Here is a 104324-nt window from a genome sequence, read left to right as displayed (position 1 = left end):
CATGCAGTCCGAGGTCTGGAGCTCGCTCGCCATCCCATCTGCGGATCAAACACCTCTTTTAAGGGACTCAGGAGGGCTTTGAAAGTTGTTGTTCCCAGCCCTGGGCCTCCTTGGGCTTAGCCCTGCTCTGTTGGGATTCGGGGCTTTCGGTAACAGGGAGGAGCGCCTGCTGCACCAGGTGGGATGCCCTGCTGGCGGCTCCCAGGTTTAGACTTAGAGGGGCCCTCAAAGGGATTCTCATTTCACAGACGAGCCCCCAAAAGCGCAGACTTGCCCTGGCAGATGACTAAGTGTTGTTCCTTGCCCAGGACCCCCCCCCCCCAGCTCTTCTCTCTTTGTCCCCCAGGCCGGTAACTTCTTCCTTAGCCCCACCTCCTGGCGCTTCAGCTTCAGCCAAGGGTGCTGGAGCCAGCTTAAGCCCGCTGCTGGTAAACTTTTCAGCACTTCCAGGGTAAGTGAGCAAATGCTACAGGTCGGGGCTTGGTTTCTTCTTTTGTCGATTGTCTAAGTCTAAGAAAGTGACAGAGAAAGTGTTAATGAAGCAAATTGAGCTTTGAAGGGCATCCTACTCATTTGTTAGACAGCTAGCTGGGCTTAAGGGATATGGAGAAACCGCGAATCCAAGTGTGCGCTCAGGCACTAAGTGGCTCTGTGACTGAGCAAGTCACTTTACTCTGTTTGCCTCGGCTTCCTCATCTGTAAAATGAGCTGGAGAAGGAAATGGCAACCATGCCAGTATCTCTGCCAAGAAAACTTTCAATTGGGTCATAAAGAGTCAAAAACAAGGGAACAATAACTTACTCCTCTCTCCCCACCCAAGGGTGGGTGTTAAGCATTTTCCCAGCACACCAGCCCCACCTTTCTCAAGAAGCCTGCCCACCTTCCTTAATCTGCACTCCTGACAGTGCCTCTGATTTTTCTGGTCAAAATCTGGTTTGTACAAAGCCGTTTGCCTGCCCCACCGGGAGCTCCTTGAGAACCTCTTGGCCTTTTTTTGCATTCTCGGAGCTCATCTGTTTCCCACTGTTCTATTCCCACAATTCTATTGAATTCATCTCCTTCGTCGAGTCCTTGCCACACTTAGGACAGTGAGGCGACCTCAGTTCTAGGCTTTCTTGACTTTCGGGTACGAAGGCAGACAGAGGCTGCAAGAATGTGGGCTGTGCAGTCGCTTCCAGACCCCCTTTGGACGGACTCTCTGTGTGATTGTGGGGAAGTGATTGGTTTCCTTGGGCCTCGGTTTCTCCTCCTGTAACATGAGCCTTCTGAAGCCTCCCTCAGACCTGAGTCTAGGTTGCCCCGGGCCAGGGCTTCCCAGGCTGGTGTCGGTGCACGTGGTCGGTGTTTTTATTTGCAATAAAAGGAGTTGAGTGGAAAGCTTGATGCGACAGCCTCGTGGCATTAAGGGAGGGGAACGAGAATGTCCGTGGGGTGGCACGTGCTGGGAGGGAGCCCCGGCTCCTCTTAGGGACTTTGGGTAAGAAAGGAGGTGCGATCTGCATTGGCAGCGGGCATCTCCACACGGGGCACTCACCACATTGTTGACCTCAAGGGGCTGGGCCAAGAATAAATAAACTTGTAACAACAAGAGCACATCAGTCTGAAGTTGTCAAAATGCTTTTGTCCATCTTTCCTCATCTGATGCCCACAAGTGATGCTCCCCTCCCGCCTGTTATTATTCCCATTTTACAGATGAGAAACCAGGCTCAGAGAACTTCCCCAGCATCACACAACTAGTGTCGGGTTCAAGAGTCAAACAGGGGCCTTTTTGGACCCCAAGTCCAGCATGCTTTTTGTGGGTTGTCCCCCATGCAGTGGCCCTTACAATATGCACTATAGGCATTCCATGTTAGAATCTCAAAAGGTTAGAGCTGGGCCTTAAGGCCCTGCCTGGACCAACCCTCTCTCCTATGGGGAAACTGAGGCTCAGAACATGTTGACTGACAGCTGAAAAAAATGAAGGTACTTAGGAGGACATAGAGAGGATGGCTAGTTGGGGGGGGGAGTGGGGAGGTTCACAGTGCACATGGGGATTCTCCCTTTTTGGGGGGAAGGAGAATCAAAGATTCAACAGAGTCACCACATGGTGAAAGCAGTGGCAGAATTGGTTTAGTTGTCATTTTTTTGGGGGGGTGTAAACTTCCCTTCTTTTTTATAGATTTCAGAATGAATGCAGGACAGAATTTGAATGATTCCTGGATGGGCCGGACCCTGGGATAAGTGCAGTCAGAAGTCACCAAGGCTAGGGATTTCAAGGCTGAGGACTTGAGTTCAAAAACTGTCTTTGCCAGCGGACCTCAGTTTCTTCTTCTGTGAAATGAGGGAGTTGGAGGAGACGGTCCCCAAGGTCCCTTCCAGACTTGGAGCTATGATGCTGATTGGGACTTTGGCAAGGAGCCTGGTCCTTGGCCCCAGTCTCATTGTCTACAAAATTAAGGCATTGGCCCGGATGGCCTTTGGACACCCTCCCAGCTCTTAATTTATGCTTCTGAGCTGTGGCCTGTATTGGCCGTGTGGCCCACGGGGAATTGGAACCTTCTGCTTATTTGTTGGGCTCTGGTGCGTCTCGGTACATTCCACCTGTCGAGTGGTCTTGGAAATGACCAACACGGTGGAACGGAGCATTCTCTGCAGACGCCAACGGCTGCCATGTTGTCCTTTGCCCAAAGCCTCAGGGACGCCTCGTTGTCTCCGGGAGGAGAAGGCCCCGCTAGCTGGGCTCCTCTCATCCTTCCCACACTATTGCTCCCTTTCATGCAGGCTACTGCTGGCCGGCGTGGCCGGCTTGCTCCCGAAGTGCAGTATTGTCCGGACTTTGTTCCTCGAACTCAGTTCCTTCTCACCTCCACTTCCAGTTCTTAGCCTGGTCCAAGGCCTGGCCTCGGGCCAGAGAAGCTGGTTCGAATGATTCACGTTCCCTCTTGCTTATCCCTCGGTTTTCACCACTAGTATGAGGAATTCCTGCCCCATTCCTGCCCCCCTCCCTCCCTCCATCTAATAGACATTTATTGAATGAGCAGTCACTGTTTGTCAGGCGCCATGACGGGTGCTAGGAGTGCAAAGCCCACCAAACGAATGAGCCTCTCCCTCGGGAGAGTGTGTTCTAGTGGGGATGGGAGCGTGGGAAGATGATCACACAGATCAAACAGTAAATGTGAACTCTAGAAATGGTGGTGGGATAGGAGAGGAGGCCGTCCAAGCCCCCTCCCTCCCCCCCCCCACTGCCTCTAACGGTGGGAGGAGAGCAGGGTCCGTACCCTCCGTAGTGTTCTAGGGAGCTTTACTCTGGTGAGGAAACTCTAGGCCGGATCATTAAAGAGGGAACATTGGTTCTAAAGAACTTCTCATTAATTAGTTTAATATTAGTGGAGGATATCTAGATAAGGAAGCGGTGATGACCAAGGGGCAGAACGGTTCATGTAGGGCCGACCATTGCCCTTTCTTCTCCAGATCACTGAGCTTGGAGATAAGAGAAAAGTGAGGAAAGTTTTCCTGAAACTTGGCAAAGCTTCCCACAAAGTATTGTTTACTCTCCTTGGGGGGAGGATCGATAGATTGGCTGATAATCCAATTGGAGAAGTTTACAACCAGCTCGGGGCAGGCCGGGCTCAGGGTCAATGTTGCCAGGACTGGGTGGGCACAGAGCCATTAAACAGGTTTATCATTAATTAAAATAAACACTGGGTACCAGGCTTGCCACCGTTGCAGATAATACAAAACTGAGATGTGAGAAGGTTGGGCATGGGGGTCTTGAGATCACCACAGCCGGGGTGCAGTCATCCAGTCCATGCAGGAAACCAATCCTGGGCCTGATGGTTCTGGGGCCGGGCCTTTCCCGGAGGCTGTAAACTCAGAGAGCCACCCAGGGAACAACACTGACCAGCATATGTTTGAAGGTATAGTCGTGCCTCCCAAGGAATACTTTGTTTATCACCGGCTTGTTTTTTCTCCCTAATAACAACCCCCCCCAATATTATTGTGTCCTGACCCCTGATTTATAATGTAGCGAACCCCAGGGAGGCCATTGGAAATCATGGTCTAAAAACCTCATTCTCAGAAGAGCCCTTTGGAGCTCCCTTCTCCTTCTGCTGAAGCAACTGTCCTCTGTAGCAGGAGCACCCCTTCCTGCTGGAGCACAGCCTTCTCTCCAGCAGGAGCACCCACAGCCTCTTCTTCCATCAGGAACACCCACAGCTTCCTCCCCAGCAGGAGCACCCACAGCCTCCCCCTCCAATAGGAGAACCCATAGCCTCCCCTCCATAAGGAGCACCCCTTCCTGTTGGAGCACAGCCTTCTCTCCAGCAGGAGCACTCCTTCCTACAGGAGCACCCTTTTGCCTCTGAACGAATCCGAGCTCCCATGCTCCCCAAAGCAGCACTGCCCTTACATGAGTTATATTCTCCATTAGTCTGGCTACCTAAGTTGTATGTTGGGCCCCCTTTTCTCTTTCTCCTTTCCCATCTGCCCTGTTGCTTGTTCAGGGAGTGCTTTTCTCCAGTCCCTCTGCCTGCTCCGGGGGATTTTCCTTAGACATCAATTGGGTGCTTGGACAAGGACTTAAGGGATCGCAGCCGTGATCATTTGGGGGGGCGGGCGGGTGCTGTGAGCTCAGTTGTAAAAGCAAAGGTCAGTAGGAGACCCGGACACCCTCCCTGGGGGGGGGCTCTTTTATGTCAGAGATGGCCTTAAAGGAATCGGTGAAGAAATAATAGGCTCCCATCCTGGGCTCTACCTAACAAGATGAAATTCAGTGAGGAAAGAACAATGTGAAGGCTTGCCTTTGGGCGCCCTGCTTCACAATAATAATGGTGACCATTTACCTAGAACCTTAAGGTTTGAAAATTATTTTATAAGTATTTTATCCCCACAATAATTTTAGGAGGTAGGTACGATTATTATCCCCATTTTATAGTTGGAGGAAGCGAGGCAGCAGTGGGTAAGTGGCTTGCCCAGGGTCATGCAGCTGGTAAATGTCTGAAGCTGCATTTGAACTCGGATCCTCCTGACTTCTGGGCCGGCACTCTCTCTACAGTACCAGCTCTGGGCCCTATTACCCATGTCACCTTGGACAAGATCAGTCACCTTTCTGGGCCTTCATGTCCTCCTCTGTAAAACGGGAGATTTGGATAAGATGGTGTCCGATGTCTTTTTTTGGCTTTAGACAGATATTTCTGTGACCTCTAAATCCATTCTAGTTCTAAATTCCCCTTTTATTTAAAAAAAGTATAAACTTCCAGCAAATATAAATAAACATAACATGAAGGGATAAAATCTTGCCTAACCCTCGTAGGCTTTGACGTGATAGAGCCAAGCTAAACAAAGAAAATGTTTCTTTTCTGTGGCTCCTGCCAGAGGGAAGCCTGAGGCAGGGATAGGGTGGGTAAGTCAGTGCTTATGGACTCATAGGACCCAGGTTCAAATCTTGTCGCACAGAAAGGAGTACGCTTTCTTCTCGGCCGTTCATGGAACCTGTGCAAAAACTGACCATAGATTAGGACATAAAAGCCTCAAATTCAAATGCAGAAAGGCAGAGACAGTAAATGCATCTTTTTCAGACCATGATGCAATAAAAACTACATTCAACCAAAAGCCAGGGAAAAAGTAATTGGAAACTAAATAATCTCAGCCCAAAGAGTGAATGGGTGAAACAGCAAATCATTGTTCTATAACATCAAATCACTCATTTCACCTGAGAGAACGACGACAAGGAGCCGTCACACCGAGTCGCACCTCGATGCTCACTCCTCGTTCGACCTTGGGCGCAGGACTAAGTCTCTGAGGAGGGCGTCAGTGGCCCCTGCGGCCCCTCCCAGCTCCAGGCTGGCGGGAGCTAAGGGGAACATGTCACCAGAGTAAGAACAGAACCCCTGCCTTTTCTCGGAGAACTAGATGAGTTTCCAGGGACTTCCTGGAAGGGGAAGCCGGTAGGAAGGAGCAGAGTGACAATTGAAAACTCATTCTTATAAATATCAAGCCACATTTCAGAGAGCCGGGTCCCCCATCTGACCCACCAGCAGTCAATGGATCAGTGAATCCGCCCCACTGTGCGCCTCGCACTCAGCACACTGACAGCAATTCCTGCGCTCGGGTGCTTCCAGGCCAGCGGGGGACACGAAGGATGCTCTCAGGGTGGTCCCCCAGCCCCCCGTGGTAAAGCACAGGGCGGGTGCAGCGGAATTCCGGACCCCGCTCTGTATCTGGGAGCAGGGTCGGCCTTGGCTTCCTCCGGTCCTCCGGCTGGCTTCTGATGGAAACTCACTCGGCGCTCGGGGTCCCAAGGGCCGGCAGCAGCATTGCGTGCGGGGCCTTAAAAACTTCTGTCACTTACCAGGCCGCTAATGGGCGCCATTACAGGCAGAAGCCTCTCATCCCAGCCAGATCAAAGCCTTCTGCTTTTGTCTCACCGCTGCTTGATTTTCAGGGCTGGAAATGGCTTTTTAGCCTTCACCTGGGGCTTTTTGTAACATAAATACACTTCTGGGGTCGTGATTAATGTGCTCTAATGGGACATCCATTTCAAAAATCAATGAAAAGAATTTGCATTAAAAATAGAAGACAATTAGCTTGATTTGGTGTGACCTATTTTTAAGCCATGATTTATGGGTCCGCAGGTTCTTAGGCCGCTGTTGTCCAGGCCCTCGCTGATGGACTCGTGTACTGTACGTGTGAATCATCTCTAAGTCGGAGATGTCTGATTAATTGAGCGGTGAAGTGCAGAATGCTCTCCCTCCTCCCTCCCTGCGTACCTCAGGGAGACGGGAGCTGCCCCCTTTTAGTCCCTCACGGACATTACGGTAACCTTCAGGCCTCCCGGGTCGCTGAGGGTCTCTCTTCATGGGCTCCAGCAGCTCTTGGTGCCTATTTGGGCCATCCATAACAGACTCTGGAATGGCCTTTTTTTTTTTTTTCCAATTTTAAAGGGTTTTTATTGATGTCTTTTTAAAATTGCCATAATTTCCTCCCCGGCGTTCTTGCCCCTTCCCTCCCAGGGAGTCATCCTATGTCACAAAATGTTAAAGAAAATGAAACGAGGAAAAACCCAGCCTAATTCATCCAGACATCAAGGCAAACAGGTGAAAGGATGTGGGACGCACCCACCTCATGGCCTCCCACTTCTGCCAAGACAGGTAGGCAGAGTCAGGGAGGGGCAGTGTCTTTAAGCAGGGAGGGGGAGCACCACAGAGGGGGAGCACCACAAAGGGGGCACGGCATGGGATGCTTCAGGCAGCTGGAAGGATGGAGGCCAAGGGAAAGACATGGAAAGAGCACTTTGGGAAGGGCAGGCAGAGCCAAAGCCAGAGTGCAGGGGGTTGGAAAAGGTGTGAGAGGAGGGGGAGAGGAGGCAGCGAGTGTCAATCAGTCCCCCTCAGAAGTAGGGAAAGGCTTGTCAAGTGTGATGGCTTGGGAAAGGGTCCCTTCATTCATTCATTCAACAAACTGCTCGGGGGGGGGGGGGGGGGGGGGGGGGGGGGGGGGGGGGGGGGGGGGGGGGGGGTGTGGCGCAAGGGCAAGTACAGCTCTTGTTTCCAGCCTCAGAGGGCTGGTCTTTGATTTCTTTTGTTCTGTAGGAGGGGTAGGGATGGGCACCTGGCCGGAGCCTGGAGTAATTTCAGGATTTTACAAAGTGGAATTAAGGGAGGGAGGGCAGACCTGGCATGGAGGACAGAGGCGCAGAGGGGAGAGATGGGGGTGCCCAGAAAGCCCGGCAGTGCTTATGCAGGAGAAGGCGTGGGCAGTGCCTTGCCTTATGCACCGTGACGGACCCTCCTAGCCCCTGGTGTGGGACACTGACCAAGCCTTGGGTGATCCCGGCCTGACTGTGGCTGCATATTCTCAACTCCACATCAGGACGGGGACTGGCCCAAGAAACTTAGGTCAGCCCGGCTTTTGGGACGTGAACTCACTATCTAAGAAAAATTGCCGGGAAAACTGGAAACTTGTATGGCAGAAACTGGGCACCGACCCACACCTAGCCCCCATGAGATGGCTCCATGATTTAGACAGAAAGAGTGAGATGATGAGCAAGTTAGAAGACCAAAGGATGGTTTATCTCTCAGATCTCTGGAGAAGGAAGGAATCTGTGGCTGAGGAAGATCTGGAACTCGTTCCTGAACCCCAAACAGATAGCTTTGATTATATTAAGTTGAAAAGCTTTTGTACCAACAAAACGAATGCAGACAAGAGAGAGGACTCTGGGAACTGAGGGTGGGCTGCGACACACATTCTCACTCTTTCTGTTGTTGTCTGCTTGCATTTTGTTTTCTCAGTTTTTTTTCCTCATAGATCCGATTTTTCTTGTGCAGCAAGATAACTGTATAAATATGTATACATAGATTGGATTTAACATGTATTGATTGGACTATTTGCCAGCTAGGGCAGGGGGTAGAGAAAGGAGTGGGAAAGTTGGAACAGAAGGTTTTGCAAAGGTTAGTGCTGAAAAATTACCCAAACATATGCTTTGTAAATAAAAAGCTTTAATAAAAAAAATAAAAGGAAAAAACAACTCAGCTCAGGACCATCTCTGCCAGTGCAGAGAAGAGCTCCTTCTGCCCCCTGCGTGCTCTCCTTGATGGAGATGAGATAGGGTGAAAGTCGGGAGAGCTGTGAAAGTCGCTCTCTTGGGCACGTTGTCACCGTCTTTTGGTGGTGATTTTATTTACAATATTCCAGTCTGCACTCATGGAGAATGATGCAATGGTCCAGAATCCTCTTCCTTTGTTTGAGCCTCTCTTGGCCGGCGTGCCAGTCACTGATGTCCTTACAGGGACCGTGAAAGAAGTTTAATTATTTTCTGAGAACTCTCTGGGTTACTCAGGCATTAATTACTCTTTAAAGCCTGAATAACATTCTCTGCATGAAGTTCCTCGAGTGGTTCCTCATGGCTAGCTCACTCTGCAGGTATATTCTGGCCCTGGGAGTCGGGATAGAAGAATGGTGAGGATGACGACATGGCGGTGCTGAGGATGGAGACGATGACTTACATCTCTGAAGCTCTTTTCAGGGTTGTGAAGGACTTTATGCATACGTGACCTCTTCTGACCTTCACAATGACCTGTGGGATAGGTCCTCTGGACAGTGTTATTCCCATATTTCAGAACGAGGCTCAGAAAGAGGAAGTGCTTCCCCGGGTGTCCCAGCCAGTAACTGGGAAAGGTCTCTCTGATGTCTTTGCCCCACATTGGCAAATTCTTCATGGTAGGGAATGTCTTTAACTACAAGGGTATGACCTGGAGGCCTGCAAGGGCATCTACTTCAATCTCCCCATTTTATAGATGATAAAACTGTGGCCCAGAAAAAGAGGAAGCCACTTGTGCAAGGCCACAAAGCGAGTGTCTGGAAGACCCTGGATCCCAGCCCAGGTCACATATCCCAGCCAACTAAGATTTCAGAGAAACAGGGACACAGATATGAACTGAGGCAGAGGGAAATGAGCAGAACCAGAAGACCATTTTAGAAGGAAATCACAATACAGTGAAGACAAATGCCCTGGAAACATTTAGGGATGCTGATCCTTGGGCTTACCAGCAGTGGTCGCAGAGGACTCCCAATGAAGCCCACTCTTCACCTTCTAGCAGAGAAGGGGGAGAGTCCTTGTGTCAGAAGAAAGATTCATTTGTGGAAAATGGCCAGAGTGGAAATTATGCATATGATGAAGCCCATTTGTCATAGTACCTTTCTTTTTCCTTTTTTCTCAAGGGACCAGGAGGGCAGAGGGGAGCAGATAACTCCTTTTTAATTTGATTAAAAATTTAATGAGAAACGTTACATTTTAAAACAAATTAAACAAAAGCATTCCATATGTAATAAATGCTGGTACTTTTTTGGGTGATGAAAGAAGGGAGGTCACTGCAAAACTCAGGATGCAATGAAAGGTGACGTGAAGTTGATACTGCATTTCCAGGGCCCTGCACAGTGCCTGGTACATAGTAGGTGCTTATAACTGTTGAAATGGACTAGATGGTGTAGACCTTTTATCCCCATTCTCCATGATGCGCGTAGGTCTCTTAGAATGCGTGACGTGCACTAGGGAACAAAGAACAGAGCCAGTGCAGCTTCTAAACTACTCTCCTCCCCCAAATGTGGTCCTGATAGTAACACTCAGCCACAACAAACTCAAGGGTCTCTCACACATGGAGGGTTTGTGATTATTTAATGTCAAAATGATTTTCCAAAAGGTCAAATCCAATAGCATTATTTTGAAGCTTAATCTCATCAGATTTGGTTCAAAGAGGGAATAACCTGCACACTCACTTGGGGTATAGAAATTTATCTTACGCTGTAGGGAAGTAGGAGGAGAAAGGAAAAGAAAAGGGGAGAAGGGGTGATAAAAAGGGAGGGCAGATTGAGAGAGGTGTTGGTCAGAAGCAAAACACTGTTGAGGAGAGAGTGAAAAGAGAGAAAAAAAGTATGAACAGGAGAGAAAATAGGATGGAGGGAAATACACAGCTTGTAAGCATAACTGTGAATGGGGATGGGATGGACTCTCCCATTACACAGAAGCAGATAAAAAACCATAATCCTACAATTTGTTGTTTACAAGAAATACACGTGAAACAGAGAGATACATGCAGAATAAAAGGCTAGAGCAGAATACCTTATATTTCAGCTGAAGGAAAAAAAGCAAGGGTAGCAATCCTGATCTCAGATAACGCAAGAGCAAAAATGAATCTAAAGATAAGAATATCTAAAAGACAGAAAGAAGGAAACTACGTCTTGCTAAAAGGTACCACAGATAATGAAATAACATCAATGCTAAACACGTGCACCAATTGGTATAGCGTCCAAACGCTTAGAGAAGTTAAGCGAGTTATAGAAAGACATAGACAGCAAAACTATAGTAGTGGGAGACCACAACTTCACCCTCTCAGAATCATATCAATCTAGTCACAAAATAAATAAGAAAGAAGTTAAGGAGGTGAACAGACTTTTAGAAATATTGGATAACATAGACAGTGGGAGAAAATTGAGTGGAGATAGAAAGGAATATGCAAAGGCATATTTTTTCTTCAGCAATACAAGGCACCTACACAAAAACTGACTATGTATTAAAGCATAAAAAAACTTCACAATCAAATGAACAAAGGCAGACATATTAAACACATCCATTTCAGGTCAAGATGCAATCAAAATTACATGTAATAAAGGGTCATGGGAAGATCGATTAAAAACTAATGACTAGATCAAACCACAAATCATAGAAAAAATCAATAATTTTATCTAAGAAAACAATGATAATGAGACAGCATACCAAAACTTATGGGATACAATCAAAGCAGTTTTTAGGAAATTTTCTATCTCTAAATGCTTACAGGAATAAAATAGAGAATATGAGCAAGTGGGATTTATACCAGAAATGCAGAACTGGTTCAATACTAGGAAAACTATCATCAGCATAATAGACCACGTGAATAACAGAACCAACAGAAATCATAGGATTATCTCAATAGATGCAGAAAAAACCTTTGACAAACACAGCACCCATTCCTATTAAAAACACTAGAGCGCATAGGAATAAATGGAGTTTTCCTCAAAATGATAAGGATTGTCTATTTAAAACCATCAGCAAACATTATATGTATGGAGGATAAACTAGAAGCCTTCTCAGTAAGATCAAAGGTGAAATAAGAATGCCCATTTCATCATTATTATTCAAAAAGTACCAGAAATGTTAACTTTAGCAATAAAAGAAGAAAAAGAAATTGAAGGATTGTCTATTCTATAGGCAATGAAGAAATAAAAGAAAAAATCTTATAAAAGTAAATATTGAAAACTAATAAATTTTTAAAAAGAAAAAATAAGAATCAATTCTCTCAATTTCTTTTTTTGGTTTCATTACAAGCTTTATATTTGTATTTAAATCTACAATATTTATTATATATTTATATATATATATTTCTATTTTATTCTATTCTATTCTACATAATATTCTATTATAGCTCTCATTATCAATAGTCATGGTAAGAATGAATATCCTAGTTTTCTTCCTTTCTTACCAGAAAGTCCTTTGGTTCCCTCCTCATTATTTGTAATACTAACTCTTAGTTTTAGATGGATTTTACTTACTATATTAAGAAAAGCCCTTTTCATTACATTTTTCTCGTGGTTTTTAAATCTTTTTTTCAGAAATAAATATTGTATTTTATTCAAAACTTTCTTTATATTTATTCATAAAATCAAATTTTTTTTTTTGCTTTACTAACATGGTCCAATATATTAATAGTTTTCCAAATATTGAAGGAATTCTGAATTTCTGGTGTGAATCAATCTTGATCATAACATAGAATCTCTGTTATTAGCCTCTTTGTTAATATTTGACTTAAAAATTTTGCTTCAGTGATTATTAGGCATATTGGTTTATGCTGATTTTCTTTCTCTGTTTTGATTCTCCCAGCTCTAGTATCAAAATAACATTTATATAATTAAGGGAATTTGTTAAGATATCTTCTTTTTCTATTTTTACAAATACTTTATTTAATACAGGAATTGTTTGAACATTTGTAGCTCACTATGCTAAACACTTTACAATGACCTTATTTGGTTTTCAAAATAGCTCTGTGAGATAAGTGCTACTATAATCTTCATTTTACATACGGAAAAACTGAGACTGAGAGAGGTCAGGAGCCTTATCAAGGGTCACCTCAGGAAGTATATGAGCATAATTTGAACAAGATCTTTCTAATCGCAGCATCAGTGCTCTATTCACTGCATTGCTTAAGTCCCTGTCTGGCAAAATTTATAAAAATAGCATTTATAGTCTGTAAAGGGCTGAAACTTTGAGTAGGTGCACTGGATTCAGACAATAGAGCACTTAAGGCAAATTACCCATTGGATAATACTCTATTAATTTATGCTTGGAAAATGGCCCTTCCCACTATCCTGTGCTGGCTCGATAATTGGTGTATACAGAGAATTGTAGGAGGGATTAGGAAGTGGAGTAAGACATGCCAGAGTCACTTTGGCAATAGACCAGGAGAAGGAAGGTCGTATAGATCCTGCATCCATCCCTTTCACTTCTACCCCTAAAAACCAAGAATAAAGACCAAGGACTTTTGCTTATCCTGACTCTGGCTGATTCTAAGGCATCCAGGGTGCTAACTTGGCCTTCACAATCGTCTATATAGCAAATAGAATAGACAAATAGAATAGAAAAACTTAGATCCTCAAAAGTGAGCCTTTTTAAAAAATAATATTTTATTTTTTCCAATTACATGTAAAGACAATTTTCAACATTGATTTAAGTTTTTTTTTTAATTCTGAATTTATCTCTCTCTTTTCTTCCTCCCACTAAAGTAGTAAGTAATTTGATATCGGCTATATATGTACAATCATGTAAAATGTATTTTCATATTAACTATGTAGTGAAAGAAGAAACAGTCCAAAAGGAAAAAAAAAACCATGAACAAATAAAGTGAAAACAGTATTCTTTGATCTGCAATCAGACTCCATCAGTTCTTTCTCAGGAAGTGGGTAGCATTTTTCATCATGAGTCTTTTGGAATTGTCTTGGAACATTGTACTACTGAGAAGAGCTGTCTATCATAATTGATTGTCCTATAATGTTGCTGATAAGGTATACAATATTCTCCTGATTCTGCTTACTTCACTCTGCATCAGTTCATACAAATCTTCCCAAGTTTTTCTGAAATCATCTCACTCATTTCTCATAGCACACTTGTACTCTATCACAATCATATAACACAACTTATTCAGCTATGCTCCAACTGATGGGCCCCTTGATTTCCAATTTTTTTGTCACTACAAAAATAGCTGCTGAAATATTTTTGCACATATAGGTTTTTTTCCCTTTTTCATGATCTCTTTAGGATACAGATATAGTAGGAGTAGGAGTAGGAGTAGGAATAGGAGGAGGAGGAGGAGGAAGAGGAGTAGTATTGCTAGGTCAAGCTATAAATGGTTTTATAGCCCTTTTGGCATAGTTCCAAATTGCTCTCCAGAATGGTTGGATCAGTTCACAATTCTACCAACAGGATTTTCTCATATCCTCCCCAATCATTTTCCTTTTCTGTCACATTTCCAATCTGATATGTATGAGGTGGTACCTCAGAGTTGTTTTAATTTGCACTTTTCTCAGTAATAGTGACTTAGAGCATTTTTTTCATATGACTACAGATAGCTTTGATTTTTCTTCTGAAAAGAAGTGAGTCTTTCTAAAGAAGGAAAAGGGCATATTTTAGAGCTTGACCAATTAAATATTAATATTGGGGTTGAGTTGACACTTCCTTCATTAACACATCTCTCCCTAGTTGAATATGTCTAGCAAACAGAGGGAGAATCAGGCCTGATGCGGGGAGCCTGCGTCCTCACGTGACCATCTCCCCTTGATATTGGTGGAGTCCAGACCCCGTCACAGAGTGCAGGAATCTGAGGCTCGGGGCTGTTTGTGCCGAAAGGGCCTCCGGAAATGGGTCACGCACACGCCTGCGTCTTGGATGTCTTATCATAGGAATTTCTAGCTTGGTACCATGAAGTCTTTGTCAGGGAGCACAGATGGTGCTTTCTATTGTCACTTCTGTATCATCTGATCTCTTTTATCTGGACCTTCCATATTTTCCCACTGAAACTGGATTTAACCCTCATTCACTTTCCCTTGAATTATATGCTAAATGATTTTTATGGCTCTAGTCTTTCCCACTTTGAATTCAGCCTTAACATTGCTGTTATCTTATCACATCACACTCCTGCTTTAAAACCTCTGCTAATTCTTCATTTTCTATGGAAAGAATTAAAAACTCCCCAGCCCAAACACACATTTGCTTTCCCCCAAGTAGACCCCTTTCCTCTCCCATCTCTCTGGCTTTGGTCAAGATGGTTATTCTCCCTAGAATGTCCTCCCTTCCTCCCAACTCCATCGAAGCCCCATTTGCCCTTAAGAGTTCCAGCTCCAATGCCATTCAGTCTGTGGAGCCATCTGTGAACCCCTTTTCCTGCCGTGGGAATTCCTCTCTCCTTTCTCTGAGCTCCTGGGGTACCTTTTACCCAGCTTTATATTCTAAATGACATGTCTTTTAAATATCAAGATTCCTCTAGTGATATTGTTTAGCTGTAAGCCATGGAACACTGGGGACACCAAAGAATTGAGACTGCCATGGTGAGAAGCACGGTGATGGAGATGCCCCAGTTGGGCTCGATTTAATCCTGGAGTCAGAGCAAGGATTGAAACCTCCCTCCAGCCCATAGCAGCGGAGGCCCTTCAGCTCCCTCCTTCTAGACTCTCACTTTTCTCAGCTGGATAATAAGGGGGTTCTGAGACTCGTAATAGGTCTATTTAGGTAGTTTCCAGCCTACAGCTTCTATTTCCATTGAAAAACTAAACATTTTAAACAGCATTAAAGGGATAGGTAACTGGATATGGATGTGTAATTGGAAAAGGGGCTGGGCAGTCTCACAGCAAAGCCTGTGGAGCTAAATGAACAACTCCACTTGCACCTACATTGTGCTGAGAGATTAGGAAGAAGGCTTCTGCTGTAATCTTGTTAAATATTGACTGGGGGATTTTAACAAGAACCAGGAAGAATTTGGCAAGAGGGAGGAGGATCCACATCATTGAGGTTGCAGATGCACACAAGAATCTGCATATCAGCGTATGCTTCAGCCTATTAAGCTGAAAACTCCATCAGGACTGATGTTATTCCATGAATGTTTGTTGAATCAATCAGTGACTATATGATTATCAAAAGAAGTTCAAACGATGTACACAACAGCAAAATCAATTCATAAACAAACGACTCCAAGAAAATTAATTAGTAGGAATTTATTCATATATTTAGTCTTGCTTTGAGCAATATGATAACTTGGAACTTTGCTATATATATTATATACATTTTTGATAAATATAGCTATATTTGCTAAATAGTTGGAAAGTGGAGTGCCACATGGCATTTTTTTGCCCTGATATATCTTGGTCTTGCAAGGCAAAAACAACCCATTTCCTTCAAGGGGCATGGTATAATTAATTCCCAACATGATGAGGATTTTGTGCCCACTTTCCTGTGTCCAAAGGGATGGCATGAATCTTGAGCCCATGATTCTTAGAGAAAGAGCCCAAACCCAACAGCATCCAGGTGTTTTGCAAAGAAATGGAAACTGAAATACAGAGGAAATGGCAGGGACGCATTAACATTACAATAAATGATTAGCACTCATAAGTCATTAGAAAGACACCTGGAAGGGATGCAGTATGAATTTTCCAGTTAAAAAATGATGACTCCAAGTGGATAATTGACTTCTCCAGTTTTATTAAGCAAAACCCTAGAAGCTAGAATCCTGAAGAATGGAAGAGAATGAGTTCTGCATTTATGCCCTAACTTTCCTAATCATCCTGTTTTGAGAGGGAGAAAGACCTGGCTTCTGCTCCAGCTCAGGGCAAACTAGCCATGTGATTCTGGAGAAGGTCTTAGAATCATAGAATCTGAGAGTTGGAAAAGACCTCAGGGGTCACCGAATCTTGTATATGAATTAAGATCTCAGGGTGTTCCTATACAATGCTCCAGGCACTGCTCATTCAGGGCTGACTTGGAAAGCCTCAGTGAATGGGGGGGGGGGGAAACTTGCTTCTTCCTGAGGCAGTCCCTTGCTGTTGGATAGTTCCAATCATTAGGAAGATTTTACTGACCCTGACCTAAAATGTAATTCCTCCAGATCCCTTTATTTTTGATTCTATCCTTTGAGGTCAAGCAAAGTGCAACTAATCACTCCTCTATGTGAGAAGGAAACTATCAGAAGCCTCATCTAAGACTCATCTTTAGCCCAAGTTTCTCCTCCTCCCACTTCTGTTTCCTCAGCTGTAATATAAAGTAGTTGGACTAAACATTTGTCTTCAGACTCTAAAGCTCTACGGGTCCTATTTCAAGAAGCAACAAAATAAGATTGAGATATTTTTTTTTATCAAAAATTGATTTGAAACTGACTCATATACATGAGAATGCATATGTACATCTGTGTACTTGTGTAATTCATGAAATTCATATGGCTACATTTTTAGAATCCATCCAGAGAACTAAAATTTCACCTAATTTTCAATCTGTGGCTCAATGAGACTTAGATTTGGGGGCTTTCTTAGCTTTTCCTTTTTTGCCAAAGCATTTCTGGCAACAAAACATGTAGCTTTTCACAGCAATGAATACAACAGTCAACACAATAGCCAGGAGGAAAGCGATGACGTCCAAGGAGTGGTATTGGAACCAGTTGAGGTCATGGGCAGCAGGACGTAAGTGGGGGGCCCCTTTGTTTCTCATCACGAACTCCACCCAGAATACAGCAAGGTCGAGGGGACTGATTGGCCGATCTTTGTGAAGAGCCGAGAGACGCATGATGTTTTCCTTGTAGCTAAAAAATGTTAAAAAGGTAGATTAATATACAAAGCCTTCAGTGATGGAGAACTATCACATCTTGGAGTTACTCTGGAGGTAACCAAGCTACCCAGAAGACAAGACTTTCTTTCCTTGATGGTTTTGATTTCTTCACTTCCTAATCATAGACACCAAAAACCAAGGAATTATGGAACCATGGAATTACAGAGCTAGAAGGACTGCAGAGATCAACTAATTAATCTTCCCAAAGCATAAATCACATCAAAATAGTTTCAAGAAATAATCATTCAATCTCCACTTGAAGACCTCCAGGAATGGTGGATTCACATCCTCCTAGGGATGACCCATTTCCAAAAGGAAAACTAAAATCAGAGATAACTTCTGAGATAAATTGACAGATGGACAAAAGACACCAAGACGGCAAAGGATTAGCTGCAGACAGACAAAATCTAAAGAAAGAGCTATTAGATAGTTGGAGGAATCTTTGGGAATTATGACAAAAGAGAAAATTGAGGATCAGACAGTTGAAGTGACCAGCCCATGGTCCCTCATACAATAAGAACAAGAGGCAGGATTCAAACTCAGGCCTTGTGATTTCAGATTGTTATTTTTTCACTCAGTGAATCAAGCTGGTTACTCCAGATCTTCTAACACAAAGAACAGCTGGAAACAGTTGATTTATCATTTATGATGTGATTTTGATTGTGATCATATTATGATATAATATGATATGATTAATGGATTTATCCAGTAGGGCTTGGCAGAAACTTTGTGACTGCTTATCAAACACAACCAGGTAAGCCACTTAAAAGACAACATCACAGAACAGGAATTGAATTTCTAAACAGCAGACTAAAATCTAGGAATGATAGACTTGACCTGGGATGGAACATGTCTAATGAAAGCCAAAAGCAACTGGCTAAAAATTTGTGAATTTGCTCAAGGGGACGTTAAACAAAAAACAGTGAGGGCGGAAGAAAGCTGACTACATCTATCCACAGAGTCAGATACCAATTTAGAAGGTTTTGAATAAGAAGAAAGTAATGGTGGGGAAGCCTACATAGAAATGTGCAGTTCTATTAATTAATGAGATGTGACTTTTAACTGGAATATAACAGTAGAAGGATGTAACTTGTTCACATGGAGAAAAGTAGATAAAGGAGGATGAAAGAATATTGTACACCCAATTCAATATAGTTCAACAACTTTTTGAGTATATATCAAGAAATCAACTCTGTGAGAAAGTCTACAAACTGAGGTGGTAAAACATGGTAAAAGGTGTTGGGGGATTGATAGAAGAAGAGACAGAGGCGTGGTGGTGGAAGGAAACTTAAAAAAAAAGGTGATAAAGCATGGGGTGAATCATGGCAGCACCCTAGAGGCTACAATAAAAGGAAGTTGTGGGTTAACTCAAAGAACAACAAAAAAGGGCTTTTAAAATTGTGTTTGGCAAATGAAAGTTCAGAGAAGAGACAGGACTGATTGGTGACTAGACTGTGGTTTGTGTGCTAAGGGCCCTCAAAGCTTATGGATTTCTTGCTGTCCATCACCTAAGGGTGTGACATGGCAGTGAAATAAAATAAAACAAAACAAAGCTGAACAGGACTGCCTTACTAGAAGCAGAGTGTCTATAATGAGATCCCCTGGACACAGTGGATCAGGAATCTCCCAGGCCCAGGCTGGTTACTTAGGTCCATGAAAGACACCAACAAAATACGGAACACTAGAATATGAGTTGGCTGATGGAACCGAGCATCATTTAAGCCTAGAGAATTTAAGACTTAGGGGAGATGGGACAGCTGCCTTCAAGGCCTGAGGGTTTGTAACATGGAAGGGAGACTATCCTTGTCTTGCCTGGTCCCTGAGGGTGGAAGTAGGAGCAGGGGAAGGAGACATATTGCAGCAGATTTCCAGGTGCCAGTTTACAGCCATCCCAAGGGCAGTGGAATTCCTAGGAGGTCATCAAGTATTTGATCTTGCTACTCGCCAACTAGAACCACTTGCTAGGAAGTCATAGAGGGCATCCCTGCTCAGAGAGGTTTGTTTTGAATACTTCTTTGTTTTGAGGGAAGCTTCTTTTGGGGATTAGAGAGGAGTTATGGGATAGCGACAATATATAAAAAACCACATAGGTTATTAATTTAAAATACAATCGAAATGAATGATTGCTTTCCAATTTATCTGATTAGGACTCTAGAGGTGCATAAATTAAGTTTGCTTTAAGAAAGGGCACGGCAGCATTAAAAGTGTCAGCAGCAAATGGCCACGCCATCTTGAAATGCTTTCTTACCTTTTGTCATTGATAACGGTCTTCAGTGCCTTGCTGAGATCGGCAGATGTCATTTCGAGGACATTCAGGGTCACCCCTGCCCCTCTTGACTCCATGCGTTTAGCATTATCCATCTGATCTCCAAACAACGGCATCAACACCATCGGGACGCCGTTACAGAGTCCTTCGTAGATCCCATGGGAGCCGGCATGAGTGATGAATGCCCGGGTCTTCGGGTGACCTTAGCAAGGAAAAGAGAGAAACAATTTCTCAATGGCTTTTCAGGAAAGAGAATACTTCACAATTTGAAGGCACTATAAATGGCCAATGCTACTATCGTCTATTGTGGGAGATCAGAGTATTCTTCTTTAAAAAATACTTCATTAGCCAAGCACTAGAGAATACTACTAGGCTTGGCCCCTATGATATTGTTACACAAGTTCTGTTATTCATCCATTTATCTGTTCTATGACAGCCTTTGTTAATTGTTGCTCAATCTGCCTCTTTGTGGACCCATTTTGGGTTTTCTTGGAAAAGGTACTAGAATGCTAGAATATTTCCTTCTCCAGCTCATTTTACAGATGTGGAAACTGAGGAAAACAAGGTTAAATGACTTGTACAGGGTCACACACCTACTCAAATCACATTTGAACCCAGATCTTCTTTACTGCAGGATTGGCACTCTATCCACCATCCAGTTGCCCAAGTCTACAACTCTTCCAGATAATGACCACCCCTTATACGGTGGTAAAGATGTTTCTGAGCTTTAAAATGTACCTTTCTGTCGTGACCAGCACAACAAATGGGTTAGTGGTGGTTGAAAATAAGGAGAAGGGGTTGCTGATAATTCAACAGAGCCATTTAATGAGAGAAGTCATGTTGCTTATATATCTTTAAGCTGTATGTCATTATGAAAAACATTGGTTCCATAGCCAACTCTGGTTTCTGTTTTCTATGATCTAATCTCTGAAGCATGGTGTTAGTTTTTAGGGACTCAATCTTATTTAAAGTTCACAATGTCCCAGTAATCGTGTCATGTCTTTGTGTTTTCTCATGATTTCAAGTTTAAATGCACCCTTGATTAATCTGAAGAGGAGAGGAACATCCTAGTTACTGAAATTTCTAGCTTTCTGGGAGTTCTCTGTACTATTCCAGAATCCTACTTTGATGATTAATGACTTTTAGACCCTCTCCACCACTCCATAGCACCTTTTTGCTGCAACTAATTTACTTAAAGGCCATTTTGTAAAGGTAATACACCTATGTGTCAGCTGGGCTAATCAATATTGGACTGAGTCCTTTTGATGTTACAACAGCAATATTTCTCTTTATTACTAATTTGGGCAAATCGTCCCCAGGTTTTCAGGAAAATTGACCTTGAGCGATTATCATGCTTATTGATTCTCAACTGTGGTCCTCTTTCTGACTCATATCTATGAACCCAGGAAGAAGCAATCAAACCCACCTGCTGGATACCCTCTCTGATCCCACACACAGCCTATGAACATCATCTAATTTGTGATCCTTTCAGTGCTCTTAGAGTTCTAGAGTTGAAAGAGTCATCGAATCTTAAGAATTAATCCATCTAGTCCAACTAGACTAGACCACTGACCTCATATCTTTTTTTTTTGGCCTGTGAATTTCTATAGATTACAAGCTCCAAGTGAGTTAATCAAAAGCTGGTGCAAATTCCTAGTGCATTATTGAACTTTGTCCTTATTAGACCTCACATGGAATACAGAGCTCTGTCCAGAGTCCTACATTAGAGAATGACCATGATAAGCTGGAGAGTATCCAGAGGAAGATGACCTTGATGCTAAATGGCTTGGAGTCCATATTATGTCAAGAATAATTATGGAAATGGAGAAGAGAATACCCCAAGGAGTGTATGAGAGCTGTACATGTATGTGAACGATGGCTGTGAAAGAGGAATTTGCCCATTGGTTGGTCCAGAACCATGCAATTCATCCTTGAAATCATGAAAAACTAAATGAAATGGATCTTATGGGGACATTTTCACTGGGGGGGGTCTTATGTCAAAGAAGAAATGGTCTCTTATCAGGGATATCATCAAAGGGATTTCTACAGAGATACTGGTTGTATTAGCTGGCCTTGGGGATCCATCTCTGAGGAGTCTGTGATTCTGCATGTACCTTATCAATGAAAAGCCAGTAGAGTTGTCCCTGGTTCTGTCTACAGATGATCATTTGGACATGATCTGCTGAAACCACTTTAACCTCCTTAACTTTTATGCTTCGCCCCTGCTCCCCCACCACACATGTGAGCACATACCAAGCAGATCATTCTGCGGAAGCCATTTCACGAGCTTGGTGTTCTTGGCCAGATTGGATGGTGGTTTTCCAGTGTACCGCCACAATACCTTGGGAGAGGAAAAAGGAAAGAATTCAAGAAAAGCCCATGACACAGTTTCAGCATAGTAGCAGAAGAAGTGGCTGCTAAGGCTTTGAGATGAATGAAGAGAGACGTTATCCAGTCTATCAAAAATAAAATACAACCTTGGTTTAAGGCCTATCTCCTACTCATGCTCTCGAAGCAAGAAATCAGATCCCTGGGTTCACTGGCTAATTTCTGAAAGAGTCTGAGGATATAGCTGCTCCTTATTGCTTTGGTAGCCCAGGTCAAAGCATCCTGGACAAGGGTTGGGATAAAAAGAGTTATCATCATACATTTCCCTGAAGCTTTTGGAATTGGTATGGAAGCCACAGACAATATATCAATAACTTGTTCCAACCCCCTTAGCCACCTCCTTTGGGCATGCATCCTTGACTCATTCTAGAAGACATTTTCCTCTCAGGATGGGTGTAATTTTTAACTCTCAAGAAAGAAGTGTTGTTGTAATTGGAGTTAGTGGACCTTGGTTCAAAACCCAGATTGCCACTTGATTGATACCTGTGTGATCTTGAATGCACCTTTCTGCCTTTGGGGCAATATTTCACCATTAAATTGAACATTTTTATTACAATAACAACAAAAAACGCCCAAAGTGGCTCTGATTTGTAAATGGTTCAAAATATTTTGAAAGTAGTTCCAAGGGATGGGATTTAGTGGGTACAGAACACTGGATTTAGAGTCAGGGGAATTAGGGGCTCTTAACTTGGTTACTTACTACCTGTGGGACAATGGTCAAGTCGTTCATCTCTCTGGGTCTCAGTTTCTTCATTTGTAAAATGGGAAAGAATTATCTTTGATGATCTCTAAGATATATTCCAGGAACAAATCTAGACTTCTATGATGCTAGTCAGATATTTGTTCCATTAAAGAGATGCCATAATGTCCATCCAATCTGATATTTTTACTAAATAATCAACTTTTTAGCCCTATCCAAAATGTATTCAAGAAAAACAAATGTACAATAAAGACTATTCTGTCCTACTTTTAAAATGCTCTTGTAAGGACGATAGTTAAGTGACCTTTGATTAAACTTAATGAAACCTGACTGGGAAGTGGAGGAAAAGAGCTTTATAGTAAAACTCCAATATTCTAGTCAATCCCATATTCTAGTAAAGACAACCATCTGAATCTTGGGCATCCAGGGATTAAGCTGTGTCTAGGGACAAAAAAGAATAGCAGAATATTGTCCTTACTGTCTGAGGTATTGTGCCCAAAGCGTCAGCGATTTCCATGGCTTTGGCCATTGGGATTTCTGAGACCATAGAGCCCAGGGAGAAGACCACAATTCCATGTTCCCCAGAAGCATTCACATAGCCTTCAAATTCCTAAAACAAGAAGAAAGCATATATTTAATGCATGTCATACAATCTGTGCACAATATTCTTCTCTACATCCATAAAAAAACCTGGTTCTGAAAAAGAAAAAAAAGGCAATGTGATTAAAGAGACCACAGACTGCGAAAAAGGAAACAGTGGTCAGTAAAACCCTGACAGATGCCAACCTCTCCTATGATGACTACATCAACTTTCCCCACAAGTAAACCATTTGCTTGTACCTTTTTTGTTTGCTTTTCCAATATTTTATTAGTTCAATAGGTTTTTTCTTTCAATTTTATTAATCTCTCCTTTTATTTTCAAAATTTCAAATTTGGTATTTAATTGGATGTTTTAAATTTGTTCTTTTTCTGGCTTTTTTAGTTCTTTTCCCAATTCATTGATCTTTTTCTCTATTTTATTTACATAAGCATCTAGAGATATAAAATTTGCCCTAATAATTGCTTTGGCTGCACTTCACAAATTTTGGTATGTTATCTCATTGTTATCATTCTCTTGAATTAAATTATCAATTGTTTGTATGGTTTGTTGTTTCATTTACTCATTCTTCAGGATTAGATTATTTGGTTTCGAATTAATTTTTTTACCTATTTTCACCTGGTCCTTTATTACATGTAATTTTTTTTGCATCATGATCTGAAAAGGATGTATTTATTATTTCTGCCTTTCTGCATTTGATTTTGAGGTTTTTATATCCCAAAATTTTTGTGTAGGTTCCATATGCCACTGAAAAAAAGTATATTCCTTTCTGTCCCCATTCAATTTTCTCCAAAAGTCTATCATATCTAATTTTCTAAAATTCTATTTACTTTCTTCTTTCTTGTTTATTTTGTGGTTCAATTTATCTAGTTCTGAGAGAGGGAGATTGAGATCCCCCACTAGTATAATTTTATTGTCTGTTTCTTTTTACAACTCTCTTAAGTTCTCCTCTAAGAAAGTGGATGCTATACCATTTAGTGCATATATGTTTAGTATCTTCATTATCTATGGTACCCTTTAGCAAAATGTAGTTTCTTTCCTTATCTCTTTTAATTAGATCTAGTTTTGCTTTTGCTTAATCTGAAATCTGGATTTCTACCTTTTTTTTTTTAATTCAACTGAAGCATAATAGATTTTTCTCTAGTCTTTTATCTTTACTGTATGTATCTCTCTACTTTAAATATATTTCTTGTAAACCAACATATTCTAAAATTCTGGCTTTTTATCCAATCTGATCTCTGCTTCTATTTTATGGAAGAGTTCATCCCATTCCCATTCACAGTTAGCTTTTTCAATCTTTAAAAAAAAAGATGTTTTATTAATGCTCTTTATTACATCACGGCATGTCCTAAGGTATCAGAGTCCATTGTGTGAAAAGTTAGTGAGGTCATCAGAAGATGAGACTAGCACTGAGTTATTAAACTTTGCAATTTTATCTAAATCTCATCACAAATCCAGAAGGATGGTGAATTCTAATTTTTTAGATGAAAAAAAAGGTCTCAGAAATTAAATACTCACCTAGTAAATAAATAAAGCCCAGTCCCTGTTCCCTAGGCAAATTCCATTCTGAACACTGGGTTCACTTCGTAGGGGAGAATGATCTACTGGAATGTGTCAAATAGCAGGATGATGAGGAACCTGTAAATCCTGCCTCTGAGGATGGGACTAAGGTACTGGAGCTATTTTGCTTTATGAAGACTGGGAAACAAAAGGGAGGGGCAGAAATAACAGCTATTTTCAAATATTAAAAGAAGGATTTCCTTTGTTCTTGTTATCCCAAGAAACAAAGAATTGATCAAGAAGCACTTAATAAGCAGCTACTCTGTGACAGGCACCGTATTGGGTCCTGGGAATGCAAAGAAACAGTCTCTGGTCCTAAGGAACTTAGATTTTACCAGCAAATGATAAAACTAGGCTGGATGGGGAAGTCAGAAGAGAGGCAAGTTTGAGCCCAACCTAAGAAGAAACTTCCCGATAATTTGAACTGCACCAAAAAAACAAGGGTCTCTCTCACTGTGTAGCAAGTTTTCTGTCATACAAGCCTGCAAGACTGGACAACTGGGGCAGATCTGATAGAATCATAGAATCTATGGGAGTGGAAGGCACTTCTTGGACATCAAATCCAGCCCCCTTATTTACCCAGGGAGAAGAAGGGACTTATCCAAGATCTCACAGGAAATGGGAGACAAGATTAAGTGTTAGGCAGGTGTTGGGTGAGAGATGATATCTGGGTTTCCTTTCACACCCACAGTCCTAGGATTCCATGACCTTGATTCAAGATCCTGCTCTCTGTCAGCTCATTCCATCAGCTTGTCTAGGAAGACAACGAAAGCTCCAACTCTTCTAGAGAAGGCCTTGAAGGGTGGTCCCGCCTTGCTCCATGTGCATCCAAACTTGACAATGTTTAAAAAGCCCAGATATTTGTTTGAGGGGAGGAAGAGAATACTAACTTGCTAGAAGAGAAGCAGCAGAAGTCCAGCTCAAAATATAAATGGCAGGATTCCATTGATTAACAGTGTCTTAGTGTGCTGGGGGCTTCTATGGGAAAGCAACTTTTGGGGAAACTGAGCACTTGAGGAGGACCTCTAGAAGTTCCTGCAGTTAATGAACTACAGAAATGTGGGGCAGTATTTGCTCACAAATAAATTTGCACTGATCTCCCACAGTTGTTCTTATTGATAGACAAAAAATGTATTAAGTACTGCCTGCGTAGGAAGCAAGGCAGCTCGGGGACCCCAGAGAGCATCTTGCACCAGAGCTTGAAGTCAGGAAGACTCATCTTCCTGAGTTCAAATCCTGCCTCAGATACTTTCTAGCTGTGTGACTTTGGTCTGGTCACTTCACCCTGTTTGCTTCAGTTATTTCATCTGTAAAATGAGTTAGAGAAGGCCATGACAATCCCCTCCAGTATGCCTGTCAAGAAAACTCCAAAAGGGGCTAAGAAGAGTCAAACATGATTAAAACAACTCATAAACAATCTATATGAGACATGGTGCTAAGCACTGAAAATACAGAGAGGCAGAAAGAAAGTCTCTGTCTTCCAAGAGCTTCCAATCCAGTGGGGAAGACAATGTGCGAACGGGTGAAGGAGACATTTATTATATTTATGTTACCATCATTGAGTAGCTCCATGGTGTAGGGGATAGAGCACAGCACCTGGACTCAGGAAGACCCGAGTTCAAATGCAGCCATAGATGCTCACAAGCTACCTGGGCAACTTATTTAGTTTTTGCTTCCCTCAATTTCCTCATCTGTAAAATGGGGATAATAACAGCATCTCCTTCCTGGAGTTGTTGTTAAAACAAAATGAGATGTTTGTAATGTGCTTTGGAAATTTAAAAATACTACATAAATGCTAGTGGTTGCTATTATTATTGTAGTTCTGTGACCAGCAGCTTTATCAAGAAACAATGCAGTCAGTGCTCTGGAAAATGGAGCATCAGAGCTGTTGACAAAAGACTTGGGCTTGAATTCCTGCTTTGCACAAAAAGGTTTCATCATGGGCAAGTTATTAACTTACTATTTGCATTTTGGAGTCCTCCTGTCTAGTAGTAATAGCAACAGTAATAATGGCGATAAGGATGGTAGCTGCAATGTTTCTTTTGCTCTGTGCTGAGACAGCTCAGCGTCCCCCTTAAACCCTCCCTCAGCCCTGGAAACCATTGCCCAGCTTTCTGACTGTCTATCCCTCCCACGCTCACCCCTCCTCCCAGCCCCATGTATCGGAGCACAATGGGCAGTTCTACTTGGCATCTATAGCTCCTGGATTCTTTTGTGAGGATGAAGGGAGAAAATGGAGGCAGCAGATGTTAAACACCTGCCTCCTGCTGCGTAAAGGTGACCTATGAAGGAATCATATCGTTCTCCTGGAAGAGCCTGGACAGAGCCGAGCTAAGTGCTGGGAACTGTCCCGTCCAGGGCCTTGGGTGAGGGCCAGGGTCTAGACTGCCAGAATCTCGCTCCATGCTTGGCCGGAAGCCGGGCCTTCAGGGATACCTCCATATCTGACTGGCTGAACAGAGGGCTGAGCAAGAGGCAGAGAGGAGAAGGGGATCACCCCCATTCTGGAGCACATAAAAGGAAAAAGAGACTGGCATAGGAGGACACTGTGGTCCACCCAGTCACCAAGACAACAGCCAGGTTCCATCTTGGAACCAAAGCTAAATTCAGCCAAAGTTCATGTTTTTTTCTTATGCACAAACAGACACAGGAAGCCTTTAAAACAGAGAAGGAGAAAACTCCAGCATCCTCCAAATGCCTGAGCTAAGCAAGGCAGACCCCCAAGGGAAGGTAGCTGGGGGGAGAGTTCCTAATGCTTGCTCTGGTCCACAAACCCTCAGAGGGGTAACTTTTCCTGTCCGATGCCCACTTGTCCTAGGGGTGATGGGAATACGATCCTGCCATCTGAGGACTTCTTTAGGCTATTGCTCAGCCAAGCCGAGCTACCACGAGAACCCCGGCAATACAATGGGCAAGCAAAGAGCGTCGTTACCTGGCCCAAGTCTCTCAGGCAGGAGGCACTCACCTGAGATAACGGTTTTGTATAAGCACAGTTGATTCCCCCAATGAAAATCATGTTGGGCATGATTGGCCTGGGGTACTCTTTTACAAAATCACTTCTCAGAAGCCAAATGGATCCATAGCTCAGGAGCTCCATCAAAGTCACCTCTGTCTTTAGGATATCAGAAGCCAGGCGCACGTATGGGGAGTACACGAAATCACAAAGAAAAACCTGGACTAGAGTGATCAGCATGTTTTTAACTCGTTGCAAAAAGGTCATGCGATCGGTGTTCAGAGAGAACCCCCGAGGAACGTAGGACGGAGGGCAGGGGCCTTGTGTGGCAGCAAAGTCTAGACCGCACGGCAGTCCGTGCAAGAAGTAGACAGCGGGCAGAGAGAGGTACTTGGCCACGATCGGGCCGCACGGCAGGAAAGGGTCGGTGAACACGGCGTCAAAGTGCTCGTCCCCGAGCTCAGTCATCAGCTCCTGGTTGTGAACCAGGTGAGAGCAGACTGACAGAAGTAAAGCTGCGGCGGTTTTTAATCTCTCCCGCGTTTTGAAAAAATTTTTCCAGAATGGTAATTTTTCGAAAACTTCATGATTCATCCGACGGAAGTGGGACTCCAGATCTTTCTGTTGGAAGGGCACGGGATAGCGCGTGAGGTTATAAAACGCCCCTTCCTTAATATGGAGAGTCACGGCAGGGGCGACCACCACGATCTCGTGTCCTCGTTGATGCATTTCCTGAAGGACCCCGTGCATACTGAGCCAGTGACTGCCATCATGGGGAACCACCAACAACTTGCCCCCCTCGGCCGCCGCCAAGCAACAAGTCCAGAGAAATAGGGCGTACCGAGGCTGCCGTCCCCCAGACATCTCCCCGTCTGTCTGACCTAAGCCACGGGAAGCCCGGTCCCCTGCAAGTACTTTGCCCAGTACTTCTGTCTACTTCTCCTGCTACAGGAACTAATCTAAGTTAATGTTTAATCGGAAGACAAAGAGTCAAGTCACGGTAGAGGTTAAAGAGTGCCCAAGAGTGCAGATTTATCGGGCCCTCTCACCTGGGATGCTCAGATGTGAAAGGGGCGGGCTGGGCCTTGGACTGCAAGGGATCAGTAACTCATCAATATGGGACCTCCCTCCATCAGGACAAATCCCAGCCCTCCCAGACCTTTTCTGAGTGATTTCTACCCAGGGCTCCCAGAGATACGCCAGCGAGGAGACAGTTAATGCACAGCTGGTATGTGAGTTCTAGCTTCAGAATTTGGGTCTATTCTAGTAAGCCAGAGCAGTAACTGCATGTGACCATGGGGCTGTCTAGGGTCCCTCTTCATTCTAGTGATTTGCTTTTACGATTACCTCCAATTTATCCCATGCATATTTTGCTTATGTATAGATGTTTGCATGTTGTCTTTCCATAAGAGCTCCATGAGGACAGGGACTACTGTTCCTCTTGTTGACTTTCTTTGTATCTTTAGTGCTGAGCATATTGCCTGGAATATAGTAAGTGCTTAATAAATGCTTGTTCCCTGACTGATTGGGGAGGAGTGGGCATCTGTCTAGATGTGTGGTTGAGAACACTTAAATACTGTCAAGCATTAATACAACATATCATCATATTATATAATTAATAAAGACTACTAATCATCAGTTAATCCGATTAACTTAGCCAAGAGGTCTGTAAGATGGGGAGTTCTGTCCTAGACAGGCCCATGATTCTGAAACACCAGCATTTAGGTGGGCATCAGGGATGTGCAGCTACTCATCCCCACACTGAAAATTATACTCTATTTTCTATAAGCATCCTGTATTTACTTATCTGTGATTATACTGTATTTACTGAGAAGGCTGTAAGCTTCCTGAGGTCAGGGAGTCTCTCATTTTCATACTGGTATCTTGAATGCCAAGTAAAGCACAGGGCATGCGGTTGGCACTGGAACAAGTACTTGATTGAGAGGCTCAAAAAAAGGGGAATCCATTTGCTCAAGTACCCACCTGCGATAACGGCTTTTTATAAACACAGTGGACACCCCCAACAAAAACCATTTGGGGCATGACTGGCTTGGGATACTCCTTCACAAAGTCACTTTCCAGCAGCCAAATCGATCCATGGCTCAGAAGGTCCACAATGGTCACCTTTCTGTCAAGGAGTTCAGAGGCGAGACGCTCGTAGGGAGAATAGACAAAATCGCAAAGGAAGACTTGTGCCATGGTGAGCGCCATGTTTTTCACCCGCTGCCCAAACGTCATGTGATCTGTGTTGCCCGAGAAGCTTCTTGGGATGTATGAGGAGGGGTTGGGACATCGCATGCTGACCAAGTCAAGGTTACATGGCATTCCGTGAACAAAGTGGACGGCAGGAAGAGAGAGGTACTTGGCTACAATTGGGCCACAGGGAAGAAACGGATTAGTGAAAACTGCATCAAAATACATGTCTTCCAGGTGGGTCATCAGCTCCTTATTGTAGACCAAATGGGAACAGGCAGTAAAAAGCAAATCAGAGTTATTTTTCATCCTTTCTATTGTTCTGGAAAAAGTCTCCCAGACTGTTAACTTCTCAAAAGGATCGTTTTTAATCCATTGAAAACTGACCTCCAGATCCTCCTTCCGGTACGGCACTGGATACCGTCTGAGGTTGTAAAATGTGGCTTCTTGGATAAGAGCAGTCACTTCAGGGGCAATCACCACGATTTCATGTCCTTTGACCTGCAGCTCCTTAAGGACCCCACGCATACTGAGCCAGTGGCTGCCATCCACTGGAATCACCAGCAACTTCCCCCCTTCTGCCCACCTCAAACAGGACACCCAAAGGAAGAGTCCCAGAGCCCTGGAATATTGAGCAGTCATTTCTCCCTCAGTCTACCATTTGCTTCAGGCTGCTCCTCTCTAGATCAAAGATCTTTGATCTTTAATCTCCCTGTAATTTCCTATTTCCTTGTATACCAAGTTAATATTTAGCCAAGTTCCATGATTGCTCTTATTGATACAAGGTAAACTACAAAGAACAACGAATTTGCTTTTAAAAGCTGGAGAGTGGTAAAGGTGCTGGGGATTCTAAGTGCCCTCCCGTGTCAAGCCGGCCAAATATGATGGTTATGCTGCATTATGACTTTGCACCCCCAAATTGCTATAGATCCTTATCCCTGTAGATATTCTGCCCCAGTAACAGAGTTTGCCACACATTCCCAGCTTCTCATTACCATGTGGTTCTATGAATCCTGGCGAGAGGAAGCTTTTGGTGGAGGTCTAACATTCTGTGAAAATCTATGTAGTTCCAGGCTGGTCCGATGTCGGCTCCTTGATGATGCCTTATAGACCGCTGGAGTCAGAACCAAAATGAAGAGAGGGCCAGTTGTTAATAGCCCTTTATGCTAGGTCAAGTGGAAGAGATTCCCCAGCAACCAAGATGTCAGATGCAAAGAGCAAAGAATTGAACGTAGAATCCTCTGATCATGGATTTGGGGCTGAAAGGGCCCTTTTACTGAGATCAGCTGGTCCAGCTGGTTTATAAATGTTCCACGTGAGGCAACTGTGAGAGGAAGTGATGAGTCCAGTGTTCCCCAAGTGAGGGAGTAGCGGGACAGGATTTGGACCCAGGTTCACCATGCGACACTGTCCCTCTGTTGGATTCTGTGAGATCTCCAAAGTCAAGGGCATAGGAGAGAATGTTCTGATTCGGGAGGCAAGAGGACCTCAGTTTGAATTATACCTCAGATATTTCAAACTGGGGGACACGGGCAAGTCATTTAAGATCTAAATGTCTCAAGAAAGTCCTTTGGGCTGATTTTTGAAGTCACCGAGGGTGATGTGGCTTCTATCAATGGAGGATGTTCCCACCTAAGGAACACCCTTGCTGATAAAATGACAGATCCCCCTTGAAGTCTATGCACGATGCCAGTTCTGAAAGCTTGTCTCCCAAACCCATCGGAGTCATGCATCCTGACTAGATAGAATGTGTCCTGTGCCTTCTCTTTAAGGGGCGGAAGCACATGGATCACAATTTGTAATTTGCCCAAAGAACACATTTCCCAATAATTTGGCTCTTGTTCTGGGTTGCAAACACCTTTCCACACATCCTCCCACCCCTTATTTTTGGGGAGACGTAGGAGAACCTGTAGACCATAATCAATGAAATCCTGGCCCAGTGGCACATGCAGGTGAACATCAGCCAATGCCTTTGGGGGTTTGGTTTCCACTAGATGGCTTTTCTGACCCTTTCTGGACCTTGTATCCAATGACGGTAACATCCCTGACTGAGAAAGCTCCTTGAGGGCAGGAATAATTTCCCTTTTACATTTGCATCCTCAGTACCTCGCAAAGATCTTGGCATGGACTAAGTACAAATAATTGCTTCTTAATGGAGCTGGTTGGATGAAAATGAAGTCTTTGGACACAGGGCTTATTGTGGTCAAATTCTCACACACAGCACAATAGCTGGCACATGGTAACTGCTTTGTAGATCTGTATATAGATTTTACATGCGGATTTATATGTATTTGACCTCTCCTTAGCAGAATGCCTGGCATACAACAGGAGCTTAATAAATGCTAATTGACTGGTTGAATTGAATTGAGTTATCCATGCTTCTTAATGAAAATGTTTTTGAGCCGGTGACTTTTCTCTGGAAACTGGGAAGGGGGTAGGCTGCAATGTCCTGAATAAATAAAATTCTACAACCCTCTAATACCTGGCAAATATGGGAAAAACTGCCTACAGGATCAAAATAAAAGCTAACAGCTTTCTAACTTTAGAAGAAAACTTGGACTCTTTTGATAGTTGCTATGGAACAAGTTATTCACCAATCCCATGTGAAAATCTACTAGGAGGTTCAAAAGTCAAGAAACACGTTTTCTCTTTGATGGCAAATGTCAAGAAGGTTCATACGCTGGTTGCATGGGGCAAAGGTGATATGTACCCACAGCCCCACAGCTCATAGCCACGCATTCACACGCCCACGTCTCCCTCTCGTCCCTCCTCCTCATCCCCCCATGATGACCCTCCAGCCTCTGGGACTTTTTACATGCTTCAAGCACTTCACTCAACGGAACTTCAGAAGCGGAGGAAAGAGTCATGAAGGTGTTTGCTAGGGAAAGATTTTGGAAAGTTTTTATCCAAAAAGTCAAAGAGACGATGCCTTAGGAGTAGAGACCACAGGATCCCTTTTGGACCGAGAGGATTCCACTTCAGTTTTCACGTGTCAAGGTGCCCACTGCAGCTGCCCTCATGGATGGGCTCCCCTCCCCCACACTCAGCGTGGTGCCCCAAGAGGGGTCCTCATCAGAACCACAGGAGCAAGTGTGTCTTTTTGCTCGTTGGTTTTCCTGGTTTCCTCAGGTCTCAGCTCATACCTCACCTGCTTCAGGGGGCTTTCCTCTGCTCCTCAGTCCAATACAGTGTCCGCCATCAGGCAGGTGCTTAATAATGGCCTGTCCCTAAAGCTAAGAGTGAGGAGGAATTGCCACTGGTTTAGAGAGAGGGAGTTTCCACCCCAAAGAACTGATACAAAAGCAAACAAACCTTTCACTAAGGTCATGGAAGGACGGGTTCCCTTTGGCCTCTGGATGGCCATCACCATCTCCCCCTGCTCATTGGCCCGAGGCTGGGGGTGGTGCACTTGGGCTGGCCCTCAGTCTGGCCTCAGGAGGACCGGGTGGGACAATTACCAGCTTGGACAAATCCACCTCAGTTTCCTCAAATGCAGATGGAGATAATCATCCCAGCCAGCTCACATGGTGCTGTGAGGATGCAGTGAGAGAATGTATACTCTGGAGGGAGCTCTGGTGGGTATTGTGTTGTTCTCTCCCTCCCAGTGAGGAAGGAGGCTGGAGACCCCTGAATGGTGGGTGTGAAGGCAGCAGCAGGGGGCAGGCCTGGGTCCCGCAGGGGCAGGTTTGGCAGATAGTATGGGTTACAAACAAGACTGCATCCTCCCCTCTAAGAGGGCTGAGGGCATTGGGATCCTGAGCTGTCAAATAGCAATGACACCAAGACAGTGGCAGACGGGGGGAGAGCTACTACAAAGATGATTCAGACGGAGAAATGTTATGGAGACCAAATTGACAAGACTCGTCATTAGCCCGATGGATTAAGGGGGGGGTGGGGAGTGGAACTGAAAGAGAGTGAACACTCAAGGATAACAGCCTGGGAGGCTGGGGGGGGTAACAGGAAAGTTAGGAGAGAGAATGGTTTGGAGGGAAAGAGGGGGTTCTGCTTGGAACATGATAGATACGTTTAGGAGACATCCAGCCTGACACGTGCAATAGGCTGTTGGAGATCAGCAGGGAGGTTAAGACTGAATGGAGAAGGTGAGAATCATCAGCCTAGAGAGAGGATATGAAACCATGGGAAACGATGGGATCTCTCGGTGAACAAGGGGAAGAGGGTCCAGGACTGAGTCTAGTGGGACACCCATGGTGAGGAGCACGGCCTGGATGGTGATCAGCAAATGAGGATCAAGGAGGGAGGGAGGAGAACCAGGAGAGTGAAGGAGGAGGAGAGACGATGAAGGAGACCTAGAAGGATGGGGTCTGATAAAGCATCATTGGGCCTGGCAATAAGGAGGTCCTTGGTAACTGGAAGAGGGCAGTTTGGGCCAAAAGAGTCTACTGAGTTAAGGAAAGAGAAGAAAGGAGGAGGAGACTTGTAGTGGGAGACCTTCTCAAGTCAATTAGCCACAGAACCTCAGAGAGATACAGGACAGAAATCACCAAAAGGGAAGGATCAAATGAGGAGGGTACTTGGCAGAATGGGGAGAGCCAAGTCTGTCTGTAGGCAATGGGGAAATAGCCAATAATTAGGGAGGGCTTGAAAATTAGTACAAGAACAGGATGCTGTGGAAGACAGGTGGAAGGGGATCTCTTGTATAGGCAGAGGGGTCCCCCACAGAGCAGTAGATCTCGAACTAGCTCAAGGTTTCCTGATTTCCTTTGACCCAAAAGACTTTGGTAGAAATTCAATGAGGAAACAAAGAAATCACTGCAAATAGCTGTTTGCAAGCAAATTCCCAACTCTCCCAGCATCTCATATTTGTCTTTAGAGCTCCACTCAGTCCAGGAAATGGTAGAGGGCTTATAATGATTCCATGGGACCACCACGGATCACCTCATTTTTGGACACTAATTAAAAACAGCCATGTTTTCTCTCAAAAACCAGAAAACCAAATGAGCCATGGCTGGCTGGTTAAGGTATATACACCAACCTGGGAGAGCTGCTTGTTCTTGGCACAGTTGATGCCCCCAATGAAGATCATATTGGGCATGACTGGTTTGGGATAATCCATCACAAAGTCTGTTCTCATGAGCCACACAGATCCATGACTTAGGACATCCACTATACTCAGGGATCTCTGAAGGAGTTCGGAAGCCAGGCTTGCAAAAGGTGAATACAGCATATGGCAAACCACGTTCTGGGGCAAAGCGTATAGAATGTTCTTTACCCGCTGGAGGAACGTCATCCGGTCCGTGTTTTCTGTGGCCATTCTGGGGATATAGGAGGATGGGTCAGGGCACTGAGTGCTTTCAGTGTCTAAGCCACATGGAACTCCTCGCAAAAAATAAACAGTTGGAAGGGACAGATACTGTGCCAGAATGGCTCCACAGGGAATAACTGGGTCAGTTAAAACGGCATCATAGTGGGTCTCTTCCAGGGATTTCATCAGTTCCTTGTTGTAGATTAATTCTCTACAAAAGCCAAGGTGCATATTAGTAAAGTTCTTCAACATTGGAATCCTATCCAAAAATCTCTTCAGTAAAGAGTCCGGTTGTAATACTTTATGGATATTATTACGTATCATATTCTGAAAAATGTCCTTGCTGAATGTGACAGGAAAAGTCTTCAGAGTGTAGTGCCGTCCTTCTCTGATATGCAGGGAGAGCTCCGGGGCCACAACAGTGCTTTTGTGGCCTCTCAGACTCAGCTCCTGAATCATTTCCCGCATGCTGAGCCAGTGGCTGCCATCCGTGGGGAACACCAGCAGCTTCCCTCCTTGGACAAAGCCCAGGCAGGCAGCACAGAGAGCCAGCCTCACCAGAGCCCAGGGCCATGATCTCAGCCCTCTGGCCATCTGGGCGAATCTAGGATCCCTGAGAAAGCAAGTTCTTTAAACTCTGCTCTGTCACCTGTCACAATCTGGCAGCTTTGATAACTGTGTCTTATTTTTATGTGGGCATGGAAGCCATAACCTTAATGAGACAAAAGGCAATTGGAAGAGAGGTTGAACTTTTGTTTCTCCCCATATATGATTGATTTCCTTGGATTAATCATTACAAGAAATCTGTCTCTCTGTGTCTCTGATTCTCTTTGTCCCTCTCGTGTTTCTCTATCTGTTGAGTTCTCCTTCTCTGGACCAAAAATGTACTCAGAACAAAACTCCCTTGACAATATTTGTAAGGCAAGAGCAGGATTTCCAAGTCATCCCATCCAATCCCCCATTGTACAGGACAGAAATTGACTCGAGGAGAGGGGAAGGGATTTGGTCAGAAGTTGGGCTGCCCACTCTTATTGCAACCTTGTTTCTATGGATCTGGCCAGTTTTCTCCAGTTAATGTTCTCCATCACTTCTCACTTACTCCCTCATTATGTGCTTCTTGTTGCTGCCTGACTTGACTTTTCTGCTGCACTGCACACTGATGTCCCCTCATTCTTTCTTGGAGTTCTCTCTTCCTCTTTCTGCACTCTTCTTCTCCTCTTCCTTCCTCTTTGGTTTTCTCTTTGAGTTTCATTCCTGAAAGACTTAAAGCTCTTTTGAGCCACCTACGTTCAGCCATTAGGTTCCAATTTAGAGAAGGGGATCCTGTAAGTCTTTCTCAAAACTTTTTTCAATCTGTTCTCTCAAAGTCTCTAGTATGTGCTGCATGTTGCTTAAGTCTCAAAAGAGAAGATGATGTCTTCACATGACCCAAGCGTCTCCTGCTCTTCATATCTGCTCTACTAACACTTCAGCCTTCTTGGTCAGAAACAGGCTCTGATTTGTAACTCCTTGGGTCAGAGGGAGACTTGAGCCTGCAAGTCCAGCCCTCCATCATCTATGGCACACGGCCTCTGTGTCTTAAATAATTTCTCCAGAAGTGTTTGCAGAATAGAATTAGCCTTGCAATTGGAACAGAAAACCACACATTTTCCCCACCTTCCCATTCCTTTTCACCCAAACCCTTCCATTTCTGAACATGGTCCCCCAGTCTTCCAGTCTCCAGATTCATACTCTTAGATCGGCTTTTTGTTCTTCTTCAGTTGCAGGATCCAGTTACTTCTCATATCTTATTGAATCCATGTTTATAGTATTTGTCATATGTCATATGTCTTGCCTTTCCTCCACTCACAGGGTCTCCAACCTAGTGAAAATCCTCACCACCTGATTTACCTGCACAATTGCAAAAACTTCCTACTTAGTCTGAAGCCTCCGGCATTTTCTTATTCAGTTTGCTCCAACAAAGCATTTCTCACATACCTACAAATGTACACTACATTAGCTGTGGGGCTGAGGACACAAACACAAAAGGACAAGATTCTCTACAAACCCTCATGTGGACACACGTACAAAGCAAATACAAGAAGAAGTTTGGGGGTCAGGAAATCCAGGTAAAGATGCCCCTAAACTGTGTTTTGACTCGTAATTTCTGGAGCAATTTCTTGTGCAAAGCACAGCATTATTCATTGTGATTTGTCGACAGCTGAATATTTCCTTGGCCTCTCTTGTGTACCAGTGACAACGCAGAGAAGTGATTTGAGTTGGTCCCTGATCCAGTAAAAGCGGGCTCTGAGTCCTGTCTCTGAAGCCTACTTACTCTGGCTGCCGGGGCACCTCTTTGAACCCCAGTGCTCTGGGCAGCTCATGCTACCTTCCCACAGAAGATTCAGGAAGCAGGAGAATTTCCTCATTGAAGATCTCCCTCTATCAAGGAAGTGTTCACAGGCCTCTCTTGGCCTACATCCATGTTTTTTTCCTCTTGTCTCCCATGGGGAGGGTCGTTTTTTCACAGCTCCATCCTTCCCTTTTCCTCTCTCTTGCCAGTGCCCCCCTCCCTTTAGAAGTCTTCTTGGGGCTGGGCATGTGTCTTTGGCAGCAGGCTTAGAATTTCCAACTCTGGAGGGAACCCAGGGCCCTGGCCAGTCGCAGCCGTACCCGAATAGCATAAGTGGATCATGGCACGGAACAGATGTTTACTAAATGTTTGTGAACTGACTGGTGGAATATTGGAGAACTTGAAACACTCCACTGAGGATTAAGTGGTCCAGTCAACTTTGGGAAAACTCTCGCTGTCCAAAATTCAAGCCTAAACTGTGCTCTTCTACCCCTTCCTTCTGGTTGTGTCCTCGCAGGCCAGGTGGAGCAGACCCAATGGCTCTTCCACATGATTATCTCCAGCTACTTGAGAACAGTTCATTTCCCTCTGAGTCTTGAGTTCTGGTCCAGCCCCAGCTGCTCTGGCTCTTTTGGGGCATGAGCCCAAGGCCCATCCTCACCCCACTTGCCTTTTCTCCTGGAAGATCTCAGGCTTAAGCACCAATACCTTCCTAAAGCTCTGGCATCCAAAGCCTAGCCCAGCCCTCCAGATGTGGTCTGAGCAGGACAGACAAGAGCTCTCCTTCCCCTGGCCCGAGACAGCCTCCCTCTGCTACGTGAACCCAAGGAAGATTGATTGCATGGGCTTCCTGGCCTGTCCCATTATTGGCTTTAGTAAAGGCAGTAAAGGTGAGAAGCAAAAAAGAAGCTGAATCTCTCCTTTCCCCGTATTCCCAGGCTCCTTGGGATGCCATGGCCCAGCCCTCTGGTGCTCCGGGCCACGATGCTGAGGCTCCAAGGATACACAAAGGGGAGCATACAGATTCAAATTCAGGTCCCCTTTCTGGCACTCCAGCTCTGTTATTTCATGTTCAATAAACATAACTGCTCTGTATATGATAATATTTTGTTTTTAGTGCGCTAATGTGCCAGAGAATACAACTATGGGTGTTCATCCCCCATACGCTCACATGTACCTCTCTCTCTCTTACACACACACACACACACACACACACACACACAATCTCCACTCTGATGACCCTTCAGCCTCTGTGCCTTTCACTTGGTTCAGGCATTTCACTCATTGGATCTTCTGATGGAAGTGAAATGACCATGAGGGTCTTTTCAAGGAGATGATATTTGGAAAGTGATTTTCCAACAAGTCAGAGACAATCCCTCGTCCCCTTTTGGACCGAGAGGATTCCACTTCAGTTTTCACACGTCAAGGCGCCCACTGCAGCTGCCCTCATGGATGGGCTCCCCTCCCCCACACTCACAGCCTGGCGCCCCAAGAGGGGTCCTCATCAGAACCACAGGGGCAAATGTGTCTGTTTGCTCCTTGGTTTTCCTGGTTCCCTCAGGTCTCAGCTCATACCTCACCTGCTTCAGGGGGCTTTCCTCTGCTCCTCAGTCCAATACAGTGCCCGCCATCAGGCAGGTGCTTAATAATGGCCTGTCCCTAAAGCTAAGAGTGAGGAGGAATTGCCTCTGGTTTAGAGAGAGGGAGTTTCCACCCCAAAGAACTGATACAAAAGCAAACAAACCTTTCACCAAGGTCATGGAAGGACGGGTTCCCTTTGGCCTCTGGATGGCCATCACCATCTCCCCCTGCTCATTGGCCCGAGGCTGGGGGTGGTGCACTTGGGCTGGCCCTCAGTCTGGCCTCAGGAGGACCGGGTGGGACAATTACCAGCTTGGACAAATCCACCTCAGTTTCCTCAAGTGCAGATGGAGATAATCATCCCAGCCAGCTCACATGGTGCTGTGAGGATGCAGTGAGAGAATGTATACTCTGGAGGGAGCTCTGGTGGGTATTGTGTTCTCTCCCTCCCAGTGAGGAAGGAGGCTGGAGACCCCTGAATGGTGGGTGTGAAGGCAGCAGCAGGGGGCAGGCCTGGGTCCCGCAGGGGCAGGTTTGGCAGATAGTATGGGTTGCAAACAAGACTGCATCCTCCCCTCTAAGAGGGCTGAGGGCATTGGGGGATCCTGAGCTGTCAAATAGTAATGATACCAAGACAGTGGCAGACGGGGGGAGAGCTACTACAAAGATGATTCAGACGGAGAAATGTTATGGAGACCAAATTGACAGGACTCGTCATTAGCCCGATGGATTAAGTGGGGGGGGGGGTGGAACTGAAAGAGAGTGAACACTCAAGGATAACAGCCTGGGAGGCTGGGGGGGGGGTAACAGGAAAGTTAGGAGAGAGAATGGTTTGGAGGGAAAGAGGGGGTTCTGCTTGGAACATGATAGATACGTTTAGGAGACATCCAGCCTGACACGTGCAATAGGCTGTTGGAGATCAGCAGGGAGGTTAAGACTGAATGGAGAAGGTGAGAATCATCAGCCTAGAGAGAGGATGTAAAACCATGGGAAACGATGGGATCTCTCGGTGAACAAGGGGAAGAGGGTCCAGGACCGAGTCTAGTAGGACACCCATGGTGAGGAGCACGGCCTGGATGGTGATCCAGCAAATGAGGATCAGGGAGGGAGGGAGGAGAACCAGGAGAGTGAAGGAGGAAGAGACTGACGATGAAGGAGACCCAGAAGGATGGGGTCTGATAAAGCATCATTGGGCCTGGCAATAAGGAGGTCCTTGGTAACTGGAAGAGGGCAGTTTGGGCCAAAAGAGTCTACTGAGTTAAGGAAAGAGAAGAAAGGAGGAGGAGACTTGTAGTGGGAGACTTTCTCAAGTCAATTAGCCACAGAACCTCAGAGAGATACAGGACAGAAATCACCAAAAGGGAAGGATCAAATGAGGAGGGTACTTGGCAGAATGGGGAGAGCCAAGTCTGTCTGTAGGCAATGGGGAAATAGCCAATAATTAGGGAGGGCTTGAAAATCAGTACAAGAACAGGATGCTGTGGAAGACAGGTGGAAGGGGATCTTTTGTATAGGAAGAGGGGTCCCCCACAGAGCAGTAGATCTCGAACTAGCTCAAGGTTTCCTGATTTCCTTTGACCCAAAAGACTTTGGTAGAAAATCAATGAGGAAACAAAGAAATCACTGCAAATAGCTGTTTGCAAGCAAATTCCCAACTCTCCCAGCATCTCAAATTTGTCTTTAGAGCAACACTCAGTCCAGGAAATGGTAGAGGGCTTATAATGATTCCATGGGTCCACCACGGATCATCTCATTTTGGGGGACTCATTAAGAACACAGTCATCTTTTCTCTCAAAAACAAGAAAACCAAATGAGCCCCTGGCTGGCTGGCTAAGGTATACATACCAACCTGGGAGAGCTGCTTGTTCTTGGCACAGTTGATGCCCCCAATGAAGATCATATTGGGCATGACTGGTTTGGGATAATCCATCACAAAGTCTGTTCTCATGAGCCACACAGATCCATGACTTAGGACATCCACTATACTCAGGTCTCTCTGAAGGAGTTCTGAAGCCAGGCTTACAAAAGGTGAATACAGCATATGGCAAACCACATTCTGGGGCAAAGCATATAGAATGTTCTTTACCCGCTGTAAGAATGTCATCCGGTCTGTGTGTTCTGTGGTCATTCTGGGGACATAGGAGGATGGGCCAGGGCACTGAGTGCTTTTAGCATCTAAAGCACAAGGAACTCCTCGCAAGAAATAAACAGTTGGAATGGACAGATACTGTGCCAGAATGGCTCCACAGGGACTAGCGGGATCGGTGAAAACGGCATCATAGTGGGTCTCTTCCAGGGATTTCATCAGTTCCTTGTTGTACACTAAGTCTGTACAAAAGCTAAGGTGCATATGAATGATATTCTTCAAAATTGTAATCATATTAAAATATCTCTTCAGGAAAGATTCCAGTTCAAATATTTTATGGGCACTATTATGCACCAAATCCTGAAAAAGGTCTTTGCTGAATGTGACAGGAAAAGTCCTCAGAGTGTAGTGCCGTCCTTCTCTGATATGCAGGGAGAGCTCCGAGGCCAGAACAGTACTTTCGTGGCCTCTCAGACCAAGCTCCTGAACCACTTCCCGCATGCTGAGCCAGTGGCTGCCATCCATGGGGAACACCAGCAGCTTCCCTCCTTGGACAAAGCCCAGGCAGGCAGCACAGAGAGCCAGCCTCACCAGAGCCCAGGGCCATGATCTCAGCCCTCTGGCCATCTGGGCGAATCTAGGATCCCTGAGAAAGCAAGTTCTTTAAACTCTGCTCTGTCCCCTGTCACAATCTGGCAGCTTTCATAACTGTGCCTTATCTTTATCTGGGCATGGAAGCCACAAACAAAATGAGAGAAAAGGCAATTGGAAGAGAGGTTGAACTTTTGCTTCTTTCCATATAAGATTGACTTCCTTAGATTAATCATTACAAGAAATATCAATATCTCTTTTCTATCCATTGAGCTCACCTTCTCTGGTGAGCTCCAAAAATGTACTCAGGACAAAACTCTCTTGACAACACTTATATGACAAGATCGAGATTTCCAAGTCATCTCATCCAATCCCCATTTTACCAAACAAAAACTGATGTCAGGAGAAGGGAAGGGATTTGGCCAGGAGTTGGGCTGCCCACTCTTATTGCCACCTTGCTTCTCCTCCCAGATTTGCCCATTTAAAAAAAATAATCGTTTTTATTTTCAAAACATATGCAAAGATAATTTGACAGCATTGACGCTTGCATAGCCTTGTATTTCAGATTTTCTCCTCCTTACTTCTATCTCCTTCCCTAGATGACAAGCAATTCAATATATGTTAAACATGTTAAAATATACGTTAAATCCAATATATATATAAACATATTTATATAATTCTCTTGCTGCACAAGAGAAATCAGATAAAAAAGGAAAATAAATGAGTTAGAAAAAAATGCAAGCAAACAACAACAAAGAGTGAGAATGTTATTTTGTGATCCACACTCAGTTCCCACAGCCATCTTCTCTGAATGTGGATGGCTCTTTTCATCATAAGATCATTGAAACTGGCATCAATCATCTTTTTGGAAAGAATTATGTTCATCAGAATTGAACGTCATATAATATTGATGTTGCCATGTACCATGATCTCCTGGTTCTGCTCATTTCACTCAGCATCAGTTCATCTAAGTCTCTCCAGGCCTCTCTGAAATCATCCTGCTGGTTATTTCTTATAGAACAAAAATATTCCATAACATTCATAAATCTATAATTTATTCAGCCATTCTCCAATTGATGGGCATCCACTCATTTGCCAGTTTCTTGCCACTATGAAAAGAGCTGCCACAAACATTTTTGTACATGTGGGTCCCTTTCCCCCTTTTAAGATCTCTTTGGGATACAGGCTCAATAGAAACACTGCTGGATCAAAGGGCATGCACAGTTTGGTAACTTTTTGAAAGTAGTTCCAAATTGCTCTCCAGAATGATTTGCCCAGTTTTCTCCAGTGAGTGTTCTCCATCACTTCTCACTTACTCCCTCGTTATGTGGTTTTGTTCCTGCCTGGCTTGACTTTTCTTCTGCATTGCACACTAGTGGTCTCTCCTTCTTTCACTTTCTGCACTGTTCTTCTCCTCCTTCCTCTCTAGCTTTCTCTTTGGTTTTCTCTCTGAATTTAATTCTTGAAAGACTCTAAGCTCCATTGAGCCACCTGTGTTCAGCCATTAGGCCCTAATTTAGAGAGTGGGATCCTCTAAGTCTTCCTCAGAACTCTTTGGAAACTATTCTCTCAAAATCTCTAGCATGTGTTACACATCACATTTGCTTATGTCTCACAAAGAGAAGATGATGTGTTCACATGACCCCAGGGTCTCCTGTTTTTGATATATGCTGTACTAACACTTCAGCCTTTTTGGTCAGAAATAGGCTCTGATTTGTTATTCCTTGGGTCAGAGGGAGACTTGAACCTGCATCTTCCTGACTACAAGTCCAGCCCTCCATCATCTCTCAAACATGTTAAAATATATGTTAAGTCCAATATATATATATATATATATATATATATATATATATATACAATTCTCTTATTGTATAATAATATACACGGCCTCTGTGTTTTAAATAAAATCTCCAGAAGTATTTGCAGAGTAGAATTAGCCTTGCAATTGGAACAGAAAGCCACACATTTTCCCCACCTTCCCATTCCTCTTCACCCAAACCCTTCCATTTCTGAACATGGCCCCCCAACCTTCCCGTCCCTAGATTTTGTAATCTTAGATAGGCTTTTTGTGTTTTTTAAACACAATTTAAATTGCAGGATCCAGTTGCTTCCCATATCTTTCTGAATCTATGTTTACAGCATATGTCATATGTCTTTACTATCCTCCATTCACAAGGTCTTCAACCTAGTAAAGACTCATCACTTGATTTACCTGCACAATTGCAAAAACTTCCTACTTAGTCTGAAGCCTCTGGCATTTTCTTATTCAGTTTACTCTAACAAAGCACTTCTCACATACCTACAAATGTACACTACATTAGCTGGGGTACTGAGGACACAAGCACAAAAGGACAAGATTCTCTACAAACCACATGTGGACACATGTACAAAGCAAATACAAGAGGAAGTTTGGGGATCAGGAAATCCAGGTAAAGCTGCCCCTAAACTGTGTTTTGACTTGTAATTTCCGGAGCAATTTCTTGTGCAAAGCACAGCATTATTCACTGTGATTTGCCTACAGCTGAATATTTCCTTGGCCTCTTTTGTGTACCAGTGACAATGCAGAGAAGTGGTTTGAGTTGGCCCCTAATCTAGTAAAAGCGGGCTCTGAGTCCTGTCTCTGAAGCCTACTTACTCTGGCTGCCGGGGCACCTCTTTGAACCCCAGTGCTCTAGGCAGCTCGTGCTACCTTCCATAAAAGGTGCCAGCCTGGAGGAAGCAGGAGAATTTCCTCATTTAAGATTTCCATCCATGGGACCACCACAGATCATCTCATTTTGGGGGACTCATTAAGAACGCAGTCATCTTTTCTCTCAAAAACAAGAAAACCAAATGAGCCATGGCTGGCTGGCTAAGGTATATATACCAACCTGAGAGAGCTGCTTGTTCTTGGCACAGTTGATCCCCCCAATGAAGATCATATTGGGCATGACTGGTTTGGGATAATCCATCACAAAGTCTGTTCTCATGAGCCACACAGATCCATGACTTAGGACATCCACTATACTCAGGGATCTCTGAAGGAGTTCTGAAGCCAGGCTTACAAAAGGTGAATACAGCATATGGCAAACCACGTTCTGGGGCAAAGCGTATAGAATGTTCTTTACCCGCTGGAGGAACGTCATCCGGTCCGTGTTTTCTGTGGCCATTCTGGGGATATAGGAGGATGGGTCAGGGCACTGAGTGCTTTCAGTGTCTAAGCCACATGGAACTCCTCGCAAAAAATAAACAGTTGGAAGGGACAGATACTGTGCCAGAATGGCTCCACAGGGAATAACTGGATCAGTTAAAACGGCATCATAGTGGGTCTCTTCCAGGGATTTCATCAGTTCCTTGTTGTAGATTAAGTCTCTACAAAAGCCAAGGTGCATATAAGAGGCATTCTTCATTAATGAAATACTATTAAAAAATCTCTTCAGGAAAGGTTCTGGTTCAAATACTTTATGAATATTAGTATGCATCAAATCCTTGAAAAGGTCCTTGCTGAACATGACTGGAAAGGTCTTCAGAGTGTAGTGCCGTCCTTCTCTGATATGCAGGGAGAGCTCTGGGGCCACGACAGTACTTTCGTGGCCTCTCAGACTCAACTCCTGAACCACTTCCCGCATGCTGAGCCAGTGGCTGCCATCCACGGGGAACACCAGCAGCTTCCCTCCTTGGACAAAGCCCAGGCAGGCAGCATAGAGAGCCAGTCTCACCAGAGCCCAGGGCCATGATCGCAGCTCTCTGGCCATCTGGGCGAATCTAGGATCCCTGAGAAAGCAAGTTCTTTAAACTCTGCTCTGTCCCCTGTCACAATCTGGCAGCTTTGATAACTGTGCCTTATTTTTATGTGGGTATGGAAGCCATAAACTTAATGAGACAAAAGGCAATTGGAAGAGAGGTTGAACTTTTGCTTCTCCCCATATATGATTGATTTCCTTGGATTAATCATTACAAGAAATCTCTGTGTCTCTGATTCTCTCTGTCCCTCTCGTGTTTCTCTATCTGTTGAGTTCTCCTTCTCTGGACCAAAAATATACTCAGAACAAAACTCCCTTGACAATATTTGTGAGGCAAGAGCAGGATTTCCAAGTCATCCCATCCAATCCCCCATTGTACAGGACAGAAATTGACTCGAGGAGAAGGGAAGGGATTTGGTCAGGAGTTGGGCTGCCCACTCTTATTGCAACCTTGTTGGCCAGTTTTCTCCAGTTAATGTTCTCCATCACTTCTCACTTACTTCCTTGTTATGTGCTTCTTGTTGCTGCCTGACTTGACTTTTCTGCTGCACTGCACACTGGTGTCCCCGCATTCTTTCTTGGAGTTCTCTCTTCCTCTTTCTGCACTCTTCTTCTCCTCTTCCTTCCTCTCTAGCTTCCTCTTTGGTTTTCTCTTTGAGTTTCATTCCTGAAAGACTTAAAGCTCTTTTGAGCCACCTACGTTCAGCCATTAGGTCCCAATTTAGAGAGGGTTTTTTCCTCAGAACTCTTTGCAATCTGTTCTCTCAAAGTCTCTAGTATGTGTTGCATCTTGCTTAGGTCTCAAAAGAGAAGATGATGTGTTCACATGATCCAAGAGTCTCCTGCTCTTCATATCTGCTCTACTAAGACTTCAGCCTTCTTGGTCAGAAATAGGCTCTGATTTGTAACTCCTTGGGTCAGAGGGAGATTTGAGCCTGACTCCTGAATCCTGACTCCATCTTCCTGGCTCCAATTCCAGCCCTCCATCATCTATGGCACACGGCCTCTCTGTCTTAAATAATTTCTCCAGAAGTATTTGCAGAATAGAACTCACATTGCAATTGGAACACAAAGTCACACATTTTCCTCACCTTCCCATTTCTCTTCACCCAAACCCTTCCATTTCTGATCATGGCCCCTCAGCCTTCCCATCCCCGAATTTGTAATCTTAGAAAGGCTTTTTGCTCTTCTTCAATTGCAGGATGCAGTTACTTCCCATATCTTATTGAGTCCATGTTTACTGCATTTGTCATATGTCATATGTCTTGACTATCCTCTACTTACAGAGTCTCCAATCTAGTGAAGACCCTCATCACCTAATTTGCCTGCACAAATGCAAAAACCTTCCAATTAGTCTAAGGCCTCCGGCATTTTCTTATTCAGTTTGCTCCAACAAAGCATTTCTCATATACCTACAAATATACACTACATTAGCTGGGGTGTTGAGGACACAAACACAAAAAGACAAGATTCTCTACAAACCACATGTGGACACATGACAAAGCAAATACAAGAGGAAGTTTGGGGGTCAGGAAATCCAGGTAAACTGTCATCTGACTCCTAATTTCTGGAGCCATTTCTTGTGCAAAGCACAGCATTATTCATTGTGATTTGTCGACAGCTGAGTATTTCCTTGGTCTCTTTTGTGTATCAGTGGCAATGCAGAGGAGTGATTTGAGTTGGTCCTTGATCCAGTAAAAGATGGCTCTAAGTTTCTGCCTCTGAAGCCTACTTACTCTGGCTGCCGGGGCACCTCTTTGAACCCCAGTGCTCTAGGCAGCTCGTGCTACCTTCCACACAAGGTGCCAGCCTGCATCAAATAGGAAAATGTCCTTATTTGAGATCTCCCTCTATCAAGGAAGTGTTTGTAGACCACTTTTGGACTAGATCCATGTTTCTTCTCTCTTGTCTCCCTTGGGGAGTGTAGTTTATTCCCAGCCCCATCCTTCCCTTTTCCTCTCTCTTGCCAGTGCCCCCCTCCCTTTAGAAGTCTTCTAGGAGCTGGGTATGCGTCTTTGGCAGCAGGCTTAGAATTTCCAAATGTGAAGGGAACCCAGGACTCCAGCTACTCTCAGCCATACCTGAATAGCACAAGCGGATCATGGTATGGAACAGATGTTTACTAAATGTTTGTGAATTGACTGGTGGAATATTGGTTTGGAGAAACTGAAACACTCAGCTGAGGATAAAGTGGTCCAGTCAACTTTGGGAAAGCTCTCATTGTCTTAACAAAAAAGAAATCCAAACCTAAACTATCCTCTTTCACCCTTTCATTCCTTCTGGTTGTGTCCACTGGGGCCAGGCAGCAGATCCAATGGCTCTTCCACATGACTGTCTCCAGCTAATTGAGAATAGCTCATTTCCCCTCTGAGTCCTGAGTTCTGGACACAAGGCTTTACAAGGGAGAATGCTCAAAACTCTCTTTGCACATATTTGATTAAAAAAAACTATTATTTAAAATAAAAAAGTAAAAAAATAATGTAACTTCTCTGGGTCTCAGTTCCTTAGTTCCAAAATAAAGACTCTGTACTTGAAGGTCCCTAAGTTTACTGCCAGCTCAAAAGCTACACTTCTATGATGCTATGATTTTTGAGCCCAAACTCCTCATTTTACACATAAGGGAACTAAGACTTTGAAAGAATTCCTTTGTTCAAACCAACAAAGTTACCATTTTCACATAGAACAAATGAAATACACTACCTTTTGTGTTCTATTCATCACTCTCCTTGCTGACAACCCTAACCGTGGACGACCACCTCATAAGCCTCCAGTTAGAGGCCAACCAGAGATCCCAGAAGACTAAGGCTCAGAAGGATTGCTGATAGAACTCAGGGAAACATTACAGCAAGTGGGGGATTGAGTATGGATGACTATCTTGATCTGCTCTTTACAAAACCCAAGAATCGACAATTGATTTCAGAGGACCTTCCCCATCATGAGTTACTAATCTAAACCCTTGTTTCTCTACAAGCCAAAGGCCCACCCTGTGTTTGTGCCTTAGACCGTTTCACCACCATGCAGAACTATAAATAGTTTAAGACTTTTATTTCAGGATTTTATCCCCACTCTCAGTAGAGGTCAGGACCCTAGAAGGGGAAAACTCATAAAGGGGAGGAGAACTCATGAAGAGAAGGCAGAAGCCTGAAGAACCAAGTACTTTCTACCTGCCTCTAGGGAATGGGAATTCCAGAACTGAACCCCTGAACTGCCCATAGGATGTACTGTTGCCTCATTTGAGGATACACTCAGGGCTCCTGGATGGGCAAGGACTCAACCTGTTCCTTGGGGAACAGAACTTTTCTTAGGTTCACAGAATCTTAGACCTGGAAAGAAGCTGGAGACCATCAACTTTACCCCTTCATTTAAAGATGAGAAAACTAAGAGAAATTAAGTAGTTTGCCAAAGGTCATATAGTAACATGTGACTAAGGAAGCTTTGAACTCGGGTTCTCTGCTTGAAGGCAAAGCCAGTGCTCTTCTTCATTCTATCATACTCCTTTGTAATCTTGGGTCATTTAAGACCTAGAGAGAAGCTGATCAGGCAAGATCTGACTTGTTCAGTAGGAACAAGCTTTGTCTAGTTCTTATTAAGAGGTGGTTTCGCTGGGAGCTATTCAAGGTTCTGCTTCAATTTTCATTGCCAGTAGTTTGGGTCTCCTCCAGTAATCTGATGGGAAAGTTTAAGCCGTGACTTCTGTATTGGTTCTTTGACTGTTGCTCATGATCAAGTCTCAGTTGTTGTTTAATCACGTTTGACTTTCCGTGGCCTGGTGGATCAGACTATCAGTGAAGTTTTCTTGGCAGAGATGCTGGAATGCTTTGTCATTTCCTTCTCCAGTGGAGTAAGGCAAATAAAGATGAAGCGACTTGCCTGGGATTACACAGCTAACAAGTATCTGAAGTCACATCTGAACTTGGCCCTTCCTGACTCTAAGCCTAGTGCTCTATCCATGGAGCCATATATCTTATCTGCCCATTCTAATGACTAAGTCTCTTTGGATTTGCCATCCAACTGTATATCAGTGTATACAACAGGCATATTTGACCTTTTGAGTTTTTCCTTTAGATTTTTTTTTAATAAAAATGAATGTCATTGAAGAAGAAAAATTAGCCAAGAGAGATCAGGTTTTGAGTTGTTGATTGTGTATTTGTGCCTTCTCCTCTGAAGTGATTTTCCATGTACTGTGTAGCTATCAGTATGCACTCAGGTATAGATATATTGTCTCCCCAATTATAGCATGAATTAACAGAGGGCTGAAGCTATTTCACATTTGTCTTTGTATCTACAACATCTAGGGCAGCACATGGCCAAACAGGCAGTTCACAGATACTTGTGGACTGACAAAGTCAGGCCAAAAATTTGAGAGAGAGGTAGAGATGGAGAATAGTACTCTACTCTTTTATATAAAATTTTCAGAAATGCCAATTAGTAAAAATTACTTTCTTTCCAAATCTATAAAACACTTCTCAGATTAAATAAAATATAACTAGATAAGTATGAATAAATAAGTAAGGAATGACACTTTGTCCCATCTGCATAGGCTTTGGAAAATTATTTCCCCTAATGGAATAATCTTTTCCTTCCATTGTTATCTTTCCAGAAACTTTGATCTAATTTTAAATCATTGAAAAAATTCCAAAATCCCTGATTGTAATTTTATTTCCTTTCCTGAGGGTAATTCCACCTGGAAAAGGTTTAGGATGAAAGTTATAACTTTCAGGTTGGAAGCCATTTCATTTTCTGACAAACAAAATTCAGAATTGCCAAACCCAGGCGTTTTGGGGAATAAATCCTAATGGAAAAGAAGATGGAAAATTTTCTTTTTTATTAAAATTCAAAACCTAATTATTTTTACTTTCTCCAAATAATTCCAGAAAATATAAATTAATGGTTAAGAAGTATAATCCAGACTTTCACAAATTAATTTGATAAGGCACATTTTAGGGTTCCCTGATCAAAAATCTTAAATTTGTCCAACAAAAACTTTCCCCAATATAATCCTTTTAAGGTAAATGCCACGAAAGAATTGTATATTTCCCCAATCCAACATAATAAATTTTGTTGGAAATTTACACCTTTTTTTAATATAAAAGGGTAAATGGAAAATTTTCTTAAAAAACATATTTTATTTAACCCTGTTTCTACTTTCCCAAAAGATCTGGGTGAGTCTTTAAATTTCTTGGCCTTTTCATAAATTATGATTAAATCTGAAAAATTTTAAATTGATCCAAAACACATTTTATAGATGTTGAAATTAAATATTAGAAAAAAAGTTAAATGACTTTCCTGATACAAATGAAAATTTCAAAAAGAAATTTAAAATTCAATACATTTGAACTTTTATTCTTCCCAAAATTCCTTTATCATTTTAAAAATGAAAAGGAAATTTCTGGTTTTAAATTATGATTGAGTTAAAAGGGAAAGACTCATTAAAAATTTTTTTTAAACATTTTTCTTTAACTAAAAGGGCAAAAAGAAGAAGGAAAATCCCTTTTTGACCAAATTTTTAAAGGGCAAAACTACTAGAATGGGGTTTATTTAAAACCCTTCAAAAAGGGAAAAAAAAAAGAAATCCTAAAAAAAAATTTTTGGGAAAAAAAAAATTAATTTATCCCTTATTCATTTAATCCTGCACGGAATTTTGGGGAGGGATTCAAAAATTAAAGATTTTAAAAAAGAAATAAATAAAAAACTTATTTTATAAATCAACATTGGAATAAAGAAATTGTGATGATTAGTTTCTGATTATAATATTCGAAATCCCAAAGGATCATATGAAAAATGAAGTGCCTAGAGAAAAAGGAAATTGTCTGAATTGATAAAGTTTTTTCTCCTTTTTCCCTCCTCCCTCCCCTTCCTTTTCCTTCCTTCCTTCCTTCCTTCCTTTTCCTTCCTTCCTTCCTTCCTTCCTTCCTTCCTTCCTTCCTTTTCTTTTTTTTTGTAAATGTGGAAACCTTTCATTTTCCCATAACCCAATAATTTTTTTCAAATTTTAAGTACCATGTCAATAAAGGGGTTTCCCCAAACCCCCAACTTAACAAATCCCCTGAAGGAACTGCAAATCAGCCTTTAATGAAACAGATATTGTTTGTGAATTGGGAATGAAATAAAATTAAAGAAGAGGGAAATAAAATTCCCTTCCCTTGTACGGTTATCATCCTCTCTCATAAAAGAAATTATTCTGTTAAAATGACCCCCTTTAGCAATTTTAAAAAATCCCCAACCAAAGAAAACAAAAAAAAGAACGCAGTCTGAGCGTTCATATAGGATCCTCTCAGCAGAGATAACCCATAGGGAAAGAAAGGGAGAAGAGACACAGTAAGGCTTTTTTCAGTAATAATTAAACCAACATATCAAAAAAGAAACTTATGAAAAATGCCTATTCTAACTACAATTCTACTTCTCCTTTTGTCAGAAAGTTTGCCTTCATGATGGACTGCTATGATGTTAGAGAAAATTACATCGCACAAGGTTCAACAGCTATAGCAGTGTCTCACCCTGTGACGATCCAGAGGAACAGGATGGAAAAAGACTTTGATAGTGCTGTTTGCATTCCTCAGCAAGCAGACTCAGATAACAGCTGCTTCACAATATTGGACAAACTTACTGACCATGCTGTTGGGGAAAATAATCATCTTCTCATAAAACAAAAAAAGGGGTAAATTAGAGCCCGACTAGCAGATTGTCCCAAACAACAAAGAAAATAAATTTGGAATCAAACCATAAAACAACCCAAAAAAAATTCTTTAATTATTTTCTTAAAAAACCCAATATGTTAAAAAAAAAATGATTCTTAATTTGAAAAAGTAACAATAGGTGATGACTTTACATTTGTGATTTTACCAACCGGAGAGGGTTTATTAGCCAAAATTCAAACCCCTGAAAGCAGTTTCAATGGGGAAATCAGAAAAAATCTGACCTCAAACCCAGATGGATCCATGCTCAAAACATTGCTATTCTCAAATCTCTCTGAAGGGTTTTTAAACCCTTAAAAATGTATCCAAAGACTAAAAGATAAGAATTTTTTACCGCTAAAGGTCATAGTCATGTTTTCAGTTGGAAAGGGAAATGATTAGGACAGAGCCTACAATTGGAAATCCCGGCATTCCCGGAAAAAAACGGAAGGGAGATATTAAAATCCACAAAGACCAGGATGCAAAACAGCGTCATATGGGTTCTGGTTCCATCAGTTCCTTATTAGATACTAAATCAGTACAAAATCTAAAATGCATATCAGCATACATCTTCATGCCCAGAGTCATTTCCAAGAATCGTTGTAGGAAAGGTTTTGATTCAAAGAGGAAATCAGAAGAGACCTGCATCTCCTGAAAGTGTTCCTTGCTGAAAGTGACTGGAAAGGTCTTCAAAGTGTAGAATGGTCCTTCTCTGATCTGCAAGGACAGCTCTGGGGCCAGGACAAGACTATCATGGCCTCTCAGACTGAGCTCTTGAATGATTTCACGCATGCTGAGCCAATGGCTGCCATCCATGGGGATCGCCAGCAGCTTTCCCCCTTTGACAAAGCCCAGACAGGCAGTACAGAGAATCAGCCTCAGCAGAGCCCAGGGCCAAGAGTGGAACTCTTTGGCCATCTCTGCAAAGTCCAGGATCTCAAGGAAGAAGTATGGCCCTTAAATTCTGCTCTGTTCGCTTTTACAACCTGGCAGTTTTGTGCTTTGTCTTTATTAAGGTTTTGAGGTTGAACTTTTGATTTGTTAATCACATAATTAGCTTTATAGGTTAATGATTAAAAGAGTGAATGTTTCTTTTTCTTCTCTGTGCCAAAAATGATCCTCATTTTATCAGCTCTTTAACTAGGAATGGGATCATGGGATCATGGAAGGAATCCAACCAAACATCATTTAAAGAAGAGAAAACTTGGACTCAGAGGCCTTAGGAGATTTGTTAAGTGTCAAATAGGCAGTAAATAGCCAGAGCAAGATGAGAACCCAGATTTTATAACTCATCTCAAAGCCACAGCTCTTTCTATTGTATTAAGTTCTTTTTTTAGCTCAGAGCCCTTTAAGGTCATGAAAAGGTTGTGCCTGAGGAATATCTCAGCTGTCATGTATTGTGTAGCTGTCAGTATGCACTCAGGTATAGACATATTGTCTCCCTGATTATAACACGAGTTATCAGAGGGCAGGAGCTATTTCACATTTGTCTTTGTATCTACAACACCTAGGGCAGCACATGGCCAAACAGGCAGTTCACAAATGCTTGTGGTCTGACAAAGGCAGCCCAAAAAATTAAAAGAGAGGTAGAGATGGAGGATAGTACCCTACTCTTTTGTATAAAAAATTTCAGAAATGCCAGTCATTAAAAATCAATTTCTTTCCAAATCTATAAAACATTTTCTCAGATTAAATAAAATGCAAGTACACAAATATGAATAAATAAGTAAGGAATGACACTTTGTCCCATCTGCATAAGCTTTGGCAAATGTTGTATGGGCTCCCCCTAATGGAGGTAATGACGTTTCCTTCATTGTCCTTATCTTTCTGCATGAACTTTGATCATAATAATCTCGAAATCATTGTATACAATAATTTCTGCACTCCCCTAGATTAGTAATTCCCTTATTTCACTTTAGGCAAAGCTGAGGGTAATGTCCACCTGAGTACAGAGAGAAGTTTAGGATGAAGAAAGTTGGTAACTTTCCATGGTCCTGGACACTGTCATAACCCCTGCATTTCCCCACTAGAGGGCAATAGATTCAAAATCGCTTAGAAACTCCAGACTGTAATTAGGAAGCTTAAACTCCTGAATCGTGAAAAGAGCATTTGAGCCTGTGAAAATTTTTTTTCTCTTACTAAGATTCACCTAAACCTGACATAAAAATTATGTCATTCAACTCATGATGACATAAACCTAATGCTCATTTATTTGCTGCTCTTCACATAATTCAAACAGAGATGTCATGGAAATTGAATGGGATCTTAGAGATAGTATAGTCCAGACTTTCACAAACTAGTTTTATAAGGCACATTTTGGGTTTCAGCTATATCAACAGAATCTCCAAATGTTGATCCAGGACAAGCAAGAGCCTGGCTCAATATTGTTATGGGCTAGAACTCTGAACTTGAAACAAAGGATTCTTAGAAGGTGCTAAGTTAGTGGAATGGATAGAGGCAATGTTTGCTTAGCATGGTGCTTAACAGTTCTCTAGTTCAGTACATGTACTTAGTACCTTAATATAGTTCCACAAGATTCACACCTATTATAAGAGATCATATAAGCTTGGACAAACTTAGCCAGAATCAGAACTGGAAGATAGAGACCTTGGTGGTGGTTCTCCTGACTCCCCCACAGAAACCAAGACACATTCAGGAGGACCTCAAAAAGCTGGCAGATGCAAAGAACACAAAGGATTGGCAGCAGGAGCTCAATCTCTTGGAACCAAGGAGAGAGATAGGCCTCAAAGAAAACTTGCCAGGCCGGGGGAAAGGAGATAAGACTTTGAAAGAGATAATAAAGGATTTGGACTTTAACCCCTGGCTACTCGTGTGGTGATTACTGAACTGAAAAGAAGGCTGCTCTCAGAGACCCAAAGAAAACGAACCAAGAAGAACATTCCATTTTGGCACCTAAGGTGGGGCTCGAACCCAGAACCCTGAGATTAAGAGTCTCATGCTCTACCAATAGGAGCTATTAGGGCATTCCCCATACCCTGAACTACTTCCTTCAATTATATGGGTGGAAGAAGAAGGAGGAGGAGGAGAGGCAGTAACACAAATCAGCACCACCTATGAAGCCACTTATGACAAGATTACAAAAGGCACTGGTTAAGGCTAAAAAAGGACAGGATATATCTGATTTCATAAATGTATACTCTGTGATTGAAGAGCTTGACTCTTCAGGTCAAAAAAAGGAGGAAAATACATCCTTTGATCAAAAATTAAAATTTGAAAAAATTTGACTCTTTGGGGCTACCCTATAGAAATTTACAGAAACTTTAGAAATTTAACCCTAGTGATTAACCATAAAAACCTGGACATTTTTGTCTTTAGGTATATTGTTATAAATTCCCAAGGAAATACAAACTGGAAATACAAACATCTTTGACCAACTATCGATGAATTCATTGAAATTAGCACAAATTATACCCCAAAATAATAAATGTCTCTGTCAAAAGTAAAGTCCCAGGGAAAGATCGAGGGGAAGCATTCACAAAAATAGAGCAAGGTCCCAATGAACCTTTTGCTGATTTTGTGGGATGTCTGCAGACAGCTGTCACAAGAACCATTGGGGAGAATGCAGCTACAAGAATAATCAGTCAACTGGCTAAGGAAAATGCTAATGAGATTTGCAGAAGAATTATATGGGGACTACACAAAGATGTTCCTTTAGAGGAGATCATAAGACGCTGTGCCACAGTGGGAACAAATACTTATTATACCCAAGCTATGATGATGAACATGGGAAGAGGGAAAGGGACTTTCAGAGAAACTCATTGATGCTTTCAATGTGGAAAAATAGGACATCTGAGAGCTCAATGTCGGCAAAGAGATAGAGTGAGAGGACAAGGTGAGAGAAGACCTAAAATCCTATGTCCAAAATGCAACCGAGGTTTCCACTGGGCCTCAGAATGTAGATTGACCTAGGGAAATGAGAAGCAGGACCCAGCTTCAAGATATCAAAAAACAGGTGGGGCATGACAGTAACTGAGGTTACACCTTTAGAAGTTCAGGACTCTGATGTGATCAATCAGCAAAAAAGCAAACAGATGGGAGAATGGGATTACATAATCAGCAGAAAAGCAATCAGAGAGCAGAAAGGGATTACAATTGGGAAGAATACAGGCTTTTTTTTAACCCAACAGAAGGGCAGTGTCCAGTGCAAGCAGCTCCAATGTAATTGACAGATGAGGAGGAGAGATCTAGAAAGTGGTAAAAATAGAAGGGACTAGATAGGCTAACTGCTTGGGAGAAAGAGTTTGCTTGTATCTCTACAGATGGAGAAGGAATCAGATGGGTGCTAACATGCACCTGGTGAGAGACAGAAAAAGAGAAAAACCTCGACACAAAGGAGAAGACCTAAAAAACATCTGACACTGAAAGAGCATGGCTGATAATGAGATTGTACAGAACTTTTAAACCAGCAGGAATCATTGGATTCCCTGAGATGAAAAATTGTTGATGAGACTATTGCAGGACTTCAAAACTTGCAGGAATCATTGGATTCCTGGAACATGAAGTAATGGACAATAGACTCCTTTTGGACTATTTCTAGGATTTATGGACATGTATAATTCCTCATGTTGATTCACGTTATTTGTTACATCATTACTAACCTGTGTTACTATGTGCTTATGTAATTTATGTAACTATGTTTAATACCCCCCATATTGATTGATTTATGTATACCTGTTTTAAGAGTGAGACCCTTCAGAAACCCGCTAATCTGATTTGATTTCCCATTTCCTTCGGGGGTTTTCATCTCCCTTCCTGAGACATCAGGGAGGGTGTGATCACCTCCTTTTATGGTGTTTTCACCCCTTTTTTGAGCAGTCAGGGAAGCATGATCACCTCCTTTTTGAGGTTCTCACTTCCTTGAGAAGTCAGGGTGGTCATGACCACCTATGTTCTAAAAACAAAAGAAGGCAGATATTATGGACCAAAACTCTGAACTTAAAACAAAGGAGGTGCTAAGTTAGTGGAATTGATAGAGACAATGATTGTTTAGCATGGTGCTTAACAGTTCTCTAGTTCAGTACATGTACTTAGTACTTAATGTAGTTCCACAAGATTCACAACTATGATAAGAAAGCATATAAGTTTGGACAAACTCAGCCAGAATCAGTACTGGAAGACAGAGACCTTGGTGGTGGTCCTCCTGTCTCCCCCACAGAAACCACGACACAGTCAGGAAGACCTCAAGATGCATTGTTGGTGGAGTTGTGAACGAATCCAACCATTTTAGAGAGTAGCTTGGAACTATGCTCAAAAAGTTATCAAACTGTGCATACCCTTTGATCCAGCAGTGTTACTACTGGGCTTATATCCCAAAGAGATCATAAAGAAGGGAAAGGGACCTGTATGTGCACGAATGTTTACGCCGGCCCTTTTTGTAGTGGCTAGAAACTGGAAACTGAGTGGATGTCCATCAGTTGGAGAATGGCTGAATAAATTGTGGTACATGAATAGTATGGAATATTATTGTTCTGTAAGAAATGACCAACAGGATGATTTCAGAAAGGCCTGGAGAGACTTACACAAACTGATGCTGAGTGAAATGAGCAGGACCAGGAGATCATTATATACTTCAACAACAATACTATATGATGACCAGTTCTCAGGGACCTGGCCATCCTCAGCAACGAGATCAACCAAATCATTTCCAATGGAGCAGTAAGGAACTGAACCAGCTATGCCCAAAGATAGAACTCTAGGAGATGACTAAAAACCATTACATTGAATTCCCAATCCCTATATTTATGCCCACCTGCATCTTTGATTTCCTTCACAAGCTAATTGCACAATATTTCAGAGTCTGATTCTTTCTGTACAGCAAAATAACGGTTTGGTCATGTATACTTATTGTGTATCTAATTTATATTTCAATATATTTAACATCTACTGGTCATCCTGCCATCTGGGGGAGGGGGTGGGGGGTAAGAGGTGAAAAATTGGAACTAGGTTTGGCGATTGTTAATGCTGTAAAGTTATCCATGCATATAACCTGTAAATAAAAGGCTATTAAATAAAAAAAATTTTAAAAAAGGAAGACCTCAAATCTGGTAGAGGCAGAGAACACAAAGGACTGGCAGCAGGAGCTCAATCTCTTGGAACCTAGGAGAGACATAGACCTCTAAGAAAGCTTACCAGGCCCCGGGAAAGGAGATAAGACTTTCAAAGAGATAATAAAGGATTTGACCTTTAACTCCTGGCTACCCGTGTGTTGATTACTAAACTGAAAAGAAGACTGCTCCCAGAGACCCCAAGAAACTGAACCTAGAAGAACTGCACTATATAATGCTCTTTTGAAGGTAAATGCCACAAAGGCATCTGTAAATCCCCAATACCTAGGACATAATAAATATTTGTTGTTGAATGAATGATACTTTACATTTTTCTATGTTTAATACTTAAGGGGTAAATAATAATAATTTTGACTTAAAAAAGAAAGCATATGTTTATCTTGAGACATCTGTTTCTGAAGCTTCCTACTTACATGACCTGTGGTGAGTCACTTAAATTTCTTGAGCCTCGATTTCATGGGATCATAGATTAAGAGTTTGAAAATACCCTAGTAATAATTGATTGAAAACACATTTTATAGATGTTGAAATTAAATATTAGAGAAGTTAAGTAATTTTCCTAGCATCACACAATGAGGAAACGTTTCAGATAGAATTTAAAATTCAGATGATCATGCTTGCAAGTTTATTGTTCTAGCCACCAAACCAGGTTGCCTCTCATCATTTATAAAAATGAGGGGAAGGACTAGATATTCTCTGAGCTCCCTTCAATCTATGATCTTGTGAGCGCGAATTTAGGGTTAGACCAAAGACGCAAAGGCTCATTTAAGAAACCTGAGTTTAAGCAATTTGGAACTATGTTCAAAAAGTTATCAAACTGTGCATACCCTTTGATCCAGCAATGTTACTATTGAGCTTATATCCCAAAGAGATTTTAAAGGAGGAAAAGGGGCCTATATGTGCAAGAATGTTTGTGGCAGCCCTTTTTGTAGTGGCTAGAAACTGGAAACTGAGTGGATGCCCATCAATTGGACAATGGCTGAATAAATTGTGGTATATGAATATTATTGTTGTATAAGAAATGACCAGTGGGGGCGGAGCCAAGATGGAGGAGAAGGCACATGCGACTTTCTAAACTCTTCTCCTACCCTCTTTATCAATATTATATCGAGCCTCAAAAATAGTCTTGACTGCTACAATTCATAAAGATAAGAAGTAGAACAACTCACCGGCCGAAGAAAATCTGCAGTCTCGCCAAAAAAGGTTTATTCCGGGGCCAGGGGGGAGATCGGCGCAGACTGGGAGAGAAATTAGGTTCCGAGAAGAGCCTCAAACCGAAAGTGAGAGCACAGATCTCAGCAAAGTCCCAAACCCAACCCCATCGGGGCTTTTCCTTGGGATTTTAAACCTCACGGCGGGAGGGCCCAGGTTAGCCTCTAATCTGGGCCAGTGGGGTTTTGGGGCCCAAACTTTTCAGGGCCAATTTGCATCGGGGAAATGTTGGGGCGAACTTCCGGGCAGACTTCGAGAACGGTCTGCAGTCATTTTAATACCCACAGCCCCACAAAAGGCTCTGGCCGGGGGAGTCCTCACCTTAGTCTCTAGCCTGGGAACTCCCACAGCCCAACTGGACACCCCAAATCGCCCTGCTGAATCCACCCCTGTTGGGGGAAGGAAAACTCCCCAAACTCCCATCCCGGTCGAAACGTTTACATCTCCCTTTTGCAGAAAACTGGAACCCCTTGCCCTGGGAGGCCAACCCAAAGGGCTTTAAAACATAAAAAAATGAAAAATCAACACTTCTATCAGAAAAAAGCAGGTCAACAAACCTGAAAGGACTAAAGGAACAGGCAAACAAACCCCAAAAATTACCTTTCCCTTTATATCTCTAAAAGAACCATTAAAATCTCAAAAAAATTAAAAAAATGGGAAAAAAAAAATCAAAAAAAACAACCTTCCAAGAAAAGTAAAAAAATTCCCAAAAGTCAAGGAAAAAAAATTGAAAAAAAAAAATCTCAGGAAAGAAATTTGAAAAAAAGAAAAAAAACTCCAAAAAAGAAAATCGGGAAAAAAAAAAAACACAAAAAATTAAATGAAAAAAAAAATTCCCACAAGCAAAAAAAAATTAAAACTCAATTGGACAATAAGAAAAATTAAAAAACTAATGAAAAAAAAATTTTTAAAAAAAACAACAAAAAAAACTAAATTCATTAACACAAAATCATCAAAAACAAAAAACAAACTGGAAAAAACATAATTATCTACCCAAAAATGAAACAAAAAATCTAAGAAAATCAATTATTGACTTTTCAAAAAGTAAACCTAAACTATTTTACAAAATCATCAAAAAACTCCCAATTAAAAATTAAGGTAAAAAAGGCAAAAAATTTAAACCTCAAAAAACCCTAAAAAAACCCCAAAAAATTAAAAATTTAAAACTATCAATTAAAAAAAAATTTTACAACAGCCAAAAAACCATTTAAAAAATACAAAAATACCCAAAATCCTTCCTTACATTAAAAAAAGAAAACCAAATTTATTCCAAGGCACAAAACGGGATCACCAAAAAAACTACCCACTAACTACATTTTTCAAGGGAAAAATGGAAACAAATAAAAAGAATTCCATTTTTTTTCTAAAAAAACCAAACAAACAAAAATTTATTTAAACCAAAAATAAAAAAAAGGTAAAAAATTCAAATTATTTTTTGTATTACAAAAAAAACATTATAAATTGTACAAAAAAAAAAAAATAGAAAAAGGGAATGGCAAAAATGGGAAAAAATAAAAAAACCATCCCAAAAATAAAAACATCAATTTCAGGGAAAAAAGGGAAACATTTAAATTTCCTCAAAGTTACCAAAAAAAATAAGCTTTATTTAAAAAATTCCTCCCTCATTAAAAAGGGGAAAAAAAAAAAAAAATAAAAAAAAAAAAAATTAAAAAAAAAAATAAACTCATAAATATAAAAATTCAAAAAAAGGGTTGGGGAGGCAAAAAAAAAAAGCAAATCTTTTTAATGGCAAAAAATTAACTAACCTAAAAAGGGAAACTCCCCAAAAACAAAACTATCAAAAATCAAACCCCAAATATTTTTACAAAAACACATTTAAACAAAACAAAGAAAAAGGAAAAAAATGGGACAAAACATTATCTTCAGGTGGAAAAAAATCCCATCCCTATCTCAAATCAAGAAAAGCAAAATCTTTAAAAGAGGAAAGGAAGGAAACACATCCCAAAGGGTAAACATAAACAACGGGAAAAACAAAAAAATAAAAAAGGCATCCACCCAAAAAAGTTAAAATTAAGAAAAATAGAAACAAAAAAACAAATCTCAACCTTCACCTTCAAATTAACAAATCAAACCACAAAACAAATAAAAAAAAAAATCTTTAAAAATTATATAAAACTTTAGAAAAGAAAAAAAAAGGAATAACTTTCTTCCAATTATGAACCTATTAAAAAATTGACAAATTACAAAAACTAAAAAAAATGCAAAAACAGAAATAGAAAATTTTTTTAATCTTTAAAACCCTTAACTTTGCCAAAAAAGAAAAAAAAATTAAAAAAATTTTAAAAAAAAAAAAAAAACACAAAAAACCAAGTAAAAACCCCCAAATTAATAAATTTTAACTTTGAATTCTTAATAAAAAGAAAGAAAAAAAAGGGGCCCAAAAAAAAAAAAAAAAAACCCCCAACAAATATAAAGAAAAAAAGGAGAAATTTATAAAAAAAAAAAAACAAAATAAAACTTTGGTTCTATAAAAGAAAAAAAGAAATAAGCCAAAACTTTAAAAAAAAAAAAAAGGGGGGGCAAAAAGAAAAAACTTTCCACCAAGAAAAGGAAAAAAAACAAAATTATTTTCTCAACTTTATCCAATAAATTTGAACCTAATGAAATAACACTCCAAAAAACTTCCCAACAACAGAAAAGGAATTGGAAAACCCTTAGAAAAAGAAAAAAACAATTAACAACTCCCAAAAAAAACCCAAAAATGGATTTACATGAATTTCCCAAAAAAAGCAACCCCTCTTTATAAATTAGAAAAAAAGGAAAAATCACCAAACCCCTTCAACACAAATGGACATACCTAAACCGGTATTGCAAAAAAAAATATAAAATCTCCTAGAAAAAATTTAAATAAATTTACAAAAGACTACAAAAATCATCCCCAGAAAACACAATCAAGAATTTAACCAAATCACTTTAATTTAGAAAACTTCAATATAATTTAATAATCAAATTCAAAACCAATCATCTCGTCAAAAAACATTTCAAAATCCCTCCACCAAAAAACCAAAAGGAAAAAACTTTTTCCCTTAATCAAGCATCTTTTCCATCATAACATCGAATAAAAACGCCCCCCGTCAGTAAACAAATTCCCACTACCGTTACAAAAGGGGCGCCCCAATGGCGGAAAAAATCAAAAAAAAAAAACAAAGGAAAACACTCTTTGCACGATGGGGCAAAAACCCCAAATTCTACTAAAATTTTAAAAAATACAACTTTGCAAATTGCCAAATCCCAAAGTCTCAGCATTCTTAAACACTAACAAAATCCAACATGATTACAAAAAATTCCCCAATAAATTAAAAAGGAACTATCCCCAAGGGAAAATCAAAACTTTAGGCAAATTAACCACCAACAAATTAATCATCAACCAATTGAAAAAAAAAAGGGAAGCCAAAATAAAAAAAACAAATTACCTTAAACAACATTTTTGCGCACCAATAACTAAAACTTTTTTGCCTAAAAAATAACAAAAATTCAAGGAAAAAACAAAAATAAAAATCAAAATTAAGAAAAAAACAAATAAGGTGGCAAACGCCAGTAAAAAAAGGCGATTCCAAAACCATTTTAGGCCCAAAAACATTACATAAAAACAAAACAATAACAAACCCCCTATCGCAAACCCAAAACCTCATTTTAAAAAACTGTTTAAAAAATTGCGGGAAAATTGGAAACTAATATGGCGAAACTGGCATTGGTCCCATAACACCTACCCAAGATAAGGTCAAAATGGGTTCGGACCAGGAAAAGAATGAATTATTAATAAAATTAGAGGAACACAGGATGTTTACCTCTCAGACCTGTGGAAGGGGAATTTATGCCAAGAAGAACAATTATTACTGATCACAAAATAGAAAATTTCATTATACCAAACTGAAAAGTTTTTGTACAAACAAACTAATGCAGACAGATTAGAAGGGAAAAACTGGGAAAATATTTTTACAAAGGTTCATAAGGCCTATTTCCAAAATAATAGAGAATTAACTCTAATTTATAAAAATCAACCATTCTCAATTGAAAAATGGTCGGAATGAAAGACAATTCTCAGATGAAGAAATTGAAACTATTTCTATCAATGAAAAGATGTCCGTCATTATTAATTGAGAAAGAAATTAAGACAACTCTAAGATACCACTACACACCTGTCAGATTGGCAAGATGACAGGAAAAATAATGAGATTGTTGAGGGGATGGAAAACTGGGAATTGATGCATTTTGGTGGGTTTGGAACGAATCCAACCATTTGGAGAGTAGTTTAATATCTCAAAAAGATCAAACTTGCATACCCGTCCAGCAGTTTACAATTATATCCCAAAGAGATCATAAAGAGGAAAAGGGACCTGTAGTCCAAGTTTTATCCGCCCCATGGTAGAAACTGGAAACTAGTGAAGCCCATCAGTTGGGAGAATGGCTGAATAAATTTGGTATATGAATATTATGGAAATTATTGTTCTGTAAATGACCAACAGGATATTTCAGAAAGGCCTGGAGGAAACAAACTGATGCTGGTGAAATGAGCAGGAAAGGGATCATTATATACTTAACAAAATACTTATATGAATTTTGATGGACCAGGCCATCCTCAGCAACGAGATCAACCAAATCATTTCCAATGGAGCAGTAAGGAACTGAACCAGCTACGCCCAGAGAAAGAACTCTAGGAGATGACTAAAAACCATTACATTGAATTCCCAATCCCTGTATTTTTGATTTCCTTCACAAGCTAATTGTACAATATTTCAGAGTCTGATTCTTTTTGTACAGCAAAATAACAGTTTGGTAATGTATACTTATTGTGTATCTAATTTATATTTTAATATATTTAACATCTACTGGTCATCCTGCCATCTGGGGGAGGGGGTGGGGAGTAAGAGGTGAAAAATTGGAACAAGAGGTTTGGCAATTGTTAATGCTGTAAAGTTACCCATACATATAACCTGCTAATAAAAGGCTATTAAATAAAAAAATAAGAAAAAGAAAAGAAATGACCAGTGGAATAATTTCAGAAAGGCTTGAAGAGACTTACATGAACTGATGCTGAGTGAAATGAGTAGGACCAGGAGATCATTATATACTTCAACAACAATACTAAATGATGATCAATTCTGATGGACGTGGCCCTCTTCAGCAATGAGATGAACCAAATCAGTTCCAATAGATCAGTAATGAATCAGTAACCAGCAATACCCAGTGAAAGAACTCTGGGGGAAGGACGGGAAAAGATGGAACAAAAGGTTTTGCAATTGTCAGTGCTGAAAAATTACCCATGCATATATCTTGTAAATAAAAAGCTATAATAAAATTTTTTTAAAAAAAAAGAAACCTGAGGTTATGTAATATATTTCCTTTCTTTAACTAAAGAGGAAAACAAAAAACAAGAGAAGTCAAGTCCTTTTGACCAAGGGATTTTTTTGAAAGTGGCAAAACTGGACTAAAATACAGGATTCCTGATTCCTGATGACCTAAAGGTCAGAGAATCAGAGGAAAGGAAAACACAAAGAAATCCCTACAGAGAAAGATTTGTGAGAAAAAAAAAACAATCATATATTTATTCCTCTCTAGTCTATCTCTACAGGTATGGGACTGCATTGGATCATCTACTGATAGGAGATTCATTAAAATGTAATCATATTTACTGACAGAGAGTGAAATGAGCATAACCAGGAGAACATTGTGCATAGTAACATCAACATCATGCAATGAAGAACTGTGGATGACTTAGCTCTTCTCAGCATTATAATGATCCAAGACAACCCCAAAGGACTCATGATGAAAAATGCAATCTGCTTCCAGAGAAAGAACTGATGGTGTCTGAATACAGACTGAAGCAATGTTTTCTCTCCCTTCCTTCCTTCCTTCCTTCCTTCCTTCCTTCCTTCCTTCCTTCCTCCCTTCTTTCCTCCTTTATTCTTGGTTTCTTGCACAAAATGACTAATGTGGAAATCCTTACATGATTTCCCATACGTATTTGCTTACCATTTTCAGGTAATGTTAAGGACCATGTCTAAGTGTGAAGGATCAGGTCAATTCTCTAAGAACCCCCACAGCTATGAATCAGAACACCCCTGAAGGAATTGCAAATCAGCCTTTACTGACAGAGATGTTGCTTGTGAATTGGGAATGAAATAAATTGGAGACAAAAGGAGAGAAGTCAGAGAATGCAACTGTTTCCCAGTCTCCTTGTATTGTTGTCATCCTCTCACATGAAGGGATCTATTCTGCTGGTCAGAAATAGATCCCTAGCAGCCACTAGCAAGTGGTTCCTATAACAAATGGCGCCCAACGTGGGGCACAAGAAAACACAAGAAACAAAGAATCAGCAGTGCTCCAGAGCTGTTCATGAGTAGGATCCTCCCAGCAGAGATAACCTGCAGGGAAGGAAAGGGAGAAGAGACACAGTAAGGCTTTTTCAGTCAGGATAATTAAAATGGGCCAACATATCAAAGAAGCGAGCCAGAAGACTTATGAGAGACTTATGAAAAATGCCTATTCTAACTACAATTCTACTTCTCCTTTTGTCAGAAAGTTTGCCTTCATGATGGACTGCTATGATGTTAGAGAAAATTTCATCGCACAAGATTCAACAGCTATAGCAGTGTCTCACCCTGTGACGATCCAGAGGAACAGGATGGAAAAAGACTTTGATAGTGCTGTTTGCATTCCTCAGCAAGCAGACTCAGATAACAGCTGCTTCACAATATTGGACAAACTTACTGACCATGCTGTTGGGGGAAAATAATCATCTTCTCATAAAACAAAAAACAGGGTCAGAATTAGATGCCCAGCAGCCACTAGCAGATTGCTCACAAACAACACAAGAGAATAGAATTTGGAACTCAAAACCATAAAAACACACCCAAATATTTAAAATGGTCTTTACGTGTATTTTCTCTTAAAAAACCCAATATGTTAAAAAAGAAAATCGATATGCTCTAATTTGACCAAAGAGTAACAATGAGTGTGATGACTTGTTACATGTTGTGATGTGTTACCAACCTGTGAGAGGTGGTTGTTATTAGCACAGTTCAAACCTCCAGTGAAGATCATGTTTGGCATGACTGGTCTGGGGAAATCCAGAACAAAATCTGACCTCAGGAGCCAGATGGATCCATGGCTCAAAACATCTGCTATTCTCAAATCTCTCTGAAGGAGTTCTGATGCCAATCTTGCAAAAGGTGAAAAAAACAAATGGCATGCCACAGACTGGGGAAAAGTATACAGAATGTTTTTCACCCGCTGCAGGAAGGTCATATGATCAGTGTTTTCAGTGAATGTCCTTGGAATATAGGAGAATGGATTAGGACACTGAGTGCCTACAGCTGTGAAATCACATGGCATTCCCCGGAAGAAATACACAGCTGGAATGGTGAGATACTGAGCCAGGACAGCTCCACAAGGATTCACAGGATCAGTCAAAACAGCGTCATAGTGGGTCTGCTCCAGGGATTCCATCAGTTCCTTATTAGATACTAAATCAGTGCAAAATCTAAAATGCATATCAGCATACATCTTCATGCCCAGTGCCATTTCCAAGAATCGTTGTAGGAAAGGTTTTGATTCAAAGAGGAAATCAGAAGAGATCTGCCTCTCCTGAAAGTGTTCCTTGCTGAAAGTGACTGGAAAGGTCTTCAAAGTGTAGAATGGTCCCTCTCTGATCTGCAAGGACAGCTCTGGGGCAGGACAAGACTATCATGGCCTCTCAGCCCAAGCTCCTGTATGATTTCACGCATGCTGAGCCAAGGGCTGCCATCCATGGGGATCACCAGCAGCTTTCCCCCTTTGACAAACTCCAGGCAGGCAGCACAGAGAGCCAGCCTCAGCAGAACCCAGGGCCAAGAGTGGAACTCTTTGGCCATCTCTGCAAAGTCCAGGATCTCAAGGAAGAAGTATGGTCTTTAAACTCTGCTTTGTTCGCTTTTACAGTCTGGCAGTTTTGTGCTTTGTCTTTATTAAGGTTTTGAGGTTGAACTTTTACTTTGTTAAACATATAATTGACCTTTTTAGGTTAATGATTAAACATGGGTAGATATTTCTTTTTCTTCTCTATGACAAAAATGATCCTCATTTTCTAAGAATTTCTAAGAAATTCTAAGAATTTCTAATTCTTTAGCTAGGAATGGGATCATGGGGTCATGCAAGGAACATCATTTAAAGAAGAGAAAACTTGGACTCAGAGGCCTTAGGAGATTTGTTAAGAGTCAAATAGGCAGTAAATAGCCAGAGCAAGATTTCAATCCAGATTTTATAACTCATCTCAAAGCCAAGGCTCTTTCTATTCTATTAAGTTCTTTTTTAGATCAGAGCCCTTTAAAGTCATGAAAAGGTTGTGCCTGAGGAATATCTCAGCTGCTCAATAGAAAAAGCCAAATACTTTTAAAGGGGGAATCCTTTTTTTTTTTTTTTGTTTTGCTGAGGCAATTGGGTTGAGTGACTTGCCTAGGGTCAAGGGGGAATCCTTCTTGAAAGCTATAAAGACAACTGGTTTAGTTCCTGAAGCCAGCAACCTGTTGTGAGCTTTATGGTGTTGTTTATGTATGTTGATAAAGCCCAGGTGCTGACCTGTACACTAATACTGCTTCAGCTAGTTTATGGTCCAACTTTGACCCTTGTGTACTTGCCCCTCTTTGATGAACTTCTCTGTACTCTGTAGACATACTCAATTATACACATAGTCTCCCTTTTATTGTAACCTGAGCTTCCTGAGGTCAGGAGCCATGTTTTTGTTATCCTTTGTACCATCAACCCTAGTGTAGTACCTAGCAGAGTAAATTCTAGTGGACACTTGCTGACTCCCTGACACTGCATAGGTGCTTAAAGGACAGAGACTGAGGCAGGGGCAGAGCCACATGGGCTCTTTTACTGAGACGTCCAGAACTTTTAAGGAAAGTGCAAAATCCACGATGAAAGTGCCTTGGATTCAGCAAATATATACATGGCTGGACAAATACAAATAAAAATATTCTGTGAAGAATATCTTGACCTGACTTCTTCACAGGCAAAAAACACATGGATTCTTCTTATGGAGGGAGCTCTCCTTAGCTGTTCACACAATGCACATCTAGCACTTAGTAAGGGCTTACTAAATGCTTATTGATTGACTTACAGTCATTCTCCCGCTCTTTCTGAATAAACTTCTCGGATTGTTCTCTGTCCTAGATGCAATCCCTATCCCTAGATAAATTGCTTCTCTATTTCATGTGAAGACGGTGTATTTTAAAATCTGCCGGAGTCACGAATTCAGGTTAGGGAAAAATCGTCAGTCTTTATTCTCAGTGAAGAAAGATCGGAGGTGGAAGAGAATCGGCGATAGCAATGTGTGCAGCTGAGTCAAGAAGCTAGCTAGACCAGCAGCCACCCGACCAGCAGCTACCAGCATAGAACCCAGGCCCAATCTCTCCCAGCTTCTCTTCCTGTCTCTCTGCCTTCACCCACCAAAATCGTCATTTCCTATACAACACATCAGGACTTGCACAGAGAGTGGGTGGGGGCCATTCTTTCTCCAAGCATGTATATTAATAGAGTATAGTCCAATTACTATTTAGCCTCACGTGCTTGGGACCTCGGTGCATCAACTCAAGCCTCAGCTCATTACAATTTCACTGTAATGATAAACTAGGAAACGTCCACACAGAAAGGATAGAAGAGGCTTTACAGCTCTGTTGAGGCTGCTGTTGGGAGTATTGAATCCATCCAGCACACCCCTCCCTTTCAATTGTGCTTTGAAGGGAAATTCCTATGCCTTCTCTACTGTTACATCTGAAGGGTAAAGATCCCAGTTCACTCACAGAAGGAATCAGTAAAGGAGGGGGATATTTCTCCCTGAATTCCAGTTCCTCTGCTTTTACCTTATAACTCTAGGCAATGGAACTTAGATCAAACTGAGGCAAGAAACAGTTATCACGATGGTGGGGAAGAGGAAGAAGTGGTAGACAATACTTAAATCTTACTCTCATCAGAACCGGCTCAATGAGGGAATAACCAGTTGGAGACAGGAATCTATTTGATCCTATAAGGAAGTAAAAAGGGATGGGAAGAATGGAGGGAATTGATGAAATGGAGGAATTGGGAGAAGCAGGGATCAGAAATAGAACACTGGTGAGGAGGGAAAGGGTGGGAGGAGGCTTCTTGTACAAAATGGCTAAAAGGGAAGTGTTTTACATGGTTGTACATGTAAAACCTCGATCTGATTGCTTACTGTTTCAGGGACGGGAGAGAGAGAGAGAGAGAGAGGAATGGATAGAATCTAGAACTCAAATTTTAAAAATATTAAAGATTTCTTTTAACATGTAATTGGAGAAACAACAAAATATGTATGTGTGTATATGTATGTATACACACATATACACATACGTATATTCATGATGTAGCACCTGCCTCTAAGGCTTCCTAGTTCCATGACCTGTAGCAAGTCACTTGAATTACATGAACTTGAATTTTATTTTGTTGTTATTGTTCAATGATTTTCAGTCATGTTCAACTCTGTGAACTCATTTAGAGTTTTCTTGGCAATGAAACTGGAATAGTTTGCCATTTCCTTCTTGAACTCATTTTACAGATGGAGAAACTGAGGCAAAGAGAGTGAAGTAACATTTCCAGCGTCACCCAGCTAATAGAATGAGTCTTCCTGAATCTAGATCTGGCATGTAGCTGCCCTCAGTTTTATAAGAAACTGCAGAGACCTTAGAAATCACTGAGTTCAGGCTCATCTTTATTTATTTATTTATTTTGCTGAGGCAATTGGGGTTAAGTGACTTGCCCAGGGTCACACAGCTAGGAAGTGTTAAGTGTCTGAAGTCAGATTTGAATTCAGGTCTTTCTGACTTCAGGGTTGGTGCTCTACCCACTGCGCCACCGAGCTGCCCAAGTTCAGGCTCATTTTACAGATGAGGATACCAAAGTCCAGTGTGTGGGTACCCCTGTCTATGTGAGCAAATGTTTGAATTTAATCCATGACTCAAAGTCCAGTATTCTACCCACCAAGCCAGGTTGCCTTTCATCATTTGTAAAATTATGGTCTCTGAAATCCCTTCAACCTATGACCAAAGCCCCAAAGACTCATTTAAGAAGCCCAGGTCTATGTATTCCTTCTCCCTCCTTTCACTAAAGAGAAAACTAAGCTGCAAAGAAGCGAGATCCCTCTAGCCGTGGCCACGCAGTTAGTCAATGGCACTATCAGATCTCCTGATTCCTAAGTCCCTGAAAAAGCAGTGAGAACATAAAGAAATCGGGACAAAAAGCGTTGGTACCAAAACCACTCAGATCAGTCCCTCCCCCTCATTCCAGCCCTAGAGTTCTGCCTAATTCAGAAAACCTCACGAAGCTGCGACGGCCATCTTCTCGGCACCTGCTGGGTTGCCAAACGTTTGGGGACTATTTAAAAATGGAACCAGATTTTCTATTAGAAACAGATGCTCCAATGAGCCCACTAGGTGTCACCTGAAATGTTGGCTAATGTGTCATACCAACCTGGGAGAGCTGCTTGGGAAGGGCACAGTTGATGCCCCCAATGAAGATCATATTGGGCATGACTGGTTTGGGATAATCCATCACAAAGTCTGTTCTGATGAGCCACACAGATCCATGACTTAGGACATCCACCATACTCAGGTCTCTCTGAAGGAGTTCGGAAGCTAGGCTTGCAAAGCGTTGCTTGTAGAAGTAGCACACCACACTCTGGGGCAAAGGGTATAGAATGTTCTTTACCCGCTGGAGGAACGTCATCCGGTCCGTGTTTTCTGTGGCCATTCTGGGGATATAGGAGGATGGGTCAGGGCACTGAGTGCTTTCAGTGTCTAAGCCACATGGAACTCCTCGCATGAAATAAACAGCTGGAAGGGACAGATACTGTGCCAGAATGGCTCCACAGGGAATAACTGGGTCAGTTAAAACGGCATCATAGTGGGTCTCTTCCAGGGATTTCATCAGTTCCTTGTTAGAGATCAAGTCTCTACAAAAGTTATGGTTGAGATCCATAATTTTCTTAAAGAGTACAGAGATGTCAAAAAATCTCTTCAGAAAAGGTTGCGGGTCAAATGCCAATTGTAAATTAGACACCATTAAATCTTGAAAATATTCCTTGTTGCAAGTGACTGGGAAGGTCTTCAGAGTGTAGTGCCGTCCTTCTCTGATCTGCTGGGAGAGCTCCGGGGCCACGACAGTTATTTCGTGGCCTCTCAGACTCAGCTCCTGAACCGCTTCCCGCAGGCTGAGCCAGTGGCTGCCATCCGTGGGGAACACCAGCAGCTTCCCTCCTTGGACAAAGCCCAGGCAGGCAGCACAGAGAGCCAGCCTCACCAGAGCCCAGGGGCATGATCGCAGCCCTCTGGCCATCTGGGCGAATCTAGGATCCCTGAGAAAGAGCAAGGTCTGCAGATTCTGCTGTCTGTTTTAAGAGCTGCGGGCTTTATCTACATGGGCATGGAAGCAATAAACTGAGACCCAAATTACAAAAGACATTGAACTTTTGCTTCTTCCCATATATAATTGACTTTCTTAGATTAATCATTAAAGAAATGCCAATATCTCTCTGTCCCTCTTCACCAATCTGTCTTCCTCTGGCCAAAAATATAACCCAACAAAACTTATTTGTATGGCAGAATCGCAGTCTCCAAGATTTCAAGATGGAAGGAGATTTAGAAATCATCTCATCCAAGTCTCCATTAAAAATAGTTACAGCTTTTTATTTTCAATATATATGTGTATATATGGATAATTTTTTACATTCACCCTTACAAAACTGTGTTCTAGCTTTTTTCCTTCCCTTCCCCTCCCCCAATTGGCAAACCCAATCCTCCATTTTACAGGAGAGAAAACTGCGTCCAAGGGAAGGGAAAGGATTTGGCCAGGAGTTTGGCTACTTTTGGCCAACTTGTCCCTCCAACCGGATCTGCCCCGTTTTTCCTATGAGTGGCCCACATAGCTTCCTTTTTGTTCTCTTATGATGTGGTTCCTGTTCCTGTCTGACTTGACTTTTCGGCTGCATGGCACACTGGCATCCCCTCTTTCTTTAGATTTCTCTCTCCCATTTTCTGTACTGTTTTCCTCCTCCTCCTCCTTCCTCTCTAACTTCCTCTTTGGCTATCTGAATTTTGTTCTTGAAAGATCCCCCCAAAGCCTGTTGAGTCATCTATGTTCAGCTCCAAAAGTAGAAAGGTCCTTCCTTTGTAGTTTGTTCTCCAAAAGTCTACAGAGTATGTCAGATCATTGCTGATTTCATCACTCCCATGGATTTAATTTAACATCCCATGGATGATTCTCAAACACATCTTCCTGCCCCCCTCTCTCTCGTCTCCAACACATCATGAGCTGAGAGTCTAGTAGACACATTGAACTCCATTTGTCCAAAACTTATCTTTACTTCTAAACTTCTCCCTTTTTCTATTTTCCCCAATACTGTAGATGGCAACACCATCCTCCCAGGATCCATGTATCCTCCGGGCCATCCTGGATCCCTTTCTTACTCCTCTCCTTGTCCAAGTTGCTGACAAGATCTGTTCTCACCTCTGTGGCATCTCTCCAATGTACCCCCTATTCTCCTCTGACCCTGTCCCCATTCTAGAGCAGGCTCATCACCTCATTCTTGGAGTAGTGCCATAGTTTACGGGGGGGGGGTCCCTGCCTCAAATCTCTCCTCACTTCAGTCCATCCTCCATTCAGCCACCAAAGGGATTTTCCTAATGTGCAAGACCACTAATCTCACCCCTGCTCCTCACTCAACAAACTTCAGTGGCTTTCTATTGCCTCTAGGACCAAATACAAAATGGTCTGCTTGGCATTCAAAGTCCTTTATAATCCAATTCCCCCCTTCCTTTCCAGCCTTCTTGCATAGTTCTCCCCATCAGGGACACGAGTCTCCTGGCTGTTCTTAAAACAAGACTCTCCATTTCTCAGGTCTCAGTTCTTCTCAAGGGATGTTTTCCTTGTTTGGGATGCTCTTCCTCCTCTGCTCTACCTACTAACCTCCCTGGTTTCCTTTAAGTTCCAACTATTACTGAAAACCTTCACTGATTGCTCTTAATTTTAGTTACACATTCTCTAATTATTTTCTATTTATCTTATAGAGAGCTTGTTTTGTGTTTATTTGCTTGCCTGTTGCTTCCCTATTCTTACACCTTATTTAAGGTCCTTAAAGGCAGGGACTGTCCCTTCTTTCTTTTTTTTATCCCCAGTGCTGCACACCATACCTGGAACAGAGCAAGTGCTTAATATTGATTTATTGCTCACTTACTTGATAGATTATGAAGGGATGATGTGATTACGTGACATGACTCAAGAGTCTGCCCCTTCGTGTCTCCTCACACAAGCATTTCTTTCTGCCTTCTTGGTCAGAAACAAACCCAGAGTTGTAATTCAGTGTTTTAGAGGAAGATTTGAGCCTTTCTGCCTCATACGCAGAAGTTTAGCAAGTGTGTGAAGAACTGAACTGAACTGGAATTGGAATTAGCACTGAAGCTGCTTAGCCTACCTCACATTGAGCTCTTCTCAACCAAAATCTTTGGCTTCTGGTGATGGCTTCCCCAGCCTGCCAATGACTCAGGCTCACCTTCTCAGAGTTAGCTTTGACCCTTCCCTCTCCTTCACATCCCACATTCAATCAGTTGGGAACTTGCCAATGCTGCCTCATCAACAACTCTCTCATCTGTTCTCTTCTTTCTACCTAGAGCCCATGTCCTAATTTCTGCCTTCATCTCCTCTTGTCTAGACTACTTCAAAATCCGTGATCTCTGCTGTTCTTCCAGTCTCTTCCCATTCAATCTGATCCAACACAGCATTTGGTCATCCCCTATTCTGTCTGAGGTACCATGTCGGGCCTTGCGGCCACGAGCACAAAAAAGAGATCATCCTCACGTATTCTTCTAGGAGAACTGCACGTGCGTCCAGACAAGCACACACAAAGTACATAGGCAGAGAAAGGGGGCAACTGGGGAGACTTTGAGTTACAGATGTCAATTGACCTGGGCTTTGAGTCAGGATTCCACAAGGCTGAAGTAAGGGTGGAGGGCATCCGCACATAGCAAGCAGAAGGAGAAAAGGCATGGAGGATGCAGATGCTGTTTGTCCGTAGTCTTCTCTATTGGGTATTTCCATAAGCTCTATTCCCCTCACTGTCCTTTTTTTTTTTGTTTGCAATTTCATCAGACCTCAATCTCCATTCAGAAGCCCAATGTTGTGACTTTGACAGCATTAAATTATAGAATCTCACAGCTTCAAGGGAGCTGAAAAAGCATCCCTGAAAAATAATCATATTAGTAAATAGTAACAGTAAGCTAGCACTTAGCAGTGCTTTAAGTGGAAAAGTCCTTCAGAGATATTTTGTCATCTTATCCTCACAACAACCTTGGGATTGTTCTTACAGATGAGAAAACTGAGGCCTGAGAGAGTTTAGGTGACTTTCCCAAGATTTCACTGCAAATGCCTTCCTGACCTATGGAATAGCCCCAAGCCTGACATATAATCCTTGCTGATTAAGAAGTGGCCCATGGGTTTCAATAGGAATTCTGTTCTGTGATGGGAGGGACTGCCCTCAGAGGCAATGGGTGACTGGATGTCAGAAAGGAAATAGGATTGTTTCTCAAGAGACTCAGAAGAGTGATTTATAAATGGGTGAGTGGGCAAGGCTGGGTGCAACACGCACCCGTGAAGAAATGACCAGTTAAAACTCAGATCTACTGAAGGACTTCGGATTGAAGCCTTCCTGCCTTGGTCCACTTTTTGGACCAATCTGGATGAAAGTCTGGCATTTTCAAGCAGGAAGAAAAGCATCAACATAATAGACATAATCCTGGCCGGGGGATGGGGCATGGAATGGGGGGAAGGGAACGGGGGGAAGGGAAGAGGGACAGAGGGTTGTAAAGGGGAATAATAGGAAAGGGAACTGGCAAGGTGCTGCATGTAACACATGCTGACTAAGCCTCTGGTGAATTATGAATGCTTATTTCCTCCCTGTATCCCCCGACATTCCCTGAGAAATGAGAGGGCTTTGAGCAGCTTCCTGCTGAGCTGCCTCCAGCTTGAAATGGAGGAGCCTCGGATTCAAGGATTTCCCAGAGCAACCAGCACTGGGTCCTTTTCTCAAATAAGAGGCACACTCAGCATTTGCTGAGTGAACGAATGCCTGAAAACACCACCCTCCAAGTGCTCCTTTGAGAGCATCACCCTCCAAGGGCTCCTTAGGTTAAGACTTTGGTTAGCTCCAACCCATGTTCAGTTATCTGAGAGAGCAAATCTTCAAAAGAAGGCATGATTATGAAATGGCAACAAAGTCCCTGAGTCATCGTAGGCTTTGGAATATCTGTACTTTTCCACTGGGCACATTGATTGAACTTCCATGGTCCATCCCAGCATGGAGTGCACTTGTTTGCCTTTTATCAAATATTTGCTGGAAGATCTATTTCCACATGTAAATCTGGGTTCCAGATCTGAAACTCTGACTAAAGTGCACAACCATGGCAGAGTCTCTACAAACTAGAACACACATACATGGAGAGACAGACAGACAGACATAGAGAGAGAAGGGAGAGAGAGAAACAGAAAGAGAGAGAGAGAGACACAGAGAGGAGATAAACAGAGAGACACACACAGAGACAGAGAGAGAAAGAGAGATAGAGACAGAGACAGAGAGACAAAGACAGAGAGACAGAGACAGAGAAAAGAGAGAGACAGAGAGACAAACAGAGAGAGACAGAGAGACAAACAGAGAGAGACAGAGAGAGAGAGAGCACTTGATTGCAGAACGTCCTTTCGTGGGAGGGTATAGAATGAGGGCTGGGATTTAGTTTTGTCTCAGGGTCCCAGTACCTAACACAGTGACTGCACATAGTGGATACCAAATTAATGCTAATTGAATTGAACACTTGTTGAGCATGAGCACAACAGAAGACCCGAACACATGGCATTGAGGGGCCACATATATTATGCTGCAGAGTTGCTGAGAAGCAAGGCTGACCAGTGTTATTATTTCCAGCTTATATCTGGCGACACTGAGGTGCAGAGAAGTAGAGCCAGTTGTCCCTGACCACCAAGTGAAGACCAGGTTGCGATTCTCACCCAGGGATTAGCAGCCTCAGCACTAGCTCTCTCTCTGCTAGAGCACCTCCCATGCATCACTGCCTCCCCTATAAGATTCACCTTCTACTTCTAGAATATAAGAAAGAGCTGGAAAACAAATGGGACGTGTTGTTAGTTGCTGGACGATTGGCTATAATTCCCAGGGAATCAATGGCCAAAAAATGCTGGATCAGAACTAAATGAAGCATGAATGAGATCCCATGGGCACGTGAGACTCAACGTGACTCCCCCAAATTCCTCCTTCTTTCTACCTACAATTGCAAATCAACCTTATGAGCCCCTATGGCTCTAGGGTTCTGTCGACCATTTGGTGGTCATCATATTAGTGGTAAGGATCAGTGGGCAAGAGGCGGTACAAGAGGTGTCATCCAGGAAGGGGGCCCCAAAGAGAAGGTGGGCCACTCTTTGGTGAGAAGCTCTGATCGCCAGTGGATCACCTAGAAGCTGTTCTGGTGCTGCTGAAGGATGAGAAGACCTAAAGAAAGGTCTTGCAGTGAAACAGCAGCAGGAAAGAAGAGCTGGAAAAGCGCCCTCCTGCATGATGCCTCGGGGAAGGAAGAGAGTGATCTGATCCATCGGCAGGAAAGTGTGGCACAGACCTCCAGAGAGGATCAAAGCACAGTCTTCTCTCTCCTATTTCCAATAACAGAGCAAACTCATCTGGCGTCCTACCACTGCCCTCCCCACTACACTGGAAGGTCCAATATCGTCAGCGCCTTGCACGCAGGGAGAGCTTTTCTTGGATTTTCACATCTCGAAGACCCATTTATGTTTTGAGTGCAGGAGCCACGTTCCTTTTACCTTTATATCCACACCCTTTCTGCTGACCTCTAGTCCCACCTTTTCAGCTGCCTATATGACATCATGAACTGGAAATCCCAAAGACACAAACTCAGAATGTCCAAAATGGAAGGAATTCTCTCCCCCGTCCTCAAAGTCTCGCTAAACTTTCCTTGTACTATCAAGGCTACCAACATTTTGTCTCCAAGCACCCAGACTGAAATCCAGGTGTCATCCTCAGCTTCTCACTCTCTTATTCATCTCTCCCCCTTTACCAACTGATCACCAAGTCCTCTTAGTCCTACCTCAGAAGCATCTTATGGCTACGTCCCTTCCCTCTGGCACTGCCACCCCGATGGAGGCATCACCACACTCAAAGCCCTTCATCACTAGCCCCCCACCTTGCCAGTCTTCCTACATCTTACTCCCTGCCACATGCTTTTGGCTCTAATGGCTCGGAGCCCCCGTTTCCCAAGATTTCCTCTGGCGTCCCCCCTGCCTCTGACGTTCTCCTTCCGCCACTCCACCCACTAACCTCCCTGGTTGTGCACACACATGGCAATCCATCTCAGGGACCGTGCAGTTTTCTAGGCTGCCTGCCCACCCTGCCTGGGATTCTCTTCCTCCTCCTCCCCTCTGGCTCCCGGCTCCTCCAGCTTCCTTCCAATTTCCATTAAAATGCTCACTTCTACCAGCCCCTTGTCCTTTTCTGCTGGTGCCTTCCATCTGTTGGTGCTCTTCATTGTCTCCTGTTGGTATCTTATTTGCATCCATTTGTTTCCATGCTGCATCCTCTCATTAGACTGGGAGCTCCTTGAGGGCAGGGATTGGTCTTTGGGCTTTCTTTGCACGGTGTCTGACATATAATAGGCCCTTCACAAATCTTTGTGAACTTGACCTGATATCACCTTGAGAGTCCAAGACAGCGCCTTCTACAGAGTGAAATTTAATCAATGAACAATGGGCACTGACTGGCCACTCCACTCCACTATCACGTGTGGCGCCATGATAAGTACTTCCATGTTGGTTTCTCCTACATCCTTATCATCCTCTTCCCCCATAAAATGAGTAGTAACAATGACTGGACAAAGGCTCAGAAACTGTCCTCCACACACTTTGTGACCCTGGATAAGTCACTGAAAATCTCTTCCTCTCAGTAGTCTCATCTGAAAAGAACCAAGGTCCACTTAGATCAAGTGGAAGATTTCTTTCTATTTTTGATAAACTTTGAATGCAGAGTGAAACATTTTTTTTAGCTTTCTTTTCGTGTGTGTGTGTGTGTGTGTGTGTGTGTATTTTCTTTTGCAAGATGGCTAAAATGTGACAATTTGGAACGATGCCCAAAGAGCTAACAAACTGTGCATACTCTTTGATCCATCAGTGTTACTACTGGGTCTGTGTCCCAGAGAGATAAGGAGGAAAAGGGCCCCCATGTGCAACAATGTCTGTGGCAGCCCATTCATAGTGGTGAGAAACTGGAAACTGAGTGGATGCCCATCAGTTGGAGAATGGCCAAATAAATTGTGGTCTAGGAATGTTATGAAATATTACTGTTCTGTAAGGAACGATCAGCAGAATGATTTCAGAAAGACCTGGAGAGACTTACATGAACTGATGTGCCTTCTCTTCCTTCCTTGCTTCCTTCCCTCCCTCCTTCCCTTCCTTCCTTCCTTCTTTCCTTCCCTCCCTTCCTTTTGTCCTCCTCCCTTTCTCTGTCTTTCCCTTCCTCCCTCCCTCCTTTCCTTTCTTTCCTTGTTTCTTTACTCCTTTATTCCTTCCTTCCTTCCTCCTTCTCCCTCACTCCTCCAGTGAATGTCCTGGCTGTTTCCTTAGTTGGATATGACATCCCCTTTTCTATTGGAATACAGTCAGTCAGTCCATCCTCTGGGTCAGCAGACCAGGGTCTCCTCTGTCCAGAACAGCAACAGACTGGTTGGCTGATTCAGTGACGGGGAAAAGCGCCAGCCACTATTTCATTTCAATACATGTCAGAAGCAGCCAATCAACACCGACCAGACGTGCATCCAGGACAGGGTCCTAGGCAGGGTTAAGGGAAATTTTCTACAATGGACCACAAAAGAATCAGCGTGCGTGCAAGCCCAGTGCGTGCTCTGCTTGGGGCCAGCAGGGAAGCCATGGGAATGATGGGTGGGGCTGAGAACCAGCCCACAGAACCCTGGGAACCCACGCACATGAGGGCTTAGCTGTTAGCAAGCTTGGGCAGAAGAGCCCAAGAAAACAAAGTTCACCAACCTGTAGCAGCCTTTTCTTTGGTTTGCAGTTTATCCCTCCGATGAAGGCCATGTTGGGCATGATGGGCCTGGGATACTCGAACACAAAATCGTATCTCAGCAGCCAGATGGATTCTTGTCTATAGAGGGCCGATAGGCTCACCTCTTTCTTTAGGAAGTCAGATGCGATCTTGAGGTACTTTGTGTACAAGTCCTTGAAGACGAGGTTCTCTAAGTCATTCACCAGGAAGTTGATCACTCTCTGCCCGAAGGTCATGTAATGAGAAAAGGCAGTGTAGCACCTGGGGATGAAAGCCACGGGGTTCGGGGTCCTGCTCATCGTGTGCTCCAAAGCACAGGGAAAGCCTCGAAAAAAGTACACAGAAGGTAAAGACAAATGATCAGCCAGGATCAGGCCACAAGGCATGGCGGGGTCGGTGAAGAGGGCGTCGAACTTGCTTTCTTCGAGGTACCTGATGGTCTCCCTATCCTTCAGCAGGCTGTCACAGTTGAAGAATAGCATGTCAATAAGCAGCCGATTATTTCTGTACTCAACCCAGGCTTTGCCCAGGAAAGATCTCTCTGCAAAGAGATTGTGGCTAAATGTCTGGACGCGTTTATTCAGCTCCTCCTGGGAGTAGGAGACCGGGTAGAGTTTTCTTTTGTAGAATTTTGATTCTTTGATGAGCAAATTGACTTCTGGCACGAGGACCACAGTTTCATGGCCCTTCTTACTGAGCTCTTCAGTCACATCCCGCATGCTGAGCCAATGACTCCCATCTTGAGGGAAAACCAGGAGTTTCTTACTTTCAGCAAGGCCCCAGAATGTTAAGCAGAAAAGGCTTCCTATTCTCCAATACAAGGGGAGAAAGCTGGGAGGCCTCATCTTGGAAATAAAGATAATTCTCTCTTCCCTTTCTTCTCTCTTCCCTTTCCACAAAATTCTGGAGGAGTCTGATCTCCAAGTGAGCCTAAGGGCACAGACTAATATTTGCTTTTGATCGGGTATGCAGAGTCCTATTGGTAAACATGGACCTCACCTGAAATGAATGTGCCACATTTCAACACCCACAGAGGCTGTCGGTAAGCCTTCACCGCAGGGAGTGCTTCCAATGCTGAGTCACAGGGCTCTGTCCCCAGCCTTGGCTGGGCAACCCCTTAAGGACAAAGACCATACACGAGGCGTCTGACATCTTTGTGATGGATATAAAACCAGTTGGAGTGGCTACTATGCTGGATGGCAACCAAGTATTGTTTTCTTAAAGATGATTTGGTTTTGGTTAAAAAAAAATTGAGAAATTCATCAGTGGAAGAAATTGGGTGCCTGACAAACAGAGGAAAATGTCTTTCTCCCTTTCTGCACTCTGCAAGGTGCTGCCACTAGTTTCCTACTGGAAATCATTTGATAGATACTCCTTGGAATCATTTGTTAGAGGTGAGCCTCTCCCTCCAGAGCCTTCCAAGCTATCATTTCCCTAGCTGAGTTTTCTGGGTAGAGACAGACCTTTGAGCAGCTTGACTTTTCCTGTTTTCAGATTCACTGGGAAATTTTCTACAATGGACCACAAAAGAATCAGCGTGCGTGCAAGCCCAGCCCGTGCTCTGCTTGGGGCCAGCAGGGAAGCCATGGGAATGATGGGTGGGGCTGAGAACCAGCCCACAGAACCCTGGGAACCCACGCACATGAGGGCTTAGCTGTCAGCAAGCCTGGACTAGTGAGACTGAAGGAGCCACCTGGCCCCCGATCCCTTATTCTCCCACTGTTGTTGGGTCTCCCATAAATCATTTCATTCCAGCGTCACCGTTCAGCCCCGTGGGACAGGCAGGGCTCTGGGTACCCTTTGGGTTTGTTGATTGTTGACTACAAAGTTTAAAGCATTGGGTAGATGCTGTCTTGGTCCTGGAGGGAAGCAGAGAAAATGGCCCTCTCTACCCTTGCTGTAGAAGTGGGGGCCATGGCTTAAGAATACATGCACACTGTCAGCTGGGGTCTGTCTTGGTTTCTTTCATGGCTCTGCTCCCCCTTTGATTTTACTCCCAGGTGGGAAAACCCCTTCTGCCAATGTAGGCTGGTACCTTCTTTGCCATCTCCAGCTCTAAGAAGTCCAGTGCCTCGCCCAGGGCCACACAACCCCGGTGTGATGGAGACAGGACTTGAATCCAGATCCCTCCTGGCTCCCAGGCTGGCTTGCTACACATGATGGCTCTCTGCCCCTCATCACAAACCCCATCTCCTTTTTTCTGTGTTTTCAGCTTTCCCCATACAACGACCAACCAAGCAAGCTCCGCATCCTCTGCCAGACAGGCAGCTCCTCATAGGGCCAGGGCGCAAGCTCTCCCAGCTCTGTGGGTGGAAGCGCGCCCGCCGGCCACTTCTCACCCTCCCTTTTACAGAGCCTTCCTCTCCACTCCTCGCTCTCCGCTCCCCACTCCCCGCATTCACCTGGCTGCCCACTGTAGGAGAGAGGCTTTCTCTCAAGCCATTTCCTCTAATCCTAGGTGTATTATGAAACGCACTTAGAAGCTTGATTCTGAGATTCTCACCCAATCGAGATTGGTTTGAGCCTTGACAGACTAGTTAACAGGATGAATGAATGATCCTTTAAAGCTTAGAATCCCTGCTGAACTTCACAACAACCCTCACAAGTCAAAGCCTTAGATAAAACTGTTCCCATTTTACAGGAAAGGAAATTGAGTTTATGAGCAATGAAATGGCCTTCCCTGAGGTGATGTGGCTGTCCAATGTTGGGGCAGAACTTAAACCCAAGGCTCAGAGCTGAGCATCCACCCCTTTCTGCCACACAAACCTGGATTAAGAGGAGGGGCTGGGAATTTCACAGAAAAAAATGGTGCCATTTCCCCCCCTCTCCATCATGCTATAGTTTGCAGTCCTGAGGCTTGCCAAGAATCTGAGTCCTTCAAAGTTGAGTTAAGCATGGGAGCCCTGAATTAGCTAAGCTGGGGAGCAAGAAAGGAACCCTGGGGCCATCAAGTCCAAATGCTGATTTTACACACGAGGAAACTGAGACCCAGAAAGGGGATGAACATTGCCAAGGCTTCCAGGACCCATACTTCAAACCTAGGATTTCGAAAGCTCAGGGATGGCTCACAGTCTCTCCAAGTTTGAGAAACTGAGCTTCTGCGGACAAAAATAATCCCACGATGGGCCAGTCCTCCAGAGGGCATACTGAACCTCGGGTTAGAGGACCATGGATCAAAACCAGGAAAGGATTTCAGCATCTCTCCAATCCCACCCCCTCCTTTTACAGATGGGGAAAATGAGGCTCAGTCTTCTCTGCACTTAAAGTGACTTGCCCCAAATTACACAGATAAGAGTGGGAGACGTAAACTGAGTGGAAGATAAAATGGAAGATAAGTCACTCAACGGGTCAGTGGCTGAGCCGGGACAGAACCCAATCTCCGGACTCCCAGGTTGGCCCCTTCTGCTTCCATTCACCTCTGCTAGCCTCGTTTCCTATTCGTGAGACAGCTCCATAATCACAAGCAAATGTGGTGATAAATCCGAGAGGCAGGGGAGCGGAGTGGGCTGGCTTGGGTGTCTGGCCACTCTGGGCTCCACGCTTGCCTCTGAGCTGTCGCTCGGGGAGTGACTTTAGGGAATGAGTGAAAGCCGGTGAAGCCCTCAGGAAGCCCAGCGTCCCTCCTGGAAGCGCTGGGGCTCCGGCAACAAGCCGGAGCAATACAATACTGGCCCTCCTGAAGGGTTTGTTCTAATGGGAAGCTGGCAGCTATGGGGAACAGAGGCCGGGGAGTGATCCGAGTCCCTTGGGGCCCTGGCAACTTCCCCAAGCTGTTAGTTTTAGGGCTGGTTCTGAGAAAGGGAAAGGAGCTCCTGATGCCCCTGAGTCCCAGGATAGAGAAGTTTTCAGGCATCGGAATCAGAGAACAATCAGATCTTTGTGGTTCTCAGGTTTTGTCTTTCATTAAGTATTGCCTAATTGCCCAATTTGGGGCGGCTGGAATGCACAGTGGGTAGGATGCTGAGTCTGGAGGCAAGAGGACTCATCTGTAGAATGGGGATAACAATCGCTCTTCCCCCCCCCCCCCCAGACTCAAAGATCGACAACACAGGAAATATCTGTCAAGTGTTTTGCACACCTCATTAGTGTGCGCCCCCCCCACAGCAGACTTTCACCTCTTTTAGCACCCCCAGAATTGAGCATAGTGCTTTGCACACAGTAGGCATCTAATAAATGTCTGTTGATTGATTGAAATCTTAACTACTTTGCCCATCACTAAGATTATGATGGTTTTTGAGGAAATTCTAACAACTGTGAGCTGAAGGCTTTTAGAAAGCCTTCCTCCCCCTCCTCCTCCTCCTCCTCCTCTCCCCCCCCCCAAAGCCAGCCAGCTTGGACCAGAGAAGGCGACTCACCTCAGACAGGGGCTTGGACTCATGGCAGGTGATGCCGCCAACAAACACCATGTTGGGCATCAAGGGCTTGGGGTAGTCGAAGACAAAGTCTGTCCTCAGCAGCCAGATGTCCGTATCTCTGTAGAGCTCCTTCACGGTCAGGGGTCTTTGCAAGATGTCGCCGGCAATGTTCACGGGGGTTTGGAGGAAAAGGGAGCACAGGGACACCTCCTGCAGGTAGTGGACATAGTTCTGGAGCCGCTCCGCGAAGGTCATGGACTCTGAGAGCCCGGACATCCCTCGCGGGACGTAGGACGGGGGGCTGGGGCACTGCGCGGCCTCCTCCAGGAAGTGGCAGAACAGGCCCCTCGTGAAGGCCACGGACGGCAGCGAGAAGTACTTGGCCACAACGAAGCCGCACTGGTCGAAAGGGTCGAAGAAGATGGCGTCGAACGCGCTCTCCCTGATGAAGCGCAGCAGCTCGGCGTTCTGGAACAGGCTCCTGCAGTTTGAAAAAAGATACTCGAAGAGCACGGTGGTGTTCGGGTTGCTCAGGGCCGAGGACAGGTCTTTGGGGATGTCGTCCCACTGGTTGTCCGCGAACCTGCGGAAGACCCGGTTGTAGTCCTCCAGCGTGTAGGACGGCTTGTAGGTCCTCACGGGGTACGGCACCGAGCTGCCCAGCCGCCAGCTCACCTCGGGGATGACCATGGTCACCTCGTGCCCGCTCCGGTGCAGCTTCTCCACCACCATGCCCATGCTGAGCCAGTGGCTCCCGTCCATGGGCAGCACCAGCAGCTTGCCCGCCTCGGCCGCGCCGCCGGCCAGCAGGAGCCAGGTCCAGAGCGGAAGGAGGCCGCGAGGCTGCGGGAGACAAGCCATGAGCACCCGGAGCACGGCGGGAGCCTGCGGCCGGCCGTGGGGCTTCTGAGCCCTGAAAGGGAGTGGAGAGAAGGCTGCTCAAAGGAAGGGAGGGTGCCGTCCACGCGGATGGCGTTAGTCAATGTTTGACTAATCGCATGTGCTAATCAGGGCGCACTCACAAATAGCCTTTAATCATCCGAGGAGGAGCAGCTCCAGCCCCGGGCTGGATCACAGTCCACGAAGCCCTCCGGCTCCCTCAGGCATTGGGCAACGCGCAGCTCAGCGCCTCGAGGCGGCTCCGCCGGGCTTTCCAAAGGGCAAAGCGCATGGAAATGCGGGGAGGGGGCGCAGCGGGATGGAGCGGCCTTGCCCCGGGTGTGTCGGCAGCCAGCCAGCAGGTATCAAGCCCGGGCTGGGCGCCAGGCTCTGGGCCAAGGCGTGATTCAAAGAGAGGCAGAAGCCAGCCCGGCCTCCGGGAACTCCCATTCTGGCGGAGGAGACCCGAGGATGTCAAGCAAGAGAATTTGGAGATGACCCACGGGGAGGGCAGGACCAGAGAAGGCCTCTGGGAGGAGGTGGGATGTTAGCTGGGGCTTGAAGCCGGCCAGAGGAGGCCAGAGGCAGGGATGAGGAGGGAGAGCGCTCGGGCAGCCCCAGGATCGGAGGGTCACGGCAGGGAAAAGGGGCCACAAGATGAGCTGGGAAGGGGAGAAGCCTGCCCGTACACGCGTGGGTGTGCATGCACAGGGAGTGCGGGTGCCCGCGTGTGGGGACGGGGGCACTCACACGCGTGTGCTAACGGGGCTGCGCTGCCGGGGACGGCGGGGACGGGCTGCTCTGCTTGCGCTGCCCGACCCCGTGGGCGCCCTTCTGTACGTGTGTCTGTGTGGGCACATGTGAGAGCGCCTGAGCCTGGCCGGGGCACCTTCAGCGCGCCCAGCTCAGCTCGTCTAGAAATGACCGCAGGGGGAAGGAGGCAGGAGTTACACTTGGGAAGAGTCCAAAGAAATAAAGGAAAGAAATACAATCGCTGACGCGCATTATCAGCAAAACGAATCCAATGACAATCTTGAGTAACACCGGGTTCAACTTTAGCCCAAAGTCCTTTTTGTTGTAGAAATACTTCATGGTCTATGGAAGCGGCGGCAGAAATCACTGCCGGGGCACCAGCAGTTACCTAACCATCTGTGAAATGGGCCCAATCCTACTTGAGGAGAGCCACAAGGAGCAGAGAATGGATACGGAGTGTAGAGACTGGAAGAGATTCAGAAATGATTTCATCCAACCCATGGCTACTTTACGGATATAGGAAACTGAGTCCCAGAGCCAACTCGGTGACTCTCTGAAGGCCGACATGACACAGTTTAGTTCAAGGGATGCTGGCTTTGGTGTTGACAAAAAGGAGCGAAGATCTGCTGCTTACTCCTTGTGTCCCTCACCAAGGTATCAAGAAACCTCAGTTTCTTCTGTGGTGAAATTTCAACAGAAAGGTTGAACTGGAAGAAAAAAAAGTGAATTGGACACAAGCCCAATAAGCATTCTGGGAAGAGCTAAAGAATGGTTTTCAAAATCAAATAAGAGTGGTAGAGGAAAAAGTAGAAAGACATTAAGAAAAGACAATTAACTGCTTGACTTAAAAGGGTTAGTATCCCACTGAAGAAAATAACACCTTAAAAAATACAGAACTGACCAAACTGAAAAAGAAATACAAAAATGTACTGATGAGAATCACTGATGAAAATAATTCTTTAAAAATTAGAATTGGGCAAGTGGAAGCTAATGACCTCATGAGACATCAAGAAACAAGGAAAACTCAAGATAAAGTAGAAGAAAATGTGAAATATCTCTTTAAAAAACAATTGACCTGGAAAATAGATCAAAGAGAGATACTTTAAGAATTATTGGAACTTTATTTGAAAGCCATGATCAAAGAATATCATATTTCAAGAAGATAGCAAAAGAAATTGTCCTGATATCCTAGAACCAGAGGATAAAATAGAAATGGAAAAAAAAATCTGCTGGTCACCACATGAAAGAAATTCCAAAATGAAAACTACCAAGAGTATCCTAGTCAAATCTCAGAAGTCCCAGGTCAAAGAGAAAATGTTTCAAACAGAAAGGATAAAAAAAACACCCAAATAAACTATAGTCAGGATAACACAAGATTTATCAGCTACCACATTAAAGGAGTGGAGGGTTTGAAATATGATATCCCAGAGATCAAAGAAGTTGGGATTACAACTAAGAATAACCTACCCAGCAAAACCAAATATAAACCTACAGGGGGAGATTGATATTTAATGAGACAGATGACTTTTAAACATTCCTAATGAAAAATCCCAGAGCTAAATAGAAAATTTGACTTTCAAATACGAGACTCAAGAGAAGCATTTTTTGCTTCTTAACATGAAAGAAAAATCATGAAGGACTTAATATAGTTAAACTTAAATAGTCCCTAATTTCCTTTAAGATATTTTTCAAATGCCAGCTTTTATATGACACTTTCCCTAAATATCCGATCCCTTCTGAAACTTTGTATTTCTTTGTTTCTATTTATAATCTGTATACTTTTATGCTATATGATAATAATAGCTAACACTTACATAATGCCTATTATGTGTCAGGCACTGTGCTTAATATGGCTTTCAAATTCTATCTCGTTGGATCCTCACAATTATCCTGGAAGGTTGATTTCCTTTCTACAAGAAAAGATGATGCATGTATTTCCTAATAATTTTGTCATTATTAGTACAGGTAGAAAGATGCTTATATAAAAAGAGAGTGTGGCAGTGAGTCAATTAGTTGGGATGTAAAAAAAAATTGGATAGGTGAAAAAAGGGATGCTCTGGGAGAAGCAGCAAGCAAGGAAGAATAGAGCAAGTCATCTCACATAATATAGGAGAAAATGGGGAGGGCAGGAAACCTGAAATTTACTCACATCTAAATTGGGTCAAAAAAGGAAAGTATATATACATACTCCATCAGTAATAGAAATCCATTTTACCCAACAGAAGGGGAAGGGAATAAGAGAATGGATAAATGATAAAAGGGAGAAATAGATTTTTAAAAGGCACTGGTTAGAAGCAAAAAAAAAAAAAAAAAAAAAAGCTCTTAGGGAAGAGATAGGATAGGAAAAGAGTGAGAAAGATAAACAGAAGAAAATAGGGGGAAGGGAAATGCACAGTTAGTAATCATAACTCTGAATAAAATGGAAGCAAATAGGAGAATGAATTAGAAAGTAAGATCCAACATTATGTTGTTCATAAGAAATACACTTGAAATAGAGAGACACACAGAGAGTTAAAATAAGGAGTTGGAGCAGAATTTATTAAGCTTCAGCTGAAGTAAAATAGGCCGGGGTAGTAATCATAATCTCAGAAAAAATAAAAGCAAAAAATAGACCTAAGTAAAAGAAATAAGAAAGGAAACTACAGGTTACTAAAAGGGAACTTGGACAATGAAGTAGTATCAATACTAAACATATATGCACCAAATGGCATGACATCCAAATTCTTAAAGAAAAATTAAATGAATTACTGGAGGAAATAGACAGCAAAACTACACCAGTGGGGAAACTCAATTTTCCCTCTCAGAGATAGATAAATCTAATCATAAAATAAAAATAAAATAAATAAAAAGACGTTAAGGAGATTGATAAGATATTAGAAAAAAATCACTAGGAACGAACTCTGGAGAAAACCGAATGGGAACAAAAAGGTATCTTTTTCACAGCTGTACATGTCACCATATGTTAGGGCATTTAAACCTCACAAATAGGTTACACAATATATACAAATAAAATTTGTACAATAAATACATAGAAATAAATACAGAAATATTAAATGCACCCTTTTCCAACCCATGATGCAGTAAAGCACATTTTAATAAAGCGCCATGGAAGCATTGGTTGTTGTCCTTTCTAGAAGAGGACCAAAATGACATCGCTATGTTAGAGTCAAGTTACAGGGTGTCTGACTGTGGCTGATCAGATTAATATGAGCTCAGAATGCTCTACCCCAAGTCAGATATAAATAGTCCCTATGAACATTTGGGGGTCTTCTCTAACTTTATGCATCTTATATTTCTTCTGAGCTAATCCAATTCTGCTTCGCTCATAGAGCACAGCCCTTTCTCTGATGGATGCTGTGTCCTGCTTTCTAGAGCCCCCAAGTTGGGGTGATTAAAACATACCGTCTTAGTGGAGAAGTGATGAGACGAGACTGCTGAGGATGGTGGAAAAATGGAGTTCATTTATTCCCAGTTCTTCCCCCTTTAAATACCCCAACATGCATGTGCTGAGCAAATACTGCGCAACTAGGACAACATAAACTTGCTATTGTATGTAGATTGCCACCTGTTATCATTCTACTTCAATTACAACACAGGTTGTCACCACCCCCTGACTTCTCAGGAAGTCTGAGAGCCCCTAGGGGAGATGGGGAGCCAAACCCAACACTGTCAGCAAGTTCCTTCTGGGCTGAAGGGTCTTATACCTCACCCAGAGTTCCCCCACTATCTGTGGCCCTCTACAGATGAAGGCGCACCATGCTGGACAGTCCTGTGCCAGTATCTCCCATGCAATGCAACCAATTCTAAAATTCTTAAAAGAGACTTTGAGAGTGTCCTTGTATTGTTTTTTCTGACCACCTTGTGAGCACTTGCCCTGTTTGATTTGTTCATAAAAATAGTCTTTTTGCATGCATATATTTGGCATTCAAGCAATGTGGCCAACCAAAGGAATTGCGCTCTCTGCAGTAGAGTTTGAATGTTTGGCAGTTTAGTTCAATTTATGTATCTAAATGTATATATCAATAAAAGAGAGGAGATCATCAATAAATTGGAGATGCAACTAAAACAACTAGAAAAAGAACAAATTAAAACCTCTAATTAAACACCAGAACAGAAGTACTGAAAATCAAAGGACAGATTAATAAAATTGAGAATAAAAAAAAGCCCATTGAACTAATAAATAAAATTGGGAGCTGGTTTTATGGGGAAAATGAAGCCAAAACAAAACAAAACACTATACAATAAAAAGAATAAACCATCGATTAATTTGATTTTTAAAAGAAGAAAATCAAATTAATAATATAAAAAATGAAAAGGGTGAGTGTACCACTAAAAAGGAAATTAAAGCACTTAGGAGTTATTTTGTCAATTAAATGACAGTAAAATGAACAATATAAATGAAATGGCTACATATTTACAAAAATACAAATTACCTGGACTAACAGAAGAAGCAGCAGAACTTTTAAATAACCCTATTTTAGAAAAAGAAAATGAATAAACTATTAATGAGTTCTCTAAGAAAAAATTCCTGGGAACACATGTATTCACAAGCTGATGCTACCAAACATTTAAGGAATAATTAATCCCGATACTATATAATCTATTTGAAGAATAGATAAATCAGAAGTCCTAACAAATTCCTTCAATGACATAAATATGATTTTTATATCTAAATCAGTGAGAGCAAGAGAGCAGAAAGAAAAAAAAATCTATGGATCAATTTCTTTAATGAATTTAATGAATATTGATGCAAAAATTTTAAATAAAATACTATCAAGGAGATTACAGAAATGTATCACAAACGTATAACTAGGTCAAGTTTATACTAGGAATGCAGAGCTGGTTCGATATTAGAAAACCTGTCAGCAAGATTGACATCAATAAAAGTAACAATAATAATACTAAAAATCATTATCTCAATCTATGCAGAAAAAGCCTTTGAAAAAATACACCATTTATTCCTATTAAAAACCTTAGAAAGCATGGGAATCAGTGAAACTTTTCTTAAAATGACAGCTGTGGTGTTGTTCAGTAGTTTCCATGTTTGACTCTTTATGACCTCGTGCATTTTTTGTTTTTTTGGAAAAAATATTGGAATGGTTTGTCATTTCTTTTTCAGCTCATTTAAAGATGATGAAAACGAATTAAGTGACTTGTCTGGGGTCACATAACTACTAAGTATCTGAGATCAGATTTGAATTCAGCAAGAAGAGTCTTCCTAAATCCAGGCCAACCTGGCACTCTATCCACTGTTCAAAATTAATTAGTATCTATCTAAAACCAAGAGCAAGCATTATCTGTAATAGATTTGTACCCTTTGACTTAATATAATCACTAGGTTTGTATCTTAAAGGGATCAAAGAATAAAGGAAAATTATCTGCACGAAAATATTTATAGTAGCTTTTTTGTAACAAAGAATGAGAAATCAAATATTCAGCAATTAGAAAATGGCTGAACAAATTATGGTATGCCATTGTGAAAGAATACTACTGTGGTTGTGTAACTAATCTATTCCACAGATCCACAACTACATTTCTTAGCCAGTACCTGATTGTTTTGTTGATTACCACTTTGTAATGCCATTTGAGATCTGGTACAGGTAGGTCACCTATCTTCACCTTCCCTCTTCCATTAATTTCCTTGATATTCATGACTTTTTATTCTTCCTAATGAATTTTGTTATTTTTTTTCTATCTCCATAGCACTTTTTTGATACTTTGGTATAACACTAAATAAGTAAATTAATTTAAATATGACTATCGTTTTTAATTATATTGGCTCAGCCTACTACAAGCAATTAATATTCCTCCAATTGTTTAAATCTGACTTTGTTTAAAAAAGTGTTTTGTAATAGTGTTCATGTAATTCCTGGGTTTGTCTTGGCAGGTAGTCTTGCAAGTATTTTATGTTGTCCACAGGAATTTTAAATGGGTTTTCTCTTCCTTTCTCTTGCTGTTGGATTTTCTTGGTCATATATAGAAATGCTGATTTATGTGCAAACTCATTATTTCACAGATGTGGAATCTGGGGCCCAATACCATAAGGTAGTATGGAGGTAAGCTAGGTCAGAAGTTGAGAGTTGAAGGGGAAGAAGTACATCTAAAAGAAGGGGTGAAAAAGTAGAGAAGAGGGACATCTGAACCACAGGATGGAAGTTAGTAGAAAAAAATATTTGGAAAGAAAATGAAGAGTATTTTGCTTTTAGGAACCATGTCTGAAAAATAATTCCCTTTGCAACATAGAAAACAAAATTTTCCTTCGCCTAAGTCTCTCCCCATTTAATCCACCCTTCCCACAGCTACAAACATGGTCTTCCTAAAACTCACAACTGACTGCGAAACTTCCCTGCCTCACAAGTGCCAATGACTTTCCATCACCTTTAGGCAACAGGGTTTCCAATTCTTTACCACCACAAAAAATACAATCTCTCCTATTGCAATCTGGCTTCAGACCACCTCTGTGGGCTGTTTGCTTATTCCTGTTCCCCATGAGCGCTAAAGTCCAAACTAGTACAGGACGTTTTTCACCTCTGTGCCTTAGGCTGTGCCCACCATTTCAAGCAGGGAATGTGCTCTCTGTCTTGAAGATCCTTCCCTCCAGAACTGTCCCAGGGAGGCAGCCTTAGCTAAACCCACTCCTAAAAGACTATTAACTTTTAGTGTAATTCATTTTATGTCTCTTTTTTCCCTTCCCAGTCAAATGAATATAGGCTTCTTGAAAGCAGGGGTTATTTCCTATTTGTCTTTATATTACCAGGACCTGGGACAGTGCCTGGCTTAAGAAATCTGCTGAATGAATGAATGAGTAAAAGGTCATCTAGTCACTGCTTGAAGACTTTTTCAGGTGGAAGACTGTTCGGTTATTTCAGTCATGGTGTGCTGTTAAATGTCAAATAGCTCTTACTAAAACAAAACAAACACACTCTGTACTTTTAAGATTTATCTGCATTATTAACATTTTTTTCCATTAAAAAGAATGAGAATAAGGACTGAGTAACAAGGGGCTAGATTTTGGCATTCACAGATTCTTGGGAATAGATTATATCGGATAATAGAATCAGTACGTTCATGATAGCTCAAGATATTGAAATTATAGGTTGAGGATTTGGAATCTTGTCGTGGAGAAAAAAGAGATAACAAAGAAGAGAAAAGAAAAGAGAAGAAGAGAGAAAGGATGAGGAGGGGGAGGGAAGGAGAGATAAAAAGAAAACAAAGGCTAAGACATAGAATCAAGAATACTGAATGACTACAGTGGTGACTGGAAGGAGACTTGACTGGAGAAGGAAGAAAAGGGAGAAATCTGTTGAGAGGAAGAGAGAGAGAGTCAATCTCTGATTCAGGAAAAATAGATCCCAGAAAAAAAGAAGAAAGGAAAAAAAAGAAACTTATGTGGCAACAAAACACAAGCATTTACAAAATGAACCCAGGCAGGAAAGAGGGAAGGAAGCACCTTACCATTGTGAGATCTGTTCCTTCTCTGTAACTCTGGATTTCTGTGATTCTGTAATTCTTCTCACCAGTGTTATTCTGGTCAGAGGTCGGATTTAAAAGAATACAAAAAGGGACATTGACCTTACTAATAACTTGTCCTACCCCAGTTTTCTAGCCAGCTTTTGCAGAGATTTATGGAATATCCCTTTTAAAGGACAATAATACTTTGTACTAAGAATGATCAACAGAACGGTTGATCACCTTGAGCCGAATGTGAGGAAGGACCTTTGTAAGGATGGGAGCTGGACATGTTGCTAGGATGACACAGGAAAACTCCTCTAATTGGTCCCTGCTTCCTTAAAAACAAGATTATGTGAAAATCGATTCTGATGGATGAGGCTCTTTTCAACAGTGTGGTGACTCGGGCCAATTCCAATAGACTTGTGATGGAGAGAACCATCTACATCGAGGAAGAGACCTGAATGTGGATCACAACATAGTATTTTCACCTTTTTGTTATTGTTTCCTGGTTTTTTTCTTATTTTTTTTCTTTGTGATCTGATTTTTCTTGTGCAGCATGATAAATGTGGAAATATGAATTAGAATTGAACATGTTTAACCTATATTGGTTTAATTGCTGTCTATGGAAGGGGAAAGGGAGGGAGAAAAATATTTGGAACACAAGGTTTTGCAAAGATGAATGCTGAAAACTATCTTTGTATGTATTTTGAAAATAAAAAGGCTATTTAAAAAAAACAAAATATCTAATAGAAGGAACTGGTGTTCTATAAAAGTGAGTTGTACAGTGTTTCCATTCTGTTTCCTCTTGGATTTCCAGAGAAGAAACAGCAAGGAGTAGGGAAACACAAAAGTTAGATGGGAGGAGGACGGAGCAACAGTGAACAGTTGACAGTGGCCCATATGATCTGAGAATGGAATCACTTCTGTTTTGGGCTGCCATATTTTACCTTTATTTCCCTTATTGAGTATAGGTCAGAGTGTCAATTTGGAGGAAGAGCATGTCCATCCTTAGGAGTGACCAGAGGGGCAAACTTGAGGACACAAGTTCTTGAATTCAGGAGATGGGGGCCGGCTGCTCAAAGTGAGATTTCCTTAACTACACCAACAGGAGAATCCCACAGATAAAAGACCATATGGATGCTCACTTTTGTTGGTTAGTTGTTTCAGTCACATACAACTCTTGGAGTTTCCTTGGCAGGGATACTGAAGGGATTGGCCATGTCCTTTTCCAGCTCATTTGACAGTTGAAGAAACTGAGGCAGACAAGTTAAAGTGACATGCCCAGGGTCACACAGCTAGTAAGTGTCTGAGGCCAGATTTGAACTCAGATCTTCCTGATGCTGGACTTAGTGCTCTAGCCCCTGGGCTATCCAGCTGCAGGATGTGCAATATTAATCTTTAGATAAAACTTTTTAAAAGTCAGTTGGGATCAGGAGGAAACTGCTAAGTGGCTTACAGAGGGCCACTGGCACTCTGCCTTGGGGTGTCTTTCCCCTTACTCCTCCCCCATGCCACGCAGTATCTCTCCTGACCCCACTTCTCCTCCTGATAGCGAGCTCCTTTGGGGGGCTAAGCCCCTTTCCGGATTAAGCCTGCCAGCTGAGGGCGTACCCCAAGCTCTTGGGGTGTTTTCTTTCTCCTGGTAAATGGCAAATTTCACTAGGGAACTTGCCATCTCCATCGGACCTTTTCTATGCTCTCCCAACTCTATTTTCTATTTACTCTTGCTGATGTCTATTGTACCTCTTATTTTGTCTGTAACCTACTCCCCTAAATACACTTAACTTTCCCCCCCCCCCCCCAAACACCTTACAAAAACGGAGTGAGATGGAAACATGGAGATGGGATAGGAGGAACAAGGCAGGCTAATGAGATTAGATTTCTGCTGCTCTTCACCTCCCATGGAATCAGTCGCTAATTCTACATCTGCATGTCCAGGAAAATGGCGCTCGCTGCTGAGCTGAGCTCCCGGCCCACATCACCAGCCGCCTTCTTGAGTCCTTGCTTGACTGCCGTGCTTGCTGATCCTTCGCTTAGCCTTGATTCCCAACCCTGGAACGTCCTCGACTCCTCACCCCATCCCTGCCGCATCCCAGCCGCTTCCCACTGACGTTGCTGTCCGACTTTTCTCTCATCTATCATTTTTTCATCTTCCAGCCCTTCTTGGGTCACCTGTGCAGTCTTTCTTTTGGTTCCTCTACGACCAGGCTCTCCGTCCCTCATCCCACATAGTCGCTCCCTGGGATGTTCCTAGTGCCCAGCCCAGATCTGTCTCCTGCTCCTGAAGCTTCAGGGGTCCTTTGTTGTCTGTGGGATCCTTTGCTTGGTATCCAAGCCCCAGCCTCCCAGAGTTTCAGGTTTCTTCCACCTTTCTTACACGGTCTCTTACGCATAGCACTCTGCTTCCTGCCCACGCGCTTTGGCAAAGGCTGTTTGGCCCCCGCCTGTTTGGCTCCTCCTGGTCCAGTCCCTCTTAATAGTCCCAATACCCGCAAGCTTCAGCTCAAGTTCATTCCTGATCTTCTCATTGGTCAGTACTTGCCATCCTCCCCATCAAAAAGAAATACTTTGGATGTGCTTATCTGTGTGCCGACGGACAGGCGGAAGCCCCTTGGGGACAGGGACTGCTCTGTTCTCTTCTCTGGACCTCTGGCACCTGTCACAGGCCTGACACGGTGTGGACCCTAAGAAAGGCTTGCTGACTTACTTCGTACTCCCAGATCAGCGGCAGAAAGCCCGCTCCAAGGAAAGGAACGAAGCCTTTGGCGTGTGAGAGCGGGCAGGCAGTTGTGGCTTTTCCTGTTGAAGAGGGCTCTGGATTCTTCGAGGAGGCAGCAGCTTTTTGTGTTCTGGAGAGTGATGATGTGGCCCTGGGGGCCCATTTAATTGAGTGGCCATTGGCCATTCAGAAATGGCCCAAGGAAGAAGGACAAAGCTGTAGAAATCCCTCCTAGAAAGATCCAGGAGGTTCTTGGCCAACTTGCAGTAAGGAATGGGAAGGACTGCGGCCTTTCTGGGAGCCTAGGGAAGTGGCTCCCAAAGTTTGTCCAGCCTGGTTACCCCAATTATTCTGGCGATCCAAGTGAGGTCCAGTGAAACCTCGAGAAGGCGTCTAGGAAGCATCATTGAGGTTTGTGACATCATGGCAATGAAGAGTGGCCAGCTGGCTCAGGAGATGGTGTCTGAGAAGGAGACCTGCACGGGAGGGTGGGCTGCCCCCACTCAAGCTAGAACACCATTTTGGCCTGGAGTCTGGGGGAATCCAAACCAAAGGGCCTCGAGCTAAAAAGGAAGAGACAAAGTTGTATGTGTTGCATATGTGGATCCCCAGGGTCAACTCCCCACACACGGCTTAGGAAGGGGACCGGGAATTCCCAAAACACATCTGAGAGACGGTCAGAAATCTTGTCCGCAGATGTCTGAGAGCAGAAGGAAAAGACCCAGCCATGAACATTAAACGAGGTGAACTAGGGAGCTTGCTCCCGGGGGGCCAGATTTGCCCTCTGAGGTGTCACTGAGGCGGAGGTCCCAATTGGGACAGATGCGGAAGGATGTGCTTTAATTATCAGGGAGAAAAGGCTCAGAAGAGGAGCATTATCTATTGGGAAACGGCAAGCAAAGTTGGGGAGATGGGAGAAGGAGAGCTCCCAAAAGAGCCCCATCTCTCAGGATCTAGGTATCTCAGAAGACCAGGAAGTGTCTGGCGGAAGACCCCTCTGACAGGAGCCCGCTCCCTCCAGAGGTAGCCCAGTCCATCTGGGTACAACTCTTGTTGTTTGAACAGTTACTCCTGAAGATACGCTCTTTAGGGGAGGCAATATGGCACGATGGAAAGAGCACTGGCTTAGAAATCTAATCTTGCCTTTGACACATAGAATTGCGTGACTTTGGGCAAACCACTTTGCCTTTTTGAAACTCCGTTTCCTCATCTGTAAAAAAAGAGTGGGCTGTAGGAAATGGCCTCTGGGATCCCTCCCAGTGCCAAGATCCCTAGTCTCTATCTGCTTCTTTGCACCTTCTACCCACAGCTGCCAGTTCTTCCCTTGGGGTCAAAGATGTGAGCAGGGCAGGGCTAAGCAGGCACGGTTTTCTGTGACAAAGTCCAGAAATCCAGATCTCTGACAGTGATTGTGGTGGCGGCGGCACAAAGCGTCCCTCTTCTATCAGTGTGTGTGTGTGGGGGAAGGGAGCAATGAACCCTGGGGGTGGCCAGGAATGGCTTCACGTAGGCTGTGCCTGAGCTGACTCTTGAGGGGCCGAGGGACCCCACAACGAGGGAATACTCCACAGGGCATGGAGGATGGCGTGGAGGCAGGAGAGGAAAGGAGATTTGGAAGGAACAGAAGTAGCCCAATTTGGCTGCATCAAGGAGTGAGGGAAGGAGAGGGAAAAGGGCTTCGAGCCATCTTGGAAAGGGCTTTCAAGACAGACAGAGGAGCTAGAGGTCATAGGGAGCCCCTGCAGCTTCTTGAGCAGAGTGGTGACTTGGTGAGACCCGGTTTGGAGGATATGACTCTGGCAGCTGTGTGAAAGCTGGAACTAGCCTGGTTCCTGTGAGAGAAAAGGGAGATGCAGACAGTAATACAGGGGTGAACCGACAAGGGTTAGCAACTGATTGAAGGGAGGGAGGGAGGCAGTGGGGAGACTCAGAACTCTTTTGGAGGCACTGAAGCTATTGGAGAATGGGGAGGCTCCTAAAGAACCCAGGAAGGGGAGGGCAGGTCCTTCAGAAAAGAGGAGGGCTCCCATCCTAGCTGTTTGGATGTAGTCGGCTGGCAGTGGGGCATCCCCACTTGGGCCACTCTGAAGGGGTCACACCTGCAGATGCTACAGTGCAAATCACCTGCATGGACCCAGCAGGGCTGAGGGTGCCCTTCAAGGCAAGTAGAATGCTTGCCTTGCTTCCAAGATCTGGCCTCAATCCTATCCAGTTCCCTGAGCAAGTCACTACTTTCTAGCCTCAGTTTCCTTGATTGTAAATGAGACAAATACTACTTTAGAAGGTTGTTGTGAGATGGGAAGGGAGAGAGAGAAGTGAGAAAGGAAGTGAGGGAAGGGTGGGGAAAGGCTGGAAAGGAAGGAGGAAGAGAGGAAGGAAAGAAGGAAGAAAGGGAAAGAAGGAAATTAGAAAGGGAGGAAAAAAGGAAGGGAGGGAGGAAGGAAGAAAATGAAGGATGAAAGAAGGAAAAAAAAGAAGGGAAGAAGGGAGGGGGGAAAGGAAGAGAGAAAGGGAGGAAGCAAGAAATAAAGGTAGGCAAGCAGGAAAAACATTTATTCAGCACTTTCTACACACCAAACATCGGGCTCAGCCCCTGGGGAAAGCTGGGCCAGTGATTTGGGGCTGCTGCTGTTCCTGAGGCGCTCAGACATTCGTTAAGTGGAAACTATGACTTGGGGCCCCAAGAGGGAAGGGAGGAGAGCATGTCAGGGAGGTCCTGAAGGAGAGAGGGAATAAGGGAGGACGAGAGGCCTTGGAGGGAAGAAGAGCGGAGGGGCCAGCTCCGTGCAAGGACAGGATTCGGGTGCATAAAACCATGGGATCATAGACCTGGAAGGGACCTGAGTACCCATCTAATACAATCTCATTTTTTCTTTATTTTTGCTGAAGCAATTGGAGTTAAGTGACTTGCCCAGGGTCACACAGCTAGGAAGGGTTAAGTGTTACTCTCCTTATTTTCTAGATGTTGAGGCTGAGGCCAGAAAGGGGGAAGACCCTCGCGCAGTCCACACGGCTTATAGGGCTCAGAGGGAGGATTAAACCCAGGGTTTCCACCTCCAGGAATATACTCCATGTACTACACGCGACATTTTCTCAAGGAATTGTCTGATCAAGGCGAGAAGCATTTATGTGGGGTGGTGATTTTTAGGAACCACAACTAATGTTAAGGCAGAACAGCCTGAATGTGGAAAGGGTCATTTAAAAATGAGAATAGCAGGAGGGGCCTGTTGGGAAGGGCTTTCAAAGGCAAACAGGACATTTTCTATTTGATCCCGGAGATCTCAGGAGTTTAGGGGTCAAAGCTGCACTTGAGGACGATCACTTTCGTCGCTGAGCGGAGGAGAGATTGTAGCTGGGAGAAGCTGAAGCAGGCAGACCCTCCAGCAGCTATCTCAACAGTCCAGAGGGGAGGGGGTGGGGGTCTGCACCAGAGTGGGGCAGGATCGGAGGAGAGAGGGGAGTCTGTTGGTATCTTGGGGCCATGGGGAAAAGGCAGAACTATCAGATTCGAGGTAGGAGGGCAGGTAGAGAAAGGTGGTCCAAGGAGATCTAGGCTTTGAGCGTGGGTGAGCGGATTTACATGATTATGTTACTTTTATTATTATTATAGCTGGATAAATGGATCAGAGCATCAGTAGCACTGATTCCAGAGGAGCTGATGAGATCACCAAATGAAATAGAGCAAAAAGGGCAGGGGACCCAAGGTAGCACCTTGGGGGGCCCCTGCAGCTGTAACTTGGAGGAGTCCAGCAAAGGAGGCAGAGGAGAGGTCAGAGAGGCAGGAGAAGGACCAGGAAGGGTGGGGGGGAGGGCAAAAAAAGGGGAAAAGGGAGCCAAGAGTGATCATCAGTGTCTGAAGCCCCAAGAGGTCAGGGAGAAGGAGCAGGGTGAACAGGCCGTTGAGCCGGCGAGGGAGCCGCGCTGGTGAAGTGATGATGTCTAAAGCTGGTTGTGAAAGCTTAGGAGAGGGAGAAGAAAGGAAGTGGGGGCCCCTATTAGAGAAGAGCTTCTCAAGGGATGGCCCATAAAAGGGAGGGGTCAGGGCTCAAATCAGAGACTGCCTTTTGCTTCTAAAAGGACGGCCATGTTTATGAGCAGCAGCAGCAACCAGGAGACAGGGAAAGAGCAGACAAGTGGGAGAGAGGGGATGCTAGAAGGGGCAATCTGCTGGAGAAGACAGATGGGACCCCCTGTGCACTTCAGAAGGGCCCCCTGATCTCACGAGATGGGATGGAGGGGGAGCCAGTGACTTCTGGCTGACCTGAGATGAGGTGGAGGGGAAGAAAGGAAACTGAGAAGAATGGCCTCAATATTTTCAGTGAAATATGAGGCTGGGGTTTCTGCTGTGCTGGGCAGGGGGCAGCAGGAGGTTTGAGGAGGCTCGAGGAGGTCGGGAAGAGCCGTGGTGGAGAATGGGAGAACGATCATTAGGGAGCTATCCAAGCACTGTCCTATGGGGGGCCAGGGCTGTCGAGAGAGGTTCCCCACGCCTGCAGCAGCCTCAGGCAGCAGGGTCCCTGGGGTTTTCCCAGCTTGGCTGTGCAGGGAGCCAAGGCGAGGCTTGTCCGGGCAGGACCAGAGACTTGAGAGGAGAGGCTGTTCTAGAGGGAGCTGGTTCAACAATCCGTGGGTCATGACAGGGGAGGGGGAGTCGCCGGTGTGGGGCACGGCCTGGGAAGCAGTTGAGGGGTAAAGAGAAGGGGGAAGGAGGAAGACAGAGACAGCCTAGCAAGAGATCATGGTCAGCTTTCATGGCCATGAACTGGGCCCCATCCTAAAGGATGATGGGAAGTGTGTGACAGAGGAGGGCAGATTGGAGGAGGGACAGGGTAGGAGGAGAGAGAATCCCAGGATGACCGTGGATTCCTTCCAGGCCCCGGCCTCCTCGTCTGGCCCTCTCTAGGCATCCTCCATTCCACATCTACCACCCTCTGACCCTCTCTGGGCGAGGCGGGGCCTCGGAACGCCTTGAGCCAGGTCTTTAATCTTACAATTAAATCTAATCCCACTGAAGCGGGGCTGATCAGTCATCCTTTAGTGCCTGTGAGACTGGGAAGTGAAAACCCACCCTTGGCTGGACAGAAGTCCTGGCTGACCTTGGCTGGAAGCCCCGGGGCTCCTCCGGCCCCTGAGATGCCTTCCCCTTATCTCCCTGCCTCATCCAGCCAGGGTCCAGAGGGCAAGAGAATGGGAGGTGACTAGGCAGTTATCCTGGGCCAAAGAGAAAGGGAGCGTGACTGGAGCCTTCCGTGACAAGGCCCTCTCTGCACTAAGTCAGGAGGGGCCAGATAAGGCTTGTACTCTGCCCTCAGGGCAAGTCACACCCAGGAATTGGGAAATTGTCCCAAAGACACTGTCCCGAATTTCAGGTTCATTGGGGACCTGGAGCCATCTAAAGCCATACATGCCCATGAGGGCCATGGATGGGAGGGCTGCCTCAGCTACCCCACCCACAGGGGTTTCTGGGAACCCCCTTTACCCACCAGCAGTGCCAGATTTAGCTCTAGTAAAATGGGCAGAGGTCTCCTGCACGATCAATAAACTGAATGAGACTGAGCCTTCCCACCAGGAAAAAGAGATCTCATCTCCCCCATGGGGCAATTCTCAATGAGGCAAGCTGGAAGTCTGGGAGGTGGGAGGAACTAGCTTTCCCCTACATCTTGTCTTCCAGACTATTTTTTTTCTCTAAGCACAGTGGATATAATGAAGGGTCTCACCTTCTAGAGTTCAAATCCAGCAAGTCACCTCACCCTGCTTGCCTTGGTTTCCCCATCTGCAAACTAAGCTGGAGACGGCAATGGTAAACCATTCCAGGATCTTTGCCAAGAAGCCCTCAAATGGGGTTGGACATGACTGGAAGGAGTAAACAATTATAGGTCTTGAGGCAGTGAGGTGGCCCAGTTGATAGAGCACTGGCCTAGAGTCAGTCTTATTATTAGCTGTGTGACTTAGGTCATTTAACCTCTGCTTGCCTCAGTTTCCTTATCTATAAGATAAAGTGGGGATTTTAATACACCTACTTTGCAGGGTTGTGAGGAACAAGTGAGGTAATTGTAAAACACCTATCCCAGTGCCTGGTATATAACATGTGCTATAAAAATGTTAGCTATTATTTTCTTTAATAGTCTTTTTGTTTGTTTGATTTTCCCGATTACACGTAAAAACATTTATTAAAACTTTGAATTCCAGATTCTCTCCCTTCCTCCCTCCCCATTGATTTGATATAGATTACAGATGTGAAATCACACAAAACATTTTCCTAAAAGTCAGGTTGTGAAAGTACAAGATAACTGTGAGAAATCAAGAAACAATAAAATAAAACCAAAAGAATGAAAAAAAAATAGAAGACAATGTGAAAAATCTCATTGGAAAAACTGACCTGGAAAACAGATCTAGAAGAGATAATTTAAAAATTCTTGGTCTGAAAGCCATGATTGAAAAAAAAAAAAAAGAGCCTAGACATTATCTTTCAAGAAACTGTTAAAACTGGTCTGCAGCAGGACGAATACAGAGAGGATTGGCGAGACCTACATGAACTGATGCTGAGTGAAATGATCAGAACCAGGAGATCATTATATACGTCAACAACAATATTGTATGAGGCTGTATTCTGATGGAAGTGGATTTCTTCAACAATAAGAGGATCTAACTCAGTTTCAATTGATCAAGGATGGACAGAAGCAGCTACACCCAAAGAAAGAACACTGGGAAATGAATGTAAATTGTTTGCATTTTTGTTTTTCTTCCCAGACTATTTTTACCTTCTGAATCCAATTCTCCCTGTGCAACAAGAGAACTGTTTGGTTCTGTACACATAGATTGTATCTAGGATATACTGCGACATATTTAATGTGTATAGGACTGCTTGCCATCTTGGGGAGAGGGTGGAGGGAGGGAGGGGAAAAGTTGGAAGAGAAGTGAGTGCAAGGGATAATGTCGTAAAAAAATTACCCAGGCATGGGTTCTGTCAATAAAAAGTTATAATTTAAAAAATAAAATAATAATAAAAAGAAAACTGGTCTGATATTCCAGAACCAGAAGGTAAAACAGAAAAAAAAAAAAAAGGAAAGTTGAAAGAATCCTTCAATCTTGAAAGAGATCCCCAAATGAAAACTCCCAAGAACATTATAACTAAAATTCAGAGCTCCCAGGTTAAGGAAAAAATATTGTAAACAGCCAGAAACAATCAATTCAAATATTGTGGAGCCACGGTCAGGATAACAGATGTTTCAGCTTCTACATTAAAGGATCAGAGGGCTTGGAATATGATGTTCCAGAGGGCAAAGAAGGGAGCTAGGATTACAAGCAAGAATCATCTATCCAGCAAAACTGAGTAGAAGCCTTTTCAGGGGAAATGAAAGAGAGTACTTTCAAGCATTCTTAATGAAAAGGCCAGAACTGAAGAGAGAATCTGGCTTTCAAAGACAATACTCCAGAGTATAGAAGCATAAAAAGGCAAACGAGAAACCATAAAAAACTCAGTAAGATTAGTGTGTTTAACTTGGAAGACGATACTCTAACTCATAAATGGGAAGATGATAATTATAAATCATAAGAACTTTTTCTTTATTGGGGCAATTGGAGGGAGTATATTTAGGGGTGAGAGAGGAATGAAATGGAAAAAAGGGAAAGGAAGAGGTAGAACAGGGTAAATTATATATAAAAGAGGCAAGAAAAAGGTTTTGTAGTGGGGAGGAGGAGGGGGAAATAAAGGGGAGTGAGTGAACCTTTTTCTCATCAGAACTGGCTCATGGAGGGGAAAATATACACATTCAATTGGGAATAGAAATCTTAACCTAAAGAATGGCAGGAAGGGAAGAGGATGAAGTGTGTGCTAGAATGGAGGGCAGACTGGAGGAGGGACAGGGTAAAAGGAGAGACACAATAGAATAAATAGGGGGGAAATATACAGCTAGAGTAATTGTGAAAAAAAGTTTAAGCCAATTTCTCTAATAAAGGCTTCATTTCTCAAAAACACAGAGATGAGTCAAATTTATAAAAATAAGAGCCGTTCTCCAATTGCTAAACGATCAAGATATGAAGAGTTTTCAGATGAAGTAATCACGGTTATCTATAGCCATATGAAAAAAAGGGCTCACTCACTTTTGATTGGAGAAATGCAAATTAAAACAATTCTGAGATACTACTGGACAGAAAAGGAAAATGACAAATGTTGGAGGGAACGTGGGAAGAACGAGAGATTAATGCGCTACTGGTGGAGTTGTGAGCTTAGCCCCTGACCGAGCTGTAGCACTGCCAGGTCTGGGATCCAAAAGAGATAGAAAACGAAAAGGAAAAGGAGCCATATGTACAAATAGACCTCTGTGATTTCCTTCTGACTGGCTCTTCCACCCCTTTACCATCTGTGGGCCGAGACCTCCGGAAGCAGTCACTGCCAATCCAGAGGCCCCAGGGCCTGCTCCTGGTTTGCTTCTGTGCTGGACTGTGTCCCA

General features: G+C 43.2%; 1 protein-coding gene across 11 annotated transcripts; it reads right to left on the bottom strand.

Annotated features, from left to right (window-relative positions):
• Nucleotides 1–15746: 15746 nt before the first annotated feature.
• Nucleotides 15747–85254, bottom strand: LOC100919527 (UDP-glucuronosyltransferase 1-6). Of its 11 annotated transcripts, none has more exons than XM_031968286.1 (6): nt 29952–30854; nt 27849–27989; nt 23204–23335; nt 21891–21978; nt 19620–19839; nt 15747–17345 (listed from the first exon to the last, which is right to left on the bottom strand). In XM_031968286.1, exons 1-6 carry the CDS (start codon nt 30669–30671, stop codon nt 17048–17050), a joined length of 1599 nt encoding a protein of 532 aa, XP_031824146.1. In that variant the 5' UTR covers nt 30672–30854; the 3' UTR covers nt 15747–17047. The 11 variants fall into 11 exon arrangements, with proteins under 11 accessions (XP_031824146.1, XP_031824143.1, XP_031824145.1 ...); XM_031968283.1 differs by having other exon boundaries at nt 27849–28055; nt 30027–30854; XM_031968285.1 differs by having other exon boundaries at nt 27849–28286; nt 30258–30852.
• Between the last annotated feature and the right edge of the window lie 19070 nt (nt 85255–104324).

This window comes from Sarcophilus harrisii, chromosome 4 (genome assembly GCF_902635505.1).
Source record: "Sarcophilus harrisii chromosome 4, mSarHar1.11, whole genome shotgun sequence".
NCBI lineage: Eukaryota > Metazoa > Chordata > Mammalia > Dasyuromorphia > Dasyuridae > Sarcophilus > Sarcophilus harrisii.
This window is presented reverse-complemented; position numbering and strand designations above follow the sequence as displayed.

Coding starts and splice junctions, on each gene's coding strand:
- LOC100919527 (XM_031968280.1), bottom strand. CDS start 80,558: ATGAGGCCTCCCAGCTTTCTCCCCTTGTATTGGAGAATAGGAAGCCTT. Junction 19,840..21,890: donor TCCGCAGAATGATCTGCTTG/GTATGTGCTCAC, acceptor TTCCTTGCTAAG/GTCACCCGAAGACCCGGGCA. Junction 17,346..19,619: donor ACCGTTATCAATGACAAAAG/GTAAGAAAGCAT, acceptor AACATTTTTTAG/CTACAAGGAAAACATCATGC.